This window comes from Pomacea canaliculata, linkage group LG2, assembly GCF_003073045.1.
Source record: "Pomacea canaliculata isolate SZHN2017 linkage group LG2, ASM307304v1, whole genome shotgun sequence".
Classification (NCBI taxonomy): domain Eukaryota; kingdom Metazoa; phylum Mollusca; class Gastropoda; order Architaenioglossa; family Ampullariidae; genus Pomacea; species Pomacea canaliculata.
The window spans coordinates 17,922,047-18,047,873 of record NC_037591.1 but is presented as its reverse complement, the minus strand read 5'-3'; the positions used below and the strand labels follow the sequence as shown (position 1 = coordinate 18,047,873).

At 42.0% G+C, this 125,827-nt stretch overlaps 4 protein-coding genes across 11 annotated transcripts; 3 read left to right on the top strand and 1 right to left on the bottom strand.

The window, feature by feature from the left end:
* Positions 1–7,626: 7,626 nt before the first annotated feature.
* Positions 7,627–21,182, top strand: LOC112556587. 3 transcript variants are annotated; one of them, XM_025225739.1, is made up of 5 exons: positions 7,627–7,848; positions 12,429–12,714; positions 17,020–17,070; positions 17,637–17,742; positions 17,955–21,182. In XM_025225739.1, the coding sequence occupies exons 4-5, from the start codon at positions 17,688–17,690 to the stop codon at positions 18,602–18,604; spliced, it is 705 nt and encodes a 234-aa protein (XP_025081524.1). In that variant the 5' UTR covers positions 7,627–7,848; positions 12,429–12,714; positions 17,020–17,070; positions 17,637–17,687; the 3' UTR covers positions 18,605–21,182. The 3 variants fall into 3 exon arrangements, with proteins under 3 accessions (XP_025081524.1, XP_025081525.1, XP_025081523.1); XM_025225740.1 differs by lacking the exon at positions 12,429–12,714; XM_025225738.1 differs by lacking the exons at positions 7,627–7,848; positions 12,429–12,714 and adding an exon at positions 13,209–14,085.
* Positions 21,183–21,936: 754 nt separating this feature from the next.
* LOC112556586 lies at positions 21,937–32,330 on the bottom strand. Of its 2 annotated transcripts, none has more exons than XM_025225737.1 (6): positions 32,174–32,330; positions 29,750–30,842; positions 29,299–29,354; positions 27,011–27,191; positions 24,652–24,746; positions 21,937–24,118 (listed from the first exon to the last, which is right to left on the bottom strand). In XM_025225737.1, the coding sequence occupies exons 2-6, from the start codon at positions 29,851–29,853 to the stop codon at positions 23,778–23,780; spliced, it is 777 nt and encodes a 258-aa protein (XP_025081522.1). In that variant the 5' UTR covers positions 29,854–30,842; positions 32,174–32,330; the 3' UTR covers positions 21,937–23,777. The 2 variants fall into 2 exon arrangements, with proteins under 2 accessions (XP_025081522.1, XP_025081521.1); XM_025225736.1 differs by lacking the exon at positions 32,174–32,330 and adding an exon at positions 31,631–31,869.
* Positions 32,331–36,804: 4,474 nt separating this feature from the next.
* LOC112556591 (myeloid differentiation primary response protein MyD88-like) lies at positions 36,805–45,848 on the top strand. Of its 3 annotated transcripts, none has more exons than XR_003097778.1 (5): positions 36,805–37,654; positions 41,556–41,774; positions 41,987–42,157; positions 44,315–44,409; positions 44,984–45,848. XR_003097778.1 is itself a non-coding variant. In XM_025225743.1 (4 exons), exons 2-4 carry the CDS (start codon positions 42,135–42,137, stop codon positions 45,190–45,192), a joined length of 327 nt encoding a protein of 108 aa, XP_025081528.1. In that variant the 5' UTR covers positions 41,556–41,774; positions 41,984–42,134; the 3' UTR covers positions 45,193–45,848. The 3 variants fall into 3 exon arrangements, 1 of the variants encoding a protein (XP_025081528.1); XR_003097776.1 differs by having other exon boundaries at positions 36,820–37,654; positions 41,984–42,157; XM_025225743.1 differs by lacking the exon at positions 36,805–37,654 and having other exon boundaries at positions 41,984–42,157.
* A 3,989-nt stretch (positions 45,849–49,837) lies between these two features.
* On the top strand, positions 49,838–110,535 carry LOC112556583 (probable G-protein coupled receptor 139). 3 transcript variants are annotated; one of them, XM_025225732.1, is made up of 8 exons: positions 49,838–51,128; positions 96,612–96,912; positions 100,376–100,484; positions 101,429–101,533; positions 103,663–103,840; positions 104,131–104,277; positions 104,531–104,730; positions 105,086–110,535. In XM_025225732.1, the coding sequence occupies exons 2-8, from the start codon at positions 96,620–96,622 to the stop codon at positions 105,326–105,328; spliced, it is 1,275 nt and encodes a 424-aa protein (XP_025081517.1). In that variant the 5' UTR covers positions 49,838–51,128; positions 96,612–96,619; the 3' UTR covers positions 105,329–110,535. The 3 variants fall into 3 exon arrangements, with proteins under 3 accessions (XP_025081517.1, XP_025081518.1, XP_025081516.1); XM_025225733.1 differs by lacking the exon at positions 49,838–51,128 and adding an exon at positions 77,296–78,312; XM_025225731.1 differs by lacking the exon at positions 49,838–51,128 and having other exon boundaries at positions 96,084–96,912.
* Positions 110,536–125,827: the final 15,292 nt, after the last annotated feature.

Sequence of the window (125,827 nt, the reverse complement as noted above, 5' to 3'; positions counted from 1 at the left end):
CTCGAGTTAACAGCCCCTAACAAGGACCACGCTACACAGCCTCGAGTCCTGTGTCTCGACCAGACGATGCTTTGAAGCGTTGCACCACTCAGGTAACCCATGAGCACACTTGTCCGCTCGTCGGGAGGTTTGAAGCAGTGAAGTTTGGAGAAGAAGAGGCAAGGAAATGAAGGCAGTGTAAGGGGAAAATAGTAGAAAGGTTTGATGGAAAAAAAGGTAATAAAGGTGGGAAAGGTAAAGTTGGAGTTAAGGAAGGAGAAAGAGGAGTTGATGTAACAAAGTGTGAAGAAAGAGTGAAATGAGAAGTTGGAGTTGGTGGAAGGCAATATGTGGATTTAGAAGGCAAAATAGGAGCTATGGCAAGTTTGTGAAGAGATTGAAATGAGGAAATGATACCAGAGGGAAAGAGTTTGTCTGATTAAGAAGATAATTGATTGAAGTATATGGTGGAACAAGGTAGTGGATTTGAAAAGGAAGAATGGAATAACCTGAAACATAAAAGGGAAAAGTAAACGATGGCTAATATAAGGCAAACCAAAAGCAATTTATAAGCAATATCAGTGTAAATATGTGCTGCCAAAACTATACACCATTATCCATAGTGAAAAAATGAAGTGCTTAGGATAAAAGAGTGAATTCCCACAAAAACCTAGAGCAGTCCTTCCAAAGCCAATCACCATGCAGTAGTGGAAGAAGTAGTTGAGTGCCTGTTGATGTGTGTGGTTGCATGCGCGCTTTAGAAGCAACAAATGCAGTACAATGTCATTCAATAACTCCACTTAGCATTCAATAAATGACAATCTAATACACAAACACTAATTAATTGCAAAAGCAATTACATGAACGCATGTGTTACTATTATAATCCTGAAGGACATTGCAAGTCAAATACAAAATACATGTGTAGGGAGTTGAAGAGATGTGTTGTGTGCGGGTAAATTCTTATTCAAGGAAATTTTAAATATGTCATTGATGAAGAATCCTCAATTTTAATCAAAAGTCTAATTAGTTGTGCCATACCTTATAGGCTGACTGACTGGTTTTAAAAGCTGGTTTACCAACTGTTATCTGTACATATGAGAGCACCAGTTATAAAGCAAGTGATGATACTTAAACCATTATACAATATACATTCTGACCAAATTCCTTCAATCTAACACGTTATAGTTTTAAAGCACTAGCATTTGATAGATATCTGTATGACCCAAGAATAAAAGAGGCATTATGATCTATGAATAGAAGGTCGAGTCATGAGTAACCTTAAAAGAAGACATGACAACTAGAATAAGGAGTAAATTACTTAGCTGTAACGTACTGACATTATCATTAAATGTGCAATACGGTACGTCGTACTGAAACATATTCTCATATTCTTTTCTAAACCAGGCATGTAAATATCCTCCATAAGCTTGGTTCCAACTGGTGTGAGGCTCAGTGGTATATGCCCCTGTGTGTGTGATGTGCCTGTGATCCTAGTGTGAGGTTAATTGTTCATTGCAGAAAATAAATATTCATATAATATAAGAATAGTTTAAATTCTATTTATTAATTGAAAGACCAAAAAGACTGTTTCCACATGAAGTCTGGATAATGTACACACCACAAACACATACACGAGAAGAAACCATCACCCAATGCAATGAACAAAGAGGTATTGTGCACTGTCCTCCGAGGACTACAGTCAGTAACAAGTGTTATTCCTTGACCTTAACCAATTGTAATGACTAAACTTTAGCATCGTACCTTTGCAGAAAGTTAGTTTGATGCTTACAGCGTGCGCTCTGCACAGATTGACCTGGCAGAATCTTGCGAGCTGCACAACAGGTGAGGACGAGCTCTGTCATGGTAGTCTCGCAACCTGCGGACTGCACGTGATTTCGTTGACATCTGGCTAGAGCACTTGAACCGCTGTCGTGTTTTTTGCCATCTGTGTTATATAGACACCTGAAACATGCACATACCCCTACGAGAATTATACAAGGGAGGACAAGGTGAGGGAGAAGAAAAAGACGAGAGCAGCTAGAGAAAGGGCGCGACGAGTATCCCAACGGGACTAAGACAAAGTCTTGACGGAGCTAGTTCTGTCTACGGCTGTCTTCACGTTGACTCAGTGTCCTGCTAGCATGTGTTGCCCCAGGCACAAGTCTACAATGGGAGGGATGTTCATTCAGCCTGCCAGACATATATGTAGTGTTACAGCAAACAGCATAAGTGATGAACATGAAACATAATATTTGCGGTATTTTACCTCTTGCAATCGTAATCATCTATAAGAAATGGAAAGAAGTGAAGGTTAACTAATCATCTTGACTAACGAGCACTTTCTTCCCGTATGCCCGTAGTTTACCAGTTACGTCTCGCTACTGCTGCCGGTTCATATATCGCTGGCGATTCTACTTTCGCGTGTGTGTTTGTTTGGTTTTTTTTGAGTGAAGTATCATGATACTTTCGCCTTCTACAAAATACAGAATATTGCTTAACAGGGAAAAGACGAAAAATGAGCTATTAGTATCTGCTTAGATATTTAAGACTTCCAAAAGAAAACGGAATTGATTATGAAAGACAACATAATCGTTACCACTGGTATCTAGACACACATGCGCTTGAAGAACTATGTGCCCTATCGTAAGTAAAAGTGAAAATTCTTTGTTCACTGATGTCAAATCGTCAGGCTCATTCAGCATCATTCCTTTTCTTCAGACTTTTAATGTGCCATCTACAAATGGACCAAAGTTGCGGACTTGAAAGCGCTCAGTGCTGTGAAGAGCACCCTTGTGCACTGAAATATTCCATGCGTTGATGTTCACCGAAGCAGTACTGCTACATAACTTTAAAAGGTACCCACCCATCCCAACAGTCAGGTGCTTGATGTACACGATGATGCTGGTTGAAAGATGTTAGAAAAGATAAGTAAGCGTCGCCTTTCCGCCAAAAAACTTAATTCTTGAAAACTTCGATGAAAAGCAGGAAGGAGCCAAGTTGGGCATGTGTTTTAGATTCTAATGTCAGTTGTAATTGGGTTGTACAAACGGTTAGGTGGGTAGCCAGCACATGTCTCTCAATGAGAATCCAGCGGTCTATTGTGCTGTACATGAACAGTGAAAGAAGTGAGCGTAGTTTAAATGTAACGATATCAAGCAACCCATCATGTTTGTAATCATACAACAAGGTGGTGATAAGAACCTCTAACACTTTTGTATGACAAAAATTCGAAATTGACATGACGACAATCAGGACTTTAATATTCAATACCGGATCACTCGAATGGATTATTCTCGGTGCTCGTTGATTGCGCGAGATGTGCTTACAGAGATGAAATCTACGTGTGCTTGTCTGCCATTCCGCGGTAGCTGAGATAAAATTTATGTATATTAAAATTAGAAACCCAAATGTCTTCGGCTCAATTAACTTCTAGTCTAAATTAGTGAAAGCTATTGCAAGAAAATTATTATTATTTCTTTTTTCTTTCTTAGTCGCTTAGCTTAGAAGAGCGATTATCATAAAGGAAGATTTACATGATTCAGCTTATCACAGTATGTTGTTCGCCTTGTCGCAATAAAAACCTAATATCATTTATCTTAAAACTCTTCAAAAGGTGAACCTCAGAACCTTATTAAAGACCCAATCATCAGTAACTAACCAACGCAGGATGAAAAAGTCAGATGGATGTTAATGCTTTGGACTGAACCAAGCCATACTCTCTAAATCTGTTAATTTCCCTGGCAAATTTCATCGCAAATATGCTTTTTAAGCAACCAAAATAGATTGTGCATCAGTACATATATAAAAGTAAAATGTCTCATTATACTTAATTCGACATTTATCTTAACACAGCCATCAATGTGGCACCAACCTTTCTTCCTCCACGGTGTTTTGCTTTCTGCCGTTTGGAGCGTCGTCGTTGTCCAGATGCATGAGGGACAGTTGATCTCCGGGTCGGCTAACGGCGAATATCTCAAAAGCGAGTACACAAAGTGTTAAAAGTATCAGACAGGACATACTGTCAACACCTGAGATGTAAATTTTATCTTTCGATCCCTTGAGCCGATCTTTATCAGGCTTTGTAGAAAATAACAAAACTTCTCTAGCTGTGACACGATAAATAAAAAACAATTGAAGGTGAAATAACGAACCATAACTCCTTAGTCATGCAACTGCAACGGAAAGGAGAGCATCGGCGTTGCGGAAATTTCATCTCTCGCTGGAATGATGCGCTGCATTTTCTGTCCCCGTCAGTTATGACAGGCCTAACTATTACATGTCTCAATGTCTGTGATGTTTTTATGTCTGACCAGCAAAATTGCTTCAACGCCAGACTAGATCATCACAACAAGCGAGCTGAAGCAGACAAAAATGAAATGATAGACGCAGATGCAGAGAGTAAACATGGTATCAGGAAGACAGAAGAAAACAATGACACAGACAAGACAGATGAAGACAAACAAAAACATACTGAAGACAAATTTTAAAAATACCTATTCAGTCCCCGCATGGGCAATGGCATGTCAAAACACTCTCCATTCACACTAGAACACTGTAGGGTGAAATCCATTCACGTCTTGGCCTGTAGCCTCCGCCAATGGCGGTGACGACCGTAATGGAGGAAGGCAAGAAGGGTAAAAATGTATGCCATTATTTTCCTCTCGTATGGCAGTCTAAGTTAAACATGCCTGTACAATGATGCCCAAAACTCCAAGGAAGTTTCTATTGAACATCATTTTTAGCCTGAAACTTTGTATTACCCATGGACGCAATGGGCTTTTTTTAAAAGAAAGACAAAAACTCTGCGCAGGTGGGTTTTCTTACGGAGAAAGATTGAAAATCCAGAGCATATTTTTGTCGTTTTCTTACAGAGCCTTTTCCCATCAAATAAGACAATGAATTTTTAAAAAGAGACAAAAAGAAGCCAAGATATTTAACATGTTTTACATATTGGGCCGCTAGTTCTTCACACCTCGGACTTACTGCGCTGCATGTTAAAATACTGACAGGCAAAATCTACAGGAACATAAAATAACAAGTTTAAAGGCTGGCACAGGCAACTCATTCATCATCAGACTGAGTTATTAGCAGCACAGGTCAGGATGGTGATTTGGGGCCATCTGACGCCTGCGACACAACCTCGGTGGAAGCAAGACAGAGTCCTTTCTGGCCACACAGTGTTTCTATACTCATTACTTGACTAAAAATGCTTTCACGCACGTCAAGAAAAGCTTTCTTGGAGTACATAAAAGGTGTGAAATAGTAGGCTACTGCGACAAGACTTCTACATTGACATTTTTTAAAATACATAAATGAGGAGTTTTTCTCACTAAATGAAGTAGTGCAGATCATTACAAAAGGTTAGCGATAAAGAATAAAAGAGATGAAAGTGAAAATAGCCGTTATCCACGGCTCCATTCTCTCACCATGTTTAGCTTCTAGCTTCCCCGCCACACTTTGTTCTTTTACTTGACAGAGAGACTGTGCACGGTAAATTAATTGTCTGCACAGTCTGTAGTCGAACCCCTCCATCCCTCAACCCAGACAGACAGACAGACAGACAAACAGACAGGCAGACAGGCAGCAGACACCGACAGACAGCAGACGATACAGACAGACAGGCAGACAGACAGGCAGACGGGAAAAAAGAATGAAAGGACAGTAAGTATTTTGACTACCCACAGACTACAAGGTGTGTAGAGATGTGTGTAGACACGCACTCATTACAATCACCGCCGTCATCGCCATCGAGGGTCTAATGCATCTGAGGTTGAAGAAAAAAATTGGAGAAAATCTTTCTCCGACTTTATTTCTTACGTTTTGGCTGCATTTGTCTCCGGCTCCTCAAAACTTTTACGTGTCCGCGGTGGCGCTTTGAGTGACAAGGTACATGTCACGTGACACTCACTACAGAGTGACGTGGTCTCTTCAGTCTCAGAATGTGACATGACTTACTTAACGACATAAAAGTGATGTTTAAAGGGAAATTTATGAACTCTTGGGGCAGTACTGTCTCGCTGTGTCTGTAATCACAGAAAGACAGTCCATGGGACCCGCTGACTTCATTTTGTTACGATAGCAACAGACCAAAGTCTTTGGAGAAAAGGCGGCACATGGCGAGAGTGACACCAGGGAAGTTAAAGTAATTATATTTATTGTTGAAAATACTATTCGAACATTTGGGAAGTTGTCCACATATTTGCTGTCAACTTTCTGCCTACAATCATTTGTCCTCTTTGTCCTGGGTACCTCGGATTACTTCCAAAGAACCTCACAGTTTTCATTTGCATTTTATGATGAAAAAGAAATTGAAGATATCGAGAGCTTTTATGAACGAGTAGATGCTCCATAACTAGCATAATCTAAAAGTATTCAAATTTTCTGTACAATGTTGGAGCTAGTAATCCATTCCCCGGATAGTCCTGATAGTAACTCAGATGTTGTGTATAGTGCTAGTAATGTTCATTATGCCCCAGACAATGAACACTAAATTTATTCAACGATTTTGACAGTACTTTTTTGGATTACCATATTCACATTTGTTCTTACAAATATGCGCTAAAGGCTCCAGTGAGACCACCCATGAAACATGAACTAAAGTGAGTAAACATTCTTACCTATTTTTATTTTTAGATTCATTGACCATTCATGGTTGTCACAGAAACTATCCTCCGCAATAACTTTTCTGAAGTGCTCCGTTATTTTTTGACATACAGACTTTTTGACAGCTCCACCACAGAATTTTTATCTTTAGACAAACTTCCACAACAACAACACTAAAACCGAAGAGAGTTAAAAAAATTGTTGGACTGATGAATGGATATCTTAAACGGTAGTGGTAAACAGATTTGTGTCATGATGAGGTGAAACTCTTCACAAGACAGATGAATACATCCTGTATTTTGTCGAGATTTATACCGACAAACAAGGCCATGCCTCGGAGGTTTGCATTATGCCACGGGACAAAATGTCTATTAACATATGTTCCCGGCTCGTCAGATGACAGAGGCCTTACATTACAGAATAATCTCCGAGTCCAAACTCAGTGAATTTGCAATGTCCAGGATTACAGTGACACTGTACTTAAATGTAAAGCCTGAAATACTGGAGAGGAATTTCATTAACATTCTAGCATGTGAATACTTCAAGGATGAAAGAGAAAGATTAATGTCTAAATTCTATTTTTAAACATCCGAATGCAGCCTCCTCTGTGCCACGAAAAAGTATGGAGAAAAAAACTATTGAATTAATTAGTATTATTTGTGATAGCTTTTCTAAATAATGTTAGCTCACGGTGATGAGGTACAAAATATATGTATATTAATATCTTAGCAGTTATCAGTATGGTTGTTATGCTTATTTTGTTGTATAACAGTTTTGTATTTACTGTCATTTATCTTTTATCATTTATCTCTCTACGTGTATTCAAGCTTTGTATGGATGAACTATTGATGTGTATATTACCAATACTCTCGCGGGGTGAATGAATCAAATCAAGTGTCAAATGTCAAAGACAACATTAACATACTGATTCTGTCTGTCCTGACGTCTGTCCTCTGTCTGTGTGAGGTGTAGTTACATTGTGCATCCCATCAGTTATTCAATGTGTAGGTCTCAGGGGAGAGAGGAGCCGAGGGGGAGCATTTCCGGGCGAGAGGGCTGAGTGGCGATTCTCCTCAGTGCTGACGTTATCGCCACGGTCGCTGACTGTCACTGTCACTGTCACTGTCAGCTCAAGCGTGACGGCCTGCAGGCAGCGGCCACCAGTCTTCTCGTCTCACCTTCCGGGGATGTGGGGTGGCTAGGTGGCGCTGTGTGTCACAACTGTTTTCATGTGTTGGCAGAGAGGAAGTGCCTGTGTCGGGAGGTAAGAACTGTGTGTTGGTAAACGAGTTTTCTGTGTCGTGCTTTAATATCGTTTGTTTCAGCTTCATTGAGATTAGAGAGGGTATGAGGGCAGTAAAGAGGGGAATGAGGGGGGAGTGGTGGAGCGCCCATTCATCTGCCGCCATTGGCAAACGACACTTCAAGCTGCGGATTACAATGCAACATCAAAGAATGAATTATGAATGCATGACAGACGTTTGCTGTGCCCTAGATAGGTGTTGATGTTTAGATCAGTGGATAAATGGATGATAGATGTTGCTTTTGAGATGTGTGGGTAAATGACCAAGTACAAACTGCAACAGAGATTCCCCATTTTATTTGGAAACAAAGCTTATTATTTGAAAAGGCTTCGCTTAATAAAAGCAACATGATGAGGACCAGATAAGTCCTGTTGTAATTTAAGGCATTACTGCATCCTGAAAAAAATATCCTCTTGATATAAACACCACATTTTTTTGTTTTTGTTTTATGTTACCTAATGTAGTTACCTAATAAAGCAATATAATATTTGGGACACAGATATCTCCGCAAAAGTTTCTCTTTTTCTGCTCGGTGAAGGTGTTTCTGACTGCCCTGCTGTAATTATTTTAGTTTTTGTATTATCTTTATTCTCGTGTATATACCATTTTTTCAAACCTTTTTTTATATTGACTAAATAGTTATTTTAATCAGAGAATTGCAATGGAGTCTGTTTTTGACAAACGCTGTTTCAGCTGACTGTCTGTCTCTCTCACTCACACACAACTGTTTCACTGTAAGAAAAGGTTTGTTGAGTTCCTTCCTTGCCTAGATGGCCAGTTGCTGATGTCACTCTGACCTACGGCACGTGGGTTATCACGCCAGTGACCCTCCACAAATAAATTTGTATGACACGACATTTAGTCAGGGCCGCCGAGAGCCAGCCCGGGCCCCGGGACAGACGACCTCTCCGGGCCCCTTGTACTTGTAATCGTTAAAAGAAAAAGAAAAGGAGAAGAAGAAAAAAAAAATCCACTGACCAGGACCGGGCCCCCTTGACAGCCGCGGGCCCGGGTACACCAGACCCCCCTGTCCCCCCCTCTCGTCAGGCCTGGGCGGGTGTGTGGCCTCCATCAGTCGATGCACGTATTTCACGAGCAGCAGATTGACTGGTCTGTGCGAAAGCAAAACTGAGGTCAGAGAGAAGCAGGCGCCGAGCTGTGTCGCAGCCTCTCCACTGGCCCCTCACTCAAAGGCTCCCACATGCGTGTCATGAAATCTTCATATAATCTCGGGGAATCCCGTTGAATTCACGCACAACTCTACTTCAAAGTGACTTAGGCTTGAGGTGACGACTCGGCAAAGTTTACAGCAGGCCCGAGTGTTTGTCGTCAGAAACTCGGGGCACGAGCAGCGCACGTGCGGCCCGACCTGTCAACATCCTGCGGTCCGGACAATGCTGACATAGGCGACACCGCACGTGACCGGCAGTGCAGGGCGGCCAACTGGGGTAGGGGAGGTGTGCGGGCAGGGTTGGGGGAGGAGTGCTGAAACAAAAGCTAACTTGTTTGTAAGCAACCGTCTGATATTCAGTTTACCCGAAAGAAATATGCTTGAGAGTGATTATTGCAAAAATGAAGGTTGTTGTGACATGGAAGACTCTCCAGCACAGGAAAACGCCATTGTTTCAGCAACCATCTTTTCCATGTAGATAATAAATGACAAATGTATGTGTGCAATTTTCACCTACAACCTTTCTTCTTTGAAGTTTTGGCAGTAGCGTCAATGGGACAAATATGAACAATACGTTTGGCAAATTGTTTACATGATGGCTATATCTGGTCAAGAACGATGTTTATTTAAACTAACTGGTGCTCTCCAGTTTAGGCAAAGGAAAAAGCTACATACTAAACACAAAGGAAGTGTTTCATATCTGGATTTACTTTCAGGACAACTACCTCACCCACTAAACAATTCTTTGTTGTTTCTAAAGTATGTTTTCACTTATGACCACATGGAGTCTAACCAAGGTCTCCTTAATCACTGTTCAGAGAAAAATGCCTTCAGACCACCCACATACTTTCTTGAATAAAGTGTTGTTTCATTTTTTTTTTCTCTCTGGAACCCCAACATTTGCACTCTCTTTAGCCAACAAATTCTTCACCTGGCACGTGTTTACCCTGCCAGAGCGGAACTGGCGTAAACAAATTCTTCTTCTGAAAGTTGTAGACTAAAACATGTAAAAGTTACATCAATCGAAGTCTGCTGTGCAGTTACGTGGCATTTCTAAGCCCATAGATATCTAGCAGATGGGGCAAACACCAGCCTGGTGAATGTTCAGACAATTTTTGACAACAACATCGTGGTTTGGGGGAGAGTTAGTCACAGTTTGGGAAACAAACATACACTTGGACTACTGGTTGATCAGCTCACATACAACTGCCTTCATCTGTACAATGATTATTTTTCGTAAATATTATAGTGCCTCATGGAAACAAAGACGTTGACAAAGAAACAGTTCGACAGACAGACATACCTATATTACGGTAACAATATCAGTACACATCTTCTCTGGAGACGGACACCCTGGGTTAGTCATCCATAATTGTTTTGTGATTGAGGAGGACCGTACTGGTGTCAACAGCTGATTCTGTCCTGCAAATGATGTCTAGGGAACTGAGCACGGCAGTCATCAGTTCACAGACTGGACACTGACCACCACAACAACCTTCACAGCAACTTAAACTGAGTAATGTAGTTCTGTAACTGTACAGGACATTGTAACACAGTAACTATAGAACTGTGTAGCACTGCAACTGTAGCACCGTGTAACACACCGTGAACTATTGTGCGCATTTCCGGTGTTGCCTTAATGGTGTAGAAAGAAAGAGGACAGAGATCTGGTTAACGACATCAAAGCAATTAAGATATCCCGAAATAATTACGGTTATATAAACTCGAAGACAGTCGATCCATTTTCAGAAAACATTTAAAGTAGTTCGGAGCGTTTGCTGCTGCTGTAGTCGTGACAAATGTCCCTTGTGCTTCATTCTTAATTACCACTTATCGGAGGCTGGGCGAGTGATGGGTACACAAGCACTGCAAGCATGAGAGTGGGATGGGATGGGCCAACATCAACAGCCGCAGCAGCAAGGGAGGTGAGCGCGGTGACACCTCACCGGAAACGGTTCACCGAGGTGAGGTAAGAGTACGTGTTTGTGGAAACAGAATGCAGACCCCTTCGGTATTCATGCAATCTGAATTGTTTCCGGAAGTAAGGGGAATGGCATGTGGGCATCTTGACAGTGCACCACTGACAATGTTTGAGAATTTTCTTTTTACTATGAAAAGCCAAAAAAACCAAAAAACCGATAATGTATCTCTTTCGAAATTAAACAAAAATCTCGAAAAACCCTGGCGACTTTTTAAATTTACAAACAGTTTCCTTTAAGATATAGATAGAAATCTGATTAAATGAGTAATAGGCATCTAAATCCAGTCCAAAGTCTTCATGGCTAAACCAGCTGCTGCTGTTGCCGTCTTACGGACAGTCAAAGTCGACCATGCTGACTGATCTCACACATCCCACTGACATTCAGAGATATACTATTTGACCGGAGGAGGAAGAGACAGAGCAATGAAGACAGAGACAGGCAGAGCTGAGACAAAGACTATGTATACTCAGTGGGCACATCGCCAACTAAGCATGCAAGCTCCATCTCTCCCTCTTGTACTCCCCGCCCACGTCTTCTTCATTCTCTCTTTCTACTCTCTCTATTCTATTTCTTGGTCCATGTTTGTGCATTCCCTTAGGATATCTGTCTTTTTCGCTCACTGTCTATCTCCACTCAGGGCGGGTCTCAGCTCGTGGCGGCCCTGGGCTCGCCAATGTCAATGAAACCAAGTGGCGGCCCATGATAGTCTCATTCACGAAGAACAATATAATACTACATATAGCTTACTGCTCCGACTCTAGCAACATTATTAAATATAGAGTACTATCTAACGAGAAACAATTTTTTCAGGCCACATCGCCGTCCGCTGTGTCCTTATTTTCTACTTATGTTTTATATTATATATAGGTGTGGCGGCCCCTGGGATTTGGCTGCCCTGTGCACATGTGTCAAGTCAAAATAGTCGGCGTATCAAACGTGTCTCCACGTCTGTCAAACTCTGGTCACACTACCTAACACACCTTATACACAGATTTGCTGGATGTATTGTACGACTATATGGTTGTACTGTGTGTATTGCATGATCGCAGATATGTATTATCTGTATTATATAGTTACATACTTCATTACGTTGACTATAACATCCCCTGGTTCTATTGTTGCAATAATGTGATTACATGGCTGTATTGCGTGCATTGTGTGATCACATGCTGGTACAAAAAGAAGAATCTCTGGTGTTTATCCTTCTCTTTCTTTTCCTTTTCTTCCTCTTCTTTGCTTTGTTCACACTTGCCGTGCAAACTTGGTCCCCACACCGTACTCAAGAATTTGCTAATAACATTTCAAAAGCGATTGTTCTTCAGTCACTTGTATACAGTCCTGGCAAGTCTTGGACTTTCAGAAAAACAAAGAGATTTTTTTTCTACAGCAGTGCCAACCATACAAAAGCACGAGCTGTAAAAACCAACTGACTGCTGGTGAAAAGCTGAAACAAAGATCAAGCACCAGGTATACAACATCAACACTTTCTACACCATGTGGTCTACAAGTAACATCGTGACACACTCACAAACACATCATCAGTCGTATCCTTTTCCAGTTTAAAGCTCAAATCAACTGACAGAGTGAGGGCGCCAGTGATGTGTGTGCTCCAAACAGCATCAAAGTATTGACAGTCACAAACGTATGAGGAGCTTACACAAGAACACGTGAGAGTAAGTAAACAGTAAATTGTGCATGCTGCTAAATGAGGAAGAAATGTTTTATCTTGATAACTATGTATCAAACTGTTATCATGCTGTATTTAATATAGTAATAATATAATTTGTAATAGTAAAATGCTATTCTAGCAGTCAGTTGCAACGTTAAAATAAAAATGCTTTGCTGGAAATTAAACCATGTATCAAATAAATAAACACCTTTGTTGTCCTTTAAGTTTCCGGTCCATATCTTAGTCCTAGTTCATGGCTTTAACTTGTTGTCAACATTCAGCTGAGAATTTCCAGCCTACTTCTACATTTTTTTTCATAGCTCTGTATAAAAAGTACTTCTCCATCTCTCACTTCCCCGCTCTCTCTCTCACACACACACAATACCGACAGTTTGAGAGCGAGTGGTGGAGAGAGTGTGTCTGTGTGTGTGTGTGAGAGAGTTTACAACAGCGGAAGTCAGACCAGCTCAAGACATCGGCCAAAAATAAAGATGTGGAGGAGAGTAGTTGACAACTTCAACATGGCCGGCAGGGAAGCAAGAAGGGAAGGGCTGGGAGAGATTGTGGAGGGGGACTGTGTGTCAGAAGGGAGTTTTCTGAGGAGGGAGAACGACAGTGGTGACTCCACCCTCCCCATTAGGACCTTCGACACACAGCGCCAATGTATATAATGGCGGGGCAATACGGTGCGGGCAGACAAATACCGCCGCAGCGCCCCCTACAGGTAGAGAAAGTTTCTCAAGGCGAATGTAGTCCGTCGTCGACAGTTATCTAGACGTCTTTTCCCACAACTCATCTTTCGTTTCCCCCAACCGGCTTATCTCCTCTCGTGCAGAAAGTACGAGCCTGTATCCGCCTGAGACTGGGCCTGTCACTGCACCTTCACCGGGACCGCAGGTCGGCAGCTTTGATCTGGGAGCGGGAATGTGAAATCTTTAGTTCAACCCTCATTGTGGACTCGTACTGTGAATGTGAACCATCCGGAGAAAGTCTTCTGGCTGGGGAGACCACGTGATTTGGAAAAAAACTAAACTACAAATAATAAGGATAAGAAGTCACCAGGGGGATAGTCCCAGTCGTCTGTAAAACTGGACAGTGGTGTACGGCTGACCTCGTCTATAGCCTTGACTACTTTCTTCTAGGTCAGTGATGTGTGGACAGTCTAGCTAAAACATCCAAACATCCTCGAAGACAGCGGTTTGAAACGTCAGTATATCGTACACTGCAACACAAGGCCATCCGGAACTGGTACATGGGCACCTAGTGCTTATAAAATTCAGGAGTTCCTTAAGTCAAGAAAGAGAAAACAAAAGAATGGCCCTCCAGTCCACGAGAGTGATACTGCGCTCTCTTTTCTTCCTTCTTTTTCCACGAGGTAAGAAATTTGTCTACTCGATGTCAGAAGTTTACTGACCAGAGGTAAGAAGTCTGCCTATCACTAAACCCTGGTGTTTAATGGTATAAAAGAAAGTTATCATGAAACAATTGCAAAATATGTCTTTTTCAAAACATTGTTAACTGTAGACATTGTGTGTAGTCAAGCATAAAAGAGTATTGTATAATCTGCTGATAAGACCGTAGAAATATTATTAGAGCACTTAGAGTGTTGGTAGATGCTCTGAAAGTTGCAAGTGCCATTTCCTATACGCTATATAACACAGGCAGTGAAAATCTGAGGAATTCTGCTCTATTCGCAACATTCGCCAACATGTTCTCACATGCCACATGCCCACGCATACCACATCACATGCTTTTGCATACCAACTCGCCCTCGCATACTCTCGTTTCCTCACACACCAACGTGTCGTCACATCGTGCCCCCTCCTTTGTGCCCCAGACATCAACGTCCTCTCACACACCCAGAAACTATCAAACGTAGTTTGGGACTCGCACCAAGCCCATCGTTTATAGTTCTATAAAGCATTGGCAAAACACAGACTTTCAACCTGCAATCAGCAAATGGCGATAAGACTGCAATTTGGCTCGCCCAGGATGGAGTGGGGTCAATTGCTGGGATTAAAGGGTAGTCAGGAGATGGATGGAGGGAGTACAAGTAACACCCTCTTGCCGTGGGTGGTGTCGGTGTCCAGGTTGTAAATACATAACTTTCTTTAATCCACGTCCTGGTGTAGAGTGTTAAGCTTCCTTCTCTCTTTGAGAGTTTATACATATACTATAGTCACTAGGGGAGAAGTTTTCTTTGCCATTTTCTTACCCAAGGCCTAGTGGCTTGTTCTTCCTTTGTCCCAACCACTGATGGGAACTGGCTATACCGAGTTATTTAGTCCTGCCATGGTCCTGCCAGGGTCATGTGTCTTGGGGTGGATTAAAGCAGATGTTTGTGATTTTTAGTTCACATGTGTCTCTGTAAGTGAACAAACACGCTGTAAGTGGAGGTATATTTTGAATAATTATAGTAACCATTTGTTTAATATATCAGCCTCAACCATTGGTTTAATATATTAACATCAACCAATAGTTTACTATTTTCACATCAGCCACGAGCTTAATATGTTAGCATTATGAGCAAGCTCACGCTTGTCAAGTAGCTACTGTCCGCCTACACCCACACCCACGCGTCTGATGCGATTTGTTTACAACAGATGTGAGTATACACAGAAGAATATTCTCACACGAAGGATATTTAGAGCGCTCACACACATGCAGACACACAAATGCACATTTATTATGAAGATTATGTCAGCATTATGGATAATACCACACAGTAGCACCGAGCTCAGCCAGGTAGCCGCCAGGAGCAGGACGTAAACACTCGGTCCTCTTGACTCTTGTATCGATGTATCGTGCACCGGGCGGTAAACAGTGGCAGGCAAAGTGCGAACAGGGAGCAGCCCGAGTGGCGACACCTGGCGCACATTCCAGTCGGCGCCAAGCAAGTCACAAACACCGTGTGACACTGTTAATGGATGCCGGCGGTAACACAGTCCAGATGATCCCATTCTGACCCTGCCCTCACACCCCAGCACGCATTCCATTCTTCATCTCACCTTTAACAACTGTGATTCCATCCTCCAAGACTAATGTTACTTCTCTGTGTGTCTTTTAATTACCTCACAGGAACTTCATTTAGTACAAGTTTAGTGAATTTTGTTAATAAGCACCATCTTTGGGGGTTCCCTCAACCAGTACAAACAAGTCCACCTTTGTAACAAGCGTCCGAACAACATGTCATGTGACAAACGTTTCAGTTGCACGACAGCCATGCACGTCGATCAGTGTGACAAACACTATGCAACGGGTAACACCACAAGGCTATTAATCTAACCGTCAGCGCGAGACTCATTGCCAAACACTTGGACGGGTAAACATCGCCTTGAGAACGGACAGCTGGGACTCTGGGCAACTTGCCAGCCCCTGCATTGTGGCAGGCATCCGTGCATCGTGGGGGATCGTGGTTCAGGGGTCGGTGAGCTGACCCCACAGAAGGGAGGACAAGTTATTTTAGCGTTTCAGACATGCAGGTAGTAAAAACGACCGGGGTCAACTCCTGGCTATTGGGTAATAGCAGGGCAGCAAGTGTTGGCAACTAGAAAGCTGGCGATTGTGTCCTGCGCTGCAAACATTTGTTAAAAATATTGCACCAGTTGACTGTTCTTCCATTTACAAAATGTGGGAGACTTTAATTGTTTATTACATGTGCATACGCACATTCTAGCTATAAAGTTCATTTGAAGTGAATAAAGAATAAGTGAATAAGTGAAGACTAACTTTTAAAAGCAAATGCCACTTTGGCTCCATTTGTAAATTTGGGAATTTAGGTTTGCTAGCAATGTTTTGTATCCACATAAGTAAAAATCTAATCATGGCAGTTCTCAGGCACCACTATTTTGTTGATGATCTTTTTATTCAACTAACACCTTTCTCCATTTAGATGAATACATATTATGGTAGCTTGTTAGTCTTTGTGGGGGGGCTCTGTTGGCGTAATAAGAACGAACAGCACGCGCTGGGCTCTTTATTCTTACAATTGTAGGAAAAGACTTCAACTTGTCTTGATGTATTATATCCTGACTTGTGCTTCTTATTGTTAGTATCTAGTTTTCGACCGCCAAAAATTATCATATTTGGCTTACTTTTCCCCACATTTTTCGTTGTGACAATTGAGGGACTGAAGATAATGAGGGGAGGCAAGCGTGTGAAATAGCGACGTATTTGAATTGTCTTCCTTGACTGAGCTCTGAGCTGTTATCTCTTGCTTATATATAAGAAACGACTGAGTAAAAATGCAATAAAAATTGACGATAATTTTTACCAATAATTTTTTGTCAAGGTATCTGCTTTGTTGCAGGTGGCTTCGTCTAACTTGGTATATGGACAGGAAGCTGACCAACTGTGCAAGGTACATCGCAAAACAATGTCGAATACGATGATTACTTTTATTTTGGCCTGTGGTTGGAAGTTATTTTATTATTTAGTACATACACATCTAGTTCACAAACTATATACGAGTGTATTTACTCACTTTTTCTTCCTCCTGGTGTGATACAAACGGAGTCAACTAGAGACTTCCAAGTTTGTAAGTTAGCACAACGCTTCGTTATGTTTCTTTGTCATCTCCTGTTACTTCAGTTCTTTCTTATCTGATCTTTGAGTTTCTCTTGCCACGAGCTATTCTGGATAGTGTATCTTTCCATTCTGCACACATACCCTCACCATCACAATCATCTTTTTTCTGATTCTGGTTGTCATATTTGTGCAGCTGGTTTTATGAGACTTTTTCGTTGGCTATTCTAACTAGCCAGAATATCTTGAGGAATTTTCTAAGACATTTGTGTTTGCAATTTTTACATTGTGTTGTTTTTATTGCTTAGTTAATCACCCCTTTCCCCAGTAAACGTATTTTCAGGTAGACGCGAATGAGCTTGAAATGTCCATATCTAGATATTCAGTGGTCTGTCCGTACAGGACTACAAGAAGACTTGTCCGCGGGACAAAGTGTGTGCCGTGCAGACGCTGATGTGGCCGACCAACATTAGGTTTCCTGTCTGCGTGCACCAGCGTGTCGAGCCCGGTAAGTGTCATTGTGAGGTTACCATAGTAATCGCCTTTTTGTGTATCAAATCTCTGATAGAAATAATCAGGCTCTCCTGTGATAGACCTATGGCTAGAAGTCAGCAGATATTCCTGTATCAAAGCTTCTATTGTATAAAGAGGATGCTAAATATAATCAGTTTATTCCATGAATTTGAATGACTAAATAAACCAATGGATTCTGTACTCTAGTCAGGTCTCGCGCCTGCACTCAGGCCCCTTCCCCTGGTGGTTGTGGCGGGCAGCTAAGGAGATGGTTCTACAACGTGCACATGGGGGCCTGTGCCTGGTTCACCTACGGTGGCTGTGGCGCCAACAGCAACAACTTCCTTACCAGGGAAGACTGCGAGAACACCTGTATCAAAGCTTACTCCACCACTGACACCACCACATCCACCTTCTTGGTGAAAGACGTGGACGAGAGTGGTGTTGTGGGAAAACCATTTCCTGACGGACGCAAGTACGTCGGACGGGAAAGTGGGGTCAGCTGGAGAGACCCCGAGCCACCTAACAGCGGTCGTCATGGTGATGAGAGAGACAGGGGACACTTAAGTGCAGATATCGAGGACGCTGGTTTGTCTTCTCATAATCAGCAGACACGCTTCAGCGGGACAAAGCCTCAGACAGATTTGGTGCAGCATGTGCCATCTCGACTCAACACTTTGGAAATGAGATACGGCCGACCAGATGAAGTCCGAACATCTGTCAACGGTCGTTACATCCAGAACAAAGACCACATGAAGGGAAGAAGTTACGAGCCCGCGTTCACGCCAGTGGCCATCAGACTACCGCAGCCCCCATCATTACTAGTCTCCCAACGATCTTCATCAGGGACAGAATAAAACATATCCCTCATCCTTCAAGGCTGGAATCTCTGTCCTTAGACTCGCGTACGCGCGTGCGTGAACCAAACGTCCTCCCGGCACGAGCCGGTGCCTCTGACGTCACGTCGGGCGGGTGCGGGAGCCGCTGACCTCGAGCTATGCGGCCGGAGCAGTGGAAACGGTCCGCCACGTCCCTTTCAGCTTGGACCAGACCGCGACACGAGAAACAGGAGGCGAAGACAGGAAGAGGCGACAGAGGAATAAAAACAAGAAACATAGACGAAGAGGGAGAAATCGCCAGGGGCGAAATCGGAAGCCAGCGAGCGGACTGCACACTGTGGCGAAGAGTGAACATCTAACCGCCGTGGACCGTGACCTCCACAAGCCGCAGACAACTCAGTTCCACAACAGTCACGGAGCCAGCTTCCGTGGGGCACCTGCCCGCCTGGAGGAGTTCCAGAGAGGGCAGACCGAGTACTGGGAGGGCAACACCCAGCACAGACAGCACTCCGGCCCTGAGGCAATGCAAGGGAGACCACACCGCAACCGCCATAACAGAGTCAAGAAGAGAAAAATGAAAGGAGAGCACAGGGGAGAGAAGAAGGCCAGCAGCGAGGAAAGCGAAGAAGTGAGGGCAACAAATACTATGACACCTTCAAACTATTCAGATTTCTGGAGAAGCCTCACGGTACTACCATGAGACCTTCCCAGTAATATAATAGCTGCAGATGTTCCCTCCCCTACGACCACTCTGTCCACGCCTGCCTCTTGCCTACCTGTCAACATCTTTGTTGACCCGTCTGTTCGCCTCTCTGTCTTTGATTCTGCAAATTTTGTTGTTAAGGCAGCTGCATCGGAATCATCAAAAGAAAATAATGTTTTTTTGCTTCCACAAATCCATGTCACATTTTTCTTCTATATGCTTCTTCTTTCTTCACCTTGCCCACGTTTATTCCGCCATATTAAATATTTGTGGTGCTGCAAGGTATATGCTTTCTCAGCCGGATGCTTGAGACTTACTTGTACAGCTGTGAGCACCGAGTAGTGACAGAGTCAACATGTTGGTGCCACCAAAGCTCAGTTTGATGTGCACGAGTACTCTGTTAGCATACGGTTTTGTTTTCATGATATGAATATACCGGTGTATGTATCCTCAAACATCAAAAGTCTTCTGCAATTTGGTGGCATGAGGTTACTATTTTATTCTTTTTTTCTTAGGCTTATGAAATGGAGTCACAGTTTCAGTGGCTTGTAGAAAATTTTCTAACATAGCAATTTTGCTTTAGTTATACTTGTACCCTAAGTCTTAGATATTTAAGCTGGTCGCACAACCCGGTAAATAAAACACAATCATATCAACAGCAAAGGGAGATAACTGGGCCCCGTCACTGCGCGCTTTGTGGTTTAGCGAACATGAGTTGTCTCCGCAATACAAACATCAACCAAGCATTCGAAAAACGCGAGAGATAACCTAACAGAAAACAATGAAGGCTTGTATTTGTCTGCAAAGATTTTTTTCTGGTGCCTGGTGAATGCGGGTGTTTAATATATTAACTTACATATGACACGTCACTGACACACGTTACCCTGACGTGAGACACATACGAACTTTCCTCTTTCGCTTCCTGTGTGGTGCACGCGCGCGCGTGAAATGTTGCGTAAACACCCGTGACACAGCGAACGTGATCCTGGTAATCTGCATGAACTGTTTGCTTGTAGGAGTTGTTTGTTGTTTGTTTGCACCACTTTTCCAAATGAGCACAAATCTTCTCTTCCAAAGTCTTCACACCTTGTTTTTCATTTATGCAAATGACGACAGACTGTTGGCCTGTATATTTATCATCTGCGCATATCTTTTATTTTATTTTTTATTATTATTTTCCATTTCACGCTTTCAAGCGGACGAAACAGGTTTCTCTGTCTCGAATCCTTTGTGCAGCTTATCAGTGACTCGAGTAGACTCGTCTGAACTTTTTGAACACAGTCCTAAAGTGAGTGGTTGGTGGTTTAGCGGCCAACACATGTTCTGCTAGTATTTAGTATATGTCTTGGATTTGACTTTAGACTTAGTGTAAACTACACTACTTACAATAGAGTTTGGGCAAACGTCATCATGTCCTTCGCAAAATTCTCGTGTGTAAATGTTTAGGGGGAAATTTGAGAATGCAGTGCTACATATATGTACAGACACCACAACTTGACATACATTCGCAAATTATATCAGATACTGGATTTAAAATATTGAAGCTTGATTAGTTTTTGTTTTCTTGTTTGTGCCACCTCACAATATCATAAACTATGCACGCCAACACCAGTTTAACACATACCTGGTAGCTGCACAAGTTTACAACACCGGTACACAGTACTGCTTACCCTTGATTGCTGATTTGATTTATCCAGACAAACTTTTAATACCAGCGGTATTACGATGCGTTTGGTAAGGAAGTTTTTACTTATTGTATCACTTTCCGTGGGCTGAATTGAAAATGATGCTTTGATGTGTATATTCATGAATTTAGTGTCTTACTTTTCACGTTGGAAGCATTGTAAATCATAAAGGTGTTGTGCATAATAAATACTCTATGTCGCATAGTCAGAGTAACCTACTTTCAGCCACATGGGCTTCGTGTGTGCATGCGTGTGTGTGAGCGCGTGCACGTGACTGTTCTGCTCAATGAGAGGATGCGTATGACCCCTATAGTGTGGCCAGCTTATGTGCACAGTAAATAATAGTACTGTAACGAATTAAATGTTGTGGCCATTGTGCCGTCTGACAATAAAGCTATAAAGCCTTCATACGGCAAAAAGCTAAACAATGCGTAAAAACTACAAAGAACCGCATAAAAATATTAATGAGAAGTGAACCATCCTAAGGACTAAGAGAGAACAACCGGAGAGAGCTAGCCGCCTTGCTGTTATATAGCCTTAGTTGATGACTCGGTGTAAAACACTCCCTTCCCACCCCCACAACACTAGAGACTGTCAAAAGTGTTCAGTAGGTGAACTTTGCACCGTTTGGTGCATATATGGTTAATATAGTGTAATGGTTACAGATCATACAGAGCTGTCGATCGTGTTTCGGTTTCTGTCGCCAGCAGGTCAGCTGTCTGCACGCTTCAGAGCCATTGTATACATTGTAAATAAAAGTGTGCGAACTAAGACTGTAATGACAGCTTATCGAACAGACTAGCACTACAGATTAGAAGCCACGAGACAATGACAGCAAGATTAGCACATGAGTCTTATGCATCATCAATGAACACCACCATATTCAATTGTCCATCGTCAATATAAATACGAGTCTGTGGTACTACGCACTGACAATCACAAACACTCAAGGAAATACATCATTGTAAGACATTTTTTCACTATTTTATAGCTCATGAAATGTTTGTCATATTGAGCAAAGATTCAGACCGACCTTCCAGTCTACCTTTTCAAAAACATGGGTATTTTTTCGCCAGCGATTACTTTTGTCACTTTACCCGGTTTTCATCAGTTGGCGAGAGTGTGTTGAGCGGTCTAATCATCACACCACGAGCCAACATCGTGACTGTAACAACCCATCTGCTGAGATTGGAAGTCGGAAGTCCTTGCTCATCCGCTTCATCATATCTTTTTCTCTATCTCATTATGTGTAAGAGAGAGATAACAGTCATTTATGGTGAAGTATGCCGACCTTTTGCGCCGAAACACATGGCCGAGGCTCGAAGAAAGTAAAGAATACTTTTTACTTTTATATTCGTGCAGTTCTTATGTTCTGACTCCTGTGTATCGATATCTTCTTTTCCGTACATTAAACCTTAGGAACTGTTTACGGAAAGAAAATGCGACCATGAACTCAGGTTGGCCTAGAGAAAGATTACACAAACGTACGTTTTTCCTATTTGACCAATAAAAGTTTTCCCGTAAAGTTATAATTAGCCCATTTGATTTCCAACTTCAGTTGATCATTTCTTCCTGTGTCGTATCCGAATATCCCAAGTGAAAGAAAAAATAGTAAAATAGTTTTAAAAAGTCGACGCCTATTTCCTGGATATTGACTTTTCAGACTTAGCTGTAACGGAAAGAATACTTTTATAAACAAACATGAAGTCTTCTCTTAATGAATCATGTCTTGCATACAACACCACAATGACCTGTCAAATAGTGATTTCAAATGTGTGGAAATGCTTCATAAGTGTGTCATAACTGTAAGCCCTCCTGGTCATAAACGTCAAAACCACACACACACACACATACAAACACACACATACACACAATCGCATACGCACACCACACACACTTTCTCTCTCACACATTGACACCAAAGAAGATTTCATTATTACTGTCACACCGTCAAAGTGTACAATCAGTGAGACATGCTGACCAATCACACTTTGATGCACACTTTGTCTAATACTTGCTTGCCCTTGACATAATACATCAAAGCTCTCGCTCGCGTGAGAACAGAGGGCGCACCTCGTTTCCGAGGACATCATTACAACCCTTGACGAAATACTGGAACCTTTGGCACAACGCATCCTTTTCAGAGTAGTGCCCTCCCTCAGTTCTCAGAAGAAATAGGTCTACATCAAAGGTTTCTATTTCCGGTGAGACCCGGATCTGAGTTAATGGTACATCTTGATTCGAACAATCTTGTCTATGAAAGTCGTACCAGTCGCACCCACTGTTAGCTAAACACGGATGCACTCAGCAGTGAATAGGAAAGAGTGTTCGGGGCTTAGTAGGTGTGGTGTACAGGAACAGAGTGTGTCACCAGCTGTGTTACTGAGGACACCATATATAATTCGAAAGTTTGAATACTCAGAAGCAATTTGTCCGTGAGACATGTCAAGGAAAATCTTCGTTAAGACACACATCAGCAACGATGGGTATGGATAGAAGACAAGACGACTTCAGTATGATGTGCAGTTTATCACAAAGCTCTGAGCGATCATCACGACTATCACGTCCTTCATGTCGTGAATTGCTCAGGATCTTACTTCATTCTTTTCATTTGAAGTTTGTCTGTTTCTTCTTCTATATGTGTTTTTGTTCCTTGTCCGATCATCTTAAGTTCCGATGACCATGAGATGTGCCTGCACCACGTCCTGTTGTTTCTTGTCGCTGTGGTCAATTGTTTTCCTGATTGTGTTTCCTGTTTCCTCGTTGATAAGTTTTTGCAGCAAACAAGCCACGCTGATGGAGCTCAGTCACGTGCAGCGTGCGGTAAAGCAGATGTCACGTGCCATGTATAACGTTCCCCTAGGTAAAGGTCAGGGGCTCCATGGCGACGAATCAAAAACTGTTTCCCAAAAAACGTCACACAAAGGTAACAAGATAAAAGCAGGCGGTGACGTGGTGCGGGAGAGGACCCAACCGATGGGGAGTCTGACATGACGTCACTGCCGGATTGCCGCATGCAGTCGAGGCCAGAGGAATCCCAGTCGGAGGTCGCGGTGGTAGTTGAGCATTGCCAGCACCTGAGAACGCGGGGTATGGAGACATTTTCGTCCACCAGAACAGGTATCAGCTTGTTCCTCCTGGCACCTGGCAAACATAGAGCGCGAGAAACATTAGATCGTTCAACCCATGCCAACGCTTCCTGTCATTTCGTGACTCCTCAGTACCTAGGCATTACTTTTTAATGAACAAATCTTTTCTGTCTGAAAATAAGCAAAATCAACGAGAAGCCTAAGAGAAAAAAATTCTGTATCATGCCAGTATTTTTTATTGTTAAACACACTGACCGCACCTACAGCAGATACATTTCGCATTAAAGCATGACCCAACTCTTATCGAAAGCGTACGGTTGCCATACCAACGGCCGATACTTCCAGCTCCCTTACCCTGTTCATACCTCTTATCTAACCTTTCTTCCTGTACACACTGCTACCCTCAGCCAGCGTGGGTCACTCTGAACCTGCTATTCACCAAGCCCTCAGCATGACTAGACAGCCGGAGTGAAGGAAATACCCGTCTACCTGTGTAAAAATACCAGTGTAAGGAAATACCCGTCTACCTGTCTAAAATACCAGTGTAAGGAAATACCCGTCTACCTGGAGCTGCAGACACCCACTCACCTGGATCCAGGGTGACAGCAAACTGAGTGAGGAACTGGCAGGCGTCCGACTGTTCATAGTATTTGCTCAGTATGATGAGTACTTTACTGTTACACCTGCACAAAACACCAGGTATTATGGTGGTGAATACATTCAACACAGAGGCTTAACTAGGATGAGTTTTACTCGCATTTAGTACTGGGTCTGCTGCGAATATTGATAGCTGCCTGCACTTGGCATTTGTCTCTGTTAGCAAGTCAGAACGAGGTAACAAATAAGCTGTGGTAAGTCTATTAAAAAAGTGTATCGGCACATTATTCATGTATTTTGACCAGTACATATAAATAATCAAACTGATAGCTTGTGGGCCACAAATCCCATGGTTATTATTATTTTTATTGTACTGACTGCTGTATGTAGATGTAAGCAGGTAATCGTGGGTATAAATGAATTTTATTAAGATCTTCATTACTTTTTATATAATTTTCATTCCTAACAAAAAATTAATAATTTATAAGAAAGGAGATGTTTTAAGACGACGAATGGAGGCCTTTAAGGACATAAAATTGAGCAGTGAAGCGATCACACGACTCAAATGACAGGAAGGAGCATTCATCATTTTTTAAAATTCTTCCATGGACTGCACTAGTTGACAAACAGTCATGCAGATCCACCGGTACTGGTCGTCGGGGACAATAACTAGATGAATGTTGCAGCTGACCAGCTGGCCACTCAGGCCTGTCTTGAGCGGTGGTCATCAGGTCCTGCGTGGAACGACCAGTGGACTCTTTTGTGTTTGTAAGACAGGTCCTCTGTCCACCCTCAAGATACCAGTGGATATTCTTTCTTTCAGCTTTATAGCTGGCTGGTCTTCAGTGGCAGACTTCACCCTACCTGCAGCTTGCTGATGGGGAGTGCAGTCATTGTTGATCCTGGCCTCGCATGAATTTTTTCTGCATCGATTATCCATAGTTCTTTTCTGTGATTAACTACTACTCAACTACTCTCAAGCGAGACCAGTTTAATTCATGGGTCGCTTTAGGTTGCAAACACAGATCCTGAGCCATAGACTGTACTTTCGTCGGTGAAAACCTACCAGTTAGTATCACTATTAGCTGTAGTGACTTAATCTTTTAGCACTTATTTTCGCCCAAGAATAAGCATAAACTGGTGTAACCAGTTACCCTTGGCTAAGGTTGTGACAGGGGGCAAAAGGGTGACGAGGTCACACGACGAGCACGAGCAGTTCCTTTTGCTACTCGGTAAAAACAAAGGTAGAACAGGAAGCAGCAACAAGAAACTTCCTCGTGACTCCTCCAACAATCGTAAATATGCCCAAACAAACCCATATGAGTTTAAGCATTGGAAACGTTCATGGAAAGAATAAAAAAATGTCACACACTGCGCCAGTATCATGGCTGTGCCACTTCCTTCCACTAAACCAAGTTGCGAAGAGACGAATTAATGTTCAAAGTAAATTGTCGACAGTCGCACCAGTGGTGCTAGAGGCAAAAGACTTGATTTGAGCGTAAGAGACAGTTTATTAAGGTCTTGAATTCAATTAATTTACATCTGGGTGATCACTGTCCGACAATCATCATTGTTTGTCAGACCCTGGCATGGTTCAAGCAAAAATCATGTTCATATGATTAACATAAAGACCACAGAGCAAAGTGGATGCAAATACTGAAACAATAATGTTTCCATGATACTAAATACACTTAAGTCTTTTGACAGAAAACAAAGTTAATTTGAATGCTTCTACTGGATTTCCACCCACCTGGTGAGACATTTAAAGTGAGGAGTAATATTTTGATAGCGAATATCAACTGGTAGTTCCATGATGGTAGGGTTTAACTCAGTTAAGTCGGTAAGACAAACTGTATTATTGCAATGTAAACAGACTTAAGTTTATTACTAATAACTATCTTGACTGCTTGCAACCGCACAATTACCACCAGGCGATACATTTGGTACATTCAGAAAGCTCTGGTTTCGGCTGCCACTGACATCATGACAGTCGGTGGGGCAGTAGGGCGGTGAGGTGGCTGGGCGAGTTTCAATGCTTACAAGACAAGTTTAATACACATCTTAGGTTGTTTTGCCCCTTAACGTCTTCCGTCAGGATAAATAATAACAAAAAAAAAAACAACAACCTAAGCTGAATAGAATAATCTGTACTTCAGTAAGTGATCTTTTTTGATGAACGTGGATACGTGTAAAAATACTCACACACAAACACTTGTCAACACTCTGTGCCTGGATATGTGATGAGTAATCCAAGTGAGTCCGAGAAAGAATTACAAGCTTCATAATCTTCGTATATATTTAAATATAATTTTAAGTAAACAGAAGAGAAACACAGGAGGGCTAACCGTACCTTGTCTCCAGCATAGTGGCCATATTCTCGAACTCGAAGCCACCGAGAGTGACGTCCCTTAGTGTGAGGCACAGCCGCAAGCCGTAGACGCCCTCTAGGGTGTCGATGATATCGCGCCCGATGGTCATCAGGTCTTCATCGGCGATGTTGACGTAGCAGTCGAAATTCGACAACCGCGCCACTGCAGCATAAACATGTACAAAATGTAGGCATATCAGATGTGCTTTCTTTTGTTGTCTACCATCGCGCACATTTTTTAGGTCTAGGAGTGTATGACGGGAGTTTGTTGACTCAGTACAGCCTATCTTCTTCCAATCTTTCATGCCTGCATTTGTATTTCTTTAACTTACCCTTACACCTATCCATCCACCCCTTTCCTCCAACCTCTGGTGCTGATGTTGGCAAGTACCCAGACTGTAGAAGCTGCCAGCTCTCGTGTCATCAGATATCTTTGCGCAACGATAAATGCATTTCTAGACATTCAGCTGCTGTTTACTGCAGTTCCAGTGTTTACTTGCTTATGGAGATTTGCTGTTTTGTTTGTGTCAGGTGGCTGACGTTTGTTTCCCTTCTTAATTTTCAAGATTTATCAACGAATGTTGTTACTAAGGGGTTCCTCAGCCCACGATAGTTTGGCCAAGTTTTAGCTAAGTTTGTTGTGGGAGTTACACAAATTATTTTAGGGCACACGTTTTGATGTTGCAGTTTCCTGGAAACATCAAACCTCTAAGCCATACCTAATATCCGACAGTTGAATTATAGATAAGATAGGTAGACTTGTCATGTTCACTGACATGTAGCAGTACTATCCACAACTATGTCAATTCACGATGTTACACACGGATTCAGGACAGGAAGAAAAATTAAAAGAAACAAGTTTCAGATAAGCTTAATGTGTCTGCGTAACAGGTTGGCAGTGTTTGAGTAGGTACTCCAAGCTGATTTGTGATTCCACAATAAGCAAAAAGAACAAAAATCATATATGAAAAGATTATTTTCCTGATTTCGATTATACCAAGCTTTTTTTCTGTAGCTCTAAGGGTTTCCAAATTATGTTTAAAAAAGTACTTGGAGAGTTTGCTCGAAACTGAAAATGAATATGCTGGTTTGGGTAATGTTGCAAGCCGATTTGGCGAGTAATGTTGAGTCTAATCATAAAATAAATCACACCATTTGACAGACAAAAAAAAGTGTTATTTTTCGTTTCATGTATTGATGTTTAAAACGTAGTAACAAATGCTGGAAAGGAAGATATTTTCACAAAACTGTATCACAATCACACGCCTCACTCAGTCCGGAGTACCGACTACTAGAGTGCTTTGAGTCATTTCCACCATTTAACAGCCACATTACAACAACTCCCGCTGTTCAAACTGTTAATGCAGACTGTAGCACAAACATCCGCTAGACATCTCCCACAGCAATCAACTAGTCAAACTTTGTGCCAGAACAGCATTATGGCACTGTGAGTGGCAGTGGAGTAATATGGCACTGCAACTCTCTTAATTAGATACAGTTTGTTCTCTCATTACTCGACTATTAACCATGTTTCCTTTTATTTGATGGTGCTGGAAACCTGTTGAATTTAATCTGCATGTTACACCATTTGCACAAATAAATGCCATCTTTTGGTGAAGAAATTGGTTTTGAGGGATTAATACAGCAGTCCTTTATATGGGATTACACAGTGGGTTATATGTATACAAATTAATTTCCCAGTATAGTAAACGTTTATTATTAAACGTATTATTCCGGATTTTTCCGCACCCTTCTGTCAGTACATATTGAATAAATGTCAGGAGATATTACTGAGACTATTTTTGTGTTTGTTTTTAGTACCTGTAAAATAAAAAAATGTGCTAAAACGTTTTATTCATTGTGTTGACTCCATAACGGATGACATGGTGTGTGGCAGTGCCAAGAGATATGCACGTTTACTATATTATTAGTATAATGGCATAATGTGTTTCATTATGCTTGCACCAGCACAATACCACAACCACAACATGTTTAATGTATTGTAACATTTTACGGACATATGACTGTTTGTTGTTATTAATCCCTTCCTACATCAAATAGTAATAATCTCACGAAACAATCATATTACACTCATTTCATGAAGCAGCAGTACTGCACATTGGGATCATTCAACAGTAATATTATATCCATGTCCCGAAAAAGCAATGTTACTTTTTATAGCAGCCGCAATTCTCATAGGACTGTGATAAGAAAGAGTCAACACCTGACAGCAGTTGTCGACTAGCGACTGACAGTTGTAGTTTCCCTACCTGTGTAGTGCTCCAGCAGTTGAATAGTTCTGCAATGTGGTTCGTTACATCTTCCACTATAAAACAGACACACAAACACACACAAACATGACGTTAGTATTATGCACACTCAGTGTAATAGTAATAGACACTAACATCAACATACCATTACAACTAATTTTCATTAAAACGATCTCCGTTGCCATAACAACAAAAACTAACGGCAACGACACAACATTTTCATCCTTTAAAATTGTATTGATTAGCGGAATTCAACACTATTCTGCAAGGCATTGACACCGAGTCTGGACATCCAGACCCATATTACAATAAGAACATTACAAACGATAAGGTAGAATATTACAGATGCTGCTGATGATGATACTACTACAAGCCAAAGCCAGTTGCCTGTTCAGTCTGGCTTATTGTTTTCTACCAATACTTCATAGGAAAAGAAGCAATGGTGACTCACATATCAGTCCCTGGCATTCCTGTAGAACATCCTGCCTGCCTAACTTCTCCAGACACTCCAGAAGTTTCCACAAGAACGGCTGCTTTTCGGGTGCCCGTCCCCATTTTATGAAGAGATCGTGAGTAGGATTTTTTTCATAAAAATTCTGAATCTCAATGGCTTCGAAGCCCAGGAGCTCGGCAAGGCCCATGTAGTCTGGGGTTAAGTTGCCATCCACTGCTATCTGCTCAATGTTCAGCCATAGTGCCATGCGCTCTCGACTTCTTCGCAGAGCTCCAATAGGAGTGTTCAAAGCTGATTCCGGAAACATTTCCGATATACTCAAGTCAGACTGCCGTGCAGACGTCTGAGGATCGAGAGAACTTAGCACGGGGCAAGACATCTTTGCAGCCTGTGGCGAGACGAGACCGGCATACGGACGAAGTAAGTCTGTCTGACTATTGGGGTGGCTCTTTCTGTGTTTCCGACCTTTGTGAGGTTGTGTAACTGGTATTCGAGCTATAAGTTCTGGAATACAGGACACTAGCACTTGGAGACAGAGTGGACTCGTTGTACACCAGCGATACCTTTTCACACCCAAAACTAGTGCTTACGGATCGGTGAGACTGATCCTCCTGCTGGAAAGGCTGACTATCTCGATCCCCGATATCAAAACACCCAGAGTCTCCGCCAGACAAATGTCGGTCAGAGTCTAGACGAGCCGACGGTTCATCTGTCGTGAGGTGGCCCGAGGTAGTGGACTGAGTGCTCATGCCATCCATGCGAGATTTACTTTTCTCTTGTCGTCCCCCTTTTGTAAATTTTTTCTTGATGGCGCGCAAAACTCTGGACATCAGGGGTAAAGAAAGGCAATAGGCATCCAACACTAATGTCTGAGAAACATCAGCGGTCAGAAGTAGCGATGTCTGGTTGTCAAGGCTGGTGGGCTGGACACTCGTGTCTTACTCTGCTCGGTATGAGGGACAGACTTTCTTCTATCACTGCACACGTGACTGAGGGCGACTCATCTCTACGCCCCGAACAGGGCAGCACCTCAATTTCCGTCTTGAAGGAGCTTGAATCCACTGATGAGTTAGGCTTGAACACTTCTCATCTGGAATTATAAATATTATTAATAAAAATGAAAATATAATATATAAGAAAAACTATTTTCAATGTATTTTATCTGTATTGATCCCTATTAACATATCAGTTAACTTCATTTCTCTGAGTCTACCCACAGTTATAGGGTTTATTACCCTATGTCTGCCAAGTGCTTTATTATTCTGCTGGACCGGGGATCCAGGTGAGGAGCAGGTGAGGTTATCCGGAGCAGATATCCGGGGGAGCAGGTGAGGGGCCTACGTTCCGCGAAAGGAGACGGAAGAAACTGGCCGGCACGGAAAATTCGGGAAATCCCCTGAGCTCCCTATCCCCCTCCACATCCGCTCTACCCTTAACATACTTTCGGGGGTTTATCAGCTTCTTTAAACACCACAGACTCGCACTGCTTTAGCATGTTCACGATAAACAGTTTAATTAACCTTGTTTGACAAACATTCTGTGTCTCTCTCTAACACACGCACACATCCCGTCATACAATTTTTTCTCTAAAGATCAGATGAAGTTCTCTCTGTTCATATGAAGCTAAGCTAGTGTGAGTGTATGAAAAATTGAGGATGTCGGCACCACTGTCAAAGCAGATGTGATATATATCGGTGGTTACCACAGGCAGTGCACGGACATCAGCCATTGTAGGGCTGACAAACAACTTCAATCGTGCGGTGACACGAACAGGAGAAAACACTGGCTTTGTCGGCACATGTCACAACTGAGCGAAGCACATCTGCCACTCCCTCCGACAAATAAAAAAATTACATGGAATAAACCGGTATTTATTACCTTACAGCGCTCACGACTGCCACAGACGAGTGAATACAGAATGGTGAAACATGAAATAAGTCGTCTAGTTGTGGGATGGAGACCGGTCTGACCCCGAGTTCACGAGAAGCTAGTCTCATAGAGACAGAAATATATGATTCCTCATCAGTGCAAAAGAATAGTCAGGAGAAACAGCAGCTGGACTACGTACATTCGCCGCCATCGTCTGACTGTAACTGAACTTCGATGAGAAGGCCATGCAGTCATGTAAACACCGGACAACCGTCAGTGATGTCAAGTGGAGCAGGAAAGGAAAGAGAGAAGGAAGCACTCACGTTGTTCAACGCCCTGCTGGCGGATTGTTTTGAGGTTTTTTCCCTTGCGAAACGACAACACACCCTAAGCACACCACACGCTACACAGTCACACTCACTGCCTGGTGTTTATGGACGCTCGTCTGCCTGGCAGGCCAACACACACCAACACACAACCCACTGCACTCCCTCTCACGTGACCTTGATGTAACATGTACAGTTGTATAGTCAGTCAATGTTCTCTACTTACCTCTCTTGACACAAACTTGTGTGGCTGGACATCCTAACAGCCGGGAGAAGGCATGGTTGGTACAATCTGGGCTGGAAGGGAGAGAATGAAGCGTGAGGTGAAGTGACGAGGAGTACAAGAGGGAATTCCTCGCGCAGCCTCGTGACGTCACGCCTTATCTGGAGAGACCTTTCTCCTCGCGTCAACAAACGTTCACTTGGCAGCGCTTTACAACTTCTCATGTTTCACATACGCATAGACATCCACACATACAGACTATAATATTTAGGACTGTTCATGTACTATGAAAATGGAATTAGTGCAGATTTAACTGTTGTGTTTACACTATAACGTATAGTGCAGATTGTGACTGCATTATATATATACACACACAATAAAGTTTAGTGCATTTACCAGTTTAAATTCAATGCTTGAGGAAAAAAAAAATAGTACGCACTGGTACTGTATTCTGATAAATATCAGAACACGAGTTTTTGCTTGAGATCCTAAAACTTACAATTAACTTAGCGGAAACGTGCGAAGTACAATTAATCGAAAGAGGAAATAGAAATCAGCATACAAATTAAAAAGTCGAATACACTGCACTAGTTCTCACGATGTTATTACCGGTTTGCTCAAACTAGGAAAGTCTTCAACCATTCGTATAGTATCTTCACTTTCATCTCTAAAAAATGCTGAGAGTAGTGTGGCTTTAAGCGATAAGATACCCTTTTACTGAGACAAAACTTTGATAATTTTTTGCTAAAGAGCTGACTTCCTCTAGCAAAAAACAAAACAACAAACAAACAAACAAAAACAAAACAAAACAAAAACACTGAGGGCTCATTGGCAACATGTCATCAAATGGATCATCAGAGAGAAAATGTCTTACCCTTTAGTGCTGGTGTTACTGAAACACCTTGTGTGATTCCAATGAAGATGTATTTTGAAGAAGCAATGGATGTTTGAGACGTTTTTAGTCGTCCTGTTCACTATTTGATTAGTTTGAAAGGTAGTGAAGATTCTACTTTTGCTAAGAGGTCTCTCTTAATAATACTAGCCAATTTAAAAAATCCTTACAAAAACAGGAAGTCAGCAGATTGGTTTCGTTTGCATACGAGGACCTTCAGCAAGGATGTTTGTACATTCAGCACACAAACCCTGAGAGAGAGAGAGAGAGATGATGGTGAATGTATATTTGTACATATAGAAGGCAGTTTAATGCATACAATAAATGGAATATGACCTGCATTTTGATGATATAGTAGGCGCTTACATACTAAAAGACGAGGTTATAATTTCGTTGAAAAAAAGCAGATTGAATGAAGTGAGTAATCGGAGACTTTTACAAGTACAGATTATTTGATTCTGTATAGTTTCTTTCTAGTCAGACTTTTTGAGGTTTCATCAAAACAGTAATATTTGAAAGACCAACCTGAATGATTTACGTTTTTTTTTTCAGATATCGGATACAGGTTACTTCTAATATCGTCTGTTTCTACCGATATCTGAAAAAAGAACCCGCAGACCATTCAGGTTTGTCTTTACAGGTCACTTTCTCGTGTCTTGGAAAAGAAGCCTTCGGGTAGGTGTTCATTGTGCGAAGCTATAAGGCACTTCAAACACTGAGGTGATAGCAGCCCCAAAATTTGTCTTTTGTGATGCGATGCACTTATAGGAGGTCCATATAAGCAGACTTTGTACAAACTGTAGCGACTTACTTGGCTGGTAGGACATCATCAGTTCAGGCAGGCATTCTGGAACCAGATCATGAAGACAAAGAGTGTACAACTCGGTAATAACGGCGACTTAACGACTAGTTCTGAGATAACATGTGTGTCTATACCGCTGGGTTTTAAGCCCATTTTTAAAAAAAACAAAACTCAATAAGATTTAAATTTGGAATATTGTCTGTCTCTGCCTCTTTCTCTGTATAGGGACACCATCCTGTTTTTGTCTATCAGAAAACTGCTGTAGTACTACAAACCGGCCAGCAAGCTTGGGCTCAATCAGCAAATTAAATGTTCCAAAACGCATCGTCAATTTACATATGAACTTAAAATCTCTTAAAGGGTGTAACCACAACAGCAAGGACGATACTATAAGTGTAAATGAATATATTTATATATTTCATGTGTTTTTGAAAGTGTGCGCACGCACCAAATCACAACTTTTATGGTGTATTAATGCTTTTTATTATAGATATTTTTACAACCGATTGGTATATATTCGCACAATTTCAGTCATTCAGTCACGGGACACGGGGATACAATGAAAACAAGAGGTCAAGTCTGTGTGTAACTGTTTGCTCGTGTATTGCGGGAGGGGGCTTTATTTTCTGTATTACTAAGAATGATAGGAATAACACTCAAGAAAAGAATGTTTCTGTTTTTTACGAGATTTGTATCCGCAAAATGTGTAGGTAATGGCACTTGCACTAATTTTTTTTCTTTTGTTTCATTCCTTCGTCTTTCTCTTCCTATTTAATTTCTTCTCTTTTTGTTTCTGTCTTTTTTTCTGTCTAATGAAAAAGAAAAAAAATAGGAATCCCATTTACAAAATTGTCATGGAAATTCTTGTGACAAATAATCCAAGAGGTCGCTTTCATGTATTATACCTGAAACTCAGCTGCTCCGGTAAAGGCCAACGTGGGACTTTATTATGGTGCTGCCGATGACTTATGAACCTGCGATTAAAGTTTACAAGTATTTTTGATGATGTGTCCTTAATTGGTCATCTCTAGGTATCAAACCCAAATCTATAGAAGGCATCGATGAACCTCATCAAACTTCGCCATGTGGAAACATTTGACTTCCCGTCCCACAAACATGAACGCAGTCTACAGAAAGGAGAGAGGACGGCTTATTTCTGTGCCAGTGATTAACAAATTGACACAAACGGCTGTGTGTTGACATCTTGACTGCCACAGCACTACCACAGCGCGTGGCACAGTGACAAATGTACTTCCTGGTTCACAGGCTCGTGCACATCTCGTCTCCTCCACGTGGTCTAGCCACTCACTCAGCCTCCGATACATATTGGTCAGTACATATTGGTCAGCGCATACTGCTTGCTTTATTTTGTTTTCATGCCATGCACCTCCAACAAATTTGACTGACATATTTTGACAATATACATTTACACAGTTTGATAGGCCCTCATAGAAGACACTGCTCTTTCTCTCTGAATTACTATACCTTTCTTTCCTCTCTGTTTATGGATGTATATCCCTACCCTACACTATCCCTACCCTGTATAACCCTACTATAGTAGGTGTAGTGCCTGATATACTTTTGTTTAAAGATGTGATTTTGAATGGATTGATATACTGGTTAAATGTCTCCTGCAAGTCTACCCAAATTCTGTAAAATGATTGAACAGTTCTTCCGAACCTTAGTGGAAAAGGCTCTTATAGTACTAAAGTTTCAATAAATCAGTCTCTTTCTCTATCTCTCTTTTTTTATCCTAAATAATTGTTGTTCCAGTTGGTAGAGATGTTGTATGACTGGTGGGTATGTTATGGTGAAGGTGTGGGATTAGAGGTAGCGATATTGTAAGGTAAGGTGAGATTAATACAAACAATATAACTTTCTTTTGGTGGCCGTGAGGATTTTTTCCCATTTAAGATGTAAAGATTCTTTATATACGAGATTTAGGGAAATGGTGTATGAATATGGGTCTTTTTATGTGTGTGTATGAGAGAGAGAGAGAAGGTATCTTCACAAATGCTGTGTTTTGAAGTTTATATTTAAAATGCACTAGTATTCGTAGAGTTTCTGGGTACTATGCGTGAATAGAAGTTGAGTATAACTAGTGTTGCTGGTGTTTATTACTGAATTGTATGTACAGCCAGTTTGAACATGTTCAGTTACTTTGATACATGCTCACACCCTTGCTGGACATATGGTTTTGAATCAATCGCTCTAGCACACACACACAAATGCACTTGCAAGCTGTAACGGGGAAAACGACCAAAGCAAATAAAGAAAGAAATAATTGTATGACACAGCTTGAGACTATAAATGTACAGTTTGATGGATCATCACAAAAGAAACTACTCTTTCTCTCTGCCGCTCCCCTCTTCAATGCCGCGGACAACTATTCTCAGCTATATAATAGGATAATTGTAATGTATATGCAAGCACCTAAAGTGTGACACATACAGTACATGTGGAAGCTTATTACCATATGAACTCGCAAGCACGCTGACCTAATCGTTCTGTGTTCTGTGTATGGGAGTGTTTATGTTTGTGCGGTTAGGTGGGTGGAGTGTATTAGTGTGTGTATGTGTGAGTGCACGCACACCTACATGCATGTCTGTATGTGAGTAGATGTTTGTGTGTGTGTGTGAGAGAGAGAGTCTGTGCGCGTATGAGCACATCTATGCTTGTATACTTTATGTTCACCTATGTACATTTACATATGTGTGTTTGTGGGTACTTGCGTACTTGTTGCATGCGTTGCAATCGGTATAGATTGATGTGTCTAGAGCGAGCACATTAATTACTGCCTAGAGTACGCAGCCTCCATGGCTGGCAAGCAGCAGACAAATAAAACTCAGGCGTATGGGCCGGAATACCGACAACTTTAAAAATATTAGTAACCATGCACTAGGTTCTCATCTAGTGAGTCATTCTCCAGCGCTGTCATTCAGGGAAACTTTACGCATACTACATGTTTGGAAAGCTGAAGCTAGCACAATGATGTATCTACAAACCGAAAGTTGATGTATCTCTGCACCGTATGATACTGCGCTGTTTATTTTTAACATTTCAGGCAACGACGACCTGCGATGGCAGTAACTCACTCGCCACACAGTAGCTTGATGTAACATCGGGAAAGAGATTATTAACTGGTTTGTCACTTCACTCCACAGTTTCCTCCTTCAGAATATCAGCTGCGTGCTTGCAAACAACTTTCTGTTTGGCGACCAAAGAAAGGTTGAGGTGGTTGTCCCAACCTGTCAGCGCTGACGTCTGCTCCGACATAGGTGTTGGTGGAGGTCGAGACGACTGAGCATTGAATATTGAAGATATGACAGCAGGACAAAGGTCGGTGGTGATATGTGTGTAAGAATGTAGACGGTGTCGGCACAGTCGATATTCACCACCTCCATAACTTTTGCCAGGTAACAACTACGCGCAGTAGCGGGAGAATTGATAGCTACCTGTGGACTCGGACGATGATAGACAAATGAGCACATAAAGGATAATAGAAGCTTTGCTGTGTTTCTGACCGTGCAGTGCGGACATTAAGCAAGAATTGTGATGTTTTGTCAGAAAACTTGCATCTGTGATGAGTCTTCAGCATCAGCGTTAACGTGACGATTCACAGCTACCATGCTTCCATGTTGACTCCACGCTGACTTCTGCAGGTTGGTCAGGAACTCTTGGGTCAGACTGATATCAGCAAGATTTCCCCAGCTACACAGACCACTGACCTCACCACACAGCATGAACTTCTGCTGGTTTAGACCCGATCTGTCTTGGCTTCGAGACTCAGGTGAGCAACTTGTCATGATTGAGGAAGAACTCTCCAGGCTGTAAATCACTGGGTGAGATTAACTGTTGAACAATACTTGCTACATACAAGACAGACATGAAACTAGTCAATAAATCAGAGCAAAAGGTACCATTGGGTGTAGTCAAAGGTGGTGATTTGTATGTGGTATTACCCCATGTGCACATGACAGGTGAGATGAACTTGCGTTTAGTGTTGGGTAAGAAATACATATATAGAAATAGAGAGAGATGGGTGAGGATATTGCAGGTGGATGTGCCATGTTCTGTATGTGGTCATTTAGTAATTTGTGTGGGATGTCATGTCTGCATGAGTATCTAGGGACAGCAGTTTATTGCTTTAAGCCCATTAGCTACAGCAAGGTTGTGACAATCTTTGTACAGCACATTACAAAACTACATTGCAAAACCTACACCAAAGCCTATATACATAATATACATAGTCTCCAGTACTTGCACTCTCAAAAATACCCCCTTCACCTACACATGTATAAACATATTTATCTTTACAATATATATATAACCTGACCCACATCCAACATACCTTAATTCCCTCTCCCCACAATGACTGTCACCAAATTCTTACCCTAACCTACCCAGTTTTCTTCTTCCTCATACACAACATGCACTCTATCAGTTGTGACTGGGCAAAAGAGACAATGAATGTAGAACTAATGGAGACTGTGAACAATGGTTCCTATGAAAGTTTGTCTGATACTTTCTTAGAAAAATATTCACAAAATATTTCTTAGTCTGTCTATAAATTTCTGAAGAAGCAGTTCCTTATCGTCAGTTAGGTGAAAAACCACAAGTGAACAAACCAGAAGACAGTATCTGGTATATTCTTGATACCCAGGTTTTGTATCCTTGGGTACTTTACATATTAATTGTATTGTATTCCTTCCTTCAGAATAATGTTTCTGTGAATTTCAGTAAGTGCAGCCAGTACCCAATGCATGTGGTAGCAGAGATAACATAGAAGGGAAAACTACCTGTCTCACTATTCACAACTCTGAAGCTCTCACTGAAACACCTACGAACCTTTTGCAGGCAGAGATGGATCTTCTCTGCTATTCCTATGCCTAGTACTCTTACTTCACAAGCATAAAGTAACATGCCTGTGATCTACAAATTGAACAGTTTAAAAAAATAATTTTTTTGTTCATTTCAGTCTACCCAGAGTGTTCTAGAATGCTAAAATGTTTGACTTCCTGCCATTACAGATGTTAATGTCAGTTTGTCTAAAACCACCCTAGTGAGGCCATGCTTGATAATTTAGAAAGTGGGTTTTGTCACAGCTCTGTGCTTACAGAAACACCTCCTCATCCCTAAGGTTTCACAGTACTGAAACTGCTCTCATCAAAGTAGCCACAGGCATATTATCTGCCCTTGACAGTGATGATGTTTCTTCTTCACTTTCTTTGACCTGTCTGCTGCATTTGACACTATTGACCATTCTCTGCTCCTTAAAGACTTCACATCCTTTAAGGAATTTCTGGATCTGCACTTGCATGTTTCAACTCCTGTCTGAGAGGACAGACTGTGTTCATGAAGGGTCAAAAATCCTGCCCTCACCCCTATTTGGTTCTATACTTTTTTATGCAAAACCACTTTCATCATGCATCCTGTCTCATTATGTTTCTCAGACATGACTCTTGATGTCTGTCAGTCTGTCTATTAATAGCTACGCAAGATCAGTGCCATCCGTCACATTCTGTCTACGCGTGCTACCAACACTCTTGTCTGTGCATTTGTTTTATCCAGACTTGATTACTGCAACTCCTTTCTTGTTGGCTGCCCTGAATACCTTCTTCACAAAATCCAGAAAGTACAGAACTCTGCTGCACGTCTGGTGCTTTGAGCAGGAAACAGGACCATGCCACCCCCCTTCTTCGTTGTCTACTCTGGCTTCCCATCCGTTCTCGCATCCAGTACAAACTGTCCGTGCTGTGTTTTAATTTCTTTGCTGGCACCTGCCATGATTATTTCTCTTAACTGCTCTTCCCTTATGTTCCAGAAAACTCTGCTCCATGTTTGATGATCGTCTCCTTTCTCTTCCTGTCACCAAAACAACAACATATGGCCACAGGATTTTAATTATTGTGCAGGAAACCATGGAACTCTCTCCCTTTCCATGTCCGCCACCTAACCCACCATTGAATAGATTTTAAATGTTCGCTGAAAACACACCTCTTCTGTAAACATTACTCCCAACACCCTTTCCAAAACTGCTAGTACTTTTTACACCCTTCCATTTGCAATGTCATGTTACTCTCAGCTCTTGTTCTTGTTATTTAGTTCCTCTTTATGTTTTCTGTATTTTATTTTCTTTTTCGTTTAGTACTGTTGTTTATTCTTTTATAGCTCATTTGTTATTTGGTTGTTTTCCTGTCCCTCATATGCTATCCATGTTTCGTTCTTGTTCCTAAGCGCTAAGAGTATACTTAGGAGTGTGAGTATGCGCTTTACAATTTTTGCATTTATTATTATTATGTCCAAAGGTGATGGTTCACATGTAACATGGTGTTAATGGGTCATGGGTTGCATGTAATGTGATGTATACACGGACATGAACAACAGAGGGTGGTGAATGTGAAAGGACAAGGAGACCAAATACGAAACTGACAGCTAAAAAAAAAACAGGTGTGTGAAGATGAGTGGGGACAATGCTAACCGCAAGGAAAAAAAAATGAGTGCTGGCAATACTGAGGGGAAACTTGAAACTAGGAAAGATCTCAAGCAGCAGTTTCCCTTTCTCCTCTTTTCCTAGAAACAAGTATTTCCCTTAAAGAGAAAACACTTGCTATGCTGTCTCTTGCTATGACTGATTATTCCCTCTCTCTTTCAGGCAGACACGCACACACATAGACATGCACACAAGGAAACAGGGAATTCTGGCAGTGTTTAGACATTGCCACTTTGTGTATGGTATTACTTATGTAATGTACATTCAAGACTGGTGTCTTAAGTAGACATCATAAACATGTTCTTGCTGTGACAAGCTTGTTATAACCTGCAGTGTGATAAGTAGAACTTTAGTGTGCCCCTGTACTTGGAACATGTAGTCTGTTGATAACGCAAATGGATTTTCATTCTACAAAATAATCAGTTATTAATATAGCTGCTTTGTGATATTTAATTTGAGTGCTATTAGAGTTAAGATTTAAACAAATGTCTCCTGTGTATTTTCAAAGATCTTTCCTTCCTCCCTGCATTGTGGTGTCATCAGTCCCATCTCTACCTGTTCTCCTGACTGCTGTAACTGACTTTACTTAAACCTCTATATACATACTTTCCTGGCTTTAACCAGTTAATTTTTCTTTAAATTCTAGTCACAGAAATGTCAGATGTATTGCTGCTAGATTACAGCTGCCTTTTCTTGCTTCTGCTTTGAAAAATGTTTCTAAAGCTGTACTTAATGTTTGATTAACTTTGGCGTAATGGCTCAGTAAAATCTTTGTCAGACTTACTAGAACATTTAGTTGTTAAGTTAAGAATGACATTTTAGAGAAGAAATCATTGTGTGTTTGCACAGACTCCTGCATGTATCTGTGAAACATTGCAGCTGTATATTTTCTATGCCTAGATGACATGTTTTCCTAGAGATCATGTACTAAGAAGACATGCTAAAGATAAGGCACTGCTTGAACAAGGAATATTATAGGAGGTATTGTAATATTGTAAATTATATAGTGAAGACAGTTTAACAGTTACTTTAAATTACATTTCTCGCTGATCGACCCTCTTTTTGGATGCTTATTTTCAGAGATAATTATTTATTATTGCAGAGTTGCATTGTTCTACTATTGTATAATTGTATTATTTGCTGTATCATTGTAGATTTGGGGTACTTGTTGTACTACTCTAGTGATGTTCTATTTCAGGCCAGCATGTCCGAGGCAGTTCAGTAGCGCTACAGTTTGATCCTCTGCGGCAAGCAGCTATGCGATCTTCAAGCCAGAGCTCAGATGGTGAAGTAGATACAGCAGGTGGCTGCTTGACACACACAGCGCTGACAAGAGCCGACTCCAATGGTGATATCGTCTGTGGTAGCCCCATCCTCCCACTTTCACCTTCATCTTCAGTGGGATCACCCATTCCTGGTGAGTAGCTCTCATGTACTGCTCTCCTTTCACCCTCCCACCACCATACCAACTGCACAATAGTCCCACAGCTAGCTGGTCTGCAGCTAAGGGTACAGTAGAAGTGAAGTTAAAAACGGTTTGTAATCATTCTTAGTGTCGCTATTTTTGTGAAAATGTATGAACTCAGATTGAAGAAGTCTGATAACATGTGCTTAACGTGTCAACAGCAGACAGTGAATATGACTTCTACCTGGCTGTAGCTGAGGATGACCTGGAATCATTTGGACTTCCCTTCGCTAAGTTGGTTGAGCAGCGAATGAACATGCGGCTTGCCTGACCATCCGGGACATCCCTCCTGGAGCTCCCAGATTTGAGGCTATGGCCGATATACTGGAGAGAAAGTAGGTCGTGTTATTTTTTTGGTCTCTCTTTTTACTGTATATTTGGTACGAGTAGTTGCACAGACCTTGTGACCATGGTATAGATACAACCAGTAAAGGAAAATTATTTGTTATGACAATAGTGATGACAATGATATGTGTGACTGCATACTGTATGGACTTGCAAAACCTGTAGACAGTTGGAAAATGGAGAGCTGCCTAATGTTTATCCAGAATGAAAAGTGTTAAAGGTACACAGGTTAGTTGCTGTATGGAAGTTGAACTATGATCTAGCAATTCACCGTCTTGGGCATGATGTATGGAAGGAGGTAATCCATGTCATATTTTCTGGTATAATTTAATTATGGGTGGAATAAGTTTTAGTCTTTGGCCCTAACAAACCTCGAACCCCTGACAGTTTGCTCCAAAGTAGAGAGCACAGTTGCTGCTGTGTTTTGACTACCTACAAATATATAGGAAACCTCTGGCTAGAGTTTTGTTAATTTAGGTACAGAAATATTTAGTGGACCTCTGTGGCTAGAGTGTTGAGCAAATTGTCATGTCATTATACCTTGAAGACAGGTCATTTGCCTTAAATACATGCTTTATCTCCCTTTATCCAGAGTGTATGTGACTCAATCATGTGACGTGTGTCCATGTGCATTAGCATACTACTGTTGTTGAAATTGTTATAGTCCTTAGGATTACATGTGCAAGTAGAAGTTCCTAACTTGTCTTTCTACAAGTATATTGCCAAGCTAAATTTCTGAATCGTCTTTGTTAGACATGTCTGCTGCCTTTGATACTATAGACCACACTACTGTCAGTATTAGATTCTGTACTATGGCATCTCAGGCTCCCACTCGACTGGTGTCAGTCATATCTCTCAGCTAAGACTCAGTCTGTTATAGTGGATGGCTGCATGTCTCAACCAGTCTCTATTTGCTCAGGAGTCCCCCCAAGGTTCTGTACTTGGTCTCATCCTCTTTATCATGTACACGAAGCCACTTAATTACTACTCCAGTTCATTCTTGCTGTATATCTGATCAATCATTTGCTGACAGCACTCAACTGTTACTGGCTGTTCTCCTTCTCAGGCACACATTGATATCCAGAGCGTCCAGGATAGTATTTCTGAAATTAGACAATGGATGACTCATAACAAGTTAAAACTAAATGACGAAAAAACATTTTTTCAAAAAGGAGAGCCAGAGTTTACCCTTCACTGCCTGTCTCTGTTTAGTTAGATGATGCTGATGTTCCTTTTGTTATTTCAGCACTTAACTACATTACATAATGTCTGCTGATATGTCTCTTGATGAACGTGTTTCTCACATCTGTCGTACTGCATACTATGAGCTCAGTAAGATCAGCTCCATTCGCCATACTCCGTCCATCTCAACCACCACAATTCTTATCGCTCATTTGTTCTGGCTAAACTAGACTACTGCCACTCTGTTCTTGCTGGCTGTCCACATTACCTTATTGATAAGCTTCAGAAAACCCAGAACTCAGCTGCTTAATTGTCTTGTTTTTTGGATTCGCAAATCTGAACATGTCACACCACTTCTTCACTATTTTCATTGGCTACCAGTCAAAACTAGAATAGACTGCAAGCTCTCAACTCTATGCTATGCATTCTTTGAAGGCTCCTTCCCCCACCACTTTCCTGAAATCTTGTCTGTCCACACTCCTGCTGAAACCTTTGCTCCTTATCAGACTCCCGCATTCTATCCTCCCTCCCACAAAGACAGTCACACACAGACAAGAGAAGTTCTCCCTCTGTGGTGTTAAGAAGTGGAACCCTCTTCCACATTACATTTGCCACTCTGACTCCAAGGCTACTTCCAAATACTCTCTGAAAACATATCTGTTCACAAAGTACTATCCCTCAGTTACTGTTCTTTACTCCCTGTAAGTACTATCTGTCATGCTAGCCATCATGTAATGACTCCATCTTACACTTTTATAGTAAATACATCCCTTCATACCTTCATTCATTGCTTTACGTTCTACTGTTGTACCTCATCATTGTGTTGTTCAATGTGCTCTAGGTACCTCACTGTCGACTGGGTGTTTTCTTTCATTTATCATTATTGGTCTGTGCAGAGAGTGCGCTCTATCTTGGTTGTGATGCTGCGTGTTATAAGTTCGAATTATTATTATATTTATTAACAGGTGTAATGGCAAGGTGGTGTTTGTGGTGTCACGGTCTTTCCACGCCTCACAGGAGTGTCAGTTTCTTGTTCAATTTGCCAAAACGCTTGACCCATGTAAGTAGTCTTTATTGACATCACCATCTATATGAGTGAAATGGTAGCTTGTAAACTTATTGAATGCCTTTCTACCAAACGATTGCGAGTTGATAGGCATGTTTACTGAATTCCTTGATACACATGTACTCTGAGTGCCTGCATCTTGAATACAAGTTTGTGTCATCATACAAAATGATCCTATATGATTTATAGAATTGATTGCAAAGTGTTTAGCTGTTGATATGCTTCTTACAGAAACAGATGATCCTGATAAAACAAGATCATAAACTCTTATACGTCTATTGATATTTCTAATGCTTCAAGATTAAAATCTTGTTACTGCCTGGTAACAAATTGTGGCAATAAACTAGCTAAAACTGTATCCAAAGCTGTGTCCAACCTATAAGAGATTTAGGTTGGTTTTTTTTCAAGGTTCATGGAAGAATTTGAAGCAAAACAGAGGTTAGGATTGCTACAACAGAGGGTATTGTCTTCTGTGTTATTAGATATCTTCTTGGGTATCATAATGCAGAAGAATCTATGTTAAAAAATGTCAACACTAGAATCAAGGGAAACAATTTATTTGTTGCAGATGCAGTACATCAGAAGTTGATTCCCTTGATTATTGATAGAGACGTTCAGATTCCCAGAGTACTGGAGGGTCTGAGCGGCATCTACTACAACCAGGCGCTGCGAGAAAACTGGTTGTGGAAAAAGTTGTGGGAGGCAGTACACCACCATGGGGGTTCGCGATCCTCACCAGCAGCATGCAGTCCTGCCTCCCTCTTTTCATTTAAATGACACACCTCCCTAAGAATGTGTTGGGAGCTTGTGAATGTTCTCTTGGCCTCCATCCGTCCAGTGTTTTGTATCATGCTGTGCTGGCATTATACTAGTCCTGACCTAGAGTGTTGGGATAAGGCCGTGCATACCCTGGCCTGCAATATTCACCATCAGATGTTTTTCTTTTTGGGCCATGTTATGTTGTGCGGCTCCAAGAGACAGACACAAAAGATGTGACAGGCATTTGCAGCATACACAAGATATACATAAACATTGTGTTACATTATGGTTGTGCTACAATTTGAATGATATGCTTATGTAATGGAATATTTAAATGACAAGTATTATTATTCTTGATCTGCAGCTAGTTAAAGTTTGTTGATCCAGACATGCAGCCTGTTAGGTGAATGAGCAGGACGTGACTGGAACTGAGTCTTGGGCTCTTGGACTGAAAACGTAAAATGGACAGAGAACATGCAAAGAATTTCCAGTTATAAGTTTACATGTGATGTGACATTTTTATTGGGTCATTTGAGGTTTTTCCTATAAAGATCCTACAGCTCAACTACAGAATTTCCATAGTTTCCTTCCATGTTAAGAACTGTTCATCAAATAAGTTTAAGATTTAATAAACAGAAGAATGATTCCATGTACTGAAAATTACTTCAGTAAGATTCTCCTGGCTTACCTTCTCCTCTGTGCATGTGTTTTGTAACATTTACAAATACATATAAAATAGTGTATACACATAAATGATCAAAAGAAGAATGTTGATTTCTATACATTTCCCTACCATTAAGGCTGGCTGAGAGTACTATGAACAACACACTTAACAAATAATAACAATAATGAGCCAAGCACATGCTCGTCAATTCTGGAACTGAGGAAGCATTAGTGATCATGAAGCAGTTGAAAAAAAAAAAGTGTTAATACTTGTGCTAATGGTCAGGGTGACAAAAGCGGACAATGGAACATTGCTGTCCATTATTCAGAGGACACACACACATACATGTACACGACTGTCGTGGTGGTAGCATCAACACAATGACAGTGAAGAAAATGAATGGAGCAGGAAGCAAGTAGACAAGATATCAGAGGGTTAGTCTACACTTGCAGATTCACGCAGCAGTGAGAAAAGTAGCAAGAAAAATGGTCCGCAGAGCGGAAAGTGTGAACACAAGGGAAGTGGAGAGAACACAGCTAACTAGGAAAGAAAAACAAACGGAGTCAAGACAGTACAGAGATGACATTTGAGGAACATTAGGCGATGCAGGTAAAAACAGCTCAGACAGCAAAAATGTCTGTATTAGTGGCAGAAAATAATAGCAGACAACAAAGCTTCACAGGGTATCGTTAAGATGATGGAGAGCTGCTTTTCAGGTGAAGTGACATCACAAAAACAAAGGCAAAAGCAAAAATATATACAAAGAGAACTGTGATTATTTCATTACTATCGGTGTCGCTATAGTTGAAAGTCGGGTAGACTGAATGTTATCGGAAGCTTTGTGAGTGTATGGATAACAACATGTTAGCACCATATGAACAGTCATGAGTCAGTCTCGGTGCCTGACGCTTGTCACATACAAACTACAGCTACATTAAGACTAGAGCAAAAATGCCAACAAAAATATTAATTTGAGAAATGAAAGAAAAACAAAATAATTTAATTCACTATACATGACAACACATAAACAGCGAGTTCCTTCCTCTTTTCACGATAAAATCTTTACAGTTCACTTTGTGCCAGTGTACATTTTGTAGCAAATATTTTTATATCCACTGCTGATATCGGCAAAAAAGCTAATATAAAAATTATTATTCATTTGTCTTTAGAAGTTAACCCGCATCTGAGATACATGAGTTGTTTTCCAAGTCTGGCAACATTTAGTTCACAGTATTATTTCGATAGTATTGTCACTTCAATCAGATAGTATGCAATAAAAGTTGCTTAGACATGCTTTTCGTCGTAGCTGAGGAAATATTATAATAAAGGATTGGGATTTGTTTTGTTATTTAACCACGAATTCAGAAAGAAAACCGAAAGAACACAAAACAAGCGAGAAAGAAGGAAGAAAGAACAGGGATTAGAAAGAAAACGGAAACCTGCACGCCTCCCGAACAGACTTTGTTGCTGCTTTCCTCCCGTTTCGCTTTTGAATACCGATTTGACTTTGCTTCTGTAATGTATTTCCTGCTTTAAAAAAGTATTTTCACTAGTTTACTTACATCGGGCCTAACCTTTAACAGTGAAATATCGACTGTCATTTTTCATTACCAATTTAATATTCGTTTCATTATTTTTCGTTTTATTTTTGTATTTGGCTAAGATCTTATTTACCTAGGCTAAACGTGCATGCCTTTATTCCTGTTTCAGATCGAAACTAATACTTTCCTTTTGTATTTGCCTTTGCCGGCTTGCTCACTCGATTTTCATTTCTAGAGGTTGTGATTTTTCTTGGCGATTTTCGTTGTCGCTTAAATAAATATTGCCTTCACTCGTTAAGGCCCGTGTAGCTTGTTGAAACAGGATTTTTATTTTCTCCAAGCAAACGGAATTAGACACATAATCGTAAGAAAGGTCGTCGGCACGTGACATGAGGTGTCAGCAATCCTTGTCACCCGTAACTGTTAGTCAGAATCTAATGATGGCGGAGAAACTGAAGGATGAATAAATAGAAGGAGATTAATAAAGAGCTGGATGAATAGAATTGTCCTTAAAGACACTGTCACCCGAACTACCAACGACTGCAAGGTGTTCATAAACAATATTTGAAATCTCAATAGCAAATTTGGCAACCTACTCTTGTTTCTATTCTGCAGCTAGCCTTCACGTATTGGTCAGGTGGACATAAATGCCAATTATGAGTCTGTCGATTTTCCATTAATGATTTTATTCCTTGCTGTCCACTTTGACTAGCAAGAGGCACAAATAACTGAAAGCAGGAAACAGTGCATGAAAACAAAGCATGAAGATCACAAACCACAGAAAGTTGTTTGTAAATAAAGGGAGAAAGCCCTTTTACACTAACAAATGCTTGTTGTGCTGCGTTTAAATATACAAGAAAACAAATAGTGCAGCTAGGTTTCGTGACCTCGTGACTCCAAATAATTAACGAGGGGAAGGCCATCGCTTACAATTGGGAAACCAGGTTTCGGTCTTCTGTCTCGCTTGTAATTTCATTTTCATCGTTCAGAAAACATTTGAACAACGATTTCCTGGGAACATTGTGATGACAGATTTGTTCGAATTAGTAACAAAAGATCTGCAGTTCGTCCCTCTAAAGTAAAAAAGAGGGAAGATCATAGACTTCGGTGGCCAAATGTTACTTGATGGGCGTCGACGGCCAAGAGATGAAAAACTACAAAAGTTTAGAGAGTTTTAAATATTTTGGGGGTAAAACAAGGTGGGAACAGTTTATGTATATTGTCCGACGGATGACCTTGTTGTTTTCTATCATCGTAAGTAACACCAACGACTTTAAACATAGTGTTGGGTGTTCGTCACAAAAAAACAGTTGACCAGTAGGCTGAACATGCACTTCACTAAAAGGAAAGGCGTTCAGCCACGCTATTGAAATGTTCTGGAAGTTAAGTATTTTTTTTAAATTTTGATTTCAAGCAATACGACAGTGTATTTGGCAAAGATGTATGAACAAATACTCCAGTATAAAACACACACATATATATATATAAATAGAAATAGAATAGAAAAGAAATAGTTAATAAAGAATAATACTATCCACGAGAATAAAACATAAAATATGTAATATCATAAAAATATAACAACATTTATTTCAAGGCATTTATGAAAGTTGTAATGTATCTCCTGTGTGGAATATGCTTGTAACACATCTCACACAGACTTTCTTCACCGATATGCAGCAAGAAGGAAATGATGGGACACAAAGGAATGTGGAGCTGTGCACCTGGCTCCTGTTATCTTCAAAAGACATTGTCCATAAGCAGCATATGGCAAAGACTGATGATATTGCTGACAGAGGATGTTCCCAGAAAGCAACCATGCTTGATACAAGAAAAATAGAAAGAAATGGTTGCTTGTTTAGCTATACGCAACTTGTTTAATACTAAGCACTGCATAATTTATAATGCATTCAGTGCCAATGCCGACTTACCTACCCCAATATTCGGAGTTTCTTGAGTAGAACAAGCTGGGAAATAAAGGGAAAAGAGGCTGCTAATTCAACTCACAATGTTTTGTAGAAGGTATACGTAAAGCCAAGCTGTTTGTTTGGACCCCTAAGGAGTATATACTTTTTGAAAACCTAATATAGATGCAAATTCACTTATTTTAGACAAGCTACTTGATGTTTCCTGATAATCATTATTGCAACATTTTTAAACTAAATTTGTTTGATCAATGATCAGGCTTGTGATGCGGTCTCTTGTACATCTGTACCTTGTGCAGGGTGAAAACTGTAACAACTGTTAAAGGTGAGACACGCATTTCGGGGTGCATCGCTAGGGTAGAAACGGAAGTACCCTTCCCTAAACTACTCTAGTAACACGCATGGCTGCCGCCATCTAATCAGTTTGCGGAGTGGGGTAACCTGTCCATTCTATAGTATTTCCGGTCATGTGACAGTAGCAAAGTAAACAATACCTTCATCAAAAAACAATAAAAATATCCAACTAAAGCAAAAAATCTGAATCCATGGTAATCTCCTCGTGCCAGTACAGGTTTGTGCTTGAAAGTGAGTCTGGCGCCTCGTGGCAAGACACATACGAGTCACATGGCGGCGGTTAATTGAGCCGCAGACAACAAGAGTTAATTCGACTACGCCGCAAATAGGTTAATTAAAGTGAGGCGCTCGTCCACCTCTACACCTGCCTGCAGGCCACGTGCACCTGACGTCACTGGAGCAGCTTGCAGAGCGGGGTATCAGCTGCAGCAGCTGGTGGCGGCAGTCAGGCTGTTGGCGCTCGGGTGGGCGGGGCCCACAGCTGGTGCGCGCGCTCATCCCCGAGGTTGGACTCAAAGACTTTCGGTTTTCTTCAAGAGCGGGATCAGCTTTGGGTGTGATCTTACGCGCGTGCTGTCATGGGCTCTAGTTTCGCGAGAGAGATACATAAGAACAATGTGTTTTAGATAGCATCCGTGCCACTAGCAACATCCAGATTCTACTTCTTGACACTTTCTCGAAAGAAATCCAGACAAAACTCAGTAACAGCATACAAGGTCTCAGACCGCTGTTTACAGTGAATATGCTTAAGTTCAAGCAGCACAACAGATCTTTGAACACAGTTTGAAATACTTTTGAAAACGCCAAACTCTGAATAGTTCTGTCAACAGATAGTCGGTAGACAAACATCACGGGCTGAGTTCTTACCGGTATGAGGTGTGACTAATGACAGTAACTGGAAGCAAGTCATCTGATGTGTGTCTGAATTCTACCTGAGACATTACGCTCCAGTGTCTGAGAGAATCTCAGATTATTGTTTCCTCACCGTCATCCTACTTTCACTTGTAGTAGCGGCGACTGGACTGTATAGTGGTGTGCTGAGACCACGTGACCTGCTAATTCATTCACCACAAAATGACAAGAACGATGTGTAAAAAGATATGTCAGCTTCTGTGACAGCAACACTGGTTACACACCACTCTAAGGTCGTCAGATCTTTTAAAACTTGTTTAAATAAATACAGACTACATCGTCTTTTGACAGTACTTCTTGTGACAATGTGACAGTGTGCCGTTAATGCATCTTATGACAGTGCGCTGTTACTGACATGTCTCGTGGCAGCAGCTGTCTTCAACGCACACTTTCAACGTCTTCTACCCAACTGACAGCCGGAGGAAAACGCTCCGGGTTTCCAGCAAATTTCTCAAATCAGTAAACTAAGTAGTTGAACAGTCTGATATTTTGTCACTACTCAGTTACTACGACAACTACACGCCGAAACATCGTGCTGCCACCTGAAGTCACTACAAGAAGGTAAGTGACACTACCTTGTTACAGTCATGTGCTGTGTATATGTAAATGGACTATCTTGTTGCTATCATATATATAAAGAAATGTTTGTGTGCGTGTGTGTGATATAATTTGGTTAAAACGTTTCTCCTCTTTGTTTCTCTCTCCCCATAATGTCAGCAAGCCTAGAGACGTGGCAAACCCAACAAGCTCTTGAAATCAGTTTCCTTTTCAATAATCTCTTGGAAAAAGATATCTTTGGCTCATAAAAGGTGTGAGATAAAATGCAGGTGTGGTGTTTGAGATATGGCGCACTTGTAATTAGCTCTTAAGTTGAGCCACACATCGGTTAGAAAACTTCTCAACGGTCTTCTCGTTGACGTAACATCGAGTACGTCACTCAGTACTTAGCAGGACGTAGTTCGTCTGACGATCGTTAATCTGCTGATAATTTGTTAACGGTTAAAGAAAATATAGTATATACTAGTTGGTCAGTGTGGTTTCCTCACAGCATCTGGTTGAAAATATAGTATATTTATATAGTATATTGTTGTGTACAAACTTACCAGTTGTCTTCACAGCGACTCGTTGAAAATACACTACAACAGACAAGCGTGGTCTCCTCCTACTCTAGTCACATCAAAGTATAACACAATACTTACAGGAAAAAAGTGCGATGATGCTGTTTTACTAAGGGATGATTGGCTGACACAATATTTTACACTTTTTTGCTTTTAATGTATAAAGCATCTCACACACAGGGGGGTGGGTACTAAAAGAGAAGGCCGCCTTCTATGATGTGATGGAAGCCATTTTGGTAACAACAGTTAAAAGCTTACTTAACATAACTCAGGCCATAAATGCAATAAATATCAGTAAATAATTACAGATTAATGCCATCACACAGTGAACATCCGGTGTACGCGGGGAAAAAAAACACTACACCTAATGGAAATCTGTCTAGTCGTGTGTGCCTTTAGACAAACACCTCTTCCGACCCAACACTCCACCACCACAAGAAAAGGACAAGAAACCTAACCAGGAGAAGAGCTGCTCGAAGTTTTTTTTATAATTTCTGTAAAAACACATGTTAAAGGATACTTAGAATAATGGATTGAAAGTAAGCGACAATGGCTAGAGACTCATGGATGAACGAGTCTGTAGTAAGAGTAGACTAGTCTACATGTTTATAGTCATAAAATTTGAAACAAATTGCAATCGCGGTAACTATATGTACCACTATGTACAGCCAATCAGAAGTAATCAATTCGTAAGAGAGAGATAGACACACGAAAGAAAGGGGAGGAGGGGAATATGGAGACATACACATATATGTAAACATTAACTTGCTCTGTAAGACTGTCAAGTTCAAATGTGCTACTTGAATGATGTGACAAACAGTTTCAGAGTTCTAACTGAAACCTCTTAGTGTAGGATCTAAGGGCTGGCTAATAGGGCCTTCTTGGCCTTCTGGGCCGACTGTCAGATGATGTTGAGCAAAAAGACTGCCAACAACAGACCTGCTGTCTTTCCATTGTGTCCGTTAATGCAAAGGAAATATGTGCTGTCGTGCACAGTACAACCACAAGAACACAAGACTGACATTGATCCTGGACCCCACTTGAGGCCATGTCTACCTCCGTGCCGGCAATAATCTCTTTTGTGCGGCTCGGATTAGTTAGAAAGCTTTTTCAAATCTCCCTCGGTATTTGGTCTTATCATTGGAATAATACATGTGGTTCTCTGGTAGTCGCATTTGTCTAGCACAGAGTCCAAACTACATCTGGCACATCCATAGACATGTCCGCAGGCAGGTACCCATCCACAACCACCCCCACACACTCCATATATATATAATGGAAAGTAATAACAATTAGTATCATAACACTGACCATTTTTTTCTTAGCAAGCTTACAAAAGAAGGGGATTTAGGGTTGCCAGATAGGGATCAGAGAAAATATGGTCTGTGAATGTTATGGGGTGTGAAGAACAGGTGAGAACAGGTGAGACTCACAAAGAATACGAGGAGAAGGTGATAGTGAGCGGGGGAAGAAGGTGAAGGCAGGAAGCCATGAACTGATAAAGAATTTGTTTCCAGACGTAAAATGGCGCCGAAGGAGAAATAAAGTACTCCATCTCTGACATTGTTTGCTGAGGAAGAAAGCATGAATCAGTTCTAAAAGTAAAAATCTCTAAGAGGTTCTTAATGATGATCTATCATTTGTGATCTTTTCCTAAATGGAGTGAAGCAGAAGTAGCATCTAGAGACCAGTGAATGGTCGTGCTAGAGTCATCAGTTAGTTTATTATCAGTTGTCTTGCAGCTTTTAATGTTCGAGAATTTATTGATGTAACGCATGTTTTATATCTAAATTAAAATAATAAATCAAGTTAAAGAGGAATTCCTTTGTATGTATACATTTATTTGTAGTGTTTTGATCACTAAACCTAAAAATGTCGCGATAGGCGTCCTCCTGCAGGCTCACATGAGACTCTGTCACCATAAACACCACATCCAAATTGTCGACTCAAAATATCGTAAAATTAAAATACTAGGAAAGGATTTTAAGGCATGATATGAAAAATGTCTGTCATGTCTAAGATATTGATGACGATGACTAGTGACAAATTCTCCTTTAATGGTCAGACACTACCTCCTGTAACTCAGCGCTGAGCCTCTGTTTTCAGGGAACATTGTTTAGACACTACTAACTCTTAACAGTGTGAAAAATCATATCACACATGCAATATCACAAAAAATGGGATACGAAGAAAGACGGCTGGAAAAGTACTTATTCTATGTATAATATATATTCTCTATATACAAAATGATTTTCTAGTTCATTAGTTGGCTCCGAAAACTTCACGCACACACCACCACCACCACCACCACCACCACCACCACCACCACCAACAACACCACACCACCACCACCACCACCAACAACAACAACAACAACAACAACAACAACAACAACAACAACAACAACAACAACAAATTAACAATAATGGCTTATTTAGCGACAAGGAGGGGAGCTGAATGTGTTTTATACAAGACAAGGGGGAGTAGATAGTGATGTTGTATGATAGACATAGAAATAACAGTCAGGCTAACAGACATACACACATGCACAGTGAACATTACACAGAACATAAAGGAACGCAGAAACAGAAGTAAAGTGCAGAAAGGAACAGTCAGGGTAGCCTTATTACAGTAGATTATTCGCAAAGAGAGAGGTTCTCAGTCCAGACGAAAAAAAGCATTCAGTGTCCCCACTGTACAGAGACAGAGGTACATCTACTGTATTTTTCAGTTGTGTTTAATACATTGAGTTCTAACGCCATTTTAGTTCCTTCTGGGTGTCAGAGAAAGAAGACTTTTTTTTTCAATAGCACAACATATATGACATTTATCACATTGATTACTACATTCATTCAGTATAGAAGGATTTGGCCTGGGTTGGCGAACACTGGATTATACCATTATTAGATAGTCGTCACTTAGCGGCCTCTAATCCAAAAAAAGTCGTCGAGACTCGCCAAGCCGTCGCCACCCACACTGAGCGATCGCTCACCTCTCCCAGAGAAAGAAGACTAGTGAAAAGTGAACAAAGCCTTCAATATGTGAGAAACAATAGTCGTAACATTTTACCCATGAAAGAATTCATTCAAGGGCCGACCATGTCTGTTGATCGTAGTTCCTGTTCTGCACGTGAAGATACGGTGCGATGCAAAGACAGTGTTATCTGTCCGGGATTCAGACATTCGAGACCAACAGCCCGTGGAAACTGTTCCAAATTCGCTATTGCCTGCAACACAAATCCTGAAAACCTTCCTGGTGGACCCTAGGAACCCCTTATGGCAACAGTAAAAGGCGCAAACTTGTCTGGTTTGGACGTATGACCTGGCACGACTCTCATGTATCCCTCAGTGCACCCCTGAGGAAGTCGACAGAGGATTGACTAGCGAACTAGATGTGGACTGACTAGTGGAATCCAAGTGCACTGAATGACCCATACACAACCTCCATGAGGCAGGTCAGGCCATTCCTGAAATCTTGCCAGTCGCTGTCTCTGGCAAATTCCATGTATAAATATTATATTTGGGATACACTATAATGAATTCCCTGTAGCCTGATATGAATTGTGCTAGAATCTACCTATGAATAAACTATGTAGCTTATGTACATAGAATACAACATGACTATAGACTTGTAGCAAGCTTGGAAGACTTCACACATTCTTCTAAAAGGTCTTCTTCTAATAAAAATAAATTGTTTCTATATCTGCGGACATTAAAGTTTCCTCGCAAATAACTTTACTGTTTTGCGTGTTTTCCGACTTTCTCTCTCTCTCTCTGTGTATCTCAGCTATCTCGGTTCTCGCCACTGTATCGGCTCAGATTGCTGACCCTCTCTCGGCACTGTTTCATTCTCTGTAAAGACCCTCTGACCCCCACCCACCGTTTGTGGTGGTTCACTGTAGCTAATCAACTTCCTCCACGGCACAGTCGGTCTGAAGGAAGTCGGCGCTGCTTCCCTTTCCTGGCAGTGCTTAGCTCGCTTTGTCTACCTTTGAAAAGATTTTTATACACTTAGCGTTCTGGAAAAATAGTCACTTTATTCACTGAAACTTTGCTAAGTTTGTCCTCTGTGTGTGTGTGTGTGAGTCTGTGTGTGAGCGCGCACGAATATGTTTATATATAATTATATGTTTGTACGTCAGCGCGCGTGTGTGTGTTAAGTGTGTTGTAAGTTTGTGTGAGAGGGCACGCGCATACAAAGTTGTTTGCTCGAGCAGAAACTGAACATTTCATTTCCACGCACTGGCTTTTCTGGAGAGAATGCCAAAAAGCCGCTACACCCACCACACACTCACCTCCTCATCTCATTAGACGTCTGCCTGTCTGTCGGCCGGTCCGTCTCATTTTTTTCATTCTCTCTTTCAGGTTCTTTTTACCGAATTGTCAAAGCCTTCATGAAAGGCGTTGTTCACAGCTATTTTTCTATCTCCCTTCTTTATAAAAAAATGTCTACCTTCCGTGAAGAGCCATTATCGCTAGACTGTTCGGGTGACGACCCTGTCGATGCGTTTTGAGGAAGTTGATGATATTCTCCTCGAGTATTTTCAGTGTGTGTGTCTCTCCTCCTCCAGTTCAAACTCGAAAGGGCCAGCAACATGCGAGATAGCAAACATTGGAGGATGTTGGCCTGGCTTAGACTAATTTGCTGGGCACGGCACCAGGGCAAAGGTCAGCTCGCGTCTCTAAGCTGTTACTTAAGCTGTCAAATGGGTGCCCACGTGACGCCAGGCTGTAATTACTCTGCAGATTGATAAGGCGTCAGCCACACGCCGCTTCTCATCCGCGGGAACTAGCTTCCTCCTGCCCCCTTCCTCGTGCCCCTTGTGGCCTTTCATTCATCACGTAGTCGTCAGTCCCACTTACTGCAGTCATTTATTTACCGTTTTTGCTATTTGCTGCTCGGAAGTCCGTGACCCGAGGTTGTGAAAAACATCGCGCTTGTGTGGAATGTGAGGATGGCGCGCCCTTCACACAGGGTCACGGTCCTCCTGCGACGGGGTGCACGTGCAGTGACTGTGTAAACACAAAAACGTACTTGTTTCTTATGTAACTTTTTAAAATCTTCTCTTTATTTAAAAAATTTTTTTAACAGGGGCTTGTAGCAAACTCTTGCTTATTACTTTTTTTTTATCTAAAGCTATGGGTAAAGTTTTAACGGAATAAATTATTTATCAAAATTAAATAATCTCCGATACAAACTAAGGAACCAAATACTATCTGTGAGATTTCCTTCGACATATCTAAGACAAAATCTAGAATTTCTTTGGTAAAGGAACGGATAAACTACCTTCCTTTTCATGGTGCGCGCGCACACACACACACATCGCTCACTCTATTTATAGTATGCAGACAGACCGTGACGAGTGGACGTTGTTAAAAGCACGAAGATATTTCGAGCTACTAATGTTTTAAGTTAATAAATTATACGACAGTAATGAGCAAATACAAATACTTCCAACACCTTCTGGTTGAGACTGTAATCATTTATTTGTTACTATATTTATTTGGTTATATTAAAAATTAGGTTACAAGCAGTAGATCGTTTGTAACCACGTGATACACGTGGCACTGACCGCCATCTTGCTGCCCTGGCGGTGTTTCATCAGAAGTCTGTGTGTCTGTGGTTTCTTCGGTGACTGTCATCAATGATTTGTTGCCGTCATGTCCGAGTCACGCGTGGACATTTGAAGTTTGAGTTATATATTTTTTAAAATTTATTTAACATTCATTTAGTGACTGTTCATAATATTCCCTGTTCATTCCAACAATCACTTTCCTGTACTTAATGTTTAAGGGGGATATTGTTGTGTATATTTAGCAAAAGTTTTTACTGATTTTCATACCTGTGCACACTTGATGTATAATTAATTACTTAATGGAGACATCATGCTGTAAATATTTTTATGTATGGTATTATAAGCTGTTTGCACACTAAAGTATCTTAAAATTCGATTTAATTATAGTTATGTACTATGACTAAAGAAGTTATTAGCAATACGTCTTTTAACAGCATACATCACATCTTGCTGAACAGTAGACAGAACACATTAATGGCCATATTTTATTCTGTTCAAACTATTTTATATTATCACCTTACCAACTGGAAATCATACCATTATGACTAAAGTGAAAACAATAGTAATTCATAATGAGTAAATTATGTATAATGTCACATTTTACCTCTGAGGATAACTGCCTCTGTGGCTAAAATGTCTCAAGCCAAAGTTGTTTTTTTGGGAGGGGGGGGGAATAAGTAAATAAATAAATCAACATTGTACGCAATGGGGTTTATCGTGTCGCTTTTGTATCGACAAAATAAACAGCAGAACGACATTTGTTTTTTGACAGAAAATCCTTCACTTTGCCTTTTCCAGAGAATCAGATGTCAGGATTGACAATAAATAAAATCAAAATCAGAGCAAGCATCCTATGTGTACACTATGCACCTGTAAACTTCATGCATCCTGAAGGTAAAATAGGTCTGCAAACACACAGAAGAATTGAACTGTGAAATGCCAGGAGGTTCTATGGATAATAAAATCCACACAATACAGTTACAAACTTCAACTCTTTATGTTGTACTATCATCCCTTTTTTTGTGTCAGCAGGTCTATTGGGGTCTGTGGACCGTAAAATACTGTAAATTGTTTGTAAACTAAGTCTGTAACATGATTTCATATACAGGAATTTTTCGTGTTTTTCACTTTCAATGAATGAAGCTACATTTTCCTTGAGTGAATCCTGGAATAATTAATTTTCTTTTATAAAATAACTTTATTTTCAATATTAAAATGTCTGTACACCATCATCGTGTCACTGACACTCATTCCGCCGTCAGTATGGAAGTTTAACATGTAAATTGTAAATGATACGAGGACAGTCTCTGCCCTTTAACCTTACCTAACCTTTATTGGAAAAACTATCTCGCCTCAGTGCATAATCCTTGAATATCTAGGAATCTGATATTTCCAATGCACAGTATGAAATCAGTGTTTGTGTGGCATTAAAGTTTAGTACTATAAGTATTTGTGTTGAGCCTAGACACATGCTAGTAACTTTGCCGCCACCGTATGAAAACCTTTTATTTCTTGTCAATGCCGCTTAGATATCTTTTCTCGCATTCAGTTTTCTTGGCCGACACCACACCACAAAAGATAGAGCATATAATTATACGGCGATATAACTAGCATTAACAACTATAATAAGTTTGGACAACTGTATGTCAATTTTATCAGATTAATAGTTCCAAAGTGGAACCACACCAGATTACTCATTACTGTTATCATTAACATCTCGTTACATCTGTTATCTGAGGAAGACACTACTTTAGCAAAGAGCACAACCATTTCTCAACAGGAGGACACTCCTCTCGTCACTAGATGATTGCCCTCAGGAACATTCATCAGCCCATGGCAAGGCGCAATGAGAAGAACATTACTTATTCTTATCTGCAAGTCTTGGCTCCTTGAGATGCTCGGCAAACGAGGGCCAAGGTCGATGTGCTAACATGTGCACAAGTGACTGGGGCGCGAAATGGCCTGGATATTTTCTGTTCCTGGCCTCCATTTACGGCTCAGGGCAGCGCCAGCGCCAATTACGCCCTCATGTAGTATTACCTCCCTTAGGGGTTAGTGTAAGAGTCTTACGGATAATGCACTGACTCGTGCAACTTGTAACTTAATCATTTTGCAGATACCTGCTGGTAAAAACCACCTTCTTCTGCGCCTGCGTGCATGCTTGTATGAGAGAGAGATGGGGAGAGAGAAGGTCTTCTGGAAGGCCATCGTCAGACATTAATGACTCTCAGAACAAGCGAAACAAAGTCTTGACGGAGCCTATGAAGCGCCTTCTTGGCGGCATCACTGAGGGTCCAGACAAGCCATTTGTAGGATGTAGCGTCACCTAGGTGTTAACGTGAGTGTCAGAGTGATACAACAGACAACAGCTGACAATATCAGTGGCAGGTGTCTGGTGGGTAACGAGATTACACGCTGAGACCAAAACATCTGTGACGCACGCATAGTCCCATGGTCCTACTTTTACTCCAAGTGCAAGGATGAACAAGACTGCACCTGATCAATCCAATCATTGCAAGAAGCGGAAACATCAAAAGTAGGAGTGAATACTTCTCACTCAGCTCCCCTCATTCATAGAGAGAGAAAGAAGAAGAGAGAATGATTTGTTATTGCTGCAAGAGCAGAGCTCCAGCAAGTGTTTGAGCATCTGCCAAAGTAACTATACAACATCTTAAAACTGCTCTAAACATAATCCAATTACAAACAAAATAAGTTATAATCAAATTCTATAAACACATGTAACAAGAATTCTACACATTAACACACACACTTCAAAACATAGCCTTTAAGAATGCACCTACTCATACATACACAGAACCCCTTTCAACAGGAGTTACAATAGGCCGGGTACCGCTACATTATTATTGAACTACGACTTGGGTGTCTTCTCAATGCTTGAGGGTCAAGTCGAGACAACTGTCTTCTCCTCTACTTTATTTTCAAGCATTTGTTTTACCAATTGAACTGTGTTACTGGCCATCGACTCTATACTGTTTGACTCCCACACACACACTCGCTGTCTCCCACACACAACTGACGCACGCGCATCCCCCGCGCTGCTTTGGTGTAGCGCTAGATGCAATTTGAGGAATGGTGACCGTTGCTATGACGTCCACCCCTACCCCGAGGATAGGTTCTACGTTGTTAAATTGCGCCTGGGCTGCACACTACATCATCTTGACTGCGTTCACTCAGCCAGTAAGTCTGAGTACAGCACTCAGTACAAACCAGACTCGTGAGTACCTGTGAGACAGTCCTCGCACATTTTGCTGCTTGAGTCTCTGATCCCATAGCCACCCCCCTTCACATTCAACCCTCTCTTTACGGTTGTTGATCAATAGATTTTTGGGGAGAGAAGCGCTTCGTATGGTCGGTAACAAGCACGCAATCCTCCGTGACTTTTGACCTTCAGTGATAATTCGCGATGTCTGCACGACAACGCTGCTCTCCATGTCGGGAGGAGACCACCAAGGAGCCCATTTGCAGGTTGTTTCCCCTGAAATCCTCGTGACGCCATGCATGCGTAATGGAATCATGTTGTCGTCTCCATCTTTAACGCCACTCTCAGCTCTCCTGCGTTCACCAGTCATCCCTACTAAAACGCAGAGCTGAAGAAACAACCAAAGGCGATGGAGGTTGGGAGGGGCTGAACCACCCGTGTGCCTGCCGTCAGCTGGTCGGATGTTTTCGTGTGTTCTTCTATGTACACAAACGGACAGGTTCATAGATACTGATTTTATTTTAATGCATACGTAGACACGAGCACAGGAAAAACAGCAAAAGTGAGTGGCTCATCGTGTCTAAGTGAAAACTGTCCTGTACCGCTCATAAGTAACGAAGTCTCCATTGCTGCTACGCCGTCGATGGGTGGTCAGGGGGGAGTTAATCCAGCCACAGACCCAAGCAGGCCTCGAACTCCAAGAATAAAGAATCCTTCCTCCTCAGCCCTTGTCCATCTTCCGTCCCGGCTCGTCTCTCTCCTCACGATATGAGGTGGTCTTTGATGTACTGAGCTGGACAGGTACTGATGTTAACTTTCCACACGACAATGACTGCTGACCTTACTGACGGTGTCAGTCATACGGAAATCACAAGATGTGTAACACTACTGATTGTTATAACATAGAATAAAGTGTGCTTCTTATGATTGATTCAAAGAAGAATGCTGATGTAAGATGTTTCAGACTGATTGTTACCAGGCGGAAAAAGTTTTTCTTTCAGAGATTTCGAGACTCCAGAATCTGCATTGAAAATATTGGCGTGCATCCGAGCAGAAACCTGACTGGGCGCGAGTGTGTCCCTTAAATAACTTTTTAGGCGTAAAGATAAAAAACGATATCGCTGATCTCTCAAGCAGGGGAACGTGGCTGTCTATAAGTTGCCCCGAAGTTAAATGACGGCAGGCCTGTAGCAGGTGATGTGATTAAGACAGCAAATAACTGACGGCGCTAACGGCTTTCACCAACAGCTCAGCAGCAAGTGTTTCGCGCTCCCTCTGGCCAGACTTCACCACATGAATAATAGACTTTACCCAACCTCGGCAAAGGGCACATACCAGACACTTACGGATCAGAGCCGATAACAAGGACTGAATAACACTCTAGACTCGATATTTTACTCTCATGACATTCCAACGTTGCCTGGATACATATTTTAAAATTTTACACTTCCGTTAAATGTTTAGACTGTGAAAATTGTTAGTCTTTCTTTTTGCATAGTAGACAAAAATCATGTGTAGTCTGACCACAAACTTGTATTACTGGACTGCGGGAAGATGACATTTTTCAGTAAACTACTAAAATGAGGCAGTTGTGTAGCAAGCTTCCGGTTTAGTCACATTCTTTGTTTAGGCTCGCCGAGACTAACAGCGGAGAACTTCTGACACTAAAGACGATGAATTTCTTTCTCTGGCATCCACGAAAACTTATCGCTCAGACCGGACCGTGGTGATGGAGGTGGGGTGGCTTGGAGCAGGCACGTGACAGAGGAGAGTGACTGTGAGCAAGGGCGGCCGCCAGGGTGGGGCCAGGAGCACGTGACTGGTGACACCACACAAGGAGGGTTGCCATGGTGCCTGCAGCTTTGCCATGCTGACCACGATGTCTTCAAGTCAGATTTTGGCCGCATTTCCTGTTTCTCAGCAGGCCTGGCCGCTCCCAGACGCGGTCACTCCACTGTGGACACAATCAGTCTCGGGAATTCGAAGCTAATCAAGGTTGACGCTTCACTAGCATGTAATTTATTATTCTCTCGTCTCACGCTATCGTATTAATTATTCGACAAATATTATTAAATTGTATTTCACTTAAAATATTCTTAGTTTTTTTTTAAAAGTTGTGTTGTATTTATCACTGGTGTTAACTTTTAATGAATACAACTTTGCTACAACTGGTGAAACATTATCTACTTGTTGTGATAATAATGAAAAAATTACTCACAAGCAAAATTGATAATAGTCGTGTATAAGAACCTCATAAGCAAACAAGCTAACAGCAAAGTTACACAAACAAATAGGCAAAATGATAAAATTCAAATGAGCAGCAGACAACCGTACAATTAGAAGCATTAAAAGGGTGGTAGGATGGACATTTTTTTCAAAGATTCTGACTCGAGATACACACCACAAACATCACTGTGCGTCCCCAATCCCCCGGCAAAACAATTATCAGCACAGACGCCAGGATTGGAGGTGGACCCGCTTACATTGTGAAAGCATCAGCCAATGGAAGAGCTAAGATCAAATCACGTGGCATCTCGATTTCGACCTCCTTCTATGCAGATGATCTTTTCAGGCGTGTATCTCGAGAACGGAAAAGGTTATTTACTCAGGTGTTAAGAAGTAATGTATTGAGCTTTTCCCAGTTATTAAGAAAAAATTGCACTCTTCTAGATTGTAACACTACAAACGGGATTTTCTTTGGATACAGCAGGCTCGCACCACTCCTCTGTCTCTTCTTTCTTTCAAAATGAACGTCTGACACGCTTTATCATACTGTATAGAACTTTGCTCGGCTTTACTGTTCCCGTATTCATTTACCATAATACTCATTAAAGCTGTTAAGCTATAAGTGTAACGAACATTAAAGTTACACAGGGACACTGTGCTCACGCATGCATGGTCGTGCGAGAGGGAAAGAGATCGCTGTAATATCTACTGTCAGCTATCAAGCGACCGGAATCACTAATATGTTCTCCTCTGCTCCCCAAAAGCAAGCTCGTTTAGTTAAACATCGAAACGATTAGATGATAATACCCAGACACGGGTTATCTACCCAACCCTGTCTCTTGGCGATTGTTGTAAACAGACGCCATCACGTTTGGGATCTGGTGGAGGCTGGGCCGAGCTTGACGCTGTTGTTAGATACGAGAGGGCCATCAGTCATTGTTAATGGAGCTGTAGCGTGGCCCAGACCTCCTGTCCTCAATGCTCCAGAGGCTGGTGTTGCCCTCTAGCACCGGGCCCTCTCCCCCAGCTGTGATTTTGTAGGAATGTAAACATGCACACCCTTGTTCTTTGCCACTCTCTGGGGTGCTGTTCACCCAAGTTAAGCCTCGGGGTTGTGTAAGGGACGCTTCCTATGACGTAGTAGTTGTAGGTTCAGGGTTAACGATGAAGAAGGGAATATTAACGGTGGAGCCTAGCATCAACAGTTTGTTTAGTGTTGTTGACGGTAAAGGTTGATGGTAATAGCTAGTCGTTGAACCAGCAAGCGGTTTTCCCAAGGTGCATCTTGATATGATACTCGTGACATTGGAACTCGTAAACAACGCGCATCTACGTCGGCTTGAGCGCCCTCTTGTCACGGGTCACCTGATGTAAACAATCATTTCGACATTGAATGAATCCGCTACTCACGCCCAACCATGTGCCGCCGTAAAGCATGTTGGGACACAGAAAGAGCTGGTGGCCTCCGGCGATGTCCCACAGGATAGAAGATACTCGTTTAGATGTCTGATGAACCTTCCTTCTCTCTTGGATCCAGCGTCAGGAGGGAGGTAAACGTTCCGCTTGATCAGAAAGGGAGCTCATCTTTGGTGATGGGATGTTTGGCTGTGCGTCAGTGGCAGCTGTTGTAGAGACTTATGTACAGCCAGTCGATCAGCATTACACATCCATGGCCCAGTCGTCGAATAATGGTACGAGGTTCATAAAATTTGCCGTAGTTTCAGGACTACCGTCAGGTCTATATTCTTGGCCGTGGTTTCCTGATTATAATCAGATGTTCACACCTCTGCAAGTCAGCTGTAACGTAAGCTGAGACCCACACACCTCAACATGACAGCCATAGTCTGACGCCCACACACCTCAATATTACAGCCATAATCTGACGCCCACACACCTCAATATTACAGCCATAATCTGACGCCCACACACCTCAATATTACAGCCATAATCTGACGCCCACACACCTCAACATTACAGCCATAATCTGACGCCCACACACCTTCACATTACAGCCATAGTCTGACGCCCACACACCTGTAGCAGCACACCCATGACATGCCATATGACGCTGTACTGGCCGTAATGATAGACATTTGCACTGGACATCAGGCTAAAACTAATGATCATCGTCACCTGCACCAAGTCAGCCAGAAACATCATCTGACTAAGGAAGTTTGACAGACCGTTATCTTGTGCTCGTGTCACACATTTACGGCTGTAAAGGCAGCTGATCTGTTGATACAAGAGAAAGACGAGCAAGTCCTTAATCAGTTAATGACATAATCAGTTAATCAGTTAATGACAGTGCTCCACAAATGTGTAGCTTGTGGACTGACATGAAGGTCTGCTCACACTGACGGTAAGTCTTTGTGGGATTGCAGTGTCGGCAGTGGTCGTGGTGTTGTATCGAGTGGGCCACTGAAGGATAGATGAAGGCACAGGGGTGGGGAGAATTGTTTTCCTCCAACAAGAGGCTAGGACTGTGTGACGGCTTTGTAGTCTGCCCTATAAATAAAAAAAGAATTTTAAAAAATCCCACACCTTTTTGTTTTGGATCGAAAAATTTGTTCGTTAGGTCTCATGATTTTCTATGATACACAACTTAAAATATAAAATCTGAAGGCACTCATATATATTTCATAATTAACTTTCTTTCATGAATAATCTTATCAATGAATAGATAATTTTGAACTAGAGGGTGCATCGAAAGACGAATATTTACAGACACTGGACCTGGTGCACAAGTCGCTGGTCCCTTCTCTCGGCCCCGTCTTCACTATAATAGTGTAAAGATAACTGTCATGACAGACATATCAGGAATAAGTATTCTTCGTATCTTATCAGCGACCTCCTAAGAATTTTATTACACAATCAAACTGCTTGTCAGAAACATCCATGCCACTGACCTGTGTCAGTATTACATCATTCGAATATGTTTACCTCCAGAACTAATCGTTTTTTTTTTTATACATCAGCTGCCACGTTGCATAATCATTCTTTCAAAATCGAGAACTGTGCTGTTGTCTGATGTAAGAATGTCTTGTTGCCAAGTTTAATGCCTTTGGAAAGTCAGATGATCCAAAAAACACTTCACTTCCGTGTATTGGAGATTTGTTAGATTCCCAGTGGTCCATCCTAGAAGATGGCGGCGGGGAAGAGCGGGGAGGAGGGATATCTGATCAGCGGTTGATCTCAGGAGGCTGGAGGATAGCTGACCAACGGTTGATCTCAGGAGGTGGGAATGGCTAGTTGTCCAGCGGGCAAAGTCCTCTGAAAGGTCGTGTGCCGAGACGCAGAGTGCCGGAGATGGTGTCTTGTAATAGCAACCGTTCCGGAACGACAATGACGAAGGATGACAAAGTGTCTACAAGTGCGCATGCTTCAGTTGCTGACAGGACCGAGTTGACAGTTTACGGTCCCCTCAGCCTCGGTGCCATCGATTGTGCTCCAGACCAACCCGTGTGTAAACAGCGCTCCCTTTGATGTCACGTGACTGACTCACGCAACTTCCACATCTGTGAGCTGTAGTCACTCCTTGACCCTTCACTTTTACTTGTACGCTCACAAGCACGCACTCATAAAAATATGTATACAAACTAATATGAAAAACGTGCATGTGTACCGCTGTCTATGTACACACCGACACACACATGCACAAAGATTCTTGCTCCCTTTCTTCCTCCCCCTTTCTCTCTTTCTTGCGCAAATGCTGATTTTAAAATGTAGATTGTTTGTTGAATATTTTAACAGTGCGATTAACGTGGATTGCATTTGTATCCTAATAAGACAGATACTGAGCTAACTGAACATGGGTAGGCTGGTTCCGTGAGAAACAGCCAGGTTCTTTGGGTTTAAGGTAACGACTGATCCTAACTTAGAAACACAGAGCTGACAGAGGCTTTCATGGGCTTTCCTACCAACAGTTGTAACGAGTAGAAAGATGACAGTTGTGTATTCTAATTATTTACTTATTAACTTAGTAAAGTATCTACTGCAGCGTCACAAACAATTTTTAGAAAAAGTGGGTGGACGAGTAAGTTGGATGGGTGGATGGGTGCAGGTTGTTGAGTGCATTTTCAGGAATGTTTATGTTAACTGTACTAAAGTCCAGTACATAATCTGGTAAAAAAAACATCAAGAAGGAATAGAAAGTCAATGAGAAAAATAATATCCTGCAATACAGAAAAAAATCTGAAAAGGAACACTTATAATTGATAGTTTAGTACTTGGTTCCGGCAGGTCAGTCTGTGCCAGATGCACGCAAAGAGGATTTTAGGAACGGCTATGACGTCAGCAGCTGGCTGGGGAGAGGGTTTTGAATGTTCCAGGGTCTGGAATATTTCAACGATAGAGCATGAAGATTAAAGTTAGGATGCTAATATGAGTGGAGAGTAGGTTTTTTTTTAGATGCACGTGCCAAGGAAATATACACACTCTAAGAACAAGAGGAAGAGGAAAACATTAACAACAAAAACAACACAATTAAACCACGTGACTTTCATCTTATGGAACATTTATTGAAATTTTGAATATCAAGACGCAGTAGTTGTTTCTGTCCATAAGCTCTTATCATTTCGTGTAACCGCTGTAACAACTATGACGACAGCCAAAAACAAAAAAAGTGAACTTGGCGAGTAAACATGCAGGCAACATGAAATTTCAAAATAAAATAGTTATAAGTATTTTAATGTAATTCAGTTTGATATGAATTAGTTTCTTCTGGTTCGTCATTTGTGGTTACTTTTGTAAGACAGTACTGCTATGAGATACCGCGGTTCATTTTATCTTTATGTTCTAGAGTTGGACCTTCTCGTGGTAGCACATGCTTGTTTGAATACCCTTCTTGTATCCTGTTTGGTGGTTTTCGAAACATAATTATCTTGTCTTGACAAGGCTAGCTCCTTCTCTTCCACTGAACCAAGAAATGAAAGAACCCTTGCTTAGCATGGCAGCGTTTGGTACATTAGGTCTCGTACGCAGTGATATTCCCAACAGCTGATCCTTCATGTATTTTACACTGAAAAAAATAACGAAAAGCCCTTTCAAAAAGCGGCGAAGCTCGTTACTTCACTGCGGATTTCTAAGGGAAATAATTTCCGAGCGGAAACCGTAGAAGCACGGTGAAGCAAGGCAGAGCTGCCGGAAGCCCCTCAAGACAAGAAGGTAGGCGGCGCTAGCCACGCCCTCTGGGATACATCCACCGCAATCACGTGGTGCAGGCACGTGGAGCAGTGACAAGCCTTACACTGTACATTTGTCACAGACCGGTGACTGTTGACGTGACTGCTGACGTAATACTTTTAGCAGGTAAACAACAGCCGACCTACGTCATCACTACTGTCATCATAGTCATCAGCTTACTCACCCTCGCCATCATTGTTTACAGGGTTAGCTGCCTTGTGAGAGTTATTGCCATAGCTGTTGGGTCGGCGTAGGACATCAACTACCCCATCCACTCGCCATCATAAGCAACAACAACAACACCAGCGAACAACAGATTTTTCTCAGAGGAGATGTAGGTGATGAACCGATGTTCTAGTTTAGTCTCAAGGTCTGCAATGAACATTGATCCCTTTTAATCAAATGTTTTTGTCAGCTTGCGAAGTGGCCCCAGTAGCTGTTTGACAAGCTACTGTATAGTGAGAATAAACTATTCCTTACAAACATTCCAAGAATCCTGCAGGACAAACACGTTGCATTCTGATTATCAGATGTTATTCTACATGAGAAGATTTCGTTAAACAGTATTTTTGTTTGCTCCTTTAACTAACGTAAATAGCCTGACAGAGATTTTACTTATGGTTGTGTAATATGAGCAGCAGAAATTAGATGCCTTTGTTTCAATTAAGGTTTCAGAAAATCTTACACCACAGACAACAATCAACTTTATCTTGAATGGTGTTTGCTGAGAGTCGACGGTTTTCTCTTAGTAACAAGTAAATGCTCTAAAAAAAAAAGACTGCTATAGCTTGGGTTAAGTTAATCAATGTAACATTGACAAACTCACAAGTACTGCACGAAAGAAAAATCCGCGTCTAGTTCTATTAGTGTTTTTAGGAACAACACATTGGATTGACTGGATCAGAAAGCTCGAATTTCCTAATCTAGTTTGCCAAGACAAAATTGTTACTATACTATATACACAGTCCTAATACACATATGCTCCATCCTTACTTGTGTTAATGAATACACACACACACTTGTGGAGTGATGAAGGCGGATGGAGAGAAAGAAATTTATTTCTCAAAAACTTTTTTTATCTTGTAGCCTGAGTAAAAGTTTATGAGCATGAGAGAGAGAGAGATAATAATATATTAATGGTGTGAATCTTTCTGCAGATATATGTATATGTGGGTGCATACATTAAGTTTGTGAAATTAAATAATCTTTCAATGTTTCTCCCTATATCTATAATTACAGATATTATGCAGAGTTTGAAATTCACTTAGATAACTGATATATTATACAACAGAAAATCTCCATGTTTCTAGCAGTTCAAAAAAGAAAAGTGTTTTTAATCTTAAAATGTATCAAGAACTATCCAGTGAGGACCGGAAGTTCTCGCGCTTGAAACGGAAGTAAGGGTTTTAGGACATCCGGAATAGCGCACGAAATTATTAGAAACACAGAGAGGACGTAAAGGCGATGTAGAAGTAATTTTGTTGAGCAGAAGAACTACAAAATATATGAAATTTCATTCAAGGGTAAGTGATAACATCTGTTTGCAACCTTCCCCTCATGGCACCTCTGTCTTCATCATGTTCGTCTGTACCACGGTCTGCTCTGCACAACTCTCTTCCGGTAAGCCCCGCCTGCTCTATTCCGCTCACGGCACCTGTGGTAGAGCCGCCCAGCTCAAGATGGTTCAGACCTCATTTAATTTCGCCAGGACATGCCGTCTGTAGTTCTCCATCCTCAGACGCAGGATCAAAAAAAGTTGGCAATTTGCAATGGATTTTCCTTTTTTCCTTAAAAAATACCTCCAGGTAATTGATACTTCTCTCTCATCTCTCTTATCTCGTCTGTCTTCCTCTCTCCCTCTCACTGTCGCTCTCTTGTCTCTTCTCGAACTCTCACTTCTCTGACTGTCTGTCTCTCTCTCCTCGTCTCATCTCTATTGTCTGCCAGCTTATCATGTTAATCATTGCGCATGTTCAGAGCCCGATTCTTCATTTATTCCTCCAGGTTTTTTGCAATACTTTTTCTATTTTTTGTAAATTTTTTGTCTCCTTTTTTCGTGCACTTCTTGTGAGCCTACATGCAAGATCGAGCAGTTGCGGAGCACGAGAAAAACAGTAGGGTCGAGGATCGTACTACTGATATTCTAGTGGTGATGACTGAGGACTACATCTACACAAACAGTTGTTGTCCCCCATCAGAGGCCAATGTTTCTATATTTCCTTCTCTCTCCCTAACCACTTCTCCGCCTCCCTTCCTCTGTCTATCCGTCTTTTGTCTTCTTTCTCTTCTCCTTCCCAGTGTTAGATGCTTTTCCCCCTCCATCTACCCCCTTCACATTCTAACAAACCGAATGACAGACGAGTGGAGACAGTGGGTTCTCAGTCTCGTTTTTCAGTTTGTTGTTTCTCCTCACTTTGCCAACAAATATAAGGCTTTGCTTTTAAGTTTGACCTTAACTCACATGAATTCAGTCAGCAGGATGCCAACATTTGAATCGATTTCATGTCATTTTGTGCTCACGTGCATAATTCAAATCCCATGCCAACCACAGTTTCATAAAAAAAGAGTAAAAGAATAACTGGTGGTATATTCTTGTAGATGCCCCTTTCATCAGGCACGAGGGACACTGGCTAAAACCGATGAAGATGTCAACTAGCCTGTGGTAATGTCCGTTACACGGTAACTAGCCTGTGGTAACACATTACACACCAGCTTACAAAGAAGTCTTTTGTTCTTGTACTTGTAAATTGGATGAGAGAAGCGTTTCTTTTATGTGGACCTCAAATGGTAGTTAACTCTAAAAGTATCATACTTATGGACATTACACAAGAGGTAATCTGGTAATTACTTCCCACGCCTGTGGTAGTGAACTTCTACACGGTAGTTAACCTGAGGTGAACGCACAATACCCAACAGCAGCTTGTAAACAGTATTTTTACGTGCAACTGGGTTTAGAAAAATATGTCCACACGAGGTGAACTTGCTGCTCTGCCCCAGTTTCCATGTATGATGACAGTTGTGTGTGGACCACGGATGTCACGCTGATAGACGTAGTACGTCTCGTTTACGGCACTCAACGTACAAGGAACACAACGTACTACGGGGACCTGACGACGGCAGCTCTGAGACATGAGATAAAACTGTCAGCAGGAAGTCTGGAAATTAATTTGAAATGTTTGCATTTCTATTAATACTGTTTCCGTTTCATATGCGAAGATAAACGTGTGTTGTCGGTGTGTCTGTGACCCTCCATTCATGAGTGTGTGTGTCAAGGGTGGCAGGATTAGAGAGAGGTACCTCCTGCAGTATCAGCTGAGATTATTAGTCCTTGCATTTCGAGTTATAGTTTACATTAAATGCTGATTACAAGGCGACAGTCTTAAGTATTAAATCAGCAATAAAGATTAATGCAGTCGCAAAAAAAAGCTCTAATCAAGTAGAGAAGATTTGCAGCTTTTACCTTTGTAATAAGCACTCCGATCTCTCTTTCAACGTCTACCCATGCATTCATACAGTCTGACCTGTGTACCTTGATGATGATGATGATGATGATGATGATGATGATGATGATGATGATGATGATGATGATGACGATAAAGAGGAGGAGATTTTACAACGTACTTCCCACACTTTAAAAGTAGGCTCATTGTAGAGAAAGTGTTCAACGCCTATCAGTCTACTGGGTAACCTATGTTCCAGCCTCCACGTGATGGAATGCTCCTGTCAACGCCCGCCTAATATAGTCACGCAGCGTGACCTGTGTCCTCTCGTGCGTTTCGTACTTGACAAGGACGGTCAGAAACATTTAATGTCCGCTGCCAACATGGCGGACCCATTGCTAGTCAACAGTCATCAACAACCTCACTACACAAAGCTTTTACACAGACGGCAGCGGTCGCCTTTCACACACAACTTTGCTGAGTATGTGAGATGCCTTGAGAGCGAGGTAAACATGGCGTGGGACGGACTGGCGGACAGCAGCATGGTATGAAGACAGCATGGTATGAAGACAGCAGCATGGTATGAAGACAGCAGCATGGTATGAAGACAGCCAGTGACGTATGAGACGGAGCAGTCGACACAGACAAGTCCAAGAAAAGCGAGGCTGCCCAATCGCTGCTCTTTTGAAAAGTCGGGAGGATAATGCGGAGCTCCAGACGGCCGGATGTCAGAGGAAAGAAGTGATAAAAGACAGAGAAACGTCACGCACTACGTAATCACGTCTGTTATTACCGACATCACGTAATCAGTTCGACAAAACGTTAATTACGTCACTGGCCTTCTCCCACTGGCGACACGCGCCGTCTCAGTGTGTTGTGCATTATCAACAAGAAGTGGTTCAGACTGTATTCTCAAGACGAGAAGACAATATTCTCGATGTGAATAAGTATTTTCCAGATAATTCAACTCAGATGTTCCTTCTTCCCTTTGACTGCGAGATTTCGTGCCTCTACTTTCGTGCTTTCATCAACCATCAAAAAATCTCTCAATGTTTTTATCAAGTATTCAAAAGCAAAAATGAAACGTGACCATTAATATGGACAATTATAAATGTTAGTAAGGAATATGTAATGTTATTATAAATATTCTTCTTGTTTTATTTAGAATTTTCCCCATGAAACAAACCAAAGTGTTTGTTCAGTAAAGAAGTATCTCTCTCTCACACACACAAAGGGAGCAAAGGACTGGGTGCTAATTAAGGAGGTATCTAAATCACACACACACACTTTAATTTGCACAATACTCTATGTAATGATCAATAGCAATCAGTCATTTCCTTTGAGTATGACCCCTGACCCTGTCTTGCTTACATAAGTTTCACTTCTCACTCACCTTTCGCCATTTGTCAGCTGCCTTGCTGCAGTTTTTTCTTGTTTGATTCTGTATCCCTCTTCATTCGGCATGGAGGAAGGTTGCCAAGGAAATGAATCTGATGAAGGCAAACGATCACATCATACATAATGTGGTCTGACAGTGACCGATTGCATCGCTCCTACTGGCGTCTTCACTCTGAGGTCTGCATGGCTGAGTCATCAGCACCTGTACAGTGCCAAGACTTGAACCTTGCAACTGCCAAAGACTGCGGTATCCACAGGGTTGTACTCAGGAATCTGCCAAATCCTCTCAATTCACCAATACATTTCTTCCGTATAATCATACTACTATGGATTGAGACTCGTGTTCAAGTTCCTATCAACGTCTGTCTCCGTGTTCTCCATCCCGTCAGGCCAATTGTCAGACTACCTGCACTCCCTGTCAGTCAGCACTACTGCCATTCAGTTACTGTAAACAAACAAGGTGCTAACATCTCAATATGAATTTCTGTTAAGCATTCTTGTGGATTATTATACGTGGACTCTGAACACAATGTAGGATTTTAGGTAGTAAAGTTGAAACATGTGACTTGTTTAGTATAGTGTGGGGTGACGGGTGTTGTATAGTCTTGTGTGTGGTACATTGGGAAATCTATAGTAATGTAGTAGTGTTGGAAGTACAATGTAGTATGTATGATGATGAATGGAGAGTAGCAGTGTGATACACAGTATGAAGACGGTAAGACGAACAATAGAAGAAATAAAATGTCAAATCGAAGTCGATCTGATACTGGGAGAATACTACTTGGACTAGTTTTCTCTTTTGACCCTTTAAGTGATACATCAAGAAATGAAATATGATGCAGTTTATATTTGCCAAGGTTTGGGTTAGCTGAGGCACTGATGCAGTAGTGAAGGTTCGAAACAAAATGACCTCTGGGTGTGGTTCTTTATACTGGCATCCCCAAAGAACCGGAAAACAAAGTTTGTGGTTCAATCGCAGGCCAGACATGGAGGCATGGCAACAAAAGAAAACTCTTGGGTAGCTGTGTGGTAGGAGTAAACTGCCAGACGACTGTGAGGGCGCTGTAGACATATACATTATTCACACTTTAATCAATGGCGCTGGCCAAGAAGACGTTTAACCTCGTTAACTTGTCACAACCAAGCCACTTAAACAAAAATGTCGCATTTACAACTGCAGTAGCAAGGAAATGACTACTTTCAAGACACTGAGTTTTTGTTTGTAAAGAATTAAAGTATTTTTGCGACCAGAGATGTTTACTGAAGAACACAAAAGTTAACCGTTTGTTCACCGATGTTTTCGTGTTCGATAAAACCATACTGTGAGCTAAATATTGAAGCATTTGTATATCTAAACTAATGTCTTGTTTTTGTACTGTTCATACTTCATTTGCAAGATTTTTTTTCAATTTTATGCTCCCAGGAATCAAATAAAACTTTCTTTACCAGTTTAACACTGTCTGCTATTCGTATCTTTTAATCTGTCCAATTAAAGAAAAGAAATCTGCATACACGATGCCATTTGAACTCAAATAACAAATCCTTGATATAAAGAGACAAATGAACATCACCACATAGTAATTTGTTTTTTTTTATATTTATGTTTTCCTTTATTTTATTTTAGTGTTTCGCTATTCAAGCATTCGTTTGTTGTCAGTAAGACATTTTTACAATGAACCGTGCAGTGGCCGGTTTGAAAATGAAAATGAACAAGTGATATCAGCTTCATTTTGTCCACATAAAGAATCCCTATGGCTACTCATCACTGCCCAGTAATACCAGCACTATTTCGTCCATATAAAAACTGTAGCAACTGTCCACATAAAGACTGTTGCTACTCATCACTGCCTAGCAGACTAAGAAAAGCTCCCATTGGCACCCACTTTCTGTTCAGGAAGTCTCATAGCTAAGATGAAGGACATAATGCTACCATAAAATGCCATCTCTGTAGGCCTCTAAACCTCTCTCTGCTGGCTCTCTAATTGCTGTACTTGTGGTTGTGATGTTAGTCAGTTACGCCGTCTGGCTGTGGGCACCACAGAGACCGACTGACAAAATTTACATGTGGGGGCCCGAGCCTTGATTACACTCAAAGCTTTACATTAAAGGCATGGCTGACCGCCGCAATGTCTTCACCGGCCGCGGGAGCCCCGGGTGCTGGCAGACCTGTGAGTGGTCTGTCTGGCCAAATCGTTACCCTGCAAGTTTTACTGCAGCCCACGTTGACAGGCTGGAGCAAGTCGACACCATGACTAGTGCCCCACACACTCAGACATCCCTGCTCCGAGATGTATGTGACTGAGGGACAAAGGCGTCTCCGGTGCTCTGGTCCAGCAGATCCGCCGAGGGCAGCGTGAGAAGGCGTTTTCACGGGGAGCTCACGCCATAATATCCATCATGTTCACCAGACTCACCCTTGTCTGAGCTTTTCTCTGTGCTTCCTGCGCCGCTTTGTCTGACCCTCATCTGGTCAACACCACAGAGAATCGGAGAAAGGACATTTGGTGTGACAATTTCTGCTGTACTGGATTATGTATTGGTGATCAAAAGATATACTGACTCGGTCCCTAGAAGTCGTGAATTCGTCCACAGGCACCAAACACACACACACTCACACAGAAAGAAAGAAAAGCGGAGAAGAAAAGCGCTTGACTAAGCCCTAAGATGGAAGCTTGAGCAATGTGTTTTGCTGTTTCTGCTGGTGATAAAACATCGTCAACATCCTTTTGCTGTTTTCGCGAGGGAATCATGGGTGATGGGGGGGAAGCAGTAAGGACAAACATTACACAGTCTAGAGAAGCCTTCAACATGAGTTGACAGTAAGCTTGCTTACTTGGTTCTCATCGTCACCTCGTATTTTCAATGCGATGTGATGCCTAATGATTCCCATGCTAAATGTACCTTTTGATATTCCCATAGAAAACAGAATGGGGAGGAGGGCAGGGTCATGCCCACGTAGTTGAAATCTTTTAGACATATTCCCTATGTAGTCTTCGTAAGTTACAGAAAGACCACGTGTGCGCGTGTGCGTTCGTTTGCTTGTTTGTGTGTGTGTGTGTGTTGTGTGTGTGTTTGTGTGTTTGTGTTGTTTGTTGTGTGTTGTGTGTTGTGTTGTTTTGACTTTATTTCTTTTTTTTTGCCTAGAAATTACAAGGATTGGTAAACAAACTGACAGTAATAAACTCTATTGGAGAATCGCTTAAGATACTAGTCAAACCGCATAGTAAAAAAATGTGCAAATGGTTATTTAAGTATTTTAGCTATTACTCGTGACACAAATTGTTCACTTCCAACAAGTTACGACCCTGTCTACCTGATACATGTTTTTGCTGAGTACTTTTACAAAAAGATTTTGGGCATTCAAGGTGTTGTTTAGTTAACTTTTCTTATACTGTGGGAAAAGATTCTACCTTATCAATAAAGCTACTAATTAATATTTGTCACATCTTCTTTTAAGAAAGACTCATTTGTTGTAATTCACAACACTCTGGTCATCTTAAAAACACAGCTTAAATAAAATGCTAGCCAATCACTCTTCTTTTAAAGTAGCTTTGTTATTAATTTCCTTTGGATTTGAGGCTTAGAGGTTAATAAATGATAAAAGAATAAAAGAGATGAGCATATGATGACGAAGATCAGTATGCACTTGGGAGAAAGAAGAGATCAGGAAGAAATCAGGAAAGAAGTGGAGTAAAAAAAACATTATTTCAATATATATTCAATTTAGAATTGAGTGACTTCTTTCTTGTCAGCTGAGCCAGAAATACAGAATGCAGGCTTTCAACACATTGTCTGTCTGAGGTGAGGGACGATTTCCTCACATAATCTAGTCAGCACCATACAGACTTCAACACACACTGATATACATCCGTCATCTGATTACTTCTTCTGCCTAGAAAATCTGTAATTTCAGACAGGTGAGTGCATCTCATGCCCACAGATAGCTGATTTTTAATTAATGGTGAGGAGTATTGCTGTGAAAGGTTAAAGTTTTTAATATCACTATGCTTACACAAACTCCATTACTTGTTCCCTCCTTGCACTGAAAGATATAAGTTATAACTTATTTGTTTGTCTGTCCTCGTTCACATTTTAAAAGTAACCCTTTTGTTTGATTTTAAATGTTTATTTCCCTTACAGAAACTCAGAGCCTATGTACAAATATATTGTTTATGTCGGTCTCCAAAACCCTGTTTGATATTCCCCATATAAAGTGCAGTAAATCAAATCCCGTTGTAAACACACAGGTAGTTTTGATATCTAAATCACGTGACCAGGTGTGTGACATAAAACGTTCACTGTCTACAATTATAACAGCTAAAGCCAAAGAAAGAGAAAGTCTTGAGAATGCTGGGTGGTGTTTGACCATGGGGGTGAATGCACCGAGTTCCATTTGCTGACTGGTGGTGCCGCCTGTACCAGACGGAGGAACAGAGGGAAATCCGAGTCAAAAGTTTATCACTAAAGCTCCCAGTGGCTGGGTCTGCGTCGTGCTTGCAAATTTGCTGGAAATTGAAACTTCACAGTAAATCTGACCGGCAGAAGAGAGAAGCGGGAGGAACTGCGGAGGAAGGGTGTTATGAGAGAAAGAATTAGGACATGAGAGAGAACCTTTTCAGTCTTGAAATAATTTACTTCTGACAAGAGTGTTAAAAAGTTTGTTCTCAGACATCGATTTGGCTGTCGATCGTAGACTTGGCGCTCAATGAAAATGCCTCCAGCACTATCAGAGGGGGGAAGGGATGGGAGGTCCTCAAAGTCTGGAAGGACCATTCTACCTTCCATAACAGAAGACCTACCGCGGCAGAGATCACTGAGATCGGCAAATTACCTCCTGCTGACCGAGCGCTTGGTACTTTGCGATTAACGGCTGTCTGTGTGTCACCAGATATCATGACAGTGTGGGTGTCATCTGGTGACAGTCCCAGGGAAAATGAAAGTGTCTATTTTTAAATACCCGCATCCCAACCCAAAGAGAGAGAGATAACAAGCACGCTGAAATCGTGCACCTCAAATTTTATAGTAAATTTTACACTTTAACACAATAGATAAACGACTGGAAAAGGAAAGAAAGAAGGAAAAGAAAGAATAAAAAAGAGGAGAAGAAGAAAAACAAGATGATGATGATGCAAAAATACAAAACATTGAGTACGGCAGATTAGTTTAACAACTTTTGTTCGACCTCGACTAAGGAGAAACTTGAGATTTTTTTAGCTGCATAACATCTTAATAATCTCTCCTCCTGGCAGGAAAGTCATCCAAATTTCCGGCACATCCAGAAATACCTGCGGCGCAATATACCCGAGCCGTTGGCTGTGTGCTGTCCGCCCGGAGGGAGATGCTTTTTTCCGTTACATTTGTCACGTAAGGAACAAGAACTCTGGTCCATGAGCACCGAAAAAAGACTAACATTTACATTTGTCAGTTGGAGGGGTAAAGAGAGAAACAAGTCTCGAGAGTTTGCTTGATGTAGCAGGAGTGGGATGCTGAGGGCCTCTACAGTGTGAGTCGCGTGCTTCACTGCTCTCGGTGCCACAGGAAACGAGGATTCAGCGCTCGACAGCCCGAGATTTCCCCTAGCACACAGGTTAGTCAAATGAGTTTATTGGACATTCATTGCTTCGCAACCTTCCTACCTATTAGTTTGTTCACAGTGTTTTTACAGCCAGTTGAAAATGAATTTGCCTTTGATACTCCAGTCGGCAAAAGGAAGTTGGATGACTGATAGAAAAATCGACTTTGAGTCAAATAGAACCCGTGACAGCAAAAGTGATGAGGTGCTCTGGCCTCCCATCTTTTTTTTCTCTTGACTTTTTTTTTCTCTTCTGCATCAAACTTTCTCTCTCAGAGAACTGAAGTACATGTAGTTTGTAATACTCTGAAAATATCGTACGACATTGATTTAGCCAGTATTTTGAAACAAAACAATGTTCTTGGACTGATAGTTTGCACTTAGAGTCTCTTAATTTGTTCCAGAAATAATTGTACAATTTTACATCTAGGATTTCTTACTATCAGAGCACCGACTGACTCAAATATCAGTGTGTTGTTCAAAATATTCAAAGATTGAGAAAGTTTGAGTTCAGACTTTGTTTTTTACTCGTCAAAGAACGGTTCAGCTAGAGATTACTTGGTCTCAGTCGGCATGGGTCCAGAAAGTGTCATAACATAATTATTTGGCTTTAGCAGGGTGTGGCAGTATGATCGAGGTACAATGAAATCCGGTGATCTTCGTGATTTGATCATCTTCAACTGGTCCTTAAAATCTTCCATCATCTCTACCAATTGTGACAACCACAAACAAATAGCTCTTGGTCGTTCGGAAATGACTTCATAAGTGAGGTCTGTGGAGGCGACTTTAGTGGTCAGTCATGTAGAGGCTGCGAGTAGAGTAACATCACTGAAGGCATGTAGAGGTCAGCAAATGAGCAAATCTCTAAAAACAGTTAGCAACCCCTAGACTGGCTTTCGTCGCATTGGTGATTTGCATAATATTTCTTGTTTCTCTTCTTCCTTTTCTTCTTTTCGCGATAGCTGTGGAATGTCTGAGTGTTTCTGTAGGTTTGCCTGTCCCTTCATCTGCGTCATTTTCAAAATGTTTTGTAAAGGAATTTACAAAATATGAAAAAGATTGTAAGAAATTATTCAAAATGTCAAGCGGTGCTGTAAGAAAAAAACACATAATTAATCTAATCCAATAATTCTAAACTTTGCCGGTCACATTTATTTTTTTTTATTATTATTTTTTTTACTAAATTGTGTGTAAGCATCGATTTGTATAAACATTTAATATTCCTTGCTTGCCTGTTCTCGTTTGGGTTATTATTTCTCGTCCTACCTGTTAGCAATACTTTCTGAAGGATCACTGATAATTTTTTGTCACAAACATTTATTTATTAGTTACTGTTTTAAGCCAGTTTATACTTTAACAAAAGTATTAATATGCTACCAACGAAAACCTTATACTTAGATTTGCTGATGTATCGTTAGAATTAATGCTTACTATTATTTGACAAATTTCATTGGTATTATTGCTCCGTTCATAGTTGTCTTTGGTAATAATTTACCAGGCATAACACTGAGTTGGTCTTTTTCAAATGTAAAATAGTGTTTTTTTTAAAAGCAGCGAAAATTTCTCTTCAGCTATTAGCTTGTGGGGGTCCCTAGTCAACAAGCTTCTTTCCACGCATGCTTCATTCGTAAAAGCAAAGGTCAAAAAGCAAAGGATTTCCGGAACGTTAATAATCGTAAAAATAAATACAAATAAAAACATCAAAACCATTTCCCAGCTTCTACGAATGCAAAAGCTGCCGTATATAACATAAAGAGGAACAGACACACAGACCAATATAACCAGATAGAAAGGGCCAATGGCAGCCGTAAATTTTCGTTGAGGATTTGCCAGTATCACTCGGTTTAATAGCTGACTTCCTCTTGCCTTTCCAATCACCATTTGCTCAGCCCTCGATGGTATAAGAACAAAGATTTACGACATAATGCTCTTCAACAAGCGTGTACTGTGGAAAGCCTGACAAAACCCAGCTTCGAGAGGACTGGTTTCGCAATGAAATGAAGGCTTGCTTGTCATTTCCTGAAAAAAAGTGTAATCGATGATAATTTAATAACTTTATTTGGAAGAAATCTTTTTTGAAATAAGTGACAAGAATAATGCTTACAGAATTGTTTTTGTGGTTACATTTTAAACCAAGGGGGAGTAAGCTGTCAAAATACAAATGATAGAGGATGATAATTTTTATGATGAATGCTTTGTCTCAAAGTAAAAACAAAACAAAAAGAAAACACAATGCCTGCAAGAGTGATGTTTACATCTGTACAGCTGAACTGATGTAGAGCACGCAAACGGATGTTGAGGAATGAGTACAGGTGTAAAACGCACTCAGTGACATTTCAATGGAGGATATGTGCACTATCCACTCACTATCCCAAACAGGTCTTGTCTTCTTGTCTTCGAATGCAACCTGAGGCTTCTAGTGCTGATCAGTGCACACATTTTTAAATTATTCAGGCAGAAATATTATGAGTTCTCTTTGGTTTCAGTTATATGTGAATGTCGATTGCCGACAAATGTATGAATTGTGTTGTTACTACAATCATCACATTCATTGTCAACAGCCAATCGGAGGCTGACTTCCTTCAGTGAATGCTGCTCGTTCTTCAGCTAAATTCAGAATGCTGTAGAGATGTATCTGTAACTACAGGCAAGCTATGTGCAAAGTATTGCAGATAAACGACGACGATGACCATGATGATGATGATGATGATGTACTCGGTGCAGGGATCAGAACGATTCTTAAGTGATTGTAGCGGACACAAGGATTGGAATAGTGTGGACATGTATGATGTTTCTCATCCTGCACTTCTCTCAGCCAGGTCCAGATGATAGTAGACTGTGCTGGTACCACTCACAACCATTAAGGTGTCAGATGTTTTCTAATCAGGGCACAGCAAGAAAGTGTGGGTTGTTGGCAGATTGAAAGACTTGCAATCGATTGGTTGTATTGGAATACCAACAGATGGCGCAACAAAAATATCAGTAGGGAAGTTCTTTCACAAGAGCATTTTGGTAAAAAAAAGCAAAACAAACAAAAAGAATCATGATTGTGTCAAGCTGTTCTTTTAAAATTAAGCAGCTTTTGAAATAAATGTTCATGTAATATAGAAATAATCCTGCACAGTTCCTAGAAAGCGCCAAAGGTTAAATTAATCTCGAGGTAAGTTTACATGTTTATTTTGCATGTTTGCACTTTCCAGAAGCAGCGAAGAAAACTGATCGTTTTTGACAAACAGACCTCCAGGGTCAAAAGCCAACAAGAAGTCGTTTGTAACTTGTAGCAGCTCAGTGTCCGTGGGATGATAGACGATATGCTGAGTGTTGAGAGGACAGCAACAAGTAATCATCACAGTATGTGAAGCTGTTTGAGGACCAGGAAGGAGAGATTCTTGAGGTTGTATGGTCAAGAGTCATTTTCTTAAGGAGTGATCTGATTACAAACTTGAAAGGTAGTTGAAGTAACCGGATGATAGACTGTTATTAAAAAGGTTATTAAGTGGCAAAAGACGACACCGATGGCTTTTTCGAGGTCTGCTGGAGTCACTGCTTGTAGTAAGTAGGAAGGTGGTTCTGCAATGGTACTCCAAATTGTTTAATCAGAGACATTAGCAGCAATGCCACCTTAATTAGTGAGATCTTTCCGGATCTCGGATACTTTGATGGGAAAGTCAGAAAATATGTTAGGGATGATAGATAGCTTGAAATAGAACAATTTTTATTTCCCAAGCACTGCCTACACAGTGTCTAGAACTGTCGAAGGGAATCGCAGAGGAAGAGCTGAGAAATGAAATAAGAGATTTTGCCTGACAAATGATGGAGGTGAGCTGTCGCCGAGGCGAGTTATGAATCTGATTAAAATCAGAGAGAATCCTGGCTTGAGCCACTTTCAGTCTGACCTTTCCTCATTTCTGCCTCACCCAGGTCTTTTCTAACGATAGTGGGCTAATACCGTGTAGATGATAACTATTAGCTTTGGCTGTAAGAAGTCTGTAAAATAAATTTTATTTACTATCTACAACTAACGATGACTACACATAGCGTTATCATTCATCCTTTATATTGAAGATGACGGCTCATGAACTAAGGTTCATTGCCCTCGAATTTCTCGTGTAGCTAGTTTTATTTCATTCGCCACATTTCCTTTCAGGCTTTCGGTTTGGAAGGGTTGTTGTATTTTAATGTGGTCCTGTATCAGTTAAATTTCCCTGTTGATGCAACCTTTCTATCGCCCGTTCTGACCTTACCACAAACTGTAGAAAACGTCGATGGACAGACAACCCAAGCGATTCATAATTTCCCCAAAATGCTCTCCCCTGATGAATCTGCCCTACCGTCCACCGGTTTGCTACTGGGTGTTTTTACGGCATCTTCTTGGTGACAAAGCCTATTTCTGATGTTTCCACATAAGATAGGAATCGGCTTCAGACTCTCTGGCGCATTCCCATCAGCAAGTGTCGGATTATGTCGAGTCTGTAAAGGGTCACCTCGGTCAGGCTCGTGTCTGCTATGGACAGTAGAACGGTCCCCCGACAGATTAAACAGTCAGAATTCATTCCACTATTCTCTACTCTGAAAGCCAATGAGTACGTTTCTGAAGTTTTGCGATGGCTTTCTTTTTCTGAAGAAACTGATAAACAGATCATAAGGCCTGGGAAGAATTCTTCCCTGTAGACCCTGTAGACCAGACCTGTCCTTCTCTGACCGCCCGCTGAGTATATATACTATATATACACTATTGGTAAAACTGAGTTAACTGTATTAGTCATGCGGCCCCTTGGGAAAATTAATTGCCCACCTCTGCTGTAGACCCTGTTCATCGGCAGTGGGCTGTGATCAACATCAGGTGATCTCCCAGCTTTGGTTCGGTTGAAAATAATCTCGAGTTTTTAATGATATTGATTGTCGAGTTCTACTTTTCACTGATCAAACCTAATGTTCTATAAATATGATAGTTATTGGTACAAATTTGTTCTCGAAGATGTCAGCGAACAATGATGCGTAAAGAATAACAGCAATGGTCATTGTAGAGGACTAAGAACTGGTGAAAGTAATAAAAGACAAAAATAGATAATGAAGAGGAGGGAATAAAAAATGAATGTGAGTTAACTGTACTTTGCTATGAGTTAACTGCATTATACTTTGCTTGGGGAGCAGTCAGGCAATGAAGCAAAGAACACGAATAGACATCCTTACAAGGGGACAATTGCTTTAGTGTCTGTCCAGGAGGCGAGTAAATACACAGATATTTATCTTCATACATCAACAATTATATAACCTTTCCAAAGTTATGGAAATGAGCCTTAATTCTTTATGCTGTGAAATACCTTCCTTCCTTTTGTTAGCTTGTGGTTTTTTTTTACATGTAAATAGTTTCCCTAATAGGTTGCACACGTCCGCATGAACTGTTTATTATGAACATCCGGGTCACGGTGCAAAAAGTCATTATTTATATTTGTACCATTTTCGTATGTCTTGTAAACAGTTCCTAGAGTTGTTTTCAACATCGTTCGTTTTCATTTAACTTTCATCCGCCATCCCCGCAGGCCACATTAAAAAAAAAAGCGAGAGGACTCGGGGGTTTTTTCTCGCCCCACCGGTCCCTCCCTGGTGATCTCAACAAATCACATCAAATGGTCTGTGGATTTCGCCGCACAGCAGTTTGCGTTTGTTTGGAGGAAGGGGGCTATCTCCATCACACAGACTACCTGCACTTCCTAAACTGGTCTTTCGGTTATCTCTAATCACAAAGTGAGTGTTCCACCCCTTACAGAGGTCTGCCCCTCGCAGTGCTCGCAGGAGGCAGACAGCACAGTGATTACCGACCGTCAGGACGAGTCTACATCGTGATCCTGTGGACAGCCGTTACTGCGATGCCATGGAGACAAATGCGCTGTCTAAGACCACGCGCACGAAGATGGCTATCTTCCTGATCTCTACGATCATCGATTAGGTGTACGAGACCCTCATCGGGCTCTCGTCACTGTACCGACCCGCCTCCATCTCGCTTACAACCAAAAATCGCCCTAAGTGCCAGGATGCAAAGAGCGGGGTGGGCGGGGATGGGGTATCAGGGGTCCACGGTGATGAGGATGTCTTTGTAATCGGCCTTACTAGTACTGATGCACAGATTCGGTGCACCGGGAGGTGATAGATTTACAATCACTTAATATTGCACTTGTCCGAGGCTAAACAGACAGCAAGCATTTCTCAAGTCGATTTTGTAGGACGTCAAGCCCTTCACGGAGCCTCCTTCCTCCATTATCGAGCTGGTGTGTCTTGGACATGCAGGAAGCTGAGTCACGTGTACTGTTCTGCTGCAAATGTTCTGAAAAAAAAAAATATCTTAAAAATGCATTTCATCTACGTTGTAAACAAAAGTCAAGATATTTTCACGGTAATTAAAAATTTGCAAGATAGAATATTTACTAAATGAAAACAACTTCAAAACAATGTCATAGCCAGTAAAAATGCCCCGAGACAGTTGTTGTTGTTGACTGCAGTGCCATACACGAGGGAAGATTCCTTATTATATCTTTTCCTTTTTGATGCGCCGAGAGAAATGATATATCTGTAGCGAGGATGTCATTATCTAGCATGGTGTGTTGTGTCTAAGCAGTCGTAGATAGCAACCTCTGAGAAAGGGTAAGGTGATGCTGAACTTCCTGTCGATGGCTCTCTAGCGCTTGATAAGTAAAGTTATCGTATTACTTTCGAGAAATGTACTTCGGTACACCGAACAAACCTATTGGACATCTCTTCAAAGTTTACCCTGCAACTACACTTAGAATGCAAAGATATGTACACAGTATAAATATTTTAAATATTTAAATACTTGAAATATAAGTGAGCGTCGTCGGATTGTTTGAAGTTAGCTCATCTGTGTGAATGCTCAGCAATACCTTTCTTCATTTTTTTTTCTAAAAGTAATTTTTTTTTCCTGGTGCTTAGTGACGGTAAGTAAACTCAGTCACAGACTAAAAAATATTCGTTTATTTGCTTCATTTTTTTTAAATTTTATGCTCACCTTGCTAACAAAAATGTGATGGAAATCGTGTTACTGAAATTGTAGTACAATACTCAGCTCTTTCTAAAGACGATCAGCTTGGAAATGCACCCAGAATATTGTCATTACCGTACAAGCCACACATTATGTCCTCTTTCCCAGACAACTCTTAAATAAAACACGGCCTAGAAATTTCTTTTTCTTCACATAAATAAGCTTTATCACCACCCTTCCAGCTTTATCGTAGGTGTGACAGCTGTGTACGAGGGCACTGCACAAATCAAGAGTTCGACGGAGATTATGTGCAGGAGCCTGACAAGTGCAGGGTGGCAGTGATAGTTGTAAGGGCCGGACATGATTTACACTGCGAGGAGTGGGGAGGTGGAAATTGGTGTTTTACACCGAGCCAGCAACTTCGACTATATCACGGCAAAGCATCCAGCCCTGTAAACAGATGCCACAGGCAGAGAAAGAACAGAGTGCCCGAGACGAGAGCTGAACCCAGGTCAGCCAACCCTCACTGTCTTGGTGACAGGCGCTAACCGAATTTAGACTGAGGGTTAAACACTGCACATCCCACTCATTATACTGAGGGTTTGGTCGCATCCCAGTGTGATTTGTTTTCGGGAATGTAGACACGATCGTGCCGTTTCGCTCCTCGTGTAAGGTCTAATAATTTAGCAGGGGTCATGGCATGGCCAAATGATGGTGAGCGGGCGTGTGCGCATCTTGACTGTCGTCTTCTGCCTCCCGGCTCCAGTTATAAATGGCCTTCCTCCAGCAGTTTCAGCAGCTGCGCTGGCGATAGGCTTCGTGCTATCCCAATGGAGGTGGCATCGTGGTCAATAAGCGCTGCCACTTTAATTGGCGCGGCAACCCGGCGCACGTGCCACCCGCTGCATCTACTCAACGCACGTTCGCCAGAAGAGACTTCTTCCCACCCGCTTGTCCTCCACTCTGGACACGTAACAAGCCCACCGCACCCCAGCGGCTGTAGGGTCGATTCCATGTCTGTCAAGTGGCAAAGGGACTGTCAGGAGGTTACTGTGGTGGTTTACGATTATAGAGACAAAGCGCTGTTGGTTTTCACATATGTGTATTTTCTACATCCGTTGAACCAAAATGACCCATGAATATTTCTAACGAAGATACTTTCTTGCGGAATAGTGTCGTTAATAGTTGGTTTGTTTTTTTGTTTTTGTTTTTTTTTTTGGGGGGGGGGAGGGTGTTTGGCGGGGGCATGTAGGAAGGGGGCATGTTTTAAGTTTCATGGAAAATTCTTTCTTCTCTCGAATCACTGATGCTGAGATGTAAGGAACTCCTTTGTTCAGACTGTGTGTGGGTATTCCCTTATCGTAGTCCAACAACAGATAAAGTATAGATTCTGCTGGGGATTTCCACACAGCATACGAACAACAAACCAGCTTCAGACCCTCCCTCAACCCTTAAAGTCCAGTTATCTCGTCGGTGCTATTTAAAGACCTCATAAGGGGAGGAATTTCGGTAACTTGACCTCACATGGCACACACAGCACCGCTTATAGGACCGTAAAACTCAGTCAGTTGTGAGGACAACATTGTCGTTTAGAGTCTGCAGAATCTTAGGCCTAGGACTTTGGACAGGATGGAAGAATATGAGAGCAGAAAAAGAAGAGAGAGAGAGAGCAGAAGGAGCAAGGGACAGGGAATAGAGAGTAGAGGGAACTTGCTAGAGGCCAGTGGGGGGAGCACGAACATAGCATGTCAGCTGAACTGGCGCCTGTGGTCCTCTGGAAATGAGTTCGGTTCTTGTTTGCTGCCACCAGAACTCGACCCTTGGGAAGACTTATTAAGAGAGGACAGCTAGCTCATGCTCCGGCAGTCGCTCGCATTGCTGGTGGATGAAGAGAACTGTCGCCTCCATCGCTAGTCGCTGTCGTAGGTCGACATGCCCCCTGTATACATATATTAATTGATTACTTAGTATTTAAGTTAAAATATTTTTTCATTTATTGATTTTGCACATAAGAGACAAAAAGAGAAAAGTGGGTTAGCTTCGTTTCTAATATTATTTTCTTCAAACTTTTCTGTTCCAGCAGCAAGAAGCGCCAGTATCTGTGACAGTATCTGTAATTTCCTTGAACTGTGTTCTTTGTGTCTGTATACTTGGCCAATACATTTTCTATCCACGCAGTGTGTACTTTCTGTAACTACCCAGTGGAGGCATGCATGCATCTTTATAAGTGATCCACCGTGTTGTGGCTTAACTACACACACACACACAGACCAACTGATCGACAAACAGACAGGAGGAATGGGTAGCACTTCATGTCGTAACAACAACACAACATTATTTCTCAGAGCAGCTAAAGCTCATTTTATAACTACATATAAAATCAACAAATGAAAATAAAACAGCAATTGACAAATAAAAACCTGCGTCTCTTGGAAAATATTTAAGAATATTTAAGAAAATTGAATCATGAGAGATCAAACAAATGGTTCCGGGAATACGTTTCTTTATTTCTCTCTATTCTCTATTTCTTTACACCTTTCTTTCTCGCCTTCTCTCTCTCTTCCTTCATGCGCTTTCCATCCTGCCTCTACTTTTCCTGGGAAGGAAACTCTGTTTGTATGACCGGGACATCACTCTTTACGACAACATCCTGGCCCATGTGATCCAAAACAGACTCCCACACTTCCTCTCCTCAAGCGGCTGTTAACCAGCGCCGGGAGCTTGACAAGCATCCCCCTCTCCACAATCTTTACACGTGTTTGCTGCCAGGCTACAGACACCTGCTTCTCTCCGAGACTTTGGCGAGCAGCTGTGGCACTGGTCTGAAGATATGGAACATTCGTCCAGCTCCCATTGTACATGAGCTTAGCGTATCTCAGGAAATCTGTTTACCTTCTTTAAACATGAAACCTTGCCCTTGTCAATCACTTAAGTACTTTCATTGTCAAAGAAAGTGCTTCAGAAAGTAAGAATAGGCTCCAGTTCATCAGAGAAACCGCAGACAACATCTGTGTCTGACACAACACGCTTGTAGGAGGAGCATAAGGAGGAAAAAGAGGGAAAAGATGAGAAAGAAATGGAAGGGAGGAAAAGGCAGAAAGAAGAAAAAATAATAAGTTAGAATGTTAACCGCATTTCAAATCGAATGAAACCTGATAGCAGGAAATGATTTTAGTGAAAGTTCCTCAATACTTTGACTTAACATTTTCCAATGGTTGGGATGAGGATTGCATTTTAAAAAGTGTCAACACCACATGTCAATTTGGAAGAAAGTAGAAAATATGAAGAGAGAATCTGCCATGAGAAGGTCAGAGCTGGTCATTCAGTCAGCAGTGATGTAGCCATAACATCGAGGTCCCAAGCAATAGGTGTTGCTCGAAAACTGTGAGACCGGCTTAAAATAAGAGAAATGAGTAGCTTTCAGTGGTTATTCCTCATCAAGAACGGGAAACTCACTCTCCGCACTAAGACTTTCACTGCACTAGCTAGAGGTCGTCATTGTCTCATGAATAGTCACTCCTGCTGAACCTCCTCACCAGCCTCACCTGCCTCACACCAGCCTCACTACCCTCACCAAAGCTCGCACTTAAAACGAGCGAAGTGTCTGTCGCCATTTACATCTTCAAAGCTGTTAGATCGTCGTCCGACTGCACCAGCCGACAGTCGCCATCTAAACAGCCTTCGACATCATCATCAGCCCCCTTTGACAGCACCGCGATGGCCACCTCCTCAAATCAAATATCTATGGAGATGTTGTTTTCTAAAACCAACGTCACACTTTCCCTGTGCACCGAGTTTCCGTTTTTGTCCCAGGATTCCCCAGTTCCATGCTGGCACTTCACCACACGGCACCGAGTCCAGCCACGTCTGTTTAATTAAAGACACCAGTTAACAAGAGCAGCTTGAGTTTAGCTCACAATGGAGCTTCGTGTTTCTCCAAAAGGTTAACAGTCTGCGAAGATAAAAAAATATTCTCCCTCATTGCAAGAGGCTATACAGGGCAGGATGAGGCTGTCGCGGACAAGAGAATGAAGCAAGCCTGCAGAGAGTTACACGGTGAAAGGAAAAAGTGGGAGAGGAGAGAGAGTTAGGGAAACAAACAAATAAAGAAAATACTCCAACTGTTTTTTTTCTCTCTTCTCTCTCTCCCCTCCATTCCCTCACTCCCACCCCCACACACATAGTCCCAGTTATGTCTGAACCTGTATGATTATTTCTCGATTCAACCGAATCATACTCCATATAAGAGTGTGTAATATATTTTCTAAGAGTGGTGAGTCTTTTCATATGTTTGTGATCTTTTTTAAATGTTCTCTAACATATGGAATGTGTTATCCATGTATGCTGAGTTTTCTGAGCGTGATGCCTCATATAAATATGATGTCTTCTCTGATTATTTTGTTCTACGATATCCAATCTGTTCTCTAGATATGATGTATTTTTGGACTTAAATGTGAGTTATTTATTTTTTTTATGTGTGTTATGATTTTCGTGTCACATTTTCCAGGCCACCCAACAAAGCGAACCAATTATCAATAAATCGTGGTCACGTGACGACTCACGTGTGTCCAGAACTGTGCACTTGACTAGCAAACTATCAATCATACAGACCTTGTCCTACTACCTCACCTCAACCGTTACTTCAGCCACTTCCCTGCTGTCACAACAACAACATAAACACTTAACGGTTTTCGGTTATATCGCGTAGGAATACAAGTAAATACCCGACGACATATCAATGCTACAACTCTGTTAAATAAATCTACCTTAATAATTTCCCGAGGGATATGTTGCATTGCTTTTTTAAAAAATGTTATTAAGTTCGTGTGACTAAGCCAAAAAATGTTCATAATTACTACAGTCGATGGAGCCCAAGAAGCAGGATCAGCCATTTTGAGCGATTTCCAAAAAAAAAAAATAACTGGGTTAATGTGATTGATGAATTTCAAATGCATGAGAATTTTAACTGTCGAAGATTTTCTTTGACAATATCAAAATGAAACGCTCTATCTCTCTATTCAAAGGCGAACTTCACAAACCTCGATACTCTCATCAGATGAGTATTCTGCTCAGAGCTGTGAGCGGTAATTCCACAAAGCGCCTCATAATCTTCCCGTTTGAAGCGCCATCTAGACGATGCCAATGCTTCGTTTGTGATTGTGGGGGGATCTGATCCTCCCCATCAGCTGCAAGGAAACGGCGGCCGGTGCAACGGCGAAACTGGCAGAGAATTTAATCATCGCCACAGCTTATGTGTGCGACAACAATAAGCGTGGAGACCATGGTGGTGTGAAGATGACAGACACTTGAAAGGACTCCACTACTCACTGGGTGTAGGGGACTCCCATCAAGTGTCGCTTGCTGTTTTGTTGTCATGGTGACGCTATCACTCGCGCCGGAGCCAGCGAGCCACCATTCACCGAGTGCATGCAGTGACGCCAGTGAGCCTGCTGCACGAGACAAGTGTGAAATATACGGTCGTCCAGCTCGTCCGATCGTCTAAAGAATTAAAAAAAACAAAAAACTTCTTGAATTCCTAGGGAACCTCGCTGCAACTCTCCATGTATTTTAAAGTGTTGTGGAATGTTCCTTCAGAAAGACTTTAATAACGTTTTTTTCTAAGATTGTGATACTCAAATTAATCCCCGACCTGTGTCATTGACTAACAAATGACCGCCGACTTTTCTCATGGGATTTTGCAAGGTTTAGCACGAACTTGTATTACTGGACCGCTGGCAGACATTTTTTTCTCAGTTAACTACTAAAACGAGGCTGGTGTGTACAAAGCTTCCGGTTTAGTCACATTCATTGTTTATGCTCGCCGAGACTAACAGCGAGGAACTTCGCAAGAGGCTAAGCGTTGGTCTTGGCAAACAGACAGCAGTCTACCTATACACCTACGTGGCTTTAGTGCTGCCTCTAGACACTTTGTGTCTTTGTGCGCGGTGTGTGGCTAACAATGTTCAAATTCCTCATGTAGATACACACGTCCTCCTTAAACAAGTTATCCCCCCACTCGAACCATCCACGACCCTAGAGACAGAACTCACGTGCATGCAGTGACCTTCCTTCACGAGAAACGTGTGTCGCCCCATGACCTGGGCTACAAGTCACCTGTCGTGCAGGCTACAGGTGCTCATGCATGTCTGTGCTGGGATACTACCATACACAATGTTTTGAAATATTCAAGCTTTTTCAACTCAAAGGCACGAGTGTGTGCAGATGTGACTGCTGATGTTCGGTGTCGTTCCTCGCGCCTCAGGTATATTTTATTTTTAAAAAAAAATTTTTTTGTTAGCCGAGCGCTAAATGCAGACGTGAAATGTCATCTTCTGTAGATAATGTCAATGAAAGGCTATTACATTGAGTTATAAAGTCCGGAAGCGCGGCTTTAGATTAGTCTGTCAATTTTCATTATTCTGCGACCTTTCTGAAAGCAAAAATGGTTGATGTGGTGTGACAGCTGCTTATATCTACAGGCGTGAAGGTGATGTCTTAGCTTCTTGAGTGGTGTCGGTGTCAGTGCAGGACTGTTCAGAATTCTCTCAAGTCTGATAACATTGTTAGCCACACACACGTGTATGAGTTACTGGAGTTCGTACGTGTACTTTTCCACTTTGGGATCTACCTTCTCTCTCACGTGATCTTTTACCATTCATTTTGGTCAGGTGACGTTTCTACCTTGTTCAGAGGTAATTTATTTTTATATGACCTTTTTTAACTTGAACTGTTGTTTTACGCCGAGTCAACAACTAAGACTATATCACGGCAAGGCAGCCAGCCCTGTAAACAGATGCCACCTGCAGGGAGAAAAAAAAAAAAAAACAAACCAGCGTGCCCGAGACGAAAGCTGAACCCAGGACAGCCAACCTTTACTGTATTAGTGACAGGTGTTAACCGTTGCACCACCGCACCGTAATTTTGTGGTTAGGCACAGTAAATGTTCATCCCTCGGAAACACGTGAATCCAGTGAACATCCTCTTGCACGGAGAAATAAACACATGTAGAAATATTCTTATCGAGTGCAAAAACATGAACATGGTGAACCATACTGAACAGAGAAAACGTGGGAGCATGGTCATCGCATGGAAACTGTTGTTTGTGAGGAAACGTGTTTGTCACGTAGAAGTTTTTGTCTTGTGGAAAACATCTTTGCCTTGTCCTGATACACAATACTCACTAACTGCTTGTCATGTCGGACCCCTGAGTAGTTGACTGATTGCCCTTACTGTGTTTCCATCAAACGCCGACTGCAAATATTAATTAATGATTTTATTAAAACATTGTCCAGGCACATTTCACGTACCTGAAGACAAATGTCTGATCGCTGTAACGTGCATGTGTGATGGCGGTGCCAGCAGAGCCTGACAGGAGAGCTGAAGCCAATGTGAAAATAAAGCCGAAGGGTTATCAACTGAATGCATCTTTCAACTGATCCGTGGACAATCTGATCACACGTACCTTGACCCATCCTGAATTAAACACGGGTGGTGTGACCAGAAGAAAATGAATCATTTGTTCTGTGGTGTGATGTAGTTCAGCCGTCAACTGCTTTACAATCTTATAACATGGAGCAATCAGAACAAGAAAGCATCGTATTTCTCTTCACACCACTCCATCAAGAGATAAGGATAGCGGGCTTAAGGTGACTTGAAAGTAATTAAGTATTCGATACCCGATCGTAGGATCGAATTCGCAAGCTATATAACTCATTTTTGTTGATGTCTCGGGACTGAATTCATGTCATTTTAACGGCTGAACTGTTTCCATCAGCTGTCACGTGGGGAGAAGTTAGTTCTACCCGACTGTCAGTTGGCTGGGGCTCCCCATTGTGGGTGGCTTGTTGATTGACCTCACGGAAACTGGGGGCACATAGGGACGACCAACACCGAGGGCAGTGGGGTGCGTGCTACTCTTCCTTTTGTGAGTGTGTGAGAGAGAGAAGGACAGTGATGGTGACTAAGAGAGAGGTGGAGAGAGGCAGTGAGTAATGGCAGTGCCATCTGTTGACTTTTAGACTGCAAATGAAATGAGGGCCGTACTTGTGAGAGTAGGAGTTGACCATTTCATGGCTCTGACAAACTTCGCTACATGCAGTGGCTGTTGTTTGAGGCATGAAGGTCTCGATGTGACTGATTACAAAGTTGGAGAAGTTTACTAACGCACATATATATTTTGGTTACTGACAGCTTAATCTTTTTAGAATTGACAGACAGTTGATGGATGAGGCGAGCTTGGTTACTGCAAATGGATTTCCTGAATGTGATTTAGTGACTGCCTGGGGATTGTTTGGTTGGATGGTTGGATGGCTGGTTCATTGGTTCGTTTCTCTCTCTCTGGCTGTATGTGGGGGTGTGCACGCATGCGCAGTAGAAACAAAAATCTCGGTAAGAAAATGTGTCAGTGCTTCTATTCATGTCATGTAGTTGACTCTTTTTCTTTTATCTTTTTTTAAAACTTTGGTTGATTGCAATTCAACGTTTTCCAAAAACATTCTGTTTTTACGCAGAAGAGTAGTTTACTAGGTTTGATTTTAGTTTTGTTCCCACTGTTTCCACGATTCGACTTTTGTATTAAAAGCCGTCTAGAGTGAAGGAGAGACTGAGGAGGTGAGGTGAGAAAGACCATCACTCGCAAGTAATAGCTTCACTTCCTCTTGCCCCGCCTCTTCTTTCTCCTGTGGCCGACTGGAGACTAGTAGATGTTTTCACCAATTACGTCCACTTGATAGGCTGATGGTGGCGCTGTCTTGGGGAGGCGGGCTGGCAGCTGCTTGATGAATGGGGGTGGTGGAGGCAGGAATTAAAGCCCCAGACCTCCAGCATGAAGGTGGACCCAGCAAAGTTGCAGAGCGTGGGGATGCTAGGACACAGTATTGACCATGATGTACAGCCCTCGACAGTGGTACAACCTTCTTGGACTCAGTTCACCACCAGTCCTGCATCCTCCCTACATTACTTACTTCTTGCTGCCTCAATCTCTTCTACACTTAAAGCGGTCGGTTTTCTTATCTTTTATCTCATGTGGACAGATAGGAAAGCTGCCTCAAAATGGACTTAAAGAACTTAGAGGACCGAAGAAACATTTTTTTTTAACCTCAGTGGACAACCTGCAAGTCTGTGACTTTTTTCGTTGTGGGCGGGAAGTAGGAAGAATTCGGAAGGAAGGATCTAGAAACTTCCGGTTAATGGCTGAAGCATCGGATGAGAACGCAGGTTGACAGCTAACAGGCGATGTTGAGGATGAAAGGAGGAGAAGGGGAGGGAGAGTCAGGCAGAGTTTTGCAGGGTTAGAAATGTTGAGCTTCCGAAAAACAGCTGTCGTGGATCTTTCGCGTTTTGTGGGTTTTTTCCCGAGGACGGGCGAGCGCTATTAAAGGCAGATAACTATATTTCTCGGGCGCCTATCGTGCGCGTGCGTGTTTCAATCAAGAGATCTGTCTCCATATCGGTAAGCAGGCGGTTTCTCTTTCAGACGTTTTAGAGCGGCCGCCTCGGGTCTTTCGCAGTAAATCACAACTCCCCCGTTCCAATCCCACCTCGCCAATTTTGTCGCAGTTAAAAAAAAAAGTAGACCTGCCCCTTCGTCTTTTCTTGCATTACTTGGAGTGCCTCCTCTCACCCCACCACCAACACCAGCCCCACACTTGCACGATCACTGCCCCTCCAGCCTCCCCAACTCAAGAGCTGTAAAATTGCGTCGATGGGGGCCTCGGATGTCTTCGAACGGGAAAGGAATTTGACAACGCCGACGGAGGCTGCCCCCGACCTGACGTCGAAGAATAAGGTTCGGTCGATGTTGTCGGCGTTTTTGCTGAGGCACCTCTCGCTGGCCTCGTCGTCGCAGAAAAAATTTGCGGGAATAAAGGAAAATACACCATCAGTATCTCTCTTTCTCGCTCTCACACACAATTCATTCTCTCTCTCTCTCTCGCACACACAATTCAATTGATTCTCTCTCTCTCTCAAACACAATTCATTCTCTCTCTCTTTCTCACACACAAAATTCAATTCATTCTCTCTTTCTTTCTTTCTCTCTCTCTCTCACACAAACCCTCCCCCACATGCAGGCACACAAGTTTTAGCTTGAACTCCTTGCATACGGTCAGTCCGTTCTAGACTGAGAGGGAAGAAGCATCTTGTCAGCTCGGCCGCTTGTATTACTAGAGGATTTATTGGCATCAAAGCTTTTATAGAATGAATCTGTATCTACTCATCTTCTCTCCTGTCTGAGAGCCCCTCACTTTAATAGTTTAAACATGTACTTGATCTTGCTTGTCTGGTATCTCGGAGACCCTACACTTCTAACTCTCAGACGATGGCGGCCGTTCCCATGGAAGTGCTTCATCTTCTGTCGTCCTCACGACAAAATCAACAGGTTGTCAGAACTATTGATGATCTTGCCTTTTGCTCGAGCAGGGATACAGCTTTCGTTCGTCTGTATCCGATCAATTTTTTATATCCGTAGGGAGTTGGTTCCAAGGTCTCACCCACGGATACCACAGTCCGAGAACACTGAGGTCACTGATTTGAAATGGCGGAGTCTTGACAGAAAACCTCCGAACTTCCTCGTGTGTACTTTAAAATCATCTCTAGATTACTAATGATATCAAACAGCGTAAATACTACATAAATATTTATTATATAATTTGTTACAGGTAAACACAGTATTCGCTCAATCCTCAGTTCTTCATCCATCTATTAAATTAAGGTTTGTCCTCTTGTCATCTGTTTGCTGACGCTTTTGTTTTTTGTATTGATGACTATCGGGTGCGTACAACCTGAATAAGGAGGGACGACAGCTACATAGTTCAATGTTATTAGATTTATGCTAACATTATTATACCTTGGCTTGTAAGTTGATTATATATTTTAAAATTGAAAGGTCACAGAGACTGGCGTGTCTCTTCATACAACTTTGTCTTGATACACCAGTCGACAGCAGGCCACACTCAAGGCTCTGGATCAGTTAATTTGACATTTCGTTAGACGTTTTTTTCTCTTTTATTCAACAGCTGCTACCTTTCACCTTCTTTAATAGCAAGCTTTCTTTTGTTTTACCATTTACCGTCTACTTTTTATTTGACCTTGACCTAAAATGTATAATTCCTGTCTGTTTTTTTTTAAATTGTCTTGACCTGATTATTGATTTCTACTGAAAGAGTCAAAGGTTTCTTTCTTTCTTCTGATATTTGAATTTATAATTTTCTCAACAAAAAAAAAAAAAAAAAAAAGGAAAAAGGAAAGAAAGAAGACAGAAGACAGGACAGAAGAAAAGAATGAGATCTTGTCAAAATGAACTTGTCTTTCATTTCAGGCAACAAAATGGAAGCGTTTCTACCTGTTGTTAACCAGACAACACTATCCTCAAGCCAACTGTTCATGAATGAGACTTCACTGGCCGTGACGTCAGCAGCGACAGCGCTGGACACCAACATGACGTCATCTCTTAACGTCACGGGCAACGGGACAATGGGCGATGTGGACCGGAACCAGACCGGTAGCTATGGACGCTATGGAGCCATTGAACAGTTCGCCCTCTTCTGGGCCGCGTACTACATAAACCACTACTATCTGGTGGTTGTGGCCGCTGTTGGCTTTCCTGGCAACTTGCTGAGGTAACGGACACAAACACACACACACACACAAACACACAAACACACACACACACTGGGCCTGAACAAACCTCCATGATTACGACATAACATAAAAATAGAAATCTAATAATAATTTAATATCAGAAAGAAACCACAAAAGCTAGGCATTTTTTTTTACAATTGTCAGTCAACATATTTCTACATTTTCGTCAAAATGTGAGGGTTTTTTTTTTCGTTAGTGCAGACAGATAAAAAGAAAGAAAAAGAAAGCGAAGGCTGGTAATTTTCTATTCCCAGTTGGCTGACACTGAAGATGTTACAGGTAGAAAAACGCAAATGTCGGTGTCATTCCACTAAGCAGGCTTTCTCATATTTTAGGGCCTGGGGATTGTTTATCGCCAGACAAAGAAAAACATCCATACGTCAATGCCAGGTCCACCTCAGGGTGCATTTAGAATAAATTGTATTCTACACAATAACGCAATACTCCATAAAAATGCACAGAATATCTGGAGAACTGTGTATTTCATATACAACGAGTAAAAGCAAATAAGTACATCACTAATGAAATGTTTCTAGGTAGACAATAACAATATTTATATTGATTCTTTGTCTCTTTCTCCGCTGTGAGGTTGACAAATTATAATTCTTCTCAATTTTATCAGAGTCGATAGCATATCAGTTTCAGCATTACCAGCTATTTAAACTTGCATGAGTTTTCATTTTTTCCCCCAGTAGAGTTTAGGAATAAGTTCATATCTTTCTCTTTTATAAAATTTACATAAAATAATATAGTGATATTGACCTCCAGTGTCTTCCAGACTGCATTTTTTTACATCTTGGCAATTTATTATATCGCTCCGACTGTAGAGGGACGTTGCCGTTTGTCGTAAACTGAATAAAAAATAGTATTTGCGTTACGGTAGAACAAAAATATATTTTTGCAAAAAAAGGAGTTCCTAATTCAATCTAATATAACAATAAGAAGCTCTTGCCCAACAGCCAGACACTCCTCCTCTATGACCTGTAGTATGACATCTGGCCATGTTTGTGGTCTGTCGACACTTTGCTGGAAGGCGGCATCCCAGATGTCCTGGACATGCTCGAGACGTCATCGTGAGGACAGGCAAGGCGGTGAACTCGCACAATGTCCTCCTGTCGCCATAGGGAGGGGTCTTGCCACCTTCCTGCATTGAACATGGACTCGTGTCCTTTAAAGTCATCGTGATAAGAGGCTGCACAATCTCGTCTGCCATCGCAGTGGACCACAGAAAACCTGCACTCGTCAGTACAGGGCGGTCTGCCATCTTGTGCGGTGCTGATGACGTCAGTGGCACGCCGTCGGCTTCAGGTTCTGCTGGTTCAGGCGGTTGCAAAGGTCTTCCACTGACGTTAATATATATTGTCATTGTCATACTTCTGCAGTGATGGATTCCGTTGCGAAGAGCTGTCAGACTTATGAACTGGTCGTCCTGGTGTCCCATCAACCGGTATCTGAGAGATCGAGGGCTTTGATCAGTTCTGTCCGTCATCTAAAATTGTTGCAGCAGTAGCGAAATGACGCAAGGGCTCGCTCCCAGCCGTCGGGACAGATTTTGCTGCAGCATCCCAAGGCCCGGCCACAATCTATAAGTGTCAAATATCGTCTTGGGGGCATGTTTGTTTTATTCCCATTTTCATCCTATTTTAATTCCCATTCCTGCCAAACAACCAGTGTACAATATTCCCACTACCTGTGGCTTAGATCGACATAATACAACTTTTTTATACAACCAAGACGATATCACCGAGCAAGCTTGTTGTGCCTGTGTTTGAGAGATGTTGACATGGGCACTGTAGCCAGACACAGGAGGCTAAATGGTAGGAAGGTTGGGGAGAGAGAGATCGGTGTAGTCGGGGTCATACTAACTAGTGAGTTTCGCCAGTCCAAGAAGCGGAGAGTTCCTGAGGGCGATCTTTAATTGAGCTCCCGCCCATGTTTGTCGGTGGTCAATGAAATCAATAAGAGTCGACAAAGAAAGATATGCAAACACAGTCCCCCCTCCTCAGCTGGGAAGAAGGAGAAGGAAGAAAGAGAAAGAGTAAAACAAAAAGACAGATAAAGTAAGAAAAAAGAGGAAGGGAAATGTGGCATCCGGTTGATATTTGTGACCGGGGAAGTAAATTCCTACTAAAGAAATTAATTATTTATCAATGAACAAAAAGAGGCAGGAAAGAGTATCTGACTGTGAACAACTTTACCTATATCTAGTCTCTTGAGCACACTGAGAATGGTAATAGGTCAAGATTTGAGTCCAGCAGGCTCCTGACCATTTACTAACTGTTTTGTCCTCCCACGTGCGGTTAATCAAATTGCACAAGTTCAGATCAAACCTACTAATCTTCTTTACTTGGACACAGAAACTTCACGAAAACGGAAAACAAAGAATGATAATTTATCTGTGGTTTCCATTTTTTGCCTTGAAATAGCTTTTTTTCTGGGGATTGAGTGAGGCCAAGTACAAGGTACTGCTTTCCCAAATTTGGGTAAATTCCTCCTTCCGTTCTCGAGATAAACGCCTACAAACATCACGAACTGAGGTCAGCAAGACGGACACCATGGTGGTGCTGGGGTACATTGTGTGCAAGTCATCAATGAGGAAGCTGGGAATGTGATCGGCGATGTCGTGATGACACGATTCTGGCCTCTTCTTGTGTCTATCATCTTGCACTGAGCTCTACTCCATCAAAACATAATGTTGCACTCCACTAGCCCTATAACACACATTTGACATGTTCATTGTGGGACTCAATACAGTTGTGCTTATTTAACTTCCATCTCGCGGTTTCAGCCAAGGTGCAACCTAAACTCTCCCAGGAAAAAAAAGACAAATAAATCGATTGCTGAGAATCCATGGAGAATTATGGCCTCCAACAAATACAAGCATCAAATTGCCGAGTACAAGAGAAAGATAAAAGAAAAAGACAAAAAAGGAAAGGCGAAAAAAGAGAAATGAGGTTGTTTTTCTGGTACCTGATTAATTCCTTTTAGATGACAGCACGTGGCACAGATGTACAACTCTCCCAGTCCCATCACATTATTTCTAACTGCATTAAAACGTTTTCCGTTGATAATATGCTTTTTCTGCTATAAGGTATTTAGCTTTTCTACTTCTCCTTCTGTCTCTTTTCTTCCTTTTCTTTGTCTTTTTCTTTCTTTTATTTGTTTAGTTCAGTTTGTTGCACCATACAATGTGACTATAAATACTATGTGAGATGTTATCTTTTATCTCATTGTTATCTGTGGTAGTTATGGAGGGTGGGCTGTGTGCGGTGTCTGTATTCTGTCCCCCCTTTGTGATGTTTGTAAATCATTTAGTATTGTGTCTTTGTAATGTTCGTCAGATGTGCGAGTCTTGAGCTTGGGTCCTAGTCATTATTTTTTCATTGCCTGTATCCTTACTGCATGTTATCAGTAAATAAATTTAGTTTCTTTTGTCTCCAGTCTCTTCACCATTCTCAAGATGAAGCCCTTTACATCACCTTCTATCTATGTCGCCGCTCTGGCCATCTCTGACAACCTTTGTCTCATCGCCAAAACATTTCTTTTGCAGGTGGGTACGTACTACGCTCGCACACACACACACATACAGCAAAAGACAAATGCATGATTGAATATTGATGATCAAACGCACAAACATCCATCTCACCCTCATCCTTCCAAGCCCTCACCCCTCCCACACACACTCACCCACCACACAGCCACATACAGACACATACAATATTGCACATTGCACATTGCAATATTACATATCGTTGAATATCGTTTGATAACACATTAAAAGTATCCATATCAGTAATTTATATATAAAATACAATATTGTCGACTTTTCGTGGTGAACTTAATCACTTGTCTTCAGCATGGGACTAATTATACTTCTAGCTGCACCCTTATGTCAAGATGAATATTGGTTATGGTAGAGAATTTACCGTGCATGAATAGTGTGCATGGGTCAAACGGAATAGGATTTGTCATGTATGAATACAGAACACGAGTCTGAGCGGAACCGAAATGCATGATGTCATGCTTCCAGGTTAAAGAGAGGAATAAGCGGGATACGCAACCTGACATTCTCTAGGGATTCTCTGACAGTGCGAGACTATAGAGCAGGTTGTCTCGAGTGGGGGAAACAATCTGTGGTAATTATGGGAAGCCAACATTGAGTGGATACGTTTTCTTTCAAGAAAATTTAGAACAGTCCAAGGAGAGGGTTGGGTTCCACATTTTTCATGCATTAACTTAAACCCAATTACACCATAATGACAACATGATATCATGACAATAGATGACTGGTTGACAACATTGACGGGTGGATAGCTGGTTGACAACATTGACGGGTGGATAGCTGGTTGACAACATTGATTGGTGGTTGACAACATTGACGGGTGGATAGCTGGTTGACAACATTGATTGGTGGTTGACAACATTGACGGGTGGATAACTGGTTAACAATATTAAGGTGTGGATAACTGGTTGACAACATTGACGTGTCCACAGTTAACCAAGGAGGATGTCAACGTGGGGCCAGCAGGCTGTAAAACACTCTACTATATGGGCAATGTCTTCTCCATATTCTCCAACTGGATTCTTGTCCTCATGACGGTAAGCTGACCGCTGGCTGGATATGTTCCCCTCCCCCGCCAAAGTCTCTTCTCTACCACTCGCTGTCCTCCATCATCCCCATGCTGAGAGTGCGTATCACATATCTGCCGCGTTCTAGGAGTGTGTTATTCCGGCTTTTTTAGACTTATAACTTTATTTTATTTCATTTTATTTTTAAAGTCTCCTTTCTCCTTTTTTCTTTTTTATGATGTTTGCCTTGATTGTTTTCCCTCACGCTGCTGCCCGTGACAGCCATGCACGTGTCAGAGGAAAGTCGGGCTGTAGAAGAGAAGAACACTTTACACTGTAAAGCATACAATGAACGTTTATATCATCATATATCAGCCCAGTGCTTGTTTACTGTGTCCATACCATCATAGAATCATCAAACATGCATCATTTTCTTTTCGTACACAATTCAATCATGTATCTTATCTTTGAGTGCATGTTCTCTGCACATTTTACAGTAGCGAATATGTAATATTATTCACTGATTTATGGACTTTTCTGTTATAGTTGAAATTATTATTGATCGTAGAGGGTATATTTTTCAGCGGATAAACACTGATCAATTGAATCGCCCTACAAAAAACAAAAACAACACAAACAAAACAATTTTAAAAAAAAAAACAACAAGAAATAGAAACTGAAGTACGATAAACTCCGGATAATGAGAATGCCAGTCGCCCTGCCTTCTTACTCTCCACCACAACCACGACTTCCACCACCGCAGCCGTTAAAAAAAGGCCGGTGACGGGGGAGGAGACGTGCGGCCGGCGAGATCGTTTTACGTGAGCGAGAAGCAAAATGGTCGTCTGTCCTCGGCTCTCAGCGCCACCTTCTGGGCGCCATTTACCTGGACGTCACGCGCGTGGCGCCTCCTCCCCCGCCCCGTGGCGTCAGGGGGAGCCAGTCAGATTGATGGCACAGCAGGGCTTTTCCGGAAGCTAGCCCCGTCATGCCATCTAGCGAATAACCACCCAGGTCTAGAAAGACTTTTTTTTTCTCTCTCTCTCCTTGAAATGCAGAACTAAAATTCTGTTTTGAAACTTGTTGCGTCATAGGTTGTTAATAAGTCAAATCATCATTAGCTGTCCTGTCAGTCTCTAAGGGGTAGAAGGGAGAGGGGAAAACATCGGCTGTAGCCATACTGCTGCCTAGGGCCACGTGTACCTCCTGACCTTCATGGAGCTCTCGTGCCGAACTAAACAACATGTGAAATTACAGCTTCAAGTAAATGTTGAGGTGATGTGAAAGGCACAGCTCCAATGAAGGTGGCAATGAGGACTTTCAGACAATATTGCCGACAATATGGAGGGAAGCATGTACTGTATGTAGAAGTGAAGAGGTGACTAACATCGTGATGACTCGCCAGCCTCACCCATCCAGTCACAATACGGTATCCACACAAAAAGTCACAGAAGAACACGTGACATCAAGGTGTCGGAATAACCCGAATGCGAAGACATAATGACGTTGCCCACGCGCTGGAGTTCAGTGCCCCTGCATCTGCCGTCGCGTGATGGCGGAAGAAGTGGTGGAAGTCATTCATTTGAGCAGGGGACCTCACTCGTGCGTGAGACCGCTTCACTTATCTCCACTCGTCGCGTATATTTTGCCTGACATGGCACCGGCAACTCGTGCTTTTCCGAATCTGTTACGTCAAGGAAATTCAATGGAGTGGTTTGGGAGGCATGATTAAATTATCCTTTTTTTTTTAAAGAGAAAGTTACTTGTGTCTCCCCCCTCAGGGCCCGCAACTCTCCGCTTGTTGTAACGAGCAGCGTTTTCAGACACTCGGGTCCTAAGAAGAGTCCTAAAAAGAAAACTCGTTGACTAGCTGGGTGTGGGGCGGCATTCACAGCTTTGCACGGTTTGGAGCCCGAGAGATAACTAGTTTTTAAACGAGTACGTATGACAACACAGCGCTCTGTGAAATAACCTCCAAGCTATACAACACCTGTGTGTTTGTGTGTTTGTGTGTCTGTCCACATGTCCATGTCTGGCACTATCTGCCTGTGTGTAAGAGAGTGTTCGTGTGTGTGTGTGTGATTGCATGTATGTGTCTAACGCGTCTGTAGGTTGTGTACCTGTGTCTAATGTGTTTGTGTATGTGTGCACGAGGACAGGTGGAGAGGTTCCTGGCCATTCGTTTCCCCCTCAAGATCGGAGCCCTTTGTACCCGGCGCCGCTCCATGATGACTCTTGTGTTGCTGTTTGTGTGTGTGATGGCCCTCAACATCATCTACCCTGTCGCCGCCAAAGACCAAATAAACGGCAACGACTGGATTTGTATCTTTGGCAAAGGTATTTTGAATCTCAGTGATAAAAATAAAATTGCTGCTAGTAGGATATATTGTTAACTTATTACAATGGTTTAGTGGATTTATTTCGTTTAACCCTTACTTTTCTAATATCTCTGTAGACCTTGCCAGTTGTGTTCAAAGTGTGATGTGGATGTAATAGCTGTCCATATGTATCCTGACCGTCAAGCACTGCTGAGTATATCATCGTCATGACTCAGGGTTGCGACTACCGACAACTCATTGCTTTGATGTCCTTACCTGATCGTTTCCAATGAATCCTCGTCTGTGCAGAGTTTGACCAGCTCATGGAAAAAGTGTGGTACTGGGTAGACGCGTTCTTCTACTCCATCATCCCCAGCATCCTGCTCAGCATCTTGAACACACTTATTATCCTGGGCATTCGACGGGCCACTGTCATCCACCGAGCGCTGACAGAGGGTAAATACTTATATACTCATCATCATCATCATCCTTCTCCTCATCATCTTATCACCATCATCATCATCAGCTCTCTTTCTCCTACATTGGCCAAGCATTGATGGCTTCTCCGCTAGAGAGACAGATATGATTCAAGAAGTCAGTTACACAAGATGACGGTATTTTTCTATCATACATGAATAGTTTGTTTAAAAAAAAGTTCCTTATCAATTTAAAATTTCAAATGTCTCTCTGCCATTTCCTTTTGTCGCAGATGGTGGCAGCCGGAAGACAGCCTCTGGCCAAGCAGCAGAGAAGGTGCGTCAGCAGCGTCAGATAACCATCATGCTCTTCGTCCTCTGCGTCGTCTTCGTCGTGCTGACGTTGCCCAACTCCGTCTTCTTTGTGTATCAGCGGTACTGGGACTACAGTGTATCTACGTACGAGACTGCCAAGTACCTTTTCGTAAAGCAGGTCAGTTGGCGGCCTCATTTGCTGTTATCATTGCTGTTTTTATCAACCTTCCCGCAGGCAGAAAGAATATTACTGGTGGACGGCTACGCGAATAAATGGATGTATTTATTTATTCCTTTGTTCTAATTGTTATTTTTATTTTCTTTATTACACACAATAGACATGTTTATAAAATTGTTCTAGTTAGCCTCTGTATTGAATTGTCTGTCTTTCTTGCAAACGGTTTGTATTTACTGTTGTCTATATTGTATCTTCCATAGTGTTACTAGTATGTACCGTAGTTTTATTTGCTCTATTGCCACTGTTGCCTGGATGTCAGTCTGCGTAGTAACCAGACCGTCTTCTACATTCACAGATTATCTTCCTTCTCTCGGACATGCCGCACGCCATCAACTTCTTCGTCTACTTCATCTCGACCAAGAAGTTCCGCGACCGATTCCTGGACACCATCTGTTGCCGACTTTCGCGGACCCGCCATGTTTCCAGCTTCACCCACACAGCACATTCGCAGCTGTCGGAGACCGGAAGTATCTACGTCACGGGCACATCGAATAATGGCGTCATTCCCATGCACGTCAGGAATGGCAGCAGACTGTGAAGCGGTCCTCGTCCACGTCACAGGTGACGTCACTGGAGACGTGACCCACGGCCAGATGTTTGAGTCACTGTGACGTGTCTATGGCTATACTTGGTAGGACGTGACGGGAAACACAACTGACAAAAGCAAACCATTGGCTGACAGCAGATACTTGGACAAGACCTGACCAATCCTCAGCCACTATACGACTTTTGACCTGTTGGCAATGTTCTGTTTGAACACGTCACACTCGCACACCTGTGGAGTTTACACGGTGACAATTCCGCGTGCAGACGGCAGAGGTGCTGGTGTGTCTTCTGCCTAACATCCTCCATTTCTTGATAGACATGGGGAACATTTACGCTGCACTGGACTATTCTCTGTCTCTCTTGCTTCTAAATAATTTGAAACATTGTATCCAACTGTAGTTGTGTTTGTGTCTCATTCATGACATGCTTCAGTCTTTCTTCCGGTAGCTTTGATAGTTGAGTTATTGTGAAAGTTCGACCTTATGTGTCAAAAGTAGCGTGTCAACAGGCTGTTAATATTATTGTCAAGTGTAATCTGTCACGTGTGCAGTCCAGTCACGTGTGTAGGTTTAGTCCAGTTTTGTGTGTGTATATTCTCTGTCTTGAGTCTGTGACATTGCGAATCTGCAGATGGTGAAGTCCAAAGATGGACAACTGCTGAAGTCTGCAAACATGCTCAGGTTGGGCGCAGATAAATAATGTCATCTGCACAAAAACTCATTTTCTGCTTCGTTTTGTCTTGTGGTGGGACGTTGGTCTTTAGCACAGTGTTAATAAAGCAACGGCAATACTAGAACCTTCGTTGAAGAGTGGAATGCTAAAGAACCAATTTCTTGCAGATTCTTTGTGATGCCTAACTCTTCTTCCTCGCTTGTAAAGATTTCCCAACCCTCTAGGAGTTAGTTACTCAATGTACAGCGGAGTCGAGTACGCTGCATCATGGGAATATCCAACAGGTGTGCACGTGCTGTAGTCCAGTCTGTCCGCTGTCCCGTCACGGTGCTGGAGATTCTGTGATGTGCGTCACACAGGTGTCTCTGGTCTTTTGTAACGACTGTTTCGACAACAAGACTTGTTCAGAACAGTCAACAGCGAAACTGAAAACGTTTCTGACAAGGCTGACTCTGAGAAAGTTGTTGTCCTGCTCACCACTCACGATTGTATGAGCACCACTACCATCCTCATCATCCACTGGAGGCTTTAGTGTCCATCTACCTGCTGGAGTGAAATTTTACCTAAAGCTAAACGCCTTCCTTCCCACTTTTCTCTTTTTTCCTTCATTATTTCTTTCAAACTGTCTTCCTGATCTTCTACTTCCTCCACATTTTCAGTACTTTCTGCTCAGTTTAATAAAACTATTTAAAATACCACAGCTCAGACACGCAGACAGTCACACAGAATGAGAATGATGCACAGAGCACGGTGTGTGTGTGTGATTAAATGTTTATTTGAAACCTGGTTATCTGTTGACATGGCGAGTGATTATCTAACAGGTGTGTTGTTATCTGTTTGCGGTGTGTGATTATTTATACCGCATGTGATAATCTGTTTATATGGTCTGTGACTCGCTTTTTGCGTGGTGTGTTTACGTTTACGTGTTTTTGTTTATGTGTTTTGCGTCGTTATCTGTTTATGTTAAGAGCTGCTTCTTGCCATCATTGCTCTCTTCTTTCTGCTGTTTAGATCATCTTGCCACCGCCGACTCCTCTTTAACCTCCTGATGCCTTCTTATAATGGACTGAGATATCAACATCAACTCGCTGCCTCGCTATAATTCCTTCCCTCGCCCTCGCCCTCCCTTCCCTTGTGTGTGTGGGTGTGGGTTTGTGGGTGCTTGAGTAAGTGCGTAGATATTTCATCTGGATAAGTCTGGATCGTGTGTGCGTGTAAGCGTACGAATTTATATTTCAATGTGGTCTGTGAATAATATCAATGTGTCCCTCTCTCTTCACTGCTAGAAATGTTTACAAATTTCAAAGCTGGACTCAAGTCAGTATATCAATGGACAATGTTTAAACTATACGATGCCAAGGACGCCCCGCCTCCTTTCAGGTAACTTCAGTGCAATGACCGCACACGGAATAGTTAGTCTCCGCATACATTGCACCTGAACACGTGTACCCACGACTACACACACCCTTTGAGGTATAAAACTGAATTTCTCACCATGAACTGTTTAAAGACATTTTCGTTCAGCACTTGGTCTAAGCTTCATGGCTGCCTGGCATACCATCATGCAGCTTCTAGTGTTTTCAGGGCAGGCCACTGGCATCGCCCTTATCTAGCATCGCATTATCTACCTTGACTCGACATTCGGCCTCTTCCTCATCGCCAGCCGCCACTCACCAATCGTATTTGACTGAAGAGTGCTCTCCCATGGGAAAAGCAGATATGCAAATGAAGGCAGCACGTGAGCGAGATGTAGACAGCGGGGCCATGGCTTGAGAGCTGCTGACAATGCCACCTTGCCTGCTTCCTGCCCTGTCTAGTGAATCGTTAAGCGTCTGCTGAGGTGAGAGATGGAGGTTGGTGGCCAACAGCTGGAGGAGGACCTGAGCATCGTGCTGAGCGTTTGACAGAAATGTTTACCACGCTGACCTCGGATGAGACTGACCTTACGTGTTGTCTCGCTAAATTACATTTGAATTGGTAGTTAGGAATAAATTTCAAATCGTGTAATCCCTTCGTTCTTTGTAAAATGAGGACAACGTTGACGGTTGGATAAAATGAGAACAATGTGTGCAGGACTAAATAGAGAGCTTGGTACAGAGCTTGCGCTTTGGTTAAGAATCTCGACATGTCCACGTGGTTAACGTATGTTCTCTTTGTAAAAATCCATATACACTAGAAATGAAGTCTACAATATACTTTCCTCAGCCTTAAAAAAATGTATAAATGGGCAAAAAGTATGGGTCGTCATGGAGACTGATGGAATCTTCAACCTGATGTCCGCGTCGGGTGCTTCTTGCGTGTCATCATGTCCTGAATCCATCCTCTTTCCCCCCTTTTTTAGGTTCTTGAACCGTTTGTGCGAGTCTGTGTCTTCTTTGCCTTTGATATTCCTTCCTTTGTCCACTGTTCACTGTGACATCTACTCTTTTAACACTAACCGAGTGAATGTGAGCAGTATCTCATCTTATCCCACTTCAATAGTCGAGCGTTGCTTGAACTTTCAGGAACAATATGCAGACTCAGCAATTTCTTTACATTCTCTCTCTCTCACTGTTTGTAGTGTGTGGTTCGCCTTGTAAAAATATCAATTTGCTTGCATCTACCCTCTGAGTTTCACAATGGAAAAAACATTAGGGTTTCTTCTTTAATAGCAAGACGTTCGCCTCGATATGGAGACAATGATGATGATGGCCATCTTGTGATGGCGGTGGGTTGTGTTGGCAGCTGCAGAGAGTCGTGTTTTACAGACGGCCATCACTATCAGCAGACTCCATTAAAAGAGGCATAATCAACTCAGCACCGTCTAGTGTTAGTTGTGACACTTGTTCTCCGATGTCCATATGCAGCCACCTGGCAGCTCCTGTGTGATGTGTGTGCGTGCGCGCACGTGTGTTACGTGTCTCCGTGTTCTATTGCGATCTTCTGTAGGTTTCAGCATCCTGTGCAGGTCAGTTTGTAGGAGTTTACATTATTCTGCTTCGAGTCTTTTTTTCTATTTTCATATAGCATATTTCTTTCTGTTGACGACGACGATGGACAATGATGATGAAGAGGAGGAGGAATGTCGATTTCAAATTTACTGTATTTAAAAGTTTTGTCCCTCATGCTATTCAGTTTGTTAGAATAAATTGTGTTGTAACCATGATTTGTATTTTACAACCTTTATTTAAGTCGTTTATTTCCATCGTCATTATAGGTGGGTATACTGCTTTCGCAAAGATATTTTTAAACCTTCCGACAATCTCGTAAAATGCATTTTTATGAAAACTTTATCGACGTTCACCGAAGACTGACTTTCTCGCCACTTGCATCCATCATGGACGATGGGGAGCAGGTCCTTCACGTTCGTAAACCAGTTGTTACTCAGACCTCCACGGTGTTGACCTGCCTCCAAGGTATCTTGAGGGATAACCTTCGACAAACTGTCGATTCGGGTCACGTGGCTAAATTCGACGAGCTGACTGTTGCAAATAGAGATGCCTGATGTCTTTTTGTCTCTCCTCTTTGCTAACATGCTTAGACTAGTGAAACCCGGTGATGTAATTAGTCGTCTCCTGCTTTCTCTTCAGCTGTGTGTGATATGTGAATTGCTGTTTGTGTTGTGTCCCCACATACACGATGTTACTGGTCCAGCAGTTGCTGAGTTGGTGTCAGAATCATCATCGTGTGGATGCTCTCGCGACCTTTGATCCCTGCCATTCCGCCGAGCGCTACATGCAGTGGAAGTGTATGATGTTGGTAAAGTCTGTCAATAATAGGACCTCATGCTTGCCAGTCCTCGCCATCACTTGCCACTGTTGAGTTTTTGTTTTGTTCTAAAGCTACAACTATTCTGTAAACCACGGTCATCCCAACTGCATACTCCACTTTGTTTATTTGGGGCTGGAAGGTGTAACCAGGTACATAATTTTTCCTTATTTAAACAAAAGGGCTGACTAACACTTGTAGAATATAATGAAACTGTTAGAGATCATCAATCAGCCATTGTATTACTGTTATGGTAGAGATCTTGTCTGCGTCTGAGCAGCAAAATAATTGAAGATTTGGCGAGAGATATTAGTATCTCGTTTACGAGTTCCTGAATAAGATCAACAAACCTGCTGACCAACACCTCTGTCAATGTCTCCGTCTTGCTTGTAAATAAATGTCTCTCGATGTATGTATTGAGTTGAAAGCCTGAAGAAAACAGATTAGCACCAAAAGACGAAGGCCTGTGTACACTAACTTTTACTGTACCTGTGATTTCAGGTGCCGATCATGTCAGTCTACTATGTAAATCTCAAAATCTTGTGGCATAGTATTCTGGTATTCATCTTATCCTGCCTGCCTGATGAAAATATTGATACCGCATTGTAGAATACATCCCTCAATGCTCACATTGCTTTATTATATGTGAGGAACTCATTTGATGCTTCTAGTCATTCGTAACTTACTTCTCCGGATTCTGTAGGAAAAAAAATTGTCTTCATTGTGTAAAGGTTGTTTATTTAATTTCCAATAAAGTTGTCTGCGCACACAGACACCTGATACTCGCTGGTTGGTCAGTCTTGGTGACTACAAGGTGGTTGCTATGTCAGTTCAGTGTGTGAATAAGTAAAATGAATCAGATGACGCCAGGTGGTTCATAAATGTTTTACTATTTTGGAAACATTACGGCTAACAACATTTCTTTTATTTATTACAGTTGTGAATGTGAGAAAATGGGAAGATAGATACATGAAGCTGGTTTATTGTTATTAAAAGCAAACACGCAATAGATTCTTACCTCTCAGACACACAAAATAAAAAAGAAATCGTAATGAGAAGAGCAAGATGGTGACTGAGTGAGAACAACAGGAAAGGCAACACTAATGTGAGGGGTGATAACTCAGCAAACAGAATGTAGTGCCATCTTGATGATGAAGTGATAGCATTAAAGAACTATTAATCATCTTTATACAAACTATTTTCATATTGCGTGTTTTCTAAGGCATTCATGCCTGTGCATATGTGAGTGCTTACAAGTATATTTTGTGTGTGTGTGCATAAGTGTGTGTGTCAGTGGGAGGTTTCTCTCTGTCTCTCTATGTTATGCGTCTGTGTATGTGAGAGAGAGAGACCTTCTACTTCAGTATTATCAATCCATCTCTGTCAGAAGATGTGGTTAGTCTCTAGTTCAGTGCATATTCTACAGACAGGAGTAATATAAGCGGCACAAGTACTTAGGCTCCGCTCCACTGCCAGAATTCAACCAGTCCACAGCCAGACTACATCCAATCCACAGCCAGACTACATCCAGTCCACAGCCAGACTACATTCAATCCACAGCCAGACTACATTCAATCCACAGCCAGACTACATCCAGTCCACAGCCAGACTATATCCAGTCCACAGCCAGACTACAACCAGTCCACAGCCAGATTACATCCAGTCCACAGCCAGACTACAACCAGTCCACAGCCAGACTATATCCAGTCCACAGCCAGACTACATCCAGTCCACAGCCAGACTACAACCAGTCCACAGCCAGACTATATCCAGTCCACAGCCAGACTACAACCAGTCCACAGCCAGACTACATCCAGTCCACAGCCAGACTACATCCAGTCCACAGCCAGACTATATCCAGTCCACAGCCAGACTACAACCAGTCCACAGCCAGACTATATCCAGTCCACAGCCAGACTACAACCAGTCCACAGCCAGACTACATCCAGTCCACAGCCAGACTACAACCAGTCCCCAGCCAGACTACATCCAGTCCACAGCCAGACTACAACCAGTCCACAGCCAGACTACAACAGTCCCCAGCCAGACTACATCCAGTCCACAGCCAGACTACAACCAATCTACAAACAATTTATCGTCAGCCCACACCCTTACGACACCCAGCTTACAATGGCGAGCACAGTCCGTGTAATCACAGCACCAGACTGTGCCCAGACTAAAGACCAGGCATGATCCCCGGGGTACAATTTCGAGACTAGCAGCCAGTCTTTGAGACAGATGGCCGCCAGCAAACCTGTGGGTGCTGCCGACTGTCAAGGGAGCAATGAGGAGCCGGCGGCTGTACCTGATGTGCACCTTAACGTCCTCCTGCCCACCTGGGGCCTGCCACTACTGTGAGACTTGTACATTGCAGTGCGCCTTTAACTTTCCTCCGCGAAATACTCATCCCTACACACTCTGCTTGGCCCTGAAGGCATTATCTCCTATACCTTTTTATCAAATATCCTTTTTAATCTCAATTCTTTTCTTGAAAGTTTACTCCTCCAGCTCCTCTATTTTTATCTGACCAGCCCCTTTCCCTCCTTGCAACATGAACATAAAGCAGAAGTAACCCTAGCTGGAAAATAAACAAAAAACTGAGACACTTTACCAGTTCTGCACATCTCTCGACAGTGATATTTTTTTCTCTCTCTTCTGTATACTGTTAGCACCTAATGATCAATTGGCTCATCCAGAGTATACACATACAATATACAGCAATGAATTAAATCGCCTACAGTATACACATACAGAATGCAATAATGAATTAAATCATCCAGAGTATAGATGTGCATTATAATAATAATTAAATACATAAATATAATTAAATGCCAGTTGTAACACAAAATAGCGTACAGAACAAAAAAGCTTTTAGTAATGACAGCGAAATATCCAAGAGGAAAATAAGAGACATTTGGTGAACTTCCATAAAATAAACATATACACACACACACAAGCACAAACACACGTATTGAAAGGAATACGAATACACACATTTGCTTCAAGTGTAGAAGGTACCTGTGAGAAGAAAAATAAAAAGAGATGTAGAGGTAGAGAAAGGGAGGACACTAAAGAAGCTGTTTGCGTAATAAAGTGGGAGAGAGCAAGAGAGAGTGAGTTGGAAACTCAGAAAGACTCCCGCGAGAATAAATTGGGCGAAACGAGATTAGGTGAAACGTGAGGCCAAATTTACGTACGGCCACCAGCGGCGCTTGACTTGTGGCCTCCAGCAGCTGCTGCTGCAGCAAGAACTCGGCATGCAAGTGGCCACCTGACCCCTGACCTCTCTGTACACTGTTACATCAGCGATAGTCAGCAGCGACGTGTCTAAGAAGTATGCGGCATTTTACAAGCAACGTCCTGCTGATGTTATGACGAGAACTTCCGAGAATTTCTTGTGCCATGTAAAAACGCTTTTCAACAGCTGGTTTTTTCCCAAGATTTCCCTGCGTAACACGTCTCGGAAATCGAACATGGCTAATGAGAAAATAAATGGAGTTTCAGAGCAGAATGCTGTTGTGCACGTCCTTCAATTTCAAAACTCATTTTGTAGTTGTGGAATGGTGTACAAGCCTATAGCAATATCTTCGTGTAACTCATACAGAATGGCGGGTAACATTTCTGTGCAGTAAACAGGAACAAAGCACAGGGGAGGAATGTAAAAAGGCGGCTTTGTCGCTGCAGAAAGAAGGAAGAGTTTTTCATCTTCATTACGTCAGCCCGGAAATCCCATAATCCCTCGGCGGTCCGAGCAACAGCAAAGACATTTTTGTTGCGAAGTAAGTCGCGACAGAAGCTTTTGCCTGGCTGCTTTTTTGCTTCCTCCTCACCTTTTCTTTCTTTTCTGAAATGATCATCCTCCTCGTGTGAAACTGTCAAACCGAAGAAGTAGCAATTATAACCCTCACAGAGGAAGGGAGAAAACAAAAACCTAAACGTTTTTGCTGCTATATAGTTCCCTCCCTTGATGCGCTCTCCCTTTCCCCTTCCCCCCTTAGAAACTTCTGAATTAAAAAACATCTTCTAGCAGTTTGTGTTTTTCACTATCTGCCTGTCTGCCTCCTCGTGTTGTTCTGCCTCGATTTATTTTCTTTTGTCTCATATGCACAAAGTTTTTCATCTTCGTTACAAATGACCAGCCTCTCCTGCCACACGTATATATTTAATATCACAGTCTATATTTCTCACACACATACATACTCATTCACACACACAAACACACACAGGCGCGCGCACGCATGTACGTACACAAGATATACTTTAGGAAAGCGGCTAGAAATGAAGAGTAAATTTGAAATCCGAGAGGCACCTAATACGATGAAACGATAACAAAACGAAGAAAGCAGCCAGCCAGACAGTAAGTCCACATCGCCTCTTCCTGTGGCGTGTTTTAAACGTTTTCATCAATTCTTGGGAGGAGTGAGGGTCAAAGGTGAGTGGCTGGTCTGCACTTTGTCGGACTTTGCCGTGCTCGTGACAGCAAGGCTTCCACGTGAGAGTTGATCAGTATGTGGAAAAAAAAATTAAGTTGGTGGCAGAAGGCAGACATTTGCCATTCTGTGATCGCATCATGGGGGTTCACGAAGTGCAAGGATCAAGACCAGATCAGGGGAGACAGCTCGAATTTTCTGTTCTGGTTTAGAGGTTTACGTCCTTGATTATCTCCCTTGCTTGAAGTCTGCTGTGTGCACGGCGAGTAGATATAACCACGTCTATCTGTCACTTTGGCAAATGTTCGAAAATACAGGGCTGTGTATATACTTACACAAGATATACTTACACACTTGCACTTACGCACGATATGATGTGATATGAGACTTTAGCACAAATGAAAAGACACTATTGAAGATTATTCCGTTTTTCATTTTCAAGTTTGACTCAGAATTATCAACAAATAATTGTGTCGTCTTCTTGCTGTGTCATCGTCGTCGTCGTCGTCATCATTATCATCATCAACAACAACAACAACAGCAACAGTGTGTGGCAGAGCCTTGATATTGAAAGGAAAGGGTGGGAAAGTGCGTCTCAAGGAGTTCATGCTCTCCACTTCCCAGTTTCTCATAATAATCCATATAGGTGGCTGAGAAAGCCTTGCTCTGAAGGTCCTGCTGAGTACGATGACAATGATGAGTACGATGAGTATGATTACAATATTTGCAATGGGCGCAGGGGAATACAAAGAAAAAGCACAGGAAATTTATGTTACCAAATATTTGGGGAGGGAAAACTTGGTATTCACTCCTTGGCAGTTTTCATAAATACTACAGAGCTGTTGACAGTTATAATAAACATATCATAGTGAATCTATGCAAGTTGTAGTAAATATAGAGTGGTTGACACCAGAGAGGATGCAATAAGTACAGTGTAGTTGACAGTCGACAGAATACAATAAATATAGAGTGCTACCAACAATGTAGGGAATATGAAGCAGACTATGGCAGAAAAGGTGTATTAAAAAGAGTGATCAGTAGACAAGAAGTAATACTCTAGACTCTAGAGTAACACATAGACTATAATAGAGTAGTACATAGGCTGTAACAATTATTATTTAGAGTAGTGGAGTAATTTACTGTGACAGGCTGTAATACTACAGGGTAGCACATAAACTGTAATACTCATTACCTAGAGTAGTAGAGTAATAGAGTAGCACATAGGCTGTAACACACATTACCTATAGTAGAGTAATAGAGTAGCACATAGGCTGTATCACACATTACCTATAGTAGAATAATAGAGTAGCACGTAGACTGTATTAAGCTGTCACATTCTCGACTTTGCGAGAACAAAGTTACTCTGTTTCCCTCCAGTGAAAGGTATTCTGAAGTCAATATGTAACTGTTCAATATCCCAACAACAGTTTTCACATTTCCCATTTCATCAGTTTTTATCTCGATTCATGAGCAAAACGTTTAAATCTGTGGACAATGTTGTGACACATTGCTTGAAACCCTTTGTCTTCGTCACGTGATCTTGTGACCTCTGCGTGCTGTCTTTGTCGTCTCGGACTATGCCGGTCATGCATGCATGTGTGTATGTACATACCCGTGATGCCCAGCAACATGATGTACCCGACTGTCAAAAGCGAGGGAGGAGGCTATAAGTAGGGGAGAGCATAGAATGTTTTAGTCGAATACCTCAACGAGGAAAGGTCATCTGACAGAAAAGACTCGTTCCTAGAATCAAAGACACCTTGCCCATACTATGGACTTTTCTTAGCACCATGGAACTGAGCAAATGACTGAAGATGTCGGATAACAAAAACTAAAAACGATGATTAAACGTACGAAGAACCAGTCATATGAGAACAGCCGTGATAATGATGTAGCTTTGAATGGCTTTGATGGAGACTAAGCAATTCGACTGTTGCCTAAAATCTTGGAAACGATGAAGGCTAAGGGAGTAAAACCTTGAATCGGGATATTAACTCGGCTTCTGGGGAAAAGATTATCACAGGATATGGACCAGTGTCCAGGTGTTTGCGACTAAAGTGATCTGTAGAATGGATTTAGTTTAGTTGTAGTGTGTTTGGAGAGGAGTTAGACGCCATCAAGTGTGTCAGTCCGAACTCAGGATACACAATCATTATACCCTTTAAACAAAGTATTTCCCATCCAATTAAGCACAAAATTGTACCCATACAGTTAATCAAATTAATTATGCCATTCAGCTATTTGAAATGTCTTTCTATATGCTCATATATATATATATATCTTTATTATACATTTTTTCAAATATCTCTAAGAGACAGCGGACTAAAGTGAACCAGTCACTCGGTCAGGTACATCACGTGTCTATGCTAACCTGGACCTCCATGTTGATGACCTCACACAGTTGTACCTGTTTCTGAGTGCGCAGAGTGGCTGTAACAAACACAACTAATTGAAATCAGCGCAGCTCAGTCACAAGCCTGACAAGTGAAATCCATTTAAGACGAGTCCCATTCCAGCCTGTTGAGGCGGCAGTAGTCGGACTGTATAATACACTCTTCAAAGAAAGTCTGCTGCTAGTCACACCCGCGCTGTCACGAAGTGGGTGAGGCGTTGGTGTTGGGGGGAAAAGAATCGTCTCCACGTTAGCGAGGTCCTCGCTGCTGAAAGCCCGGACTCCGGATTTCAGGGTGGCTGTCTGGCACTTAACCCCTAAAGTGTTCGCTAATTTCCAGAATGGGGAACAAACGAGCCGCGGCGCAGGCGGGCGGGGCTCATGTGCACGCTCGCACGTGACGCGGGACCCGAACGCGAGGATCGCGACTGGGGCTGGGGGAGCGAGTGTGATAAAAAGTCACACACAATATTTACTCGTTTGATTAACGCTGGGATCCCCCGCCAAACATGGCGCCCGTGCCGCCGAATACTGCTTTACGATTGGAGCGCCGGACCACGGGGGAGCACTCTGTCAACCACGCCCCGCTGTCTGGACGACGGCTTCCGCCGGGGGGAAGCGAAATGGATGAGACAGCGAAGAGGAGGGAAAGGATGGAGGGGGAGAGAGAGGAGAAGGTTCTGTGCCCGGCACCCAAACGGCAAGAGCGAGAATAATCACTTAGTGTGATTCAAAGAACGAGAGTCGGCGAAACTCGCAGCGCCGCTGGCCGACCGTGAGATGGGTGGCACTGTCTCGCCTCGCCACCCGATTAGTTCTGCTAGTCTCTGAACACATTATCACGTTTAGAATGTTTGTGGATAGAAAGACCTCTTGTCACTGTCCGTCGGGGCGTGGCAGTTATCAAACTTGACTTACAGACGAACCAGTTGTTTGACTGTGTGCTGAGACAAACAGCGTCACTGCCATTTGAGACAAACCGTTATCAGGACTGTCAGCTGAGAGAAGCTGTTGGTGTGACTACAAAATGAGACAAAGCAATATTTGGTTATCTCTCCTTCCAAATGAAATATGGTCACTTATGGCAGCTATGTTAAAAATTCCCTTTATTTTGAGTGTCTCGTGATGTGACTAACTGTAGACTATCTATAAAATAATGTCGTGGCTCTTGTAAGAGTATTGCAACTTAAATCGAAACCGCCGTTACCACTTGATACTCACCTGAGCAATGGCTACCATTTGAGCACTCACGATCTTAACTATTGCGAATTTCCTTTGAGTAAAAGCAATATGAAGAAAACAAGGAAAGGAAATTAATAAATGCAAAAGAAAGAAAATAAATCAATTATATATTGATAAATAGTACAATTTCACACGATGTTTAAAAAAAAGCTTCAATTTCTTGTGTCAATAGGAAAGTGCTTCCCCTGATTTTGCACTATGAGGGACAGGGGTGATAGAGGGTGGAGGATACCCTGATAACCAACAAGTGTCGCATGCCCCAAGGCGAGATCTGAACCAGGACCTATTCACTGCAGCCCTGACAACAGGATACTAACTCAACATCTGAGTTAACCTCACTCTGCCTTTGCGATTCTTAAACCACACACACGACAGTCACAACTTCAGAGTCGTCACTGCTCACATTCTCATCACTTCTCACCATTGTATCTCAACACCTGCAAACTTCAACTTTGTTTATTCCTAAGATACCTTTGGGGCAGCTGCAAGATCTTCGCTGTTTCTTTCTGTTTTCTGATCGACTCTTCAGAGGATAACCATCTACTACAGCACGAAATAACAATTTCATTTTGTTTATCGAACATCCGCGTGATTGTTAAGCAATCTGATTAATGTCAGCGTGTTATCATTTCATTGTCACGTGCTCATCAGTGTTGGTGAGTCACTATTTCATTCCGTCTCATAAAATCTTGTCTTCGTTCCTGCTTCCGGCGAATGTACTTGTTGTCATAGCTCTTCAGCCATCGAGTCCGGTTTGTCTATCAACTGTGTGGTGCAACGGATCATCACAGATTGATTAGCTATCATCGTTACTCGCTCATCGCCTTCTCAGCTCGTCATATCACTGTCACCTCCTGTATCGCTCACTTCTTTGTCGAAGACTTCAATAAATCAAGTTGCTTGCGCTGTGGATTGGTTGTGTCCGTTGAGAATGATGACCCAGCATTATCCCAGATGGTTTATTTACTGTACGGATGGCCGACCATCAAAGAGGGAGATGAAAGCTTAATGCTTGACTGAATGGCCACGACTGCCAGATAGAGTTAAGAGGCCGCCATCTGCCTGAAACTGGGAGAGCGAGAGAAGGAGAGGTATTTGTGTCCATTTTGATTATCTGTTCGTGAACGCACGAACACCTACACTCCTTCTTTCTCTCATACCTGCTGTTTGCTTAATTCAACAATTCTCAAGAGCGACGAGAAATGTGAAAAGATCTGTAAATCAAGATATTTGGGTTTGGTTTTTTTTCAGATCCTGCAGATATCTACTGTCTTTGGTGCAAGACACTTTTTTTAAATTACCAATGCTAGCACTTGAGATGAATAGCAGCCATAAGTAACACAGGGAGCATGTGTTGAATCCGGGAGAGAGGACGACAACCGTCGCCATAATGTCAAGTCTCGCGCGCAGTGAGCGGTGAAAGGATTTGTCAAATTAATGACCTCACACTCGCCCCTGCCCCCACCCCATGCTCGCCACTCTCAGCCAGTAAAGTGTCCTCTCTGTTTTCTGCCTGATTATTTTGATGGCCGGGCGATGTAGCCCGCATTTAGACGATTGGAAATCGACATGAGCGCACATCGCCATGACGATCACGTGGGCGAACAGAGGAAAGGCGGAACTGGTCGATGAGCGCCAGGGTCCGGGCTGCCGCCAGTGACGGGCGGCGAAAATGAAGCGTTCATTTGGAATGTGTTGTGAAAGTCGAAACGGGCCACCAGGGGCCAGCATTCATTCTTACCTGTCTCCCTGTCTCCGTCTTGTCTGTAGTCTCGCACATTCGGATTCTCCGCTCTCTCTCTCTTCCCGTGTTTGTCTATCACTGATCTCTCTCTCTCTCCCACTCTCTGGTTCTCTATTTTTCCTTCTTTCTTTTCTGTCTCCCCTCACTCTTCACTCTATCCTTTCCTCCTCTCTTCTATCTCTCTCTCTCCTCTCCTCTTCTCTACTCCCTTCCTCTCTCTCTCTCCTCTGTTCCTCTCTCTGTATTATCATCCCTCCCCATATCTCCCTTTTCCTCAGTTTTCAAAGTTGAGTGCATATTCACATGTATATTTATTAAGAGTGATTTACAAAAAAAGTATTTATCTAAAGAAATCGACGTCTCAATATCACCATTTGAACACAATTTAAGTTCCTCACTTTTATGACACTCGCAATACCAGTTCCATGAAGGTTCATAGACGAAGTTGTTAAGTTGTTTTTTTTTTTTTCAGAACTGACTGAGATGTGAGAACTTCATCTTTAAAACCTTAAGTCACTTATAAACTTTTAATGTCAGATCGTGCCAAATAGAGGCTTTAAAAATTTCCATCTTTGTATCAGAGTTTAGTCTTGCTCTAGTTCTCTGAGTAAGTCAAGAACATTTCTGGTTCACTGATGTTGCTAGAGATTATGCATGTAGAAAGTTTTGTATATTATTGAAATGGCACACATGTCAACGACGGAAGTCGAAAAATAATGGGAGTGCTGAATATTTTTAAATATTAGACAAGTTGGCGATGGCATGAGTGTAGCACAGTGCAGTGTGGGACAAAGGGTGGTGCATGGGGGTTGCCTTGTTTCCGATATCCAGTGTAGAATTCTTGCAAGAGCAGTTCAAGGAGTACAGAATTATTTAAAAAGGGCCCTGGTCCTCTCAACATTTATTTCTCTTTCTCTATCTCATTGTCTTCTGTCTTCCTGCTCACTCGGCTACTATCGTGGGTCTCAGGCCAGCTGGCAGTCCAGTCCACCTAAGTGCACTTGGCTGGTCCACAGTTTGCTTTACTCACCCTCAAATCCACTTTGTGTATCCAGAGCTCTGGTCTAATGATGCAGACAGATGTCATTGTTCATCGACTGGGGGCTTGAGGCTGGGCTGGCCAACACCACCGGACAACCGCCGCCATTGACCCGTCATCGACTGCAGCGCTGGCTGAGCGACTTCCTTCTCTCGCCGAGTCCTCGGACCCTCCCAGTAGAGTGGAGGTTGGCACACCTTAAAAAAAACCTAATTAAGCCATGTCTTAATCTGATAGCCAACTTTCTTGGTCTTAAACCTGGTTCAAGATGATTAGAGATTAACGGCAATCTTACTTTTATTTCTTAATTAGTTGGAGTGGTCTGATCATGATGGTGAAGGGTGGGAAATAATTTGACGATGTTCTGTGGGAACGAGTTGTCAGTGGTCGATACAGTTTGACTGCTTGAGCTCTCATGTTAAAAGAAACCAAGTAGTGAAGTTTCAATCATAAATTAACTGAAATTTTAATTGAACATTTAAAGGTATTGATTTTTTTAATTCGATACCCCTCGTATATTTACTACAAGCCTTTTAATTTAGAAAGAACAGCAGAAGAATAGACTAAGGGCGATGGGCGGGGAGGAAGAGGAGGAAAAGTATGTCCAGGACACAAGCAAGTGAGAAATAGTGTAGGGAAGAGGTGAAATATTACAAGGAAGAATTTTGTGTGCGTGTTTGTGTGTGTGTGTGTGAGAGAGAAGAAGGAGATAGTGTGTAAGCGTGTTTGAGTATGTGTACTCGTGTGTGCGTGTGGGAATGAAACAAAGTGTACCTGCCACACCGCGTGTTTGCGTGGAGGGCTGTTAGCATATCTGTGCATACATGTGCTTATTTGTATTTCCACACGCACGCGCGCTTAGCATGTCCATGTGTGGGTGTGGTTCCCATAGCGTGAAGTAAGAGAGGTTCTAGAGGAAGGGTCGAATCTTTCCTATCCTCTTGCTGATGACGGGGACTGACCAGTGTGCACACATCGGCAGGCCAGTGGCGCCGCCAAAGGAAGGTGAGGAGAGGCCGCACGTGCTAAAGCAGCTGGCGACACCTAATCACACAGCCACGCACCCGCCCGCACCTCGAGGAAGGACTGGGAGGGGAGATTGCGTACATGTGCCAGCGGGACTGTCAGACGACATGCACGGAAGTTTGGGACGCAGTGAGTCATGTTCTCGACTGAGGCTCGACCATCATCAACAACCACCAACCGCCAACGGGGGGAGTGGGTGACCTCTGCAAGTAAAACGCATGACATCCGTTATACACTCATTCTTTCCTTCTGCGTCATAGGTAAGAGTAGCAGTTGTCAGGTAATGTCTCACACAAATGTACCCAGGGTAGCACACAATGGCGGGGCAAGAAAACATTGATATGTTTGTATTCACACACTGGCCAGAATACCCGGGAAGATCTTTCCCTTGCGAAATTGGGACACTTTTCTTCTCCTCGTCAGTCTTCATGGCTAGGGATGCGCCACCCACCCCGGTGTAAAGCTCTGCTACGCCTGAAGTGGGTGAGGGCTGGCGTTTGCCACGTCATTTCCTTCTCGCCCCGTCACTTTCACAGGGAATCGTTTATGACCGCAGTTATTGGAGAGCGCGCGCATGGGGACCCGAGACTGCGCCATTAGTGGTAATGGAGCTGGGCAGCCTGCTGTGCTGCTGATGAGTTCTCTCCCCTAGAAGCAATCTCGCGGGCCGGAGACACGTCACCTCACACCTGTAACTCATCAGCGCCCTCTATGGCGCACGCCTTGTCGCGCTCGTGGGTGATCACGTGATCTCACCGTCCACTCTGGTCACGTTTGTCCACACGACCTCGACTGAGTCCAAGTAGGGCATCACGACTGAAGCTTGCTCCAAGCTGGAGATGATTTCAAAATTCATTATTTCACGAGTTTTGATTAAGTTTTTTAAGAGTTCTCCATCACACAACTGTATCTTTAGGTTTACGTGGTCTAAGAAAGTAGTCGCAATCTTCTGCTGTAGAATATGAGACAGGAAATTGTCTTCTACTGCATAATGCACACCGTTAATTATTGTGACATTTTATCTGTTATCAATGAATCGTTAATCATGAGCCATCTGTAAATAAATAAATTCACGGTGTTAGTGCTCGGAGAGAAATCGTCTGCTCTCTTGCTGAAACAACGGTTTAATCTTTCTCTCCTTTGACATGTCAAGGAATTGTCTAGCGTTGTTGGTGGTAAAAGACAATCTGTATGGGAGGATCAGATAAAGGTAAATGAAGTATATACGTACATTCCTCCTGATTTCCTTCACATCCACGAGTGCGTGAAATACTTGTACTTGAACTATACCTACCCCTCCCTCCACACACACATACTGAGTCACACGAAGTTGGGGATATAAACTTTTATAGTCAGTAATATGTATTTTACTGTATATTGTAGATATGTACATTTCGACTGATTAAAAGGATATACAGACCACCCAGCAAGCTTCTTTTTGAAAAGCTAGAACGTGAAGTACACACACACACATGCGCACGCGCGCACACACTCACACAGACCAGAGGCAGGGCGCCGTGATGTCTTGGGGATGAAGGCTTGGCCCCGCCCCCTGTGCTACATGCACGTGACGGTGCGGAGAGCGCCAAGCTTATGAAGACGGGTGCGGGGTGAAGCGCGACTTCAAACGTGCCGCCTCAGGTAGCAGGACATCAAGGCGGCTACAGCGCGTGGCGGCGTCAACAACAGGCGCACAACAGGGGAGGGAACTGCATTCATCCTCCTCTTCTTACTATCAACGCCTGGCTGTGTGCTGAGCCTGCACTACCCCAGATGCTATTTGAAGACAAAATCCACCCGTGGCCGCTGTTGCGTGTGTCTTGAGCTTGGAGGAGACTGACCAGACAGACAGACAGCCTTTACATAAACAGAGAGAAGAATCTCTTTTGTGCTATACGTGTCTGTTGACATGACACTTGCTGTCACTGAGAGGTCAGGAAGAGCGTACTTGTACTTATGTTAGTACAGACTGACTTTCAATGCATGGGTATTGCATAGAAACATATGATACACCTTAACAGTAATTCTTAATGCACGCGTACATCATCACTTGCTCGCCCATGAAGTCCAGCTTTTCGGTTAACAGAAAGACTGAGTCGTAATCCAAACCAACTGAAGTCAAAGACAGAGAGAGAGACAGAGACCTGCTGGGTTTTTCTCGGTCAAGAAAACAGGATATCTGCAAGATGTACAGGATGTCCGTTAGATGTGCAGGATATCTGCAAGATGTCGATAAACGCCATCGGGACTCAAGATGGAGATCGAGATTTTAAAAAAAGATGCAAGAGAAAAAAATGTCATTTGTATTAATAAGATCACTTTAATCTTTGATTACAATTATTAAGATCCTTTTAATTAATCTTTGATTACAGTAAGATCACTCTAGTCTCTGATTACATTTAGTAAGGAGACACTATTAAGACAAGTCCTTGTGGAGCCCTGACTAATGTGGAGGAAGTGAGGCCTGTTAATGTGAAGACCTATAACATATATCGGTGCCTTTGTTGTCTCGAAGATTCTCTGCTGACAGTTGTTTTCAAGGACCTGGTCCAGCCAAAAGTTACCGATCTTTTTTTTTTTTTCAAGAAACAGTAGATTCTAGTTTTGCTTAATTTGCAACCAATGAGCAGGTGCTTCATTTATGTGGTTTGTGGCATTGTTTTAATGTGTTGCTATTCGGATGTGCCAAGTGAGTAATTTTGTTTGGAATAGTGAATTTCTTTTGTTTTGAAGCTGAGTAAGAAAATGGTGCTGCTTTCAGATTCTCCACTTCTGTGTTTTCATGAAGTTTTGCATCGTTTTTCATTGCTGTTTTAGAGGAACATATTACAGTCAGTTATGAAACCAAAATCATTAAGAGAACTTTCGAATATAACGAATAATTAGATATAACACTCTTTTTTAATTTGGTGTTCGAATGGGTTCTTTACATAAAGATTTGTACCTGCGTGTGTGTGTGTGTGTGTGAGGCATCCAAGTTAGATATTGAAGCAGAACATAATATCACACTCGAACATTCCTTGAAACAAGTGCTTCGTAAGTCGTATCACACTTAGCAAAGACTTCAGTGAATGAAATTGAAACAAACGAATTTATAGGATCTGGAAAACGCTAGTCGACTAAGAGACCATGCCATGTTTTTATCTAAACATGAAAAAAATCTTACCCCAGCACACAGCTCGAGATTGAAGATGAAGTACAAGTGTTGTTTTAATTTGCTCCCTATGACATCTACAGGTCGAAAGCTGATGTTAACATGTACAAGACCATGTGATCAGGGCACAGATGGAATCACGCGAGTCTTTCTAGATAACTATGTAGCAACCATAAATTTCTAGATATTTGCATCAAGTATTCAAAAACAGAAATGAAACGTGAATATTACTATATTGATAAGTAAAAATGTTTGTATATAACAGGTATTGACATTGTAAATATTGTTGATTTTTATAAATAATTTTCCCTCTTTTGGTAGGTTTGCTCAATAAAGAAGTGGGAGTGTGTGTCTGTGTGTGTCGACAGAGCTCCATGTAAGCAGTCAAACATAGTTGCTGTCACCTGCTGAAAAATCTGTTAACACCCAGTAAACAGACGGCCTCGTGCGACCATTTAGTTTCAGTACACCTGCGAGCGAAGCTCCGTGCTGACAACTGAGAGACTCACAAGCAGTTAAACAAACAGAAACGCAACATGTCACACAACAGTGGCACGGGCTGACCCCTCGTTCACACTTCGTGTGCCATGACACGCGCAGACAGAAAAGTGAACGGAAAGCTCTCGTGTTTTATTTTAGAAAATGTCTGTAGAGAATCCCTTTACCTACAGGTAACGAAGTGGTCATTACCACTCGTTGTAATCTTGGTCACAAACATTACAGTCATTACAGGTGCATTACACGCAAGTATTACATACACACGAGGAAGGTCATTAAGGACAGAGCTGTGCATTCCCAGTCTCATCATGACAGGGATCTTCAGATAAGCCAAGTATTCATCTTCCCAGCAGTCAGGTCTTCCAGCAAACTGTCCATTCCAGAAATCAAGGCACGCAGTGCAGTTTCAGTACTCCCCCCTCCTCTCTCTCTCTTGTGTGTGAGTGAGACATGATTTTGTATGCTTAGATAATATTTTTATGCGGAATGTAAGCATTGAATGCAATGGAAATATCTAAAATGGCCTTACAATAGTAAAATTAAAATA

Coding starts and splice junctions, on each gene's coding strand:
- LOC112556587 (XM_025225740.1), top strand. CDS start 17,688: ATGTGGCCGACCAACATTAGGTTTCCTGTCTGCGTGCACCAGCGTGTC. Junction 17,743..17,954: donor GCACCAGCGTGTCGAGCCCG/GTAAGTGTCATT, acceptor TCTGTACTCTAG/TCAGGTCTCGCGCCTGCACT.
- LOC112556586 (XM_025225737.1), bottom strand. CDS start 29,853: ATGGGGACGGGCACCCGAAAAGCAGCCGTTCTTGTGGAAACTTCTGGA. Junction 29,355..29,749: donor GGAATGCCAGGGACTGATAT/GTGAGTCACCAT, acceptor TCTGTTTTATAG/TGGAAGATGTAACGAACCAC. Junction 24,747..27,010: donor GCCACTATGCTGGAGACAAG/GTACGGTTAGCC, acceptor TGTTTTGTGCAG/GTGTAACAGTAAAGTACTCA.
- LOC112556591 (XM_025225743.1), top strand. CDS start 42,135: ATGGCCGATATACTGGAGAGAAA. Junction 42,158..44,314: donor GCCGATATACTGGAGAGAAA/GTAGGTCGTGTT, acceptor ATTTATTAACAG/GTGTAATGGCAAGGTGGTGT. Junction 44,410..44,983: donor TGCCAAAACGCTTGACCCAT/GTAAGTAGTCTT, acceptor TATTTGTTGCAG/ATGCAGTACATCAGAAGTTG.
- LOC112556583 (XM_025225731.1), top strand. CDS start 96,590: ATGAACTTGTCTTTCATTTCAGGCAACAAAATGGAAGCGTTTCTACCT. Junction 100,485..101,428: donor CCAAAACATTTCTTTTGCAG/GTGGGTACGTAC, acceptor ACGTGTCCACAG/TTAACCAAGGAGGATGTCAA. Junction 104,731..105,085: donor AGTACCTTTTCGTAAAGCAG/GTCAGTTGGCGG, acceptor CTACATTCACAG/ATTATCTTCCTTCTCTCGGA.